We start from the raw sequence: 144,179 nt of genomic DNA on the forward strand, positions 1-144,179 counted from the left end.
GCTTGACTCCATCCTCAACCCAAAAAGGCCCCACAAGCTCATCTTTGATGATACCAGCCCAAACCAGTACTCCACCTCCACCTTGCTGGCGTCTGAGTCGGACTGGAGCTCTCTGCCCTTTACCAATCCAGCCATCTGGCCCATCAAGACTCACTCTCATTTCATCAGTCCATAAAACCTTAGAAAAATCAGTCTTGAGATATTTCTTGGCGTTTCAGCTTGTGTGTCTTGTTCAGTGGTGGTCGTCTTTCAGCCTTTCTTACCTTGGCCATGTCTCTGAGTATTGCACACCTTGTGCTTTTGGGCACTCCAGTGATGTTGCAGCTCTGAAATATGGCCAAACTGGTGGCAAGTGGCATCTTGGCAGCTGCACGCTTGACTTTTCTCAGTTCATGGGCAGTTATTTTGCGCCTTGGTTTTTCCACACGCTTCTTGCGACCCTGTTGACTATTTTGATTGAAACGCTTGATTGTTCGATGATCACGCTTCAGAAGCTTTGCAATTTTAAGAGTGCTGCATCCCTCTGCAAGATATCTCACTATTTTTGCCTTTTCTGAAGCTGTCAAGTCCTTCTTTTGACCCATTTTGCCAAAGGAAAGGAAGTTGCCTAATAATTATGCACACCTGATATAGGGTGTTGATGTCATTAGACCACACCCCTTCTCATTACAGAGATGCACATCACCTAATATGCTTAATTGGTAGTAGGCTTTCGAGCCTATACAGCTTGGAGTAAGACAACATGCATAAAGAGGATGATGTGGTCAAAATACTCATTTGCCTAATAATTCTGCACGTAGTGTATATGCCTTATGCAACTGAGCATGGCACAGTTTTTTTCCTGTATGAAATTGGAGCCTCTTCCGTGGGGGCCTTTTACAGCTCTGTACAAAAGAGAGCCATCATTCATCTTTGTGCATGAGGGCGTACATCTATAAAATGAACAATTAAAGTGGTTGTCCCACCACAATCCAGTTTTTACGTTTCAAAACTTTCACCAACCGATTAGGTTACAAAAATAGGTTCAGTGTGGGTCTGCCCTCTTGAGAACCCTAGCCCTTAGCTGTCATTCTTAGTTGGATAACAGGCTGAGCATGTGCTGTTCCTCTCCATGAACTTTAACTGCGGTGTAAGAAATAGCTAAGTATTGTCATTTGGCTCAATTCACAGTGAATGTGTCACGGCGGGCGTGCACTCAGACTCACAGATAACCCACCAACCAGGCTCTGGGCGAGAGACAGGGGAAGGGTCACCTCCTAGCTAATCCCTGACCTCTTTCCCTGCACTGCTCAGCCCAAATGCAGACCTTAAAGGTAGGTAGGATGTGTCCTCGTGCCTGGGCTGACAAAACCATAAATTCCCTGAGATGGTGAAGAGGGGAAATAGGAGCAGTCTGCTCGCACAGAACCTGGATGGGAGAGATGACACAAAACAACCAAACTTGAAATCACACTTATCTTTCTGAGCTGGAACAGACAGACAACCTTCCTTCCTAGCTTCCAAGACCACAATGATTTGTATAATCCGCTCAGAGCACTGGGCTGGTGTGCTATTTACACTAATGACCCCACCCAGTGCACCCGATGAGAGGCGGATCCAGCACGGCTCCAAAACAAACACTAAACTCATGCTGCTATCCTGACCGACCTCCGCACATCGTCAGAGTGGGGCATGACAGTACCCCCCCTTCTACGGGTGACCTCCGGACACCCGGATCAATCTTATCTGGATGGGACCTATCAAAAGCCCTCACCAGTCAGCTGGCGTTGACATCTAACGCCGGAACCCATATCCTCTCCTCAGGACTGTATCCCCTCCAGTGCACCAGGTACTGAAGGGAACCCCGAAGAACTCTCGAGTCGACTGCGGATAAAAGGCCGAAGAGAATGAAAGTTGAATGCCAAGCCGAGAGCAGAACACCCTCCAAAACCTGGAGACAAACTGCGTGCCCCTATCAGAGACCACATCCAAAGGAATACCATGCAATTTCACAATATTATCCACAAAAATCTGCGCAAGAGTCTTAGCGTTGGGCAGACTCGTTAGTGGTATAAAGTGAGCCATTTTACTGAAACGGTCAACTACCACCAAAATCACTGTTCTCCCGGAGGAACTCGGCAGATCCGTAATAAAGTCCATAGACAAATGCGTCCAAGGACGAGACGGACTAGACAATGGAAGAAGTGAACCAGGCGGTCGAGTATGAGCAACCTTTGACCAAGCGCAGGTTTCACAAGCTGTCACGTAATTCTCAATGCTCTTACGTAACCCTGGCCACCAGAACCTCCGGGATACTAGATCACAGGTGGACTTACCACCAGGATGTCCAGCGAGAACAGTATCGTGATGTTCCTTGAACACCTTGTATCGTAGGCCCTCAGGAACAAACAACCTCTCTGGGGGACAAGAACCAGGAGCCCCCTCCTGGGCTCCCAACACCTCCATCTCCAATTCAGGGTACAGGGCGGAGACCACCACCCCATCCGCCAAAATCGGCGCAGGATCTTCTGAATCACCTCCCCCAGGAAAGCTGCGAGACAAGGCATTTGCCTTGACGTTCTTGACCCCTGGGCGAAAGGTAACCACAAAATTTAACCTGGTAAAAAACAGTGACCATCTGGCCTGCCTATGGTTCAGACGCTTGGCAGATTGCAGGTAAGCCAAATTCTTATGGTCAGTATACACCGTAACGGGGTGAGACGCCCCCTCTAACCAGTGACACCATTCCTCAAAGGCCAACTTGATAGCCAACAACTCTCTATCTCCAACATCATAATTCCTCTCAGCGACCGAGAGCTTCTTGGAGAAGAAGGCACACGGGACCCACTTGCCAGGAGATGAACCCTGTGACAGCACCGCCCCAACCCCCACCTCTGATGCATCAACCTCCACTACGAATGGCTGACAAATCCGGCTGCACCAGAATTGGAGCAGACGCAAAACGCTCCTTAATAGCCGAAAAGGCCTGCAATGCCTCATCCGACCAGACAGAGACATCGGCGCCCTTCTTGGTCATATCAGTAACAGGTTTTACTATGGTAGAATAATTTGAAAATACATTTTCTATAATAATTCGTAAACCCCAAGAACCGCATCAAAGCTTTCTGATTCTCTGGTCGGTCCCACTCCAGAACCGCCCGGACCTTTTCGGGGTCCATACGAAAACCGGAATCAGAAAGCATCAGAAAGGTAGGTATGATGTGTCTGGGCTGACAAAACCCTAAATTCCCTGAGATGGTGAAGAGGGGAAATAGGAGTAGCCTGCTCGCACAGAACCTGGATGGGAGAGATGACACAAAACAACCAAACTTGAAATCACACTTATCTTTCTGAGCTGGAACAGACAGACAACCTTCCTTCCTAGCTTCCAAGACCACAATGATTTGTATAATCCGCTCAGAGCACTGGGCTGGTGTGCTATTTACACTAATGGCCCCACCCAGTGCACCTGATGAGAGGCGGATCAAGCACAGCTCCAAAACAAACACTAATCTCGTGCTGCTATCCTGGCCGACCTCCGCACATCGTCAGAGTGGGGCATGACAGAACGGTTTTGCTAAATACTTTGAAGACATGTCATTATCTTGGACTGTGTTACTATATTCTTTAACTGAACCAATGCTTCAGATACCGCTCAACGTCAAGACTAAAAGATGCTTAACCATTCTCAGGAAGCAAGATCTCCCCAATTACTTTCCATTAGTGAATTTAAGAAAATACCCTTTAAGTTCAGCCTTTTGAAATCAAAATAACTGAAGTAAAAATGATTCTCAAAGTGGTCTCCATTTACCTTAGGATAAATCACTAAACGGCTTCTTCCTTTCTTGTTTAGATGTGTCAATGTCTTTATAGCAGAAGAGACCAGCCACAGCATTTCTTATTGAAAGCCAAACAGTCCTAAGTTGAACAATATCATGGATCCTGATAACATTATTATAGCAATGTTACTGCAGTGGAAGAATGGAACATCTTTGAAATAATATCCATATATCCCCAGGTCCAATGGAAAATATAAGAGTATCCTTTTTGGTTCTTTCAGGCTGACATGCCAGTCCGTCTTTGATGTCTGGAATAGTGCAGCAGACAGCGTGATTTTATACAGTGGCATCCACCAAAACAAAGAAATATTCTGTACTATATACAGTATGTATTTCTATAATGGAAGCCAATGAACCTATAGAGCTGCATCTGTTGAAGGTATATAGATCAAAGATATATGTTCCGAAAACTTCCTGACAGACACTGCAAAATGCAGATTGAAATTAGCCTAACATATAGGGGAAGATTTATCATAAACCAGCATTTTACCCCAGTCTATGATGTCCCTTGCGCTTTTGGAATTTGTACCTACATTAATTTGTGACGATGAAGCACAGACCTCGTCACAAATTTAGCGCATCCTCTATCCAGCTGCCGTAGATTTCTGCTGTTTTATGGCAAAAAACTGGAGTAAATAAACATAAATGTGCTGTTCACACAGGCCTCTCCTTTCCCTACCCTCACCACGTTACTTTTTGGGAAAGTGTCAAGGGTGGCATACTACATCATACACACTAAGGGCACTTTCACACTAGCGTTTTTCTTTTCCGGCGCTGAGTTCCGTCCTAGGGGCTCAAATCCGGAAAAGAACTGATCAGTTTTATCCTAATGCATTCTGAATGGAGAGTCCGTCCCTCAGGATGCATCAGGATGTCTTCTGTTCAGTCTTTTTGACTGATCAGGCTTTTCAGAAAACCGTAGCATGTTGTATTTTTACCTCCGGCCAAAAATCCTGAACACTTCGACTGAACGCCGGATCCGGCCTTTTTCCCATTGACTTGCATTAACGCCGGATCCGGCGCCGCGTGTTCAGTCAAACCGGATCCGGCTTTTGCATGTTAAACCCCAAAAATGTGAAAAAAAGTTAAAGTCCAGAAATGGCGGATCCGTTTTTGCCAATGCATTTTTTCATTGTGATCAAAATCCTGATCAGGATTCAAATGTAATCAGTTTTCACACGTTTTTCTGGATCCGGGGGGCAGTTCCGGTGTCGGAATTGAACGCCGGATTCAAACAACGCTAGTGTGAAAGTAGCCTAAGGTGATTGTAGTGCAGGTTTAATTTTGGCTTTTGATAATGTTGTGAATGCCTCATAGCAACATGCCCCCTCTATTCATTTCTGACCTACTGTAATTTCCTGATTCTCGATTGTGTCTGCTCCTCACACCATCATCTACAAGATTTTTCCAATGTATTCCACCTAAACTGGAACTTGCTATTCCATCTCATCAGTCTCCCCCAAAAAATTCTACAACCTACATTAATTCTGCTACCACTATACATATAAACAGCTTGTCCCCTCAACTATTGTCCCCTCCCCCCTTAACTTGTAGAGTGTAAGCCCTTGCAGGGTACTGTCTCATTCTGTACCAGTCGGACATTTATTAAAGGGGCTGTGTAGCTTTTATTAAGTGATGGCCTATTCTCAGAATAGGAAATCAATAGCTGATCGGCTGATTGTTTGCCTGTTCTATGTATCAACCTCTGCCTCACTTGAAGATTTGACTGCCTGACCTGACTTTTTCCTTTTTTCTCTGCTCACCCTGTGCTGCCTGCCCTGACCTTGGACTGTTTATCAGATTGCATGCACTCTGCCTGCCCTGAAATTGGCTTGACCCTGAATAAGTTTTTTCCAGATTTCTTGGTGCCCTGCACTGGTGTCTCTTGACTCCCCTGGGTCAGCAGTCACTTGAACACAGACTACTGTAAGAGGTAGCAGACTGGTGGCTGCCTTGCAGTGGAATCCAGATGCCTGTTTAGGGGTTAAAGGGTGAAGAACAGAGGGGGCACTTAGATAAAGCACTTAGCAGTAGCCTCAAGTCAAATCTGCTCAAGAGTATAATAGAACCTGCAACAGCATAAACTGAGTAGATTTAGGCTAGTCTCACACTAGCGTTTCTCATATCTAGCCTTATCCTCAAAATTATTTAAAACTTTATCCATAAACAGGTTTGTTCCCAATTGCACTCCTTTCCTAAATCTAGTGCCAACTTCCCATGACATTCACTCACCAAGTCTGTGTTATCTTCTTTATGTAACCTCTTTTAAATTTTGGAAATCAGACCCCTTATGCTCCGTAACCCAAAATCTCACAATTTGTATTTTAGATATACGTCACGGGTGCAATCTGCGACTTCTCCTACTTTGTTAGACATTGCGTGAGCGGGGAAGGGAACAGGCTGACAGGCCCTTCTCATTTACCATTTTCTACACCTGTTTAAGGCATAGAAAAAGGTCTAAATGTAAGATAGCTTGGAAGCTTCTTACATTTAGAAGCGGCAGTGGATCGGCTGAAGTTATGTAGAGGCTGGAGCCTTTTCATAACTCCGGCAGATCTACTGGCCAGTATAGGGCTTATTAAGATCAGCATCTAAAACACCAGTCTTAATAAATGTGCCCCATCATGTTTTAATTGAACTTATCCAAATTAATCACTTTTGGGGTCGTTTATTAAGATCAGCGCTTTAGCACCTAGTCATCAGCTGGACAGGGAGCAAAATGGAAGGATTAACTCTCGCAATGCTAAAAGGAAGTTCACTGAGCACTAGTCCCAATTGACACAGTGCTGCGCGAGACAGCAGGACAGCAGCGGATACGGGCTGCCAGCCTAACGGTATTCAACGCCATTGCCTCTAATAACTCAAAAAAATCCATGCTTTAATTTGCAGAAAACTGAGTAACCCAACCGTTTATATGCTGATTCGGTTTTATGCCAAGCACCTTGTAGGAGGTACCTACATGTGAATATTTTGCAAGCGAGAAAATTTAAATTTTGCATCTTTTTGAGTAGTTAATTTGCATGGGGAAAAAAATCTTACATAGTCCCTTTACCCTTGTGAATAGTGTCTTGAAATTGGGAAAAAATGTTTGCACAGCTATGAATTACGATTTAAAAAATGGTTAGACAAATATTTCACCCTAGCTGCCAAGCCAGACATCACATGGGCTGATGTGTATCCACCCTGCTCTTGTAATCAATCACTGTTATGAACTGTCAATGCAATAAGATGTTCAGCTTTCAGTGTAAGCTGCTTAGCTATAAAAAGAAAATCAAGGATTACGGCTATAACACGCAACGGGTTTGACACCTTTACGCTGTAAAACACAATGTAGGGCTTGGGTACATTTTTATGTCTCCCTGAATAGAGAGGGATATCTCACAGTTTATATTGATGTCGGCTTGCACAAATATGATACCCAAGTCCCAAATTCATCTAATTATGTTTGTTTTGAACTATGGCTAGCGTTATATAAATTCCTCGGAACTCAGCCAAAAACAAAACTAAAACATCCTTAGTCCAATTAAAAAATAGAAGGCCTATAAGGTCTATAACCCTACTAATGCAATCAATAGTTTTATAAAAACAGTCATCTCATGGATCGTCAGCTCACCACTTTGACCTGAGAGTAGCAGGCTCTCCTTGTAGATTCCCTGCTGCGGTATGAGTACACCATCCACACTTATGGTGCTGTCCCACCGAATGTTGTATTATCCTCTTCTCACCACGGTGTCGGTGTCCAGGGACAACGCCCGCTTCCAGTACAATTTAGCACATAAGGTCAATCAGCCTTTCCTCTGTTGGCCTAATTGGCAATACCTTCAACAGCACACTTTGCTAAGAGGTAAGGAATTTGCCACGAGAGAAGGGAAAAAACACAAAGACTGGGTGGAATCAACTAAAATCTGTGGTTGATCTGTTCACTTTATTATACTTACAAGCTAACAGGCTTGACAAATAGCATGACAATCCACTATAAACATTAGTACCCAACCGGTTATACTGTGACTGGCTTAATCAGGGGTGTACAAATCTTTCATTAGCAGACACTTATAATGCTTCCCCAACCACCCTCCCTTAAAGGGCTTCTGTCACCCCACTAAACTCTTTTTTTTTTTGGGGGGGTACTTATAATTAGGGATGAGCGAACTCGAACTGTATAGTTCGGGTTCGTACCGAATTTTGGGGTGTCCGTGACACGGACCCGAACCCGGACATTTTCGTAAAAGTCCGGGTTCGGGTTCGGTGTTCGTCGCTTTCTTGGCGCTTTTTGAAAGGCTGCAAAGCAGCCAATCAACAAGCGTCATACTACTTGCCCCAAGAGGCCATCACAGCCATGCCTACTATTGGCATGGCTGTGATTGGCCAGAGCACCATGTGACCCAGCCTCTATTTAAGCTGGAGTCACATAGCGCCGCCCGTCACTCTGCTCTGATTAGCGTAGGGAGAGGTTGCGGCTGCGACAGTAGGGCGAGATTAGGCTGATTAACTCCTCCAAAAAGACTTGATTAATTGATCGATCTGCAGCTGTGGATCACTGAGCTGCTGATACTCAATTGCTCACTGTTTTTAGGCTGCCCAGACCGTTTGTCAGTCACTTTTTTCTGGGGTGATCGGTGGCCATTTTGTGTCTTGTGGTGCGCCAGCACAAGCTGCGACCAAGTGCATTTAACCCTCAATGGTGTGGTTGTTTTTTGGCTAAAGCCTACATCAGGGTGAAGCTGTCACACCAAGTGCATTTAACCAGCAATAGTCTGTTTATTTTTTGGCCATATACTACATCAGGGGCAAGCTGCGCCTGTCACCAAGTGCATTTAACCCTCAATGGTGTGGTTGTTTTTTGGCTAAAGCCTACATCAGGGTGAAGCTGTCACACCAAGTGCATTTAACCAGCAATAGTCTGTTTATTTTTTGGCCATATACTACATCAGGGGCAAGCTGCGCCTGTCACCAAGTGCATTTAACCCTCAATGGTGTGGTTGTTTTTTGGCTAAAGCCTACATCAGGGTGAAGCTGTCACACCAAGTGCATTTAACCAGCAATAGTCTGTTTATTTTTTGGCCATATACTACATCAGGGGCAAGCTGCGCCCGTCACCAGGTGCATTTAACCCTCAGTAGTGTGGTTGGTCAAGCTGTCACACCAAGTGCATTTAACCAGCAATAGTCTGTTTATTTTTTGGCCATATACTACATCAGGGGCAAGCTGCGCCTGTCACCAAGTGCATTTAACCCTCAGTAGTGTGGTTGGTCAAGCTGTCACACCAAGTGCATTTAACCATCAATAGTGTGGTTATTTTTTGGCCATATCCCAGTCTAATTCTGTCAGTAAACGTATACCTGTCACCCAGCGCCTAAATACTAGGCCTCAAGTTTATATCCAGCTAAATCTGTTGTTACTGGTGTGGCTGGTCAAGTTATTTAGTGTCCGTCAAAGGACATTTTTTGTTCTGGGTTGATATACAATTCCCAATTTAGCAATTTCATAATTTAGTGGTTTCTGCTGTATCAGAGCTATTTGAAATCTATCCCTAAAAGGGTATATCATATTCAAGGTGCACATAGGGTCATTCAGAATAACTTCACACACCCGCTACTGTGCATTTCCAAGTCTAATTCTGTCAGTAAACCTATACCTGTCACCCAGCGCCTAAATACTAGGCCTCAAATTTATATCCTGCTAAATCTGTCGTTACTGCTGTACTGTTGTGGCTGGGCAAGTTATTTAGTGTCCGTCAAAGCACAGTTTTTGTTCTGGGTTGAAATACAATTCCCAATTTAGCAATTTCCTAATTTAGTGGTTTCTGCTGTATCAGGCCTACTTTAAATACATCCCTAAAAGGGTATATCAGAATCAAGGTGCTGATAGGGTCATTCTGAATAACTTCACACACACGCTACTGTGCATATCCCAGTCTAATTCTGTCAGTAAACCTATACCTGTCACCCAGCGCCTAAATACTAGGCCACAAATTTATATCCTGCTAAATCTGTCGTTACTGCTGTACTGTTGTGGCTGGGCTAGTTATTTAGTGTCCGTCAAAGCACAGTTTTTGTTCTGGGTTGAAATACAATTCCCAATTTAGCAATTTCCTAATTTAGTGGTTTCTGCTGTATCAGGCCTACTTTAAATACATCCCTAAAAGGGTATATCAGAATCAAGGTGCTGATAGGGTCATTCTGAATAACTTCACACACACGCTACTGTGCATTTCCAAGTCTAATTCTGTCAGTAAATCTATACCTGTCACCCAGCGCCTAAATACTAGGCCTCAAATTTATATCCAGCTAAATCTGTCGTTACTGCTGTACTGTTGTGGCTGGTCAAGTTATTTAGTGTCCGTCAAAGCGAATTTTTTGTTCTGGGTCGAAATACAATTCCCAATTTAGCAATTTCCTCATTTAGTGGTTTCTGCTGTATCAGAGCTATTTGAAATCTATCCCTAAAAGGGTATATAATATTCAAGGTGCACATAGGGTCATTCTGAATAACTTCACACACACACTACTGTGCATTTCCAAGTCTAATTCTGTCAGTAAACGTATACCTGTCACCCAGCGCCTAAATACTAGGCCTCAAATTTATATCCTGCTAAATCTGTCGTTACTGCTGTACTGTTGTGGCTGGTCAAGTTATTTAGTGTCCGTCAAAGCACATTTTTTGTTCTGGGTTGAAATACAATTCCCAATTTAGCAATTTCCTAATTTAGTGGTTTCTGCTGTATCAGAGCTATTTGAAATCTATCCCTAAAAGGGTATATAATATTCAAGGTGCACATAGGGTCATTCTGAATAACTTTACACACACGCTACAGTGCATTTCCAAGTCTAATTCTGTCAGTAAACATATACCTGTCACCCAGCGCCTAAATACTAGGCCTCAAATTTATATCCTGCTAAATATGTCGTTACTGCTGTACTGTTGTGGCTGGGCTAGTTATTTAATGTCCGTCAAAGCACAGTTTTTGTTCTGGGTTGAAATACAATTCCCAATTTAGCAATTTCCTAATTTAGTGGTTTCTGCTGTATCAGAGCTATTTGAAATCTATCCCTAAAAGGGTATATAATATTCAAGGTGCACATAGGGTCATTCTGAATAACTTCACACACACGCTACTGTGCATTTCCAAGTCTAATTCTGTCAGTAAATCTATACCTGTCACCCAGCGCCTAAATACTAGGCCTCAAATTTATATCCAGCTAAATCTGTCGTTACTGCTGTACTGTTGTGGCTGGTCAAGTTATTTAGTGTCCGTCAAAGCACATTTTTTGTTCTGGGTTGAAATACAATTCCCAATTTAGCAATTTCCTCATTTAGTGGTTTCTGCTGTATCAGAGCTATTTGAAATCTATCCCTAAAAGGATATATAATATTCAAGGTGCACATAGGGTCATTCTGAATAACTTCACACACACGCTACTGTGCATTTCCAAGTCTAATTCTGTCAGTAAACCTAAACCTGTCACTCAGCGCCTAAATAATAGGCCTCAAATTTATAGTCAGCTAAATCTGTGGTTACTGCTGTGCCTGTATTAGTGTAATACGGTACCTAAATAGATAGCCAGATAGTGTTAGTTGTCTTTAAAAAAAAGGCCTGAATTTGAATTCAATACATTGGGTCAAATAATATTTTTGTTGTTGTGGTGAACGATAACAATGAGGAAAACATCTAGTAAAGGACGCGGACATGGTCGTGGTGGTGTTAGTGGACCCTCTGGTGCTGGGAGAGGACGTGGCCGTTCTGCCACAGCCACACGTCCTAGTGTACCAACTACCTCAGGTCCCAGTAGCCGCCATAATTTACAGCGATATTTGGTGGGGCCCAATGCCGTTCTAAGGATGGTAAGGCCTGAGCAGGTACAGGCATTAGTCAATTGGGTGGCCGACAGTGGATCCAGCACGTTCACATTATCTCCCACCCAGTCTTCTGCAGAAAGCGCACAGATGGCGCCTGAAAACCAAGCCCATCAGTCTGTCACATCACCCCCATGCATACCAGGGAAACTGTCTGAGCCTCAAGTTATGCAGCAGTCTCTTATGCTGTTTGAAGACTCCGCTGGCAGGGTTTCCCAAGGGCATCCACCCAGCCCTTCCCCAGCGGTGGAAGACATAGAATGCACTGACGCACAACCACTTATGTTTCCTGATTATGAGAACATGGGAATACCACCTCAGCATGTCTCTGATGATGACGAAACACAGGTGCCAACTGCTGCGTCTTTCTGCAGTGTGCAGACTGAACAGGAGGTCAGGGATCAAGACTGGGTGGAAGACGATGCAGGGGACGATGAGGTCCTAGCCCCCACATGGAATGAAGGTCGTGCCACTGACTTTCACAGTTTGGAGGATAAGGCAGTGGTGAGACCGAGCCAACAGCGTAGCAAAAGAGGGAGCAGTGGGCAAAAGCAGAACACCCGCCGCCAAGAGACTCCGCCTGCTACTGACCGCCGCCATCTGGGACCGAGCACCCCAAAGGCAGCTTCAAGGAGTTCCCTGGCATGGCACTTCTTCAAACAATGTGCTGACGACAAGACCCGAGTGGTTTGCACGCTGTGCCATCAGAGCCTGAAGCGAGGCATTAACGTTCTGAACCTGAGCACAACCTGCATGACCAGGCACCTGCATGCAAAGCATGAACTGCAGTGGAGTAAACACCTTAAAAACAAGGAAGTCACTCAGGCTCCCCCTGCTACCTCTTCTGCTGCTGCCGCCTCGGCCTCTTCTGCTGCTGCCGCCTCGGCCTCTTCTGCTGCTGCCGCCTCCGCCTCTTCCTCCGCCTCTGGAGGAACGTTGGCACCTGCCGCCCAGCAAACAGGGGATGTACCACCAACACCACCACCACCTCCGTCACCAAGCATCTCAACCATGTCACACGGCAGCGTTCAGCTCTCCATCTCACAAACATTTGAGAGAAAGCGTAAATTCCCACCTAGCCACCCTCGATCCCTGGCCCTGAATGCCAGCATTTCTAAACTTCTGGCCTATGAAATGCTGTCATTTAGGCTGGTGGACACAGACAGCTTCAAACAGCTCATGTCGCTTGCTGTCCCACAGTATGTTGTTCCTAGCCGGCACTACTTCTCCAAGAGAGCCGTGCCTTCCCTGCACAACCAAGTATCCGACAAAATCAAGTGTGCACTGCGCAACGCCATCTGTGGCAAGGTCCACCTAACCACAGATACGTGGACCAGTAAGCACGGCCAGGGACGCTATATCTCCCTAACTGCACACTGGGTAAATGTAGTGGCGACTGGGCCCCAGGCGGAGAGCTGTTTGGCGCACGTCCTTCCGCTGCCAAGGATCGCAGGGCAACATTCTTTGCCTCCTGTTGCCACCTCCTCCTTCTCGGCTTCCTCCTCCTGTTCTTCCACCTGCTCATCCAGTCAGCCACACACCTTCACCACCAACTTCAGCACAGCCCGGGGTAAACGTCAGCAGGCCATTCTGAAACTCATATGTTTGGGGGACAGGCCCCACACCGCACAGGAGTTGTGGCGGGGTATAGAACAACAGACCGACGAGTGGTTGCTGCCGGTGAGCCTCAAGCCCGGCCTGGTGGTGTGCGATAATGGGCGAAATCTCGTTGCAGCTCTGGGACTAGCCGGTTTGACGCACATCCCTTGCTTGGCGCATGTGCTGAATTTGGTGGTGCAGAAGTTCATTCACAACTACCCTGACATGTCAGAGCTGCTGCATAAAGTGCGGGCCGTCTGTTCGCGCTTCCGGCGTTCACATCCTGCCGCTGCTCGCCTGTCTGCGCTACAGCGTAACTTCGGCCTTCCCGCTCACCGCCTCATATGCGACGTGCCCACCAGGTGGAACACCACCTTGCACATGCTGGACAGACTGTGCGAGCAGCAGCAGGCCATAGTGGAGTTTCAGCTGCAGCACGCACGGGTCAGTCGCACTACGGAACAGCACCACTTCACCACCAATGACTGGGCCTCCATGCGAGACCTGTGTGCCCTGTTGCGCTGTTTCGAGTACTCCACCAACATGGCCAGTGGCGATGACGCCGTTATCAGCGTTACAATACCACTTCTATGTCTCCTTGAGAAAACACTTAGGGCGATGATGGAAGAGGAGGTGGCCCAGGAGGAGGAGGAGGAGGAGGAAGAGGGGTCATTTTTAGCACTTTCAGGCCAGTCTCTTCGAAGTGACTCAGAAGGAGGTTTTTTGCAACAGCAGAGGCCAGGTACAAATGTGGCCAGCCAGGGCCCACTACTGGAGGATGAGGATGAGGAGGAGGTGGAGGAGGATGAGGATGAAGCATGGTCACAGCGGGGTGGCACCCAACGCAGCTCGGGCCCATCACTGGTGCGTGGCTGGGGGGAAAGGCAGGACGATGACGATACGCCTCCCACAGAGGACAGCTTGTCCTTACCCCTGGGCAGCCTGGCACACATGAGCGACTACATGCTGCAGTGCCTGCGCAACGACAGCAGAGTTGCCCACATTTTAACGTGTGCGGACTACTGGGTTGCCACCCTGCTGGATCCACGGTACAAAGACAATGTGCCCACCTTACTTCCTGCACTGGAGCGTGATAGGAAGATGCGCGAGTACAAGCGCACGTTGGTAGACGCGCTACTGAGAGCATTCCCAAATGTCACAGGGGAACAAGTGGAAGCCCAAGGCCAAGGCAGAGGAGGAGCAAGAGGTCGCCAAGGCAGCTGTGTCACGGCCAGCTCCTCTGAGGGCAGGGTTAGCATGGCAGAGATGTGGAAAACTTTTGTCAACACGCCACAGCTAACTGCACCACCACCTGATACGCAACGTGTTAGCAGGAGGCAACATTTCACTAACATGGTGGAACAGTACGTGTGCACACCCCTCCACGTACTGACTGATGGTTCGGCCCCATTCAACTTCTGGGTCTCTAAATTGTCCACATGGCCAGAGCTAGCCTTTTATGCCTTGGAGGTGCTGGCCTGCCCGGCGGCCAGCGTTTTGTCTGAACGTGTATTCAGCACGGCAGGGGGCGTCATTACAGACAAACGCAGCCGCCTGTCTACAGCCAATGTGGACAAGCTGACATTCATAAAAATGAACCAGGCATGGATCCCACAGGACCTGTCCATCCCTTGTGCAGATTAGACATTAACTACCTCCCCTTAACCATATATTATTGTACTCCAGGGCACTTCCTCATTCAATCCTATTTTTATTTTCATTTTACCATTATATTGCGAGGCTACCCAAAGTTGAATGAACCTCTCCTCTGTCTGGGTGCCGGGGCCTAAATATATGCCAATGGACTGTTCCAATGTTGGGTGATGTGAAGCCTGATTCTTTGCTATGACATGCAGACTAATTCTCTGCTGACATGAAGCCAGATTCTCTGTTACGGGACCTCTCTCCTCTGCCTGGGTGCTGGGCCTAAATATCTGACAATGGACTGTTGCAGTGGTGGCTGACATGAAGCCTGATTTTCTGCTATGACATGCAGACTAATTCTCTGCTGACATGAAGCCAGATTCTCTGTTACGGGACCTCTCTCCTCTGCCTGGGTGCTGGGCCTAAATATCTGACAATGGACTGTTGCAGTGGTGGCTGACGTGAAGCCTGATTTTCTGCTATGACATGCAGACTAATTCTCTGCTGACATGAAGACAGATTCTCTGTTACGGGACCTCTCTCCTCTGCCTGTGTGCTGGGCCTAGATATATGACAATGGACTGTTGCAGTGGTGGCTGACTGAAGCCTGATTCTCTGCTATGACATGCAGACTGATTCTCTGCTGACATGAAGCCAGATCCTCTGTTACGGGACCTCTCTCCTCTGCCTGGGTGCTGGGCCTAAATATATGCCAATGGACTGTTGCAGTGGTGGCTGACGTGAAGCCTGATTCTCTGCTATGACATGCAGACTGATTCTCTGCTGACATGAAGCCAGATTCTCTGTTACGGGACCTCTCTCCTCTGCCTGTATGCTGGGCCTAAATATATGACAATGGACTGTTGCAGTGGTGGCTGACGTGAAGCCTGATTCTCTGCTATGACATGCAGACTGATTCTCTGCTGACATGAAGCCAGAGTCTCTGTTACGGGACCTCTCTCCTCTGCCTGGGTGCTGGGCCTAAATATATGACAATGGACTGTTGCAGTGGTGGCTGACGTGAAGCCTGTTTCTCTGCTATGACATGCAGACTGATTCTCTGCTGACATGAAGCCAGATCCTCTGTTACGGGACCTCTCTCCTCTGCCTGGGTGCTGGGCCTAAATATATGCCAATGCACTGTTGCAGTGGTGGCTGACGTGAAGCCTGATTCTCTGCTATGACATGCAGACTGATTCTCTGCTGACATGAAGCCAGATACTCTGTTACGGGACCTCTCTCCTCTGCCTGTGTGCTGGGCCTAAATATATGCCAATGGACTGTTGCAGTGGTGGCTGACGTGAAGCCTGATTTTCTGCTATGACATGCAGACTAATTCTCTGCTGACATGAAGACAGATTCTCTGTTACGGGACCTCTCTCCTCTGCCTGTGTGCTGGGCCTAAATATATGACAATGGACTGTTGCAGTAGTGGCTGACGTGAAGCCTGATTTTCTGCTATGACATGCAGACTGATTCTCTGCTGACATGAAGCCAGAGTCTCTGTTACGGGACCTCTCTCCTCTGCCTGGGTGCTGGGCCTAAATATATGCCAATGGACTGTTGCAGTGGTGGCTGACGTGAAGCCTGATTCTCTGCTATGACATGCAGACTGATTCTCTGCTGACATGAAGCCAGATCCTCTGTTACGGGACCTCTCTCCTCTGCCTGGGTGCTGGGCCTAAATATATGCCAATGGACTGTTGCAGTGGTGGCTGACGTGAAGCCTGATTCTCTGCTATGACATGCAGACTGATTCTCTGCTGACATGAAGCCAGATTCTCTGTTACGGGACCTCTCTCCTCTGCCTGTGTGCTGGGCCTAAATATATGACAATGGACTGTTGCAGCGGTGGCTGACGTGAAGCCTGATTCTCTGCTATGACATGCAGACTGATTCTCTGCTGACATGAAGCCAGAGTCTCTGTTACGGGACCTCTCTCCTCTGCCTGTGTGCTGGGCCTAAATATCTGACAATGGACTGTTGCAGTTGTGGCTGACGTGAAGCCTGATTCTCTGCTATGACATGCAGACTGATTCTCTGCTGACATGAAGCCAGATCCTCTGTTACGGGACCTCTCTCCTCTGCCTGGGTGCTGGGCCTAAATATATGCCAATGGACTGTTGCAGTGGTGGCTGACGTGAAGCCTGATTCTCTGCTATGACATGCAGACTGATTCTCTGCTGACATGAAGCCAGATTCTCTGTTACGGGACCTCTCTCCTCTGCCTGGGTGCTGGGCCTAAATATCTGACAATGGACTGTTGCAGTTGTGGCTGACGTGAAGCCTGATTCTCTGCTATGACATGCAGACTGATTCTCTGCTGACATGAAGCCAGATCCTCTGTTACGGGACCTCTCTCCTCTGCCTGGGTGCTGGGCCTAAATATATGCCAATGGACTGTTGCAGTGGTGGCTGACGTGAAGCCTGATTCTCTGCTATGACATGCAGACTGATTCTCTGCTGACATGAAGCCAGATTCTCTGTTACGGGACCTCTCTCCTCTGCCTGTGTGCTGGGCCTAAATATATGACAATGGACTGTTGCAGCGGTGGCTGACGTGAAGCCTGATTCTCTGCTATGACATGCAGACTGATTCTCTGCTGACATGAAGCCAGAGTCTCTGTTACGGGACCTCTCTCCTCTGCCTGTGTGCTGGGCCTAAATATCTGACAATGGACTGTTGCAGTTGTGGCTGACGTGAAGCCTGATTCTCTGCTATGACATGCAGACTGATTCTCTGCTGACATGAAGCCAGATCCTCTGTTACGGGACCTCTCTCCTCTGCCTGGGTGCTGGGCCTAAATATATGCCAATGGACTGTTGCAGTGGTGGCTGACGTGAAGCCTGATTCTCTGCTATGACATGCAGACTGATTCTCTGCTGACATGAAGCCAGATTCTCTGTTATGGGACCTCTCTCCTCTGCCTGGGTGCTGGGCCTAAATATCTGACAATGGACTGTTGCAGTGGTGGCTGACGTGAAGCCTGATTTTCTGCTATGACATGCAGACTAATTCTCTGCTGACACGAAGCCAGATTCTCTGTTACGGGACCTCTCTCCTCTGCCTGGGTGCTGGGCCTAAATATCTGACAATGGACTGTTGCAGTGGTGGCTGACGTGAAGCCTGATTCTCTGCTATGACATGCAGACTAATTCTCTGCTGAAATGAAGACAGATTCTCTTTTACGGGACCTCTCTCCTCTGCCTGGGTGCCTGGGACTAAATATCTGAGAATGGACTGTTACAGTGGTGGATGACGTGAAGCCAGATTCTCTGCTATGGGACCTCTCTCCAATTGATATTGGTTAATTTTTATTTATTTTATTTTTATTTTTATTCATTTCCCTATCCACATTTGTTTGCAGGGGATTTACCTACATGTTGCTGCCTTTTGCAGCTCTCTAGCTCTTTCCTGGGCTTTTTTACAGCCTTTTTAGTGCCGAAAAGTTTGGGTCCCCATTGACTTCAATGGGGTTCGGGTTCGGGACGAAGTTCGGATCGGGTTCGGATCTCGAACCCGAACATTTCCGGGAAGTTCGGCCGAACTTCTCGAACCCGAACATCCAGGTGTTCGCTCAACTCTACTTATAATCCCTATCCTGCGATATATCTATACATTATGTTATTAATCATTTTCGTTCTGTAGATAAGGCAAAAAACGTACTTTTATAATATGCTAATTACCTGTCTACCAGCAAGTAGGGCGGCTACTTGCTGGTAGCAGCCGCAAAAAACCACCCCCTCCTCTTGTTGATTGACAGGGCCAGCCACGATCTCCTCCTCCGGCTGGCCCTATCAGCATTTAAAAAATCGGGCGCCTGTCTTGATTCGGCGCAGGCGCTCTGAGAGAAGGAGGCTCGCCTCCTCAGCACTCCCTCAGTGCGCCTGCGCCGATGACGTCTTCTCTTTCGGTGACGTCATCGGCGCAGGCGCACTGAGGGAGTGCTGAGGAGGCGAGCCTCCTTCCCTCAGAGCGCCTGCGCCGAATCAAGACAAGCGCGCGATTTTTGAAATGCTGACAGGGCCAGCCGGAGGAGGAGATCGCTGCTGGCCCTGCCAATCAACAGGAGGAGGGGGCGTTTTTTTGCGGCTGCTACCAGCAAGTAGACGCTCTACTTGCTGGTAGACAGGTAATTAGCATGTTATAAAAGTACGTTTTTTGCCTTATCTACAGAACGAAAATGATTAATAACATACTGTATAGATATATCGCAGGATAGGGATTATAAGTACCCAAAAAAAAGAGTTTAGTGGGGTGACAGAAGCCCTTTAAGTCAAAATAATCAACCCTTTATTTGCCAAATAAAATCTGAGTTCAAGGTCATAGAAAAAATGCAGCTTGTTAACTATATCAATCAAACTTATCTAAATATTTCCAATACAACCCTTTTTTTCAACACAATATAAATTCAAAGCCTACAAAAAAACTTAGCCTGCGTTTTTTTTTATATGATCTTGTACTCATGTTTTATTTGTCTGGCGACCCCATAGAAAGAGAATCCATCAGAATGGTGGAATGGGACCCCTGTTCTCAGCTGTAATGGGGGTCCCAGCAGTTGGACCCCTAGTGATCAGCTACTTATATACTATTTTGTGGATAGGGGATAAACTTGGCCCAAGCCCTTTAAGAGAGCTCTGCATAAATGACAAATCTCAATCAACTGAAGCAATGTTGTAAAGAAGACTACACCCAAATTCCTCCATCATAATGGGACAGACTGATAAAGTTATACAGAAAACAATTACTTAAAGTTTGTTGCTGCTAAAGCTGGGTCTACAAGCTACTGATTCATAGGGTGTAGGTTGTCATACATGGCTTTTCCATTTTGGCTCAGTTTTTGTTAAATAAATAACAAAATGGTGGAATCTGTTGTGTGTTATTCATTCAGGTGAGATTTACCAAATTTTTTGACTTTCTAAGAACCAGATGTTTTTATTGTGTCCTGATATAAACATCTCAATGTGATCTAAAACATCAAAGGTAGAAATAATCATATATAAAATTAACTTTTTAGTCCTGTCGGACCTTCCTTGGCAATATGAGTCTATGAAATACATAAATTAGTAAGGGTTATTACTAGGACATAAAAATTTAGATAGTACTGTACATAATATACGACATAATGTAGTGAGTACAAACCGGATTCCAAAAAAGTTGGGACACTATACAAATCGTGAATAAAAACTGAATGCAATGATGTAGAGGTGCCAACTTCTAATATTTTATTCAGAATAGAACATAAATCACGGAACAAAAGTTTAAACTGAGAAAATGTACCATTTTAAGGGAAAAATATGTTGAATCAGAATTTCACGGTGTCAACAAATCCCCAAAAAGTTGGGACAAGGCCATTTTCACCACTGTGTGGCATCTCCCCTTCTTCTTACAACACTCAACAGACATCTGGGGATCGAGGAGACCAGTTTCTCAAGTTTAGAAATAGGAATGCTCTCCCATTCTTGTCTAATACAGGCCTCTAACTGTTCAATCGTCTTGGGCCTTCTTTGTTGCACCTTCCTCTTTATGATGCGCCAAATGTTCTCTATAGGTGAAAGAACTGGACTGCAGACTGGCCATTTCAGTACCCGGATCCTTCTCCTACGCAGCCATGATGTTGTGATTGATGCAGAATGTGGTCTGGCATTATCTTGTTGAAAAATGCAGGGTCTTCCCTGAAAGAGATGACGTCTGGATGGGAGCATATGTTGTTCTAGAACCTGAATATATTTTTCTGCATTGATGGTGCCTTTCCAGACATGCAAGCTGCCCATGCCACACGCACTCATGCAACCCCATACCATCAGAGATGCAGGCTTCTGAACTGAGCGTTGATAACAACTTGGGTTGTCCTTGTCCTCTTTGGTCCGGATGACATGGCGTCCCAGATTTCCAAAAAGAAATTCGAATCGTGACTCATCTGACCACAGAACAGTTTTTCTATTTTGCCACACTCCATTTTAAATGATCCCTGGCCCAGTAAAAACGCCTGAGCTTGTGGATCTTGCTTAGAAATGGCTACTTCTTTGCACTGTAGAGTTTCAGTTGGCAACGGCGGATGGCACGGTAGATTGTGTTCACTGACAATGGTTTCTGGAAGTATTCCTGAGCCCATTCTGTGATTTCCTTTACAGTAGCATTCCTGTTTGTGGTGCAGTGTCGTTTAAGGGCCCGGAGATCATGGGCATCCAGTATGGTTTGGCAGCCTTGACCCTTACGCACAGAGATTGTTCCAGATTCTCTGAATCTTCGGATGATGTTATGCACAGTTGATGATGATAGATGCAAAGTCTTTGCAATTTTTCGCTGGGTAACACCTTTCTGATATTGCTCCACTATCTTTCTGCGCAACATTGTGGGAATTGGTGATCCTCTACCCATCTTGGCTTCTGAGAGACACTGCCACTCTGAGAAGCTCTTTTTATACCCAATCATGTTGCCAATTGACCTAATTAGTGTTAATTGGTCTTCCACCTCTTCGTTATGCTCAAATTTACTTTTTCCAGCCACTTATTGCTACTTGTCCCAAATTTTGGGGGATTTGTTGACACCGTGAAAATATGAATCAATGTATTTTTCCTTTAAAATGATACATTTACTCAGATTAAACGTTTGATCTGTCATCTACGTTCTATTACAAATAAAATATTGACATTTGCCATCTCCACATCATTGCATTCAGTTTTTATTCACAATTTGTTTAGTGTCCCAACTTTTTTGGAATCCGGTTTGTACATTAATACATAAAGATCCATCCCGCAAATGGCTCAAAATAATGTGTATAAAGAATCTCTAGCAAAAAGTAGTTTGCTAAGGGCTTTAGTAAATTCTTTTTTAGGTCTGGAATTTTCTGGATTGATGGGCAGGTTGGTAGTGGGGCCTTTCATTCCCTTCATGGCCAGTACAAGTTATTAAGCTATTAAGGTGCAAGGTGTGCACTAGAGAGAGGGAGCCATCTGAGCAGACAGAACCTGTCTGGGGAGACGGTTACTGTGATTGCTAGGCTTAAAGTGAACATTAGGTAAAACACATTAACATTATTTTGTTAGAGTGGTTGAAAGTAAGCCACTTGTATAGTAAGGGAAACTTATATGTTTAGTTAGTGTTCAGCCGAGCGGTGGTTGATTTGTGGTTTCAGCCTAAATGTAAAGGCTATGGGGGTTTTTTAGTAAACAGAAATACGCCTATATTAGGTGTATTTCTGGAGCAGATTGAGGCGCAAAGGTCCTTTGTGTCGCAATCCGCAACATTTCCCCACTCACGCCAGGTCTAAAAAAGTGGGCGTGATGTGGGCGGGGAAGGGGACGGGTTGGCAGGCCCATCACATTTACCATTTCTATGCCTGTTTTAGGCGTAGAAAATTGTCTAAATGTAAGAGACTTAGGAAGCTGTCTTACATTTAGAAGTGGCAGTGGATACGCCGATATAGGCCGGCGCCTCTACATAACTTTGGCGGATCCACCGCCAGTGCAGGGCTTTATTAAGAAATGTGTTTTGAATGCACTGAGAGATCCCCCTCCCCTTTTTCTTCCTTGTCCATGCTTATACAACATATAACAAAAGGCAACATCTTTTCTTTATCTGTCACGGCCTCTGTGTTGTACGCTGTGACACCTTTTCCGTACATGCCAGTTGCCAGGGGCAACGCATGGTTGTCTGCATGTGTGTTCTTTGCTCCCCTTCTACTGGTTCCTCCTCTGGCTGATGCTGTAAGGGTTAACTCCCTGGCTGGTCACTTGGGTTTTATTACCTGTGGCTCCCTGGCTGGAGTAATTTGTACTCCAGCTGTCGTTGGTGCTGGAGCTCTGCTCCAGTCCAGGGTGTTCTGTCTGCCCAGTTCTTGAGGGCCACCTAGTGGGACATCACTGTCTCCTGGAATGTCTCTCCATTGTCATCCCTCTGTCCTCCCTTCACTACCCTTGCATATGTTTGGTGATGTTTATGTATGGGTGGTTGTTGTCTTGTCTAGTGGTTGTTACATTTCTGGTCCCTTGGTGTTTGCTAGACTTGTTCCTGTGTTGTGTACCTCCGGAAGGGGGCTGGTTTCCTGGAGGGGTGAACCATAAGCCTATATGCAGCGCTGCCTGCGGCTGCCGTGCACCTTGCAGCATGGGGTCCAGGCAGTAGCTGGTGTGCTTGATACCTGTGTGTGGGTGTTGTTGGTACGGTGTCCTGTTTGGTGTGTGGGCTCCTGTACTTATGCATTGGTTCCAGTTATGGTGGCTGCGAAAGGTGTATTTCTGTGTACTTACCTGCTGATTTAGTTATTGCATACAGTCTCCTACTTTTCCTTGCAACTAGGCCATTTGAGACTCCTGTTCTTCCGTGTCTTGGAAGAACAGGTCGTCTCTCCCCTGCTCCTATGAGAGGGATTATCAGGGCGACTCTGGGCCAACGGTATACTGGGTATGAGCCGTCCTACCATCCAGGTCCACTCATACGGTGAGGAGTTAGGGCGAGGATTAGGGACGCTTTAGGAGGTGACCTGCTCCCTGGTCCTGGCGTCCTGGCCTAGCTGCTTTCCCTTTATATCCGACATTGTACGGTGTTTTTTTTTTCCCAGTCCCCACCATGACATTATATCTCTGGTGGAGTCTGGGGGCATCTGGGCCATCCAGATGTGATACGCTTTGATGCACCACAAAAAAACAGGTAACATGTCTGTCCTAATGTGACACGTACAGTAGTGTTGGAATAATACAATGTGTTACATAACTGTAAAGTGTTTCATATCATTAACATGGTTGGGATCAGTGGAATGTTTGGGAATAAATGCAGTATGGCACCCAGAATGTAGAATATAGTAAGCCTTTTGATATGTTATTGAATATTTTGTGTTATGCCCCAATCCAACATGGCCGCAACCGCATCTCTCCACAGTGCGCATGCGTGCCATGTTCCCGTTCTTGCAGTGGGAATGGTCACAAGACGTGTTTGCTGTTGAGAGTAGGGCGGTGCTCTGAGTTCTACTCGTCTTCAGAGTGAGGGTGGAATATCAGACAATAACAGTTTGGATAGCAAGACGCTATGGCTCCAAAGGAAAATTTGTTTACGCTTCGTTTGGTGGTAAAAGCAGAATTGCGTTAGGGTTTCCGTTACCACGGACCATAACGCAATTCTACTGTATGACGAAATGCATAACAGAATGCCTTTAGAGGCATTCCGTTATTCATTCCATCATAATAGAAGTCTAGGGGCTGCAAAACAGATCCGTCCCGTTTCCGTTATGCAGGGGAGTCCTCTCCTGCATAAAAGAAACAGGACTGATCCGTTATGCAGGCCATAGACTTTTATTATGACGGAATGAATAACGGAATGCCTCTAAAGGCATTCCATTATGCATTCCGTCATAGAATTGCGTTATGGTCCGTGGTAACGGAATTCAAAACGCAATTCTGGTTTTACCACCAAACGAAGTGTGAACAAATTTCAAAATATGAAATTCACTCATCTCTACCGACTATAATTAAATAATTAGGTGTTACATCACTTTATATGTATTATGTTTGGTCAATTTTGTACACACTGTATTGCATACATAGAAACATAGAATTTGTCGGCAGATAAGAACCATTTGGCCCATCTAGTCTGCCCAATATACTGAATACTATGGGCCCCTGGCCCTATCTTATATGAAGGATGGCCTTATGCCTATCCCATGCATGCTTAAACTCCTCCACTGTATTTGCAGCTACCACTTCTGCAGGAAGGCTATTCCATGTATCCACTACTCTCTCAGTAAAGTAATACTTCCTGATATTACTTTTAAACCTTTGCCCCTCTAATTTAAAACTATGTCCTCTTGTAGCAGTTTTTCTTCTTTTAAATATTCTCTCCTCTTTTACCTTGTTGATTCCCTTTATGTATTTAAAAGTTTCTATCATATCCCCTCTGTCTCGTATTTCTTCCAAGCTATACATGTTAAGGTCCTTTAATCTTTCCTGGTAAGTTTTATCCTGCAATCCATGTACCAGTTTAGTAGGTCTTCTCTGAACTCTTCCAGACCTTGGTCTTTCCACATGCAACCTCTCTCAAGTGCAACTCCTTAAGTGCACAGACTGAATTATACCAGAATTGGACCAGAAGGGGACCACAGGTAATTAGACATAGTCAATGCAAACAATGTTTAAATTTTTCCTCTTACTCCTCCTACTTTTCCACAACCTCCTGAAATACCCCCACATCCATTCACCCAGCAAGGAACTATTCATTTCTTCTTCCATCTTACCTTCTCATCTGATAGCTTGCACAAACCTGTTTGCCAACATAAAACACTTCCTTCCCAAACACACACAGACACCTCATGCCCTCTCTTATTCTCACCTATTAACACTTTCTCTGCTTCTCCTTACTGCTGGTGATATCTCTCCAAATCCAGGACCCCCTCAGCAAATCCCCACCATCACCCCCATGTACCACTACAAATCTCTTTCTACAAATTCCTGCAACCCCTTAAACCTAATTACCATTCCTCTGACCCCTGCCCCTTTGGCTCCTCTTGCAGGAGCATTATGGAACGCGCGCTCTGTCCGTAACAAACTGTCGTACATTCACGAACTGTTTATCTCTCAAAACCTTTCCTTTCTGGGTCTCACAGAAACATGGCTGACACCCTCAGACACCTCCTCCCCTGCTGCACTCTCTTATAGTGGATTTCAATTCACTCACACCCCCCGCCCCGGCTGCAAACATGGTGGAGGAGTTGGTATTCTCCTATCAGACACCTGCTCCTACAGCCCAACTCCACTGCCACCCTCCATTACGCTCACCTCATTTGAAGTACACTCTGTTCGCATCTACTCTCCCTCCAACCTTCAAGTAGCTGTCATTTACCGCCCTCCAGGCCCAGCAACCATCTTTCTTGACCACTTCAACACCTGGCTACTACACTTTCTTTCTGCCGACATCCCCACTATCATCATGGGTGACTTCAACATCCCTATTGACACCTGCCACTCGGCCGCCTCTAAACTCCTGTCGCTCTCTTCCTCCTTCGGCCTATCACAGTGGTCCTCAGCTCCCACCCACAGAGATGGTCACACTCTGGATCTGATCTTTACCCGCTTTTGCTCCCTATCTAACCTTTCTAACTCGCCTCTCCCCCTATCCGACCACAACCTACTTACCTTCTCTTCACTGGTCTCTTCTGTAGCCCCCCCGGTCTACACACCAGCACACCCCTGCAGGAACCTTAAACATCTCGACCTTCGCTTGCTTTCTGACTCTCTTCTCCCACTCTCTACCATCTGTTGCCTCCAAGACCCAGAAGCTGCTACCACCCTATACAACACCACAATAAGTACAGCTCTGGACACTGTTGCCCCCCTCACACATAACAAAATCCGGAAAATCAACAGACAACCCTGGCACACCAACCTGACCAAGAAACTCAGACAAGCTTCCAGGGCTGCTGAGCGACGATGGAAAAAATCCCCTTCTATAGATCATCTCACTGCATACAAGCAATCCCTTCTCATATTCAAATCCTCACTCGCTGATGCAAAACAGGCCTACTTCTCATCTCTCATATCTTCCCTGTCACACAGCCCTAAACAACTTTTAGCACTTTTAACTCCCTTCTCCGCCCCCCAGCGCCCCCACCCTCTCCTCTCTTCTCAGCTGAGGACTTTGCCAAATATTTCAAACAAAAGATAGTCCACATCAGAGAAAGCTTTACTACACAGTCCCCACAGACCCTCTACACACCTGCTCGGTCCTCTCCCCCTAAAACCCGCTTCTCCACCATTACAGAAGAAAAACTCTCCACTCTACTCTCCAGATCACATCTCACCACCTGTGCACTTGACCCGATCACATCCCACCTCATCCCTAACCTCACCCCAGTGTTTATCCCAGCCCTAACTCATCTCTTCAATCTATCACTAAACTCTGGTGTCTTCCCCTCTGCTTTTAAACATGCTACCATTACACCCATCCTCAAAAAGCCTTCACTTGACCCATCTTCCTTGTCCAGTTATCGCCCCATATCACTTCTTCCATATGCCTCAAAGCTACTTGAACAACATGTCCATTCTGAACTGTCCTCCCACCTCTCCTCTTGCTCCCTCTTTGACCGCCTACAATCCGGCTTCCGAACCCACCACTCGACCGAGACTGCCCTTACCAAAGTCACCAATGACCTACTGACAGCCAAAACCAAGAAACAATACTCTGTCCTCCTTCTCCTTGACCTGTCCTCTGCCTTCGACACTGTTGACCACACCCTTCTGTTGCAAACTCTCTCATCTCTTGGCATCACTGACCTGGCTCTCTCCTGGATCACATCATACCTCACAGACCGGACGTTTAGCGTCTCCCACTCCCGCACCACCTCCTCGTCTCATGCCCTCTCTGTTGGCGCGCGATTTTTGAAATGCTGACAGGGCCAGCCGGAGGAGGAGATCGCTGCTGGCCCTGCCAATCAACAGGAGGAGGGGGCGTTTTTTTGCGGCTGCTACCAGCAAGTAGACGCTCTACTTGCTGGTAGACAGGTAATTAGCATGTTATAAAAGTACGTTTTTTGCCTTATCTACAGAACGAAAATGATTAATAACATACTGTATAGATATATCGCAGGATAGGGATTATAAGTACCCAAAAAAAAGAGTTTAGTGGGGTGACAGAAGCCCTTTAAGTCAAAATAATCAACCCTTTATTTGCCAAATAAAATCTGAGTTCAAGGTCATAGAAAAAATGCAGCTTGTTAACTATATCAATCAAACTTATCTAAATATTTCCAATACAACCCTTTTTTTCAACACAATATAAATTCAAAGCCTACAAAAAAACTTAGCCTGCGTTTTTTTTTTATATGATCTTGTACTCATGTTTTATTTGTCTGGCGACCCCATAGAAAGAGAATCCATCAGAATGGTGGAATGGGACCCCTGTTCTCAGCTGTAATGGGGGTCCCAGCAGTTGGACCCCTAGTGATCAGCTACTTATATACTATTTTGTGGATAGGGGATAAACTTGGCCCAAGCCCTTTAAGAGAGCTCTGCATAAATGACAAATCTCAATCAACTGAAGCAATGTTGTAAAGAAGACTACACCCAAATTCCTCCATCATAATGGGACAGACTGATAAAGTTATACAGAAAACAATTACTTAAAGTTTGTTGCTGCTAAAGCTGGGTCTACAAGCTACTGATTCATAGGGTGTAGGTTGTCATACATGGCTTTTCCATTTTGGCTCAGTTTTTGTTAAATAAATAACAAAATGGTGGAATCTGTTGTGTGTTATTCATTCAGGTGAGATTTACCAAATTTTTTGACTTTCTAAGAACCAGATGTTTTTATTGTGTCCTGATATAAACATCTCAATGTGATCTAAAACATCAAAGGTAGAAATAATCATATATAAAATTAACTTTTTAGTCCTGTCGGACCTTCCTTGGCAATATGAGTCTATGAAATACATAAATTAGTAAGGGTTATTACTAGGACATAAAAATTTAGATAGTACTGTACATAATATACGACATAATGTAGTGAGTACAAACCGGATTCCAAAAAAGTTGGGACACTATACAAATCGTGAATAAAAACTGAATGCAATGATGTAGAGGTGCCAACTTCTAATATTTTATTCAGAATAGAACATAAATCACGGAACAAAAGTTTAAACTGAGAAAATGTACCATTTTAAGGGAAAAATATGTTGAATCAGAATTTCACGGTGTCAACAAATCCCCAAAAAGTTGGGACAAGGCCATTTTCACCACTGTGTGGCATCTCCCCTTCTTCTTACAACACTCAACAGACATCTGGGGATCGAGGAGACCAGTTTCTCAAGTTTAGAAATAGGAATGCTCTCCCATTCTTGTCTAATACAGGCCTCTAACTGTTCAATCGTCTTGGGCCTTCTTTGTTGCACCTTCCTCTTTATGATGCGCCAAATGTTCTCTATAGGTGAAAGAACTGGACTGCAGACTGGCCATTTCAGTACCCGGATCCTTCTCCTACGCAGCCATGATGTTGTGATTGATGCAGAATGTGGTCTGGCATTATCTTGTTGAAAAATGCAGGGTCTTCCCTGAAAGAGATGACGTCTGGATGGGAGCATATGTTGTTCTAGAACCTGAATATATTTTTCTGCATTGATGGTGCCTTTCCAGACATGCAAGCTGCCCATGCCACACGCACTCATGCAACCCCATACCATCAGAGATGCAGGCTTCTGAACTGAGCGTTGATAACAACTTGGGTTGTCCTTGTCCTCTTTGGTCCGGATGACATGGCGTCCCAGATTTCCAAAAAGAAATTCGAATCGTGACTCATCTGACCACAGAACAGTTTTTCTATTTTGCCACACTCCATTTTAAATGATCCCTGGCCCAGTAAAAACGCCTGAGCTTGTGGATCTTGCTTAGAAATGGCTACTTCTTTGCACTGTAGAGTTTCAGTTGGCAACGGCGGATGGCACGGTAGATTGTGTTCACTGACAATGGTTTCTGGAAGTATTCCTGAGCCCATTCTGTGATTTCCTTTACAGTAGCATTCCTGTTTGTGGTGCAGTGTCGTTTAAGGGCCCGGAGATCATGGGCATCCAGTATGGTTTGGCAGCCTTGACCCTTACGCACAGAGATTGTTCCAGATTCTCTGAATCTTCGGATGATGTTATGCACAGTTGATGATGATAGATGCAAAGTCTTTGCAATTTTTCGCTGGGTAACACCTTTCTGATATTGCTCCACTATCTTTCTGCGCAACATTGTGGGAATTGGTGATCCTCTACCCATCTTGGCTTCTGAGAGACACTGCCACTCTGAGAAGCTCTTTTTATACCCAATCATGTTGCCAATTGACCTAATTAGTGTTAATTGGTCTTCCACCTCTTCGTTATGCTCAAATTTACTTTTTCCAGCCACTTATTGCTACTTGTCCCAAATTTTGGGGGATTTGTTGACACCGTGAAAATATGAATCAACGTATTTTTCCTTTAAAATGATACATTTACTCAGATTAAACGTTTGATCTGTCATCTACGTTCTATTACAAATAAAATATTGACATTTGCCATCTCCACATCATTGCATTCAGTTTTTATTCACAATTTGTTTAGTGTCCCAACTTTTTTGGAATCCGGTTTGTACATTAATACATAAAGATCCATCCCGCAAATGGCTCAAAATAATGTGTATAAAGAATCTCTAGCAAAAAGTAGTTTGCTAAGGGCTTTAGTAAATTCTTTTTTAGGTCTGGAATTTTCTGGATTGATGGGCAGGTTGGTAGTGGGGCCTTTCATTCCCTTCATGGCCAGTACAAGTTATTAAGCTATTAAGGTGCAAGGTGTGCACTAGAGAGAGGGAGCCATCTGAGCAGACAGAACCTGTCTGGGGAGACGGTTACTGTGATTGCTAGGCTTAAAGTGAACATTAGGTAAAACACATTAACATTATTTTGTTAGAGTGGTTGAAAGTAAGCCACTTGTATAGTAAGGGAAACTTATATGTTTAGTTAGTGTTCAGCCGAGCGGTGGTTGATTTGTGGTTTCAGCCTAAATGTAAAGGCTATGGGGGTTTTTAGTAAACAGAAATACGCCTATATTAGGTGTATTTCTGGAGCAGATTGAGGCGCAAAGGTCCTTTGTGTCGCAATCCGCAACATTTCCCCACTCACGCCAGGTCTAAAAAAGTGGGCGTGATGTGGGCGGGGAAGGGGACGGGTTGGCAGGCCCATCACATTTACCATTTCTATGCCTGTTTTAGGCGTAGAAAATTGTCTAAATGTAAGAGACTTAGGAAGCTGTCTTACATTTAGAAGTGGCAGTGGATACGCCGATATAGGCCGGCGCCTCTACATAACTTTGGCGGATCCACCGCCAGTGCAGGGCTTTATTAAGAAATGTGTTTTGAATGCACTGAGAGATCCCCCTCCCCTTTTTCTTCCTTGTCCATGCTTATACAACAGATAACAAAAGGCAACATCTTTTCTTTATCTGTCACGGCCTCTGTGTTGTACGCTGTGACACCTTTTCCGTACATGCCAGTTGCCAGGGGCAACGCATGGTTGTCTGCATGTGTGTTCTTTGCTCCCCTTCTACTGGTTCCTCCTCTGGCTGATGCTGTAAGGGTTAACTCCCTGGCTGGTCACTTGGGTTTTATTACCTGTGGCTCCCTGGCTGGAGTAATTTGTACTCCAGCTGTCGTTGGTGCTGGAGCTCTGCTCCAGTCCAGGGTGTTCTGTCTGCCCAGTTCTTGAGGGCCACCTAGTGGGACATCACTGTCTCCTGGAATGTCTCTCCATTGTCATCCCTCTGTCCTCCCTTCACTACCCTTGCATATGTTTGGTGATGTTTATGTATGGGTGGTTGTTGTCTTGTCTAGTGGTTGTTACATTTCTGGTCCCTTGGTGTTTGCTAGACTTGTTCCTGTGTTGTGTACCTCCGGAAGGGGGCTGGTTTCCTGGAGGGGTGAACCATAAGCCTATATGCAGCGCTGCCTGCGGCTGCCGTGCACCTTGCAGCATGGGGTCCAGGCAGTAGCTGGTGTGCTTGATACCTGTGTGTGGGTGTTGTTGGTACGGTGTCCTGTTTGGTGTGTGGGCTCCTGTACTTATGCATTGGTTCCAGTTATGGTGGCTGCGAAAGGTGTATTTCTGTGTACTTACCTGCTGATTTAGTTATTGCATACAGTCTCCTACTTTTCCTTGCAACTAGGCCATTTGAGACTCCTGTTCTTCCGTGTCTTGGAAGAACAGGTCGTCTCTCCCCTGCTCCTATGAGAGGGATTATCAGGGCGACTCATGGGCCAACGGTATACTGGGTATGAGCCGTCCTACCATCCAGGTCCACTCATACGGTGAGGAGTTAGGGCGAGGATTAGGGACGCTTTAGGAGGTGACCTGCTCCCTGGTCCTGGCGTCCTGGCCTAGCTGCTTTCCCTTTATATCCGACATTGTACGGTGTTTTTTTTTTCCCAGTCCCCACCATGACATTATATCTCTGGTGGAGTCTGGGGGCATCTGGGCCATCCAGATGTGATACGCTTTGATGCACCACAAAAAAACAGGTAACATGTCTGTCCTAATGTGACACGTACAGTAGTGTTGGAATAATACAATGTGTTACATAACTGTAAAGTGTTTCATATCATTAATATGGTTGGGATCAGTGGAATGTTTGGGAATAAATGCAGTATGGCACCCAGAATGTAGAATATAGTAAGCCTTTTGATATGTTATTGAATATTTTGTGTTATGCCCCAATCCAACATGGCCGCAACCGCATCTCTCCACAGTGCGCATGCGTGCCATGTTCCCGTTCTTGCAGTGGGAATGGTCACAAGACGTGTTTGCTGTTGAGAGTAGGGCGGTGCTCTGAGTTCTACTCGTCTTCAGAGTGAGGGTGGAATATCAGACAATAACAGTTTGGATAGCAAGACGCTATGGCTCCAAAGGAAAATTTGTTTACGCTTCGTTTGGTGGTAAAAGCAGAATTGCGTTAGGGTTTCCGTTACCACGGACCATAACGCAATTCTACTGTATGACGAAATGCATAACAGAATGCCTTTAGAGGCATTCCGTTATTCATTCCATCATAATAGAAGTCTAGGGGCTGCAAAACAGATCCGTCCCGTTTCCGTTATGCAGGGGAGTCCTCTCCTGCATAAAAGAAACAGGACTGATCCGTTATGCAGGCCATAGACTTTTATTATGACGGAATGAATAACGGAATGCCTCTAAAGGCATTCCATTATGCATTCCGTCATAGAATTGCGTTATGGTCCGTGGTAACGGAATTCAAAACGCAATTCTGGTTTTACCACCAAACGAAGTGTGAACAAATTTCAAAATATGAAATTCACTCATCTCTACCGACTATAATTAAATAATTAGGTGTTACATCACTTTATATGTATTATGTTTGGTCAATTTTGTACACACTGTATTGCATACATAGAAACATAGAATTTGTCGGCAGATAAGAACCATTTGGCCCATCTAGTCTGCCCAATATACTGAATACTATGGGCCCCTGGCCCTATCTTATATGAAGGATGGCCTTATGCCTATCCCATGCATGCTTAAACTCCTCCACTGTATTTGCAGCTACCACTTCTGCAGGAAGGCTATTCCATGTATCCACTACTCTCTCAGTAAAGTAATACTTCCTGATATTACTTTTAAACCTTTGCCCCTCTAATTTAAAACTATGTCCTCTTGTAGCAGTTTTTCTTCTTTTAAATATTCTCTCCTCTTTTACCTTGTTGATTCCCTTTATGTATTTAAAAGTTTCTATCATATCCCCTCTGTCTCGTATTTCTTCCAAGCTATACATGTTAAGGTCCTTTAATCTTTCCTGGTAAGTTTTATCCTGCAATCCATGTACCAGTTTAGTAGGTCTTCTCTGAACTCTTCCAGACCTTGGTCTTTCCACATGCAACCTCTCTCAAGTGCAACTCCTTAAGTGCACAGACTGAATTATACCAGAATTGGACCAGAAGGGGACCACAGGTAATTAGACATAGTCAATGCAAACAATGTTTAAATTTTTCCTCTTACTCCTCCTACTTTTCCACAACCTCCTGAAATACCCCCACATCCATTCACCCAGCAAGGAACTATTCATTTCTTCTTCCATCTTACCTTCTCATCTGATAGCTTGCACAAACCTGTTTGCCAACATAAAACACTTCCTTCCCAAACACACACAGACACCTCATGCCCTCTCTTATTCTCACCTATTAACACTTTCTCTGCTTCTCCTTACTGCTGGTGATATCTCTCCAAATCCAGGACCCCCTCAGCAAATCCCCACCATCACCCCCATGTACCACTACAAATCTCTTTCTACAAATTCCTGCAACCCCTTAAACCTAATTACCATTCCTCTGACCCCTGCCCCTTTGGCTCCTCTTGCAGGAGCATTATGGAACGCGCGCTCTGTCCGTAACAAACTGTCGTACATTCACGAACTGTTTATCTCTCAAAACCTTTCCTTTCTGGGTCTCACAGAAACATGGCTGACACCCTCAGACACCTCCTCCCCTGCTGCACTCTCTTATAGTGGATTTCAATTCACTCACACCCCCCGCCCCGGCTGCAAACATGGTGGAGGAGTTGGTATTCTCCTATCAGACACCTGCTCCTACAGCCCAACTCCACTGCCACCCTCCATTACGCTCACCTCATTTGAAGTACACTCTGTTCGCATCTACTCTCCCTCCAACCTTCAAGTAGCTGTCATTTACCGCCCTCCAGGCCCAGCAACCATCTTTCTTGACCACTTCAACACCTGGCTACTACACTTTCTTTCTGCCGACATCCCCACTATCATCATGGGTGACTTCAACATCCCTATTGACACCTGCCACTCGGCCGCCTCTAAACTCCTGTCGCTCTCTTCCTCCTTCGGCCTATCACAGTGGTCCTCAGCTCCCACCCACAGAGATGGTCACACTCTGGATCTGATCTTTACCCGCTTTTGCTCCCTATCTAACCTTTCTAACTCGCCTCTCCCCCTATCCGACCACAACCTACTTACCTTCTCTTCACTGGTCTCTTCTGTAGCCCCCCCGGTCTACACACCAGCACACCCCTGCAGGAACCTTAAACATCTCGACCTTCGCTTGCTTTCTGACTCTCTTCTCCCACTCTCTACCATCTGTTGCCTCCAAGACCCAGAAGCTGCTACCACCCTATACAACACCACAATAAGTACAGCTCTGGACACTGTTGCCCCCCTCACACATAACAAAATCCGGAAAATCAACAGACAACCCTGGCACACCAACCTGACCAAGAAACTCAGACAAGCTTCCAGGGCTGCTGAGCGACGATGGAAAAAATCCCCTTCTATAGATCATCTCACTGCATACAAGCAATCCCTTCTCATATTCAAATCCTCACTCGCTGATGCAAAACAGGCCTACTTCTCATCTCTCATATCTTCCCTGTCACACAGCCCTAAACAACTTTTAGCACTTTTAACTCCCTTCTCCGCCCCCCAGCGCCCCCACCCTCTCCTCTCTTCTCAGCTGAGGACTTTGCCAAATATTTCAAACAAAAGATAGTCCACATCAGAGAAAGCTTTACTACACAGTCCCCACAGACCCTCTACACACCTGCTCGGTCCTCTCCCCCTAAAACCCGCTTCTCCACCATTACAGAAGAAAAACTCTCCACTCTACTCTCCAGATCACATCTCACCACCTGTGCACTTGACCCGATCACATCCCACCTCATCCCTAACCTCACCCCAGTGTTTATCCCAGCCCTAACTCATCTCTTCAATCTATCACTAAACTCTGGTGTCTTCCCCTCTGCTTTTAAACATGCTACCATTACACCCATCCTCAAAAAGCCTTCACTTGACCCATCTTCCTTGTCCAGTTATCGCCCCATATCACTTCTTCCATATGCCTCAAAGCTACTTGAACAACATGTCCATTCTGAACTGTCCTCCCACCTCTCCTCTTGCTCCCTCTTTGACCGCCTACAATCCGGCTTCCGAACCCACCACTCGACCGAGACTGCCCTTACCAAAGTCACCAATGACCTACTGACAGCCAAAACCAAGAAACAATACTCTGTCCTCCTTCTCCTTGACCTGTCCTCTGCCTTCGACACTGTTGACCACACCCTTCTGTTGCAAACTCTCTCATCTCTTGGCATCACTGACCTGGCTCTCTCCTGGATCACATCATACCTCACAGACCGGACGTTTAGCGTCTCCCACTCCCGCACCACCTCCTCGTCTCATGCCCTCTCTGTTGGTGTCCCGCAAGGCTCTGTCCTAGGACCCCTGCTCTTCTCAATCTACACTTTTGGCCTGGGACAGCTCATAGAGTCCCACGGCTTTCAGTATCACTCCTATGCTGATGACACACAAATCTACCTTTCTGGTCCAGACATCACCACCTTACTATCAAGAATCCCACAATGTCTATCTTCTATATCATCCTTCTTCGCCTCTCGCTTTCTTAAACTTAACATGGATAAGACAGAATTCATAATCTTTCCCCCATCTTGTTCAACCCCCCCAACAGACCTATCTATCACGATCAATGGCTGCACATTATCCCCAGTCAAAAAAGCCCGCTGCCTTGGAGTGACCTTAGATTCTGCCCTTTCCTTCCGACCGCACATCCAAGCCCTTTCCACCACCTGCCGCCTCCAACTCAAAAACATCTCCCGCATCCGTGCTTTCCTTAACTTTGAATCTGCGAAAATGCTCGTACATGCCCTCATTATCTCCCGCCTAGACTACTGCAACATTCTCCTCTGTGGCCTTCCATCTAGCACCCTCGCACCCCTCCAATCTATCCTCAACTCCGCTGCCCGACTAATCCACCTCTCACCTTATTACTCCTCTGCCTCTCCCCTCTGCCAATCCCTTCACTGGCTCCCCATTGCCCAACAAATCCACTTCAAAGTACTGACAAACACATACAAGGCCGTCCATAACCTGTCCCCTCCCTACATCTCTGAGCTACTTTTCCGATACATCCTCACACGCACTCTCCGATCCTCACAAGACCTCCTTCTCTCCTCTCCTCTTATTGCCTCTTCCCACAATCGACTCCAAGATTTCTCCCGTGCATCCCCCATACTCTGGAACTCGCTACCCCGACATATCAGACTCTCACCTACAGTGGAATCCTACAAAAGAAACCTGAAAACCCACCTCTTCAGACAAGCCTACAACCAATGACCCTGCTGCCTCTATACCGCCATGACCAACTCAACCTGCACCTACTGTGTCCTTCTCCCATACCATGTAGATTGTAAGCCCTCACGGGCAGGGCCCTCTCTCCTTCTGTACCAGTTTGTAACTCATCTTGTTTATGATTAGTACAATTGTCTGTTATGTATGTGCACCGCTTATCATATGTACAGCGCTATGGAATGAATGGCGCTTAAATAATAAATAATAATAATAATAATAATAACTCTCTCCAAAGAATCAATATCCTTCTGGAGATAAGGACACATATATACAGTTGGGGCAATATATGTATATATACATGCTTTTTTTTCTTGCAGGATTAACTATTAATTGATATATACTAGCATCATCACTTCTCTACACTATATAATTTGGTCTATGCCAGTATCAGATTGCTTGAGAAAGATCCTGTTATTGGACAGAAACATTGCTATCTGCACATGGGTGAATAAACAGCCGTTACTTTAATTATTTGGAATGCTGTGGATTTTTGTCAGCTATCTGAATCTGAAAATACAGGTTAACATATTAGCTTCAGATGTGCAATGGATGTGCTGGATTTAGCACATGTGCTAAGAAAACTAAAAACATAAAACTACAGTATGTAATGGAGTATATTGATACTTTGATACTTTTCTGATCAATACGGATGCATTGTGGAATTGGAATAGCCGACAGCTATGAGCCCTGATTTCCCTATAGACGTGAACATTAAGCACTGAATTTGATGAAAAGGAACAATATACATATAAATTCAGAAAAAATCATGTCAATTTCAACCTTAATATCTTCCTTTCATTTAATTTTATGTATCATATTGCATCAAAAACTATAAAGCATATAAAGAACGCTTCTTTATGTGTCCCATGAGATAACCATTATTGCCCCCTCCTCCCAAACTGGTGTTGGGCTGTGAGACAACTAGTTATATAAAGATCCTCCCGCAATGCAATATGTTAACCACTTCAACCCCCCCTAGCTGAAACCCCCTTAATGACCAGGCCACTTTTTACACTTCTGCACTACACTACTTTCACCGTTTATTGCTCGGTCATGCAACTTACCACCCAAATGAATTTTACCTCCTTTTCTTCTCACTAATAGAGCTTTCATTTGGTGGTATTTCATTGCTGCTGACATTTTTACTTTTTTTGTTATTAATCGAAATTTAACTAAATTTTTGCAAAAAAATGACATTTTTCACTTTCAGTTGTAATTTTTATTTTTTTTTAAATGACATCTATATATACATTTTTCCCTAAATTTATTGTTTTACATGTCTTTGATAAAAAAAAATGTTTGGGTAAAAAAAAAAAATGGTTTGGGTAAGAGTTATAGCGTACAAAAATGTGAATTTCCGCTTTTTGAAGCAGCTCTCAATTTCTGAGCACCTGTCATTTTTCCTGAGGTTCTACAATGCCCAGACAGTAGAAAAACCCCACAAATGACCCTATTTCGGAAAGTAGACACCCTAAGGTATTCGCTAATGGGCATAGTGAGTTCATAGAACTTTTTATTTTTTGTCACAAGTTAGCGGAAAATGATGAATTTTTTTAATTTTTTTATTTCCTTACAAAGTCTCATATTCCACTAACTTGTGACAAAAAATAAAAACTTCCATGAACTCACTATGCCCATCATGAAATACCTTGGGGTGTCTTCTTTCCAAAATGGGGTCACTTGTGGGGTAGTTATACTGCCCTGACATTTTAGGGGCCCAAATGCGTGCAAAGTAGTTTGAAATCAAAATCTGTAAAAAATGGCCGGTGAAATCCGAAAGGTGCTCTTTGGAATGTGGGCCCCTTTGCCCACCTAGGCTGCAAAAAAGTGTCAAACATGTGGTATCGCCGTACTCAGGAGAAGTTGGGGAATGTGTTTTGGGGTGTCATTTTACATATACCCATGCTGGGTGGGATAAATATCTTGGTCAAATGCCAACTTTGTATAAAAAAAATGGGAAAAGTTGTCTTTTGCCGAGATATTTCTCTCACCCAGCATGGGTATATGTAAAATGACACCCCAAAACATATTCCCCAACTTCTCCTGAGTACGGCGATACCACATGTGTGACACTTTTTTGTAGCCTAGGTGGGCAAAGGGGCCCACAATCCAAAGAGCACCTTTCGGATTTCACCGGCCATTTTTTACAGATTTTGATTTCAAACTACTTTGCACACATTTGGGCCCCTAAAATGCCAGGGCAGTATAACTACCCCACAAGTGACCCTATTTTGGAAAGAAGACACCCCAAGGTATTTCGTGATGGGCATAGTGAGTTCATGGAAGTTTTTATTTTTTGTCACAAGTTAGTGGAATATGAGACTTTGTAAGAAAAAAATAAATAAAAAAATCATCATTTTCCACTAACTTGTGACAAAAAATAAAAAATTCTAGGAACTCGCCATGCCCCTCACCGAATACCTTGGGGTGTCTTCTTTCCAAAATGGGGTCCCTTGTGGGGTAGTTATAGTGCCCTGGCATTTTAGGGGCCCAAATGCGTGAGAAGTAGTTTGAAATCAAAATCTGTAAAAAATGCCTTGTGAAATCCGAAAGGTGCTCTTTGGAATGTGGGCCCATTTGCTCACCTAGGCTGCAAAAAAGTGTCACACATGTGGTGTCGCCGTACTCAGGAGAAGTTGGACAATGTGTTTTGGGGTGTCTTTTTACATATACCCATGCTGGGTGAGAGAAATATCTTGGCAAAAGACAACTTTTCCCATTTTTTTTATACAAAGTTGGCATTTGACCAAGATATTTATCTCACCCAGCATGGGTATATGTAAAATGACACCCCAAAACACATTCCCCAACTTTTCCTGAGTACGGCGATACCACATGTGTGACACTTTTTTGCAGCCTACATGCGCAAAGGCGCCCAAATTCCTTTTAGGGGGGCATTTTTAGACATTTGGATCCCAGACTTCTTCTCACGCTTTAGGGCCCCTAAAAAGCCAGGGCAGTATAAATACCCCACATGTGACCCCATTTTGGAAAGAAGACACCCCAAAGTATTTAATGAGGGGCATGGCGAGTTCATAGAATTTTTTTTTTTTTGGGCACAAGTTAGCGGAAATAGATTTTTTATATTTTTTTTTATCACAAAGTCTCCCTTTCTGCTAACTTGGGATAAAAATGTAAATCTTTCATGGACTCAATATGCCCCTCACGGAATACCTTGGGGTGTCTTCTTTCCGAAATGGGGTCACATGTGGGGTATTTATACTGCCCTGGCATTTTAGGGGCCCTAAAGCGTGAGAAGAAGTCTGGAATATAAATGTCTAAAAAACATTTACGCATTTGGATTCCGTGAGGGGTATGGTGAGATTTTATTTTTTGACACAAGTTAGTGGAATATGAGACTTTGTAAGAAAAAACAAAAAACAAAAAACAAAAAAAAAAAATCAATTTCCGCTAACTTTTGCCAAAAAAATGTCTGAATGGAGCCTTACAGGGGGGTGATCAATGACAGGGGGGTGATCAGGGAGTCTATATGGGGTGATCAGGGGTCCCTAAGGGGTTAGTAAGTGACAGGGGGGGTGTAGTGTAGTGGTGGGTGGTGCTACTTTACTGAGCTACCTGTGTCCTCTGGTGGTCGATCCCAGCAAAAGGGACCACCAGAGGACCAGGTAGCAGGTATATTAGATGCTGTTATCAAAACAGCGTCTAATATACCTGTTAGGGGTTAAAAAAATTGCATCTACAGCCTGCCAGCGAACTATCGCCGCTGGCAGGCTGTAGATCCTGTCTCTTACGTTCCGATCCTGTGAACGCGCGCGCCAGTGTGCTCGCGTTCACAGGAAGTCTCGCCTCTCGCGAGATGACGCACGGATGCGTCCAGGAGGAATGAATCGACCGCCTCCAGGACGCATCCATGAGTTAGGCGGTCTGGAGGCGGTTAAGCTGCAACCATTGTATAATGTCCACTAGGGTTGAGCGGACCTGTGGATGTTCGAGTTCGCCAGGTTCGGCCGAACTTCGGGTCAAACTTCGGGTTTGGGACCCTAACTTGACCCGAACTCGAACCTCATTGAAGTCAATGGGGACCCGAACTTTGGTGCACTAAAATGGTTGTAAAATAGTCTTAGTAAGGGCTAGAAGGCTGCAAAATGGGGTAATAGTACAAAAGAGCAAGCTCAGGCCAAGTGCCCAATTTGGAGACCCAGAAGTTGAATGGGGCAGACCTATCAGTCAGTACATGAAGGTGTGTGCACATGTACTGTTCCACCATGTTGCTGAAATGCTGCCTCCTAAGACGTTCTAGCTGGTGGTGCTGGTTGTTGTGGCATGCTGACAAAGCTTTTCCACATTTCGGCCATGCTAACCCTCCCTTCTGAGGTGCTGGCGGTGCCCCAGCTGCGTTGGTGACTTCTTCCTTCTCCTCTGCATTCGCCTTGTGCTTCCTCTTCCATTAGTAGAAGAGCTCTCTGGTATTAATTATGTCCTTACAGAGCCCGTAGTAGAAATAAGCCCCCCCTATTGTTATCCCAGTGGTAATAAAGCTCTCTACAGACCCCTCAGTAGTAAAAAGGCCCCCATAATGCTCTTAATAGAAATAATGTGGATCTATAGGTCCCTGCTATAGGGGCCCCTGTAGTAATCAGAATGCTTAATGTCCCCTGGATTTAAAATATCTCCACAGTGCCCCCAGTATTTATAATACCCCCTACTGTTATAATGCTCACCCTGAAGTGCCCCAGTGTTTATATCGCCCCCTACTGTTATAATGCCCACACAGTGCCCCCAGTATTTATATAACCCCCTACTGTTAAAATGCTCACCTTGAAGCACCCCCAGTATTTATAATGCCCCCTGCAGTGCCCCCTGTAGTTATATTCCTCCTTTTACTGTCCTCAGAGTTTATAATTCCTCAGCCTCTCCACCAGTCCCATGTAAATAACATTATTTCCCTCCTCCACCATAGAGTCCCATGTAAATACCAACACATCATCTCTCCAGCCCCCTCCAATATACAGTCCCATGTAAATAACATCCCTCTCTGTCTACAGCCCCCTTCAAAATACAGTCCCATGTAAATAACACCACCCCACTGTCCCACGTAAATCACTTCAGCCCTAACATACAGTCCCAGTTAAATAACTACAACTCCCAACATTGCTCTGCCTCTCACACTGAGTAATCTGCCCCTTTGATTACCTCTCCTCATGTTGCAGACCTCACCATAGCTTCTTCCCAGGACTTCTCTTCACTGCTGAGCTGTCCTCTCCTGCACTGGTCACATGATGGTGATATCATCGCAGGTCCTTTTCAGCTACTGCATTTAGAACTGATCACATGGACTGTGATGTCATTACAGGTCCTGCAGCTCTTGCAAAGCATTAGATTCAATTGTATTGCAGTCCTGAGGATAGCAATACAGTTTGATCTACCTGGCAGGCAGTACATTCAGGGCCTGGGACAAAACATCAGGGGCCCAGGCCCCGAATGTTTTAACCTAGCAACGCCCCTGACCTTGATTCCATGTGGGGTCTAGGACCTCATCATCCTCCACATCATCTTCTACCCACTCTTCACCCCTGCCCTCCTTGTCGGTCTGCAGACTGCAGAAAGCTGCAGCAATTGGCACCTGTGTTTCACCCCAGATGGTGGTCTTCCCATGTCCACATCCTGAAACATAAGTGGTTGGGCATCAGTGCACTCAATCGCTTCCACTTCTGGGGCAAGGCTAGGTGGATGGCAGATGTAAACCCTGCCAGCAGAGTCATCAAAAAGCATAAGAGACTGCTGCATGACTTGGGGCTCAGAGTGCTTGCCCGATTTGCAAGGGGGTGAGGTGAAAGATAGATGCCCATTGGCTGCAGGTGCAAACTCTGCGCGCGCTTTCGGCAGGGGACCTGGTGTGAGACAGTGTGAAGGAACTGGAGGCACTTTAAGCCCCCCAATCTACTACCACCTCTACTTGTTCTGGCCTCACCATTTGTACACTGGTATTTGGGCCTACACCTGAGGAAGGTGTTTCATTTGGGCATCTAGTTGGCACAGATCGACCATGTCTACATTCTCTCCCTGCAACAGGAGCTCCACCAACAAAAGCAGTACCATGACCAGGGCCACGTCCCTTATTTCATGCTCTCCTCATTCTTGGAGGTCACCCACCGAACTAACCGATGGATTAACTAGATTTATTTCCCCATCACGTATGCAGTGCAGGTGTACCTCACACAAACAATTGGTACAGTATATGTCACCCACCGAACTAACAGATGGATTAACTAGATTTATTTCCCCATCACGTATGCAGTGCAGGTGTACCTCACACAAACAATTGGTATATGTCACGGTTTTGTCTCCCACCAAACTAACAGATGGATTAACTGGATTTATTTCCCTGTCACGTATGCAGTGCAGGTGTATCTCACACAAACAATTGGTACGGTATATTGCACCCACCAAACTAACAGATGGACTAACTAGATTTATTTCCCTGTCACGTATGCAGTCCAGATGTACCTCACACAAACTATTTTGTTTTTGGGTTATTCTTCTGATGGATCAGAAGCAGGGAAAAATAAACATTGATGGCAACACAAACATACTGCTGACACTCTTCCAGCTCTGTCATGGGGCCACTACTAGTATCAGTACGTAACAGAACTGGTTCTTTCAATATAATTGTATGCCCCTCCCAAATACCACAGATTGGAGCTAGGTGCTTAAAAATGTTAATGTGACCATTAGACTGTCCTTACACTTGGTCGAACGCTCATTCATTCCTCCTAAATCCCATCACCCCTTCCCCCCCAAACACATACACACTATCAAAGTGTGCAATTTGTTTTCAATAGAGAGAGGGGAGTAAGCTGCTGCCTGACACCTCAGGTGGTTCCTAATCCACCTGAAAGGGGTTGTCTCACTTCAGAAAATGTCATTTATCATGTAGACAAAGTTAATACAAGACACTTACTAATGTATTGTGATTATCCATATTAACAAATATGACCCAACCCCCGTTGGCCCAACCCCAAAAAAAATGCACATCCACTAAGTGTAAAAGTAAAAGTAGTACAATAATTTTATTAGGCTACATAAGACACACAAACATGATTAAAAATGGTATACAATGAGTACAAGTGCTGGTGCACAATAAGACCAAACACCTATCCAGCTCCTAACAAAAAAAAGGAAATATGGGTAAAATGCAAGTGCGTTCCAGAAGCAGAGAGGTAGGCGCGCTTATTCGCAGCAAGAAATCCCACTATACTTGTGGAGTAAGGCCAGGCGTTTCACGATCTAGAAGAGTGCATTGCGCTCTACTCTACAGGCAATGATGTTTGAAAGCAGCAACATAGGCATACATTGAGCAATGAGAAAACAAAAAACATGATTAAACAATATATATATCAACCTATTAATTTAGAAAGGGGATTAATAGACACATGATTAACATATCAAAAGAATATATATTCTCATGATGCTCAAAGATTGTATGTGTAACTACCAATAATTAAATAACATAAATATAAAATACATAATAATAACATGATTACTATATGGCGACCATATATAAATAGTAAAATATAAAAGTCATAATCACAAAATCAATAACATGCATAATTAAGTGCACATAATACATAGACAGTATGCCAAGTGATTTATTGGACAATAACTACCATAACAAATAGGATCAAAATTCATAAAAATCTATTAAGTTCATATAAAGTGTCACCAAAAAGTCCCAATTTTATTAGCATGAATAAAAGGTACAAAATACTAATACTTGTTATGTGTTGGTACGAGCAACCTAAGAAAAACTACCCAATGAGATTGAACAATCCAAAACATTGTGATGAAAAAAATCATCCATATGTGTTGACAAGATGTAAATCCAGTTGATGCAGTTAAAGAAATCCTGTGTAAGGCCTCTTGAACACGAGCGTATGGTTTTTTCAGTATTTTGCGGTCTGCAAAAAAACGGATCCGCAAAAAATATGGATGATGTCGGTGTGCATTCTGTTTTTTGCGGAATGGAACAGCTGGTCCCTGGTAGAACAGTACTATCCTTGTCCGTTATGTGGACAATAATAGGACATGTTCTATCTTTGAAAGGAATAAAAAAATTGAAATACGGAAACGGAAGGCATATGGAGTACCATACGGAAAGCAAAAACGGAATGTAAATGGAAAAAAAAAGCCTAAAGTAATGGAAATTAGCAATCCAAAACATAAGGAAAAATCCATCCATGTGTGCAGGACGATGTGAATACGATTGATGCAAATAGTGTGATCCTGTAGACTGAAAAAAAGAAAACTACTGAAGAAGATAAAAAAATAATAATAATTGGGGGACAATGAAGGAGTGAATGGTGAGGGGGTGTGAAAAGAAAATAAATATAATAAAATACAACGTGGCTAATGGGGAGCATGCTAACAAAAGTGACAAATGTGTGCAGGAAAAAGTACAGTAAAATAGAAAATGAATAAAAAAAAGAAAAATTGAAAATAAGATTACTCATAAAAACCTGTGAACGTGAGTTCTTCGTTCATCCCATTGGATGTCAAAGAATCAAGGTCAAATATCTATCTAGATTCAAGATGGATGAGTTGTGGGGTGATCGGGCTTCCTCTAGAATTATAGCGTACTCGGCCTAGTCCTGTGACTTAGGCCTATGGTGCGGCTTTGGTTATCATCCAAGAAATGCGTGGCTACAGATGTCAGTGGTTTCTCTCTCTTGTTCCTGTCGCGGCATGCCAAAGAAATATTAGATAGATGTAGCTGAATACGTTTGCGTAATTCTTGGCAGGTTTGGCCGACATAGATTTTTCCACATTTGGAAATGAGAGCAGGGTTCGACAATTGATATAGTGTCTGAAGTAGATCTTTTTGGAGTCCCCAGAGTTTATAAAACTGTCATAGACAATCATAAATTGGCAAACATTACAAGTGCCGCAAAGATAGGTACCCTGCAATTTAGTGTTAGAAGAGAGACGCTGAGTAGGCCTCTGAAAATGGCTGCACATTAATTTATCACGTAGATTTGGAGCCCTGCGTGCTATAATCTTTGGTTGTGCCTCAATGTGGTTCCAGAGTTTGGCATCAGAGATAAGAAGGTACCAGTGAGTCTTCAATAATTTGTACAAGTCACTCCATTGGTTGTTGAATCGAGTAGCCAATTGCACCTTGTTGTTCACTGTTCTGTGTCTAGGTTCGTAGAGTTCCGAGCGATTAGCTCTGTGAGCAGTTTCATATGCCTCAGACACCACCTTCTCTATCCCCTAGAGTGAAAGCGTGAGGTCAAATCTCTGGAGGCTTCTTGAAAGTCTTGGACAGTTATGTAATTGCGAAGAAGTCTCAAAAATTTTCCCTTTGGTTTTCCTTTGCGTAAATGATAAGGGTGAAAACTATTGAAGTGATTATGACTCTTATATTTTACTATTTATATATGGTCGCCATATAGTAATCATGTTATTATTATGTATTTTATATTTATGTTATTTAATTATTGGTGGTTACACATACAATCTTTGATTATGTTATTTATTTATTTTTTGAGAATCATGAGAATATATATTCTTTTGATATGTTAATCATGTGTCTATTAATCCCCTTGATAAAAATAATATGTTGCTATTTTATGTTTAAATCATGTTTTTTGTTTTCTCATTGCTCGATAAAATATATGCTTATGTTGACGCTTTCAAACATTATCATTGCCTGTAGAGTAGAGCGCAATGCGCTCTTCTAGATCGTGAAATGCCTGGCCTTATTCCACAAGTTTTGCAGGATTTCTTGCACCGCAGGAGGGGGAACGCACAACATGTGATCTCCTATCACATGATTACTCTATACTCTCTTTGACTCGTTATTGGCGCATGCGGTTGCACAACGCTAGAAGCACAGCAGATCTTTTTATTCTACACAGGTGACTCTGGTTTATTATTCATTAATAATAATTAACATGGTATATACAGTCAGGTCCATACATATTGGGACATCAACACAGTTCTAACATTTTTGTCTCTATACACCACCACAATGGATTTGAATTGAAACAAACAAGATGTACTTTAACGGCAGACTGTCAGCTTTAATTTGAGGGTATTTACATCCAAATCAGGTGAACTGTGTAGGAATTACAACAGTTTGCATATGTGCCTCCCACTTGTTAAGGGACCAAATGTAATGGGACAGAATACTAATCATAAATCAAACTTTCACTTTTTTATACTTGGTTGCAAATCCTTTGCGGTCAATTACAGCCTGAAGTCTGGAACGCATAGACATCACCAGACGTTGGGTTTCATCCTGGTAATGCTCTGCAGGCCTCTACTGCAACTGTCTTCAGTTCCTGCTTGTTCTTGGGGCATTTTCCCTTCAGTTTTGTCTTCAGCAAGTGAAATGCATGCTCAATCGGATTCAGGTCAGGTGATTGACTTGGCCATTGCATAACATTCCACTTTTTTCCCTTAAAAAACTCTTTGGTTTCTTTTGCAGTATGCTTTGGGTCATTGTCCATCTGCACTGTGAAGCATTTGGCTTAATATGAGCAGATAATATTGCCCGAAACACTTCAGAATTTATCCTGCTGCTTTTGTCAGCAGTCACATCATCAATAAACAAGAGAACCAGTTCCATTGGCAGCCATACCTGCCCACGCCATGACACTACCACCACCATGCTTCACTGATGAGGTGGTATGCTTAGGATCACGAGCAGTTCCATTCCTTCTCCATACTCTTCTCTTCCCATCACTCTGGTACAAGTTGATCATGGTCTCATCTGTCCATACTATGTTGCTCCAGAAGGCTTTCTTAGATGTCGTTTTGCAAACTCTAATCTGGCCTTCCTGTTTTTGAGGCTTGCCAATGGTTTACATCTTGTGTGAACCCTCTGTATTCACTCTGGTAAAGTCTTCTCTTGATTGTTGACTTTCTTAAAAAGAAGGAACGCATCGGTGAGCTCAGCAACACCAAAAGACCGGGAAGACCATGGAAAACAACTGTGGTTGATGACCGAATAATTCTTTCCCTGGTGATGAAAACACCCTTCACAACAGTTGGCCAGATGAAGAACACTCTCCAGGAGTTAGGTGTATGTGTGTCAAAGTCTTCTCTTGATTGTTGACTTAGACACACATACACCTAACTCCTGGAGAGTGTTCTTGATCTGGCCAACTGTTGTGAAGGGTGTTTTCGTCACCAGGAAAAGAATTATTCGGTCATCCACCACAGTTGTTTTCCGTAGTCTTCCGGGTCTTTTGGTGTTGCTGTGCTCACCGATGCGTTCCTTCTTTTTAAGAACGTTTCAAACAGTTGTTTTGGTCACGCCTGATGGATTAGTTTTTTTTTTTCAGCCTAATGATGGCTTGCTTCACTGATAGTCACAGCTCTTTGGATCTCATCTTGAGAGTTGACAGCAACAGATTCCAAATGCAAATAGCACACTTGAAATGAACTCTGGACCTTTTATCTGCTCATTGTAATTGGGATAATGAGGGAATAACACACACCTGGCCATGGAACAGCTGAAAAGCCAATTGCCCCATTACTTTTGGTCCCTTAACAAGTGAGAGGCACATATGCAAACTGTTGCAATTCCTACACCGTTCACCGTTTCATTTCAGATCCATTGTGGTCGTGTATAGAGCCAAAAATGTTAGAATTGTGTTGATGTCCCAATATTTATGGACCTGACTGTATACAACATTTTGGGGCACATGGGACACTTACCCCTGAGGAAGCCGGATTTTGCGGGCGAATCTCGCGGGGCGCTATTCTCTTGACCAAGGCCCACCTTGGTAGTCCCTGCAGGTTTACTTAATTCAGGTATAAGATCTTTGATGCCATATTATTGTGTATTATGCATTTATTTGTTAGTCTATGTTTGTTGCATGTCGTTTTTGGCTGCTATTTGGGACTACTTACATTTTACCCATAATTGTGGTTTTTGGTGGGAGCTGGATAGGTGTTTATTCTTATTGTGCAACAGCACTTTTACTCATTGTATACAATTTGTAATCATGTTTGTGTATCTTATGTAGCCTAATAAAATTATTGTATTACTTTTACACTTAGTGGATGTGCATTTTTTTTGTTTCTTTGGGTCATGTGGCCAGTATTTGCTAATATAGTCGTTTTAAACCGCCATTTCACTCCGGTTCCATCGTAGTGTGCCCCCCACTCTACTCTGTAGATTGTTCATATGGTCTCCTTTACTGGCTGGATAAATTTTTCCATCTCAATATACACTGCTCGTTTCCAGGGATTACGACTACACTGCTATCCAGCAGCGGTGGCTATGCTTGTGTACTATAGGAAAAGATGCAAACCTCTTTGGTGAAGAAGTACGCAAGGGCCAGCTTTTTTTCCTATAGTGTGCAAGCAAGGCCACCACCGATGGACTGGAGGGTGATTGTAACCCCTCAAACGAGCAGTGTAAAATGTGATGGAAAACTGAATCTGAAAACTGAGGCAATTATTGGCAAGGATGTGGAAACCTTATGGGTGAAAGTTCAAAAAATAATACTTGGTGTAATCTATAGACCCCCTAACATCACAGAGAAGATAGAAATGTATCTGTATAACCAAATAGAGCGGGCTACACTAGCTGGTACAGTGGTCATAATGGGAGATTTTAACTTCCCAGACATTGACTGGAGACATGATTCTGCCTCAACCACAAAGGGGAGAAGATTCCTCAACTTGCTGCAGGATCACTTTATGGGCCAGTTTGTAGAAGCTCCTACATGGGGTAATGCTCTGTTGGGTCTGGTAATTTCTAATGATGCAGAGCTTGTTGGAAATGTTACTGTTCGAGAAACACTAGGTAATAGTGACCACAATACAATTATATTCCCCCTAAACTTTTAGGGCATAGACTGGTTGCAGCTACTGTCATATAATAATACTGAGGTTAAATGGGAGAGCTTTAAATCCATACTGAGTAATTGTACAAAAAAATATATTTCTTTAGGAAACAAGTATAAACGGCTAAAATTCCCCCCCCCCCCCCCAATATATAAATGCTAAAAAAAAACTAGGTCTGAGCAAGTAGGTCCACTAAATAATGGTAAAGGGGGGCGGTAGTCACTGAAGATAAGGAAAAGGCAGTTACTAAATGTTTTTTTTTAGCTCTGTATACACAAAAGACGAGAAAGGAGCTGATATCTGTGGCGCTGGGGCTGTTAATACATCCAGTAATATACTGAATTGGCTAACTGTAGATATGGTCCAAGACAAGTTAAATAGGGTAGATGGGAACAAGGCTCCGGGTCCAGATGGACTACACCTAAGAGTGCTTAAACAGCTCAGTCATTGCTGTGCCCCTGTTTATAATTTTTAAAGATTCTCTAGGTACTGGTACAGTGCCAAGTGATTGGCGCAAGGCAAACGTGGTGCCCATATTGAAAAAAGGATCAAGGTCCTTCACAGGTAATTATAAACCTATAAGCTTGGAAAATATAGTTTGTAATTGGATTGAAAACTGGCTGAAGGACCGTTTCCAGAGAGTTGTGGTCAATGATTCCTAATCAGAAGGGTATAAGTGGTGTATTATTTAATTTATTTATTAATGATATCGAGGACGAGATTAATAGCACTATTTCTATTTTTGCAGATGATACTAAGCTATGTAGTACTGTACAGTCTATGGAAGATGTCCATAAACTACAAGCTGACTTGAACACTCTGAGTGATTGGGCATCAACTTGGCAAATGAGGTTCAATGTGGACAAATGTAAAGTTATGCATCTAGGTAGTAATAATCTCCGTGCATCATATGTCCTAGTAGATGTAACACTGGGATAGTCACTTATAGTGAAAGAATTGGGTGTCCTTGTGGATGGTAGGTTAAATTACAACATACAATGTCAATCAGCTTCTTCTAAGGCCACCAGGCTATTGCATTAAACGAGGCATGGACTCGCGGGGCATGGATGTAATACTACCACTTTACAAAGTGCGGCCTCATCTGGAATATGCAGTTCAGTTCTGGCATCAGTCCATAGAAAGGACGCACTGCAGCTGGAGAGAGTACAGAGGAGAGCGACTAAAATGATAAGGGGCATGGAGGGTCTAAGTTATGAAAAAAAAGTATAAAATAATTGAATTTATTTAGTCTTGAGAAGAGACGTCTAAGGGGGGACATAATTAACCTATACAAATATATAAATGGGCCACACAAAAAATACGGTGAAAAACTGTTCCATGTAAAATGCGCTCAAAAGACAAGGGGCACTGCCTCTGATTGGAGAGGAAAAAATTCAGTCTCCAGAAGTGTCAAAGCTTCTTTACTGTAAGTACTATGAATCTGTGGAATAGACTTCCACAGGAAGTGGTCACAGCAGGAACAGTGGACAGTTTTAAAAAGGGTTTAGATGAATTCTTAGAAGCAACATTAATTCTTATGAAAACGTGTAGAAATCTGAGTCTCAATTCCTTCTGGAATTCGCATCTCCATCTATCCCTTGGTTGAACTTGATGGACTTATGTCTTTTTTCAACAGTATTAATTATGAATCAAGCCAGCCAAGGAGGCAATATGAACAACAACAATACATTAGTATCTGGTCTACAAGATAAATTCCATTTGCTGAAGATAGACAACCCCTTTAAGAACAAAAGCACTGGGCATGATGAAATTCTCCACTGTCAGATGTTAGGATACCACCTTTCACAGTAGGTAGTCAGTCCGTCCTGCCAAAATCGGCAAGTTTGCAGGACTTTCAATTGAAGTATAGAGCAACCATTTGAGGTTATAAAGAGAGAGGTAGATAAGGATAAGGGACATGTTCAAATTATACTCATCAGATCTTTGATTTCCCAAGCTAAAGATAATGATCAATGACCCATACACAGTAATCTAATAACTCTAAAGCCTATAGAAATAAACTAATGACCCGTACACAATAACGCCAGAATAAATATTAAATATATCAAAATGTATTGAAACACAAATAAAAAATAATATAAAGAAGGTAAAAAAAGGGGGAAAACAGATGTAAAAAACCCGTCTATACCCCTGCAGAGTGAAAACAGCTCAGTTGAAAAACCAGACTCTGCCAATCCTAAATATTGATATAAATCCTAAACAGTGATCGCCTCTAGCCCCTATTTCATATGGACTAGTCAGTCAGTAAAGGTCTGGACACACAATGGCAAACCGAGCAACAAAAAAATAAATAAATATAGAGCCATTAATATAGTTGATAATATAATGCAGAGTATCACTAGCTAGACACAATAGCATATGTGCAAAATAAAATAAAGTAAGCAGAAATATTAAAAATATATTCTATTAAAAATATATATCAAGTAACAGTAATAGAAAAAAATATATCACCTAGTGATAACACTGCAGAATAGAATCATAAATGGTGGCTGAGTATCATAGTATACAGATGAACTTCACATAATACCCATGCCCAAAAACTGAAAACACTATGGCTCTCAGACTATGGAGACACTAAAACATGATTACTTTGGTTTCAAAAATGAAATAATTGTGTAAAACTTACATAAATAAAAAAAAGTACACATATTAGGTATCCCTGTGTCCGTGACAACCTGCTCTATAAAAATACCACACGATCTAACCTGTCAGATGAATGTTATAAATAACAAAAAAAACAGTGCCAAAACAGCTATTTCTTGTTACCTTGCCTCGCAAAAACTGTAATATAGAGCAACCAAAAATCATATGTACCCTAAAATAGTACCAACAAAACTGCCACCCTATCCTGTAGTTTCTAAAATGGGGTAACTTTTTGGGAGTTTCTACTCTAGGGGTGCATCAGGGGGGCTTCAAATGGGATATGGTGTCAAAAAAACTGTCCAGCAAAATCTGCCTTCCAAAAACTGTATGGCATTACTTTCCTTCTGCGCCCTGCCGTGTGCCCGTACAGCAGTTTACGATCACATATGGGATGTTTTTGTAAACTACAGAATCAGGGCCATAAATATTGAGTTTTGTTTGGCTGTTAACCCTTGCTTTGTAACTGGAAAAAAATATATTAAAATGGAAAATCTGCCAAAAAAGTTAAATTTAGAAATGTTATCTCTATTTTCCATTAACTCTTGTGGAACACCTAAAGGGTTAACAAAGTTTGTAAAATCAGTTTTGAATACCTTGAGGGGTATAGTTTCTAGAATGAGGTCATTTTTGGGTAGTTTCTATTATGTAAGCCTCACAAAGTGACTTCAGACCTGAAAATTTCAAGATTTGCTTCTAAACTTCTAAGCCTTGTAACACCCCCCCCCCCAAAAAATAAATTTCATTCCCAAAATGATCCAAACATGAAGTAGACATATGGGGAATGTAAAATAATAACTATTTTTGTAGGTATTACTATGTAAAGTGACACTGGTCAGATTTGCAAAAAATGGCCTGGTCCTTAAGGTGAAATATGGCCGTGTCCTTAAGGGGTTAAAGAGCAAACCAAATGCTTCCAATAACTTCTTTATTAACTTCAATGTTTCTTCATATACAACACTGCCGCCTCTGCAGCAGATAGTCCATGTGCAAAACACGTGTTAAAAAGATATCACAAAATGGCGGTATGCATAAGATGGTGGTTCAACTGTTCAATCTTGTCATTCAACATAAAATGGTGGATATATTTCTCTCTTCAGAATGTGTACTGTCACTTTAAGTTATTTAAGCACTTTATGATCTCTCTGAGAGGTATATCTGAGGTCTAACTAATAGTTCTACTTGCAGTATGCAGTCAGCAGTGACTATTTGCAGATTGGTTCAGTATGATTTGGCATGGTTGTACGCAATTTGTATTGCAATACGGAATCTGAATGCTTGCAATTTGTAGCTTGCAATTTGTATTTGCAATTGTATGGTTGCAATTGGTGGAACTGTAAGTAAACACATATATATCTAGTTCAATATACAGTTCTAAACACAATACTAACAATATGAACGTTATATAACGGTTTTAACTACCTATTTTGGCCTCTTGTTCCCATAAAACTCAGCCCTCATTGGAGTGAATGTCTCTTCAGCTCCTGTCTCTGGTGAATAATGATTCTAGCAGCAAGAGCTGGGGGAATTCCCAGACAGGCCGTGTGTGAGGCTGGCTGGGATTGATGAAAACTCTTGCTGTGTGAGAAGCTGACTGTGATTGGTCTAGACTTCTGCCCAGCAACAACAGATTAACACTATGCTTTCTGTTGTTTCTGCCGTGTCACTGAGCTTACCTTACATTGCAAAATGAATCTTAAAGGCATATTATCCTTTTCTGCTTCTGTGAACACAAAATATAACAGTTATATGATATCCAAAACATGATGTTACAGTAAATAACTCTGCTTTTGTCTTTAACACATAAACATAGGAACTGTATTTAGGTTATTGGCAGGTCTGGCTATATACACATATAAGCTATACTAGCAACCTAGGAAAGGTCTTAGCTGGCTAGCTACAACTTGGGCTTGGGCCCCGGATTCTTTGAGACCCTAGCAACGCCCCTGCTTCAGGCATCTTTTTTTGTAAACTAAATAACCCTAATTTTGATAATCTTTCTGGGTACTGTAGTTCACCCATTCCATTTATATAATCAAGTTTAGATTGTTGATGTCTCCAAGAAAAATCTAACAACAGTATGCTATAGTCATAGATTTATGTATGTGTTCTATCCATAAAGCAGTCACTAAAAAGCTGAAATCCCTGTCTATGGCAAAAGCTAAGACCACTGCTTTTGAGACTTATGAACTTAAAGACACCTTTAATGGTCCTAGTGAAGAGATCATAAATCAGTCAATTGACCAATGTTTTCTGAAGTTCTCAATCTGAAGAATTAGGATCAGGATTAAAATCCGCTGAGCTATGGCTTAGGGTGAATTTGCACAATGTGAGTACTTATATTTTAGGCTGTACTAATCTCCTCCATGCTCATGTTCACGTACATCATGAATGAGGATGACCTGATCTGATGCCTGAAGACAAAAATATTGTTTATGTGCATTCATGTCTTGCCAGGTTTTGACACTGCCTGGTACATGGAAGGAGATAGTTGAATGAGTGACAGTGCAGCTGATTGTCTCAACAACTATGACTCTGCTTGAGGCTATTACATTCATCCAGATAGCCAAGGTAAATTCCAGCAATGTATAGTGTGTCTGATTCCCTGGCAATAGGGACTGCTGCCTATCCAGGCCCATCATCTGTTCCTATCCTCATCGCTGGCTGCATGCCATTGTGAGCTTTGTACTGGAATTTATTGCAGGATTTTCCACTTCCTAAAAAAGTGAAAAGGATAGAAAGTGGTTTGTTTTGCATGTGTTATGAACAGTTTATTAACAGCATTGTAAATGTGATAGAGAAACATAGCCCAAAGCAAAAGGTAGTGCCTGTCAGCAGAAACAAAACTAAAGAAGGCATATCGCCTGGTAGGGTTAATCATGATTATTAAAAGGATATCTGTCTTAGGAAAACTGGTTGCGGCAATCCTGAGAATTAAGAATTTTTTTTTTTTATGTAAATATGGCCTTCTGTGAACCCAGGAGTTGGTTAAAAGAAAAGAGTAGATGAGATAGAAGGAGATACAAGAATAGTTGGGATTTACTTACCTATCTTTCAGTGAGGTTGTGTCTTTATTAGAACCTTGATGTAATATATTGATTTAAAAGAAAACCAAAGAGATGAACACTAGATATCATAATCATAATATTGTACATTTGACAACTTCACTAAGGTGAAGAAGTGAAAAAGGCAATTTGAAAAACTGAGCACAATTTCTTCACGTATATACAGTCCTGTTAAAAGTTTAAGACCACTTGAAAAATTGCAAAAAATCATATTTAGCATGGCTGGATCTTAAAAAGGTTCCAAGTAGAGCTTCAAGTGATGTTATTCTTCTGGAAGAAGTCCCTTGTCCTGCGGGCATTGTGTACTGTAGCGTTGTCCTGTTGAAAAACCCAGTCGTTACCACACAGATGAGGGCCCTCAGTCATGAGGAATGCTCTCTGCAACATCTGGACATAGCCAGCGTCCGTTTGACTCCCCTGCAAATCCTGAAGCTCCATTGTTCCACTGAAGGAAAAAGTACCCCAGACCATTATAGCACCCCCTCCACTGTGGCGCGTAGAAAACATCTCAGGTGGGATCTGCTTGTCATGCCAGTAACGTTGGAAACCATCAGGACCATCAAGGCAAAATTTTCTCTCATCAGAGAATAAAACTTTCTTCCACCTTTGAATGTCCCATGTTTGGTGCTCTCTTGCAAAGTCCAAACGAGCAGTTCTGTGGCGTTCAAGGAGACGAGGTCTTTGAAGACGTTTTTTGTTTTTTGAAGCCCTTCAGTCTCAGATGCCGTCTGATGGTTATGGGGCTGCAATCAGCACCAGTAAGGGTCTTAATTTGGGTCGAGGATCGTCCAGTGTCTTGACGATCAGCCAATTGGATTCTCTAGCTCAGTGCTGATTAATTTTTTTGGGGTCTTCCAGTTTACTTTTTTGTTCCATAACCCTCAGGATCATTTAAGAAATTCCAAATGACTGTCTTACTGCGTCCCACCTCAGCAGCGATGGCGCGCTGTGAGAGACCCTGCTTATGCAGTTTAACAACCTGACCACGTTGAAAAAGGGAGAGTTTTTTTGCCTTTGCCATCACAATGTGTGACTACCTGACAGAAAATGACAATGAATCCACATTGCACAGATTTGGCCCTTTACAAAAATTTGGATCAGCTAAAAAACTGCCTGTTTCAGTTTAATCGTTATTTTCAATGAATTGAATGCTCCAAAAATGTTTTGTCTCACTCTCATTTCTTCAAGTTGCATGTTGAAGCTCCACTTGGAACCTTGTTAAAAATCCAACAATGTAAAATATGATTTTTTGCCATTTTTCAAGTGGTCTTAAACTTTTGATCAGGACTGTATCTTCCACAAGATATGGCAGCCCTGTGTGTTCTTCTTACAGTGCACTAATTTGCAGTATTTTATCTGTATATAATATATTGATATACCTTATACATTGGACAATGTTATATATTTATATGACTTTATTAGGAATTTTACATATAAAAGACAGCATACAGGCACTGGCTACATTAGACCTCACCTTTCCCTCTTACCCTTACCCTCTTGGACTACTACCCTGTTGGACAACCATTCTACTTTACTGTAAGTCTTGGATGGGAATTAATTTCAAATTTGTATAGTCATAGTTTGAAACTTAAAGGGAAACTCCTTACCAAATAATTCATCGTCCTAGGTGATAGGTGATGCATGTTAGACTGGTTGGGGCATTGTCACTGGGCCCCCATTGTTACCCTATCCCCCAGCCAAGCTAGCATTTGGGCCCCAACCTAACATTTATTATTGATTGGATAGAAGATTAATGTTTTAGTCCGGAAAACCTCATTGAGCTATACTGCAATACATAACAAAGAGTTGTATCATATACAGACATCTAACCTTATGCTAGTAATTAATTAAATTATAACAGAAAATAAATAATGGTGTGTGGCAGACAAAATGACAGAGGTCCCACAATTGGGAGCCCCTTTGATAAGTGGAGACCTTTGCAGAGTTCATGAATGAACGGTTACGCTATGTAATGCTGCTACTCCACTGCAGCAATGTGGAAGCGAACACAAAGTCATGTTTGTTTCCCTGAGAAAAACTACTGGTCTCTGCCTTGGGACGGCCATGTTGAACTAGTTATCATCAGGCAGATTTAATAATAAAGCATTTTAAAGATGACCTGTCACCTCCACTGACTTGTCTGTATTAGTAAATACTCATATTTTCTATTAAATAACAATTCTCAAAAAAAAATTTGATTGTGTGTTATTCTCTTCCTTTGTTATTTCTCCTAAAAATGTATAAATAAATTACCAAATGATACATTGTAAATGTGATGGAGGGCACTCGGTTATCTGGTGTTGCACAGAATACTCCAGTATAAATTGATATACAATTATTTATATACAATTATTTATTGCCAAGAATATAAGATAAGAATAGAAACAAAAATAGCTAAAATTCATAAACCAAAGACAAAAAAGACAATTATATACAATAGGGCGATCATATACAATAATGATCCAAAACCCCACGACCAAGGATTTTAACTTGGTAGGTTGTGAGGTGTTGAATCAGCATGTAACTGACACCCTTAACCCCTAATTATATACCAATATTAAAATAAATAAAAATGCTGTTATAGGCAATGTTCATTACTCCTGTAGCCAATGATAGAATAATAGTAATCAATTAGATATCAAACGTCCATTATGAATTAGATAGTAGTATATCATGCAATGGTATTTTGGATATTGATAGGTAGAATTACTTAATTATTCATATAACTGGTATGTAATAAAGTATCCAATCTGACCACAATAGTTTAGTTTTATATAAGTCTCATATGCATGATAGTTTTAGTCCAGGAATAAAAATAGCTGTGTAAATATAAATAAAATAGAATAAAATATCAATGCAAAATGAGAGATAAGGTGTGTATATAGACCAATTTCACATATAGTGATACAAGTGGGCATGTAGTCAACAAAACCCAGTATTGGATACCAGTCTAGTCAATATAGTATTGGTGGGCCGGCTTCTAATATAACTTGTCTATATAAAGAGATCCACTGGCACCCATATACTATATTGGAGACTACCAATACATTGGTGCTATATATTGTATTAAGGACAGGAGGGCAAAATATAATGGTATTGGAGGTAGTAGAGAGACTTTTCTATATCAGTATAGTGTTCATTATATGGACATAGCAGTTATTCATCAAGATGCATAAGTCACTGGTGTAGTTGTAACAAACTTGCAACTTAATATCCAATGTGGTTTTTGCAGCGCTTTGTATGAAAAAAGTCCGCTAGTATACGGTATATGCTGATACTATGTAGGAAAATAAGGTGGAATGAATGTCTCTTCTATACCAACTTAATATTGACCATATACTTGTGGCAGCTGTTCATAAGGCATATATAAATCTTATGTAATTGTAACAAACTGGTAGTTACATTACTGCTCCTTATGAAGTTGGTAGAACCACTGTAAACTAATCATTTCTAAATTACTAAATGGCTATCAGTTGGGGTGTGTAAATGCACACTCACACACTGTCCAATCAGTGCAGGCAGTGTCAGACTGTGCAGAGACACACCCATTTGACAAAAAATGGTAACATCCAGTTGGCAATTTATACATGTGTTTCTTGGAGGAATAACAGGGGAACAGCACGGAGTTCTAATAAATTACGTTCCATAATGGTTATTTTATGGGGGACCCGAGTATTTAGTAAAATGACATGTCAGTGACAATTACCCCTTCAGGCAATTAAATGGTTATTCTGGTAAATTACATTATTCTCTATCCACTTGATAGGGGATATCTAATTGATCTGTGGGGGCCAACCAGTGGGACTCCAATCGATCTCGAGAATCGGTGTCCTGTATGCTGGTCCGAATGGAGTGGCAGGTCAATTATGTGTCCTGCCAGCCCGTTCTCTGTGGGACTGAATGGAGTGACAGGGTGGGGGTATGTGACCTCCCATGACCTTAACGTGACCCTAACTAATCAGTTCACCCTCAGGCTACTTTCACACTTGGGTTGTTAATTCTGGTATTGAGATCTGGCTCCTAAAAAAACTGATCCGTCAGCATTGACTTACATGGTTGTCAGTGCCGGATCCATTTTTTTCCCGTTACTATGACCAGACAGAATAACATACCTTGCAGCGGTTTTGTGTTCAGTCACAAAACGGAACGCTGCCGGAACGGAAGACATCCTGATGCATCCTGAACAGATCTCTTTCCATTCAGAATGCATGAGGACTAAACAGAAACATATTTTTCTGGTATTGAGATCCTCTGCCGGATTTCAGTGCCGGAAAACAACAACCCAAGTGTGAAAGTAGCCTTAACCAGTACATAGAAGATAACTTTTAGTTAACGGGATGCCCATTTAGAAATAAATTGTACATGTAGTTTATAGTATGTAGTCATTTTATATATACATTCAGGTGTGTGCCTTTCTTTCATGTTGTGTACTGTATATATAAATCTTTATCTTGTGTTAAAAAATAAGTAATTAATTATTTCACAAAGCAACACACTGTCAAAAGCCACAGCTATAGTGAGGTACACATGAATCCATTCATCCAGCTCTTGACATATTCATTTCAATCTGTTTACCAACCTGATGCAGAAACAAATTGAAGATATGAATATTGGCAGATTGATCCATAGCTTGTTCAACTTTGTATTTTATTTCAAAGTGTATCTAAGTGAGGGATGGAATACAGTTAGACCTCAAAATGGAAACCTGCCATTAAAGAGGGCAAGCTTAGATACAAGTTGGTAAGCATCCGAAATGGTAGATCTGCCCAGAAATACTTCTAAGTATGCCAAGTTCCTTAGGAATGGTCAGATTAAAAATATGACCCAAGTATTCCTCCTCTCCAGCTAAAACCTAATTATCACATGTCCATCAAATGTAACATTTACAGATTCATTCTTTCCTTGTGTTATAATAGGGGTAAAACAAAAGGAAGGAATATATTTTGCATGCTTTGCCATAGTATACGTTTCTGAAGACAAAGACCACAAGGTTTATTTCAAAGGGTATCCCAGGATTTTTACTGTTCATAGCCTATCCTCCATATCTGATCAACGAGGTCTGACACCCCAGACTCCAACTGATATGCAATTCTGCAGGAGCTCTGGTGCAGGAAGTTGTCACCAGATCTACAGAGCTCCAGTCACTGTGTAGTGGACAGAGCTGGTTACTGCAGAGCTGCTCCCATTTCAAGAGGTATCCCGGGATTTTACTGTTCATAGCCTATCCTCAGGGTAGGCTATCAATATCTGATCAATGAGGTCTGACACCCCAAACTCTTACTGATCTGCAATTCTGCAGGAGCTCTGGTGCAGGAAGTTGTCACTAGAACTACAGAGCTCCAGTCACTGTGTAATGAACATTGAAGTGAATGAGAGCAGAGCTGCAGTTACCAGCTCTTTCCACTATACAATGGATGGAGCTTCTGGTGCCAGAGCTACAAGGTAACAGTTGTTGTCAGGGGTGCAGGGTTTTGGACCCCCACTGATCAAATATTGATGGCCTATTCTGATAGCCAATCAATAGTAAAATCCTGGAATACCCTTTAAGACTTTATCTGCAGTAATTCTTATCATGCTTTTTTATTCACTATCCATAGATAATTAGTTGTTGGTTTTATATAGTTTTAGTTCTATAACAAACAAAACATCGTAAAACAGTACACTGGAGAGCGGGGTGGATGTAGGCACGCGTGTAAAACAACACCTTCAAAAACAGATGTGTTAATAATTTATTTTATCAATGAACTTTAATGACATGCAATAACAAAAGTATTCTGATCCAGGTGCTAGTTTTAAAACTGTAGAATATTTTTCATGGTACAACTCCTTTAAGCTGAGGATAGTTCTTACTGACATTGGCTGTATGCTTGAGGTTGTTGTCCTGCCTCAGAATAAATTTGGACTAAAATTTGGATCAATCTGTCAATATTCATATCTTCAATTTGTTTCTTCCTTCATATTTGAAGGATACTGGTGACATCTTACGAAAGGTTGACGGCTTGCAATTGGAAGAAGACATGATCATCGTAACTTGTGATGTGGAATCCTTATACACTTCCATCTGCCATGAAGACGGTCTGCGAGCTACCACACATTTCATGGAGATGTCGGATATTGAGAGTGAGTATGGGTCATTTATACTTACTTTACTAGATTTTGCACTACGCCACAACCTTTTTTTGTTTAAGAGCTCCTACTACCTACAGCTCCAAGGGACAGCTATGGGAGTGGCATGTGCACAAGCCTATGCCAATCTGTTCCTTGGGCTGTGGGAGAGGATGATCTTTCTAACGGAGCCCATTGACCAGATCGAGAAGGTACAGTTGTGGTGTCGATATATAGACGACATCCTCATGATATGGCAAGGGATGTTGGGTGACTTGGAGCTCTTCATGGAGTCACTCAATAGGAACAATTTGAACATCAGACTGACGTACAAGGCAGGGAGGACTAATATGGACTTTCTGGATGTTTTACTACAGGTGGACTACAAGGGCCTTACCCATACCGATATTTTCTGGAAATCAACAGCTTCCTACATGCCAAATCATCACATTCCAGGAGACTGATAGAAAATATCCCAACGGGTCAGTTTTTACAGTTGTGCAGACTGTGTTCAAGGGATGAAACCTTTGAGGTATGAACGAAGGAACTGAACAACAGGTTTCAGGCTAGAGGATATAGTGATATATCATTAAGGAAGGGGTATATACAGGCAAAAAATCCAAAAGAGTGGCGCTGTTAGAACAATACCCAACTACAAAGAAAAAGGAAGGAGACATTGTAAGGTTTATTACCTCTTTCAACTCAGGACATAAGAAAGTGACATCAATTCTACAGAGATTTTGGAATATTTTACTCATGGATAACACTCTTAAGAAGTTCCTACGACCCCCCTTCCCCGGCCATCCATTACGTACAGAAGGGAAAAGAACCTGAGAGAAATTCTGGTTCATAGCCACTACGATGGCACAAGTCCAAGAAAAGCATTTGGCTCCAAGGGGCCCCAAGTGGGGCTGCCGTCCAGGTGGTGACTGTGTGGCCTGTCCTAGTATTGAAAGGACAACCTCCTTTACGGATGGTTCTGGCCTGGACAATGTTTTAGATTACACATACAATAACGTGTAGCACAATTGGTGTGATTTATGTGGCCAGCTGCTCATGTAATTTGTTATATGTAGGGCTGACTTCACGGGAATTTAGTAGACATACAAGAGAACATGTGCTGGCAATTGAAGCAGCTAAAGAGGAACAAGATATAACAGGATTGAAAACCATCCCTCGCCGTTTCAAAACCCACCATGACAGTGATGGTTCCCTGTTAAAAGTAAGAGGTATTGACAGGATTTTGGTGGGTGGGGGGGTGGGTGGGGGGGAGTAGTTGGAAACACTTATTGGCACAGAGAGAGGCCAAATAGATTTTCACGCTAGATATGGTTACACTTTGCGGTCTGAATGAGAACATCTGTTTTTCTCCGTTTTTGTAAAGCATGCCTAGATATATGTGTATTTTCCTTTATTCCCCCACCATCCTCAGGTGGGTTCCCCCTTGTTCTTTCCCCCCTCTCTCCTCCTTTCCCCTCCTTCCCTTCCCTCTTCCGTTCACTACAGTTGAGGTCCACATATAGTTCTGTTCTGTATTAGTTAGGTTTCACATTTTATGTTTTTAATTGAATCTGTGTTCTTAACAATATTAGTAATCTCTTTTATTCCTTCTTTTTTCTTTTCTTTTATATTATCTGATTTTAGACGTATAGGCCATGCCCCTCTGATGAGAATCGACTCGGAAGAAAGTACCCTATTTCTTTGAGGACATGGACAACAGCGATGAGAATTATCACCTTGTTACCTTCATATGACATGTCCTATTTTTTGATTTGGTGAAAAACATTGCTCCCTTATGAAAGCACACATTATGAATTGTGATATTCTTAATAATATTTAATACTTTAGTCCCATATGCTCTTGATTTGCTATTTTGCACTTTACACTTTTTTCTTTTTGGGTTGATTATTGCAAATTTTTTTGCACTTACCGCACATTCACTCAATCACGGGCATTTATAACTTTATTAATAGATTGTTTTAATTTTTTTAATCTCTTAATTTCTTCATTTCAACATTGCCAATATTATTATAAATTATTAGTTTGGGGTGCTTATTTCACTGCCGATCATGATATATCAGGGATGGCCAACCTGCGGCTCTCCAGCTGTTGCAAAACTACAACTCCCAGCATGCCCTGACAGCCTACAGCTATCAGCCTACAGCAGGGCATGGTGGGAATCGTACTTTTAGAACAGCTGGAGAGCCGCAGGTTTGCAAGCCCTGTGATGTATCTTATTTATTTATTTATCTTAGAGGTGGGACGAATCCAATTTCTTTCGAATCCGAAAAGGTTCTCGAATATATTGAATCTTTTGAATCGCAAATCCTATGAATCCTGTACATAAGAATTATGGGGATCTGTGGATGACACTGTTATGGAGGAGGATCTGTGGATGACACTTATGGGGGGATCTGTGGATGACACTGTTATGGAGGGGGATCTGTGGATGACACTGTTATTGAGGGGGATCTGTGGATGACACTGTTATGGAGGGGGATCTGTGGATGACACTGTTATGGAGGGGGATCTGTGGATGACACTTATGGGGGGGTCTGTGGATGACACAGTTATGGTGGGGTGGTGGCTGTAACGGATCACCTGGCACCCCGACTGAGTACCTCCATTGCTAGATGCTCCTAGTGCTTTCCGAGGACTCCAAGCACTCCACTTGACACCGTATGCACTGCAGACCCCACGAACCGCCGTAGCTTGGTTGGGGTCTCACCGTCCTCCACCCACGCTGGACCTACTACAAGGCTCCAGGCTCCAGTGGGTGAACCTCTCCTACAGCCAGAGAGCAGGAACAGCTCTTACAAGAGCTAGTAGTTATGCCAGGGGAGTATAGCAAATCTTCAGCTTATAGCAATCCCCCAGTTTGATCAGTTATCCAAGCACCAGTCTCAACATGATGAAGGATAAAACAGGAACACTTTATTGAGGGCTACCCGCCCGTATTTATGCAGGTCCCCATCTGGTGGACACGCCCCAAGGGGACCAGAATGGAGACTGCGACACACCGAACAGATACAACACATCCCCACAATGCATTATGGTTTCCTCCTCTCTGCCCCAGAGACAACCGAGGAATAATCCAATTATCTCTCAGGACAAAGGGGAGATCGCCAATACACATGTGGGGACAACAGGACAGAAATCACCATTTAAACACACAATGTCACACCCTCCCAGCAACCACAGACATTTAACATATTCCCAGATAGCTCAAGTCTGAGTGCATATCATTAGGTGAATGGCACTCAGACCACACGAATACAATTAAACTAGCCATCTGGGTACCCTCACATAACAAAATACAATTCCAAAGACAGATTTAAGCTGTGCGGCTGGCCTGTCTTCTTTAAAGTTAGTATGGGCCATAATCCTGAGGCAGGAGGCTGGCAACCAGCCCCCTCCAAAACACAGTGGCGAGGTTGGTTTCGTCACACATCTCCCCCTCCCAGGGAAGACTAACCAGATACCTGACCTCATGGTCAGTACCTGAGTTAGTCTGGCAGTCCAACCACAACCCCATACTGGACCTGTTGAATTTTGGGGCCTGGCTCTGTTCTGTATGTCCCCAGCTGTTGTGTGGGCATCTGCGACTCCTTGCTGCCTTGTGGTTCTCCAGCTTGGAGCTGTAGGTACTTGGTGGGCAGAGGCCGACTGCGCTCTGCCCAGATGCCAGCTCTTCCGCTGGGGTTGCTTGTGGGGAGTCCGGCTCCGAAGAAGAGGATAGGGGAGGGCAGAGGCCAACTGCGCTCTGCCCAGATGCCAGCTCTTCTGCTGGGGTAGGCTGTGGGAAGTCCGGCTCTGGAGAAGAGGATAGGGGAGGGCAGAGGCCAGCGGCGCTCTGCCCTGATGCCAGCACTTCAGCTGGGGTGCATGGTGCCAACTCCTGTTGGGTAGTAAATGAACGGTTAGGGCAGAGGCCAGCGGCGCTTTGCTCTGATGCCAGCTCTTCTGCTGGAGAGGGGTCAGTGGGGTTTAAAGCCGTACCCACTACCCTCAGTATTGGGCTGGGAGAGAGCTGTGGAGGGGGGCTATCACTTACCCCCTCCTCTGGATACCCCATCTGCCTCTGGGGAGAGAAACGAACTGTCTCCTCTCCCGGTAGAGTATACTGCCGCAGGGTAGTGAGACCGGCTGTCTCCACTACCAGTGATTCTGGTTGTTGCAGAGATGAGGGACCAACAATCTCCTCTCCCTGTACTCCCAGTGGCAGTTGGGAATCTGGGCCGCCTGCCCAGCCACCCTGTTGGGACGGTGGAGTGACTACGGTCCCATCTCCACCTGCCGACTGGGGTTCCTCCCAGTACCAGTCTATGAAGTCCCCTACCTCCACAGTTGGTGAGGAAGTAGGGGATACCTCAGCTGTGACTTGCCAGGGGTAGGGCTGCAGGTCTGGGCCTGGTATCCAACTGTCTTGTATCTTGTGCTGGGCTTGAATGGAGCGAAACAACTGTTGATAATCTTGCTCCAGCTCCCACTCCCTTTGGACCAGAAAGTTCAGATCTGCCCCCACCCCACTAGTTGTAGGCCAATTGTGCAAGTCCCACCTGTATTCAGTAATGTCCCAAAATCTAGATTCTTCTGTGCTCCCAAAGTCAATGTCTTCAAAAGACTCCCACAATAACCCAGGGCAATTATATTCCTCACCTTCGGGCTTGGCGTACTCCTCTATCCATGGAGACTGTCGTACTGTGTCCCACCATAGTGCTTGGTAAGCGTCATCCAGCCAGGTTTCCTGCCATACCAGTGTCTCAAGCTCTGACACCCACTCCATCAATGGTTGCTCTCCCAGTAGAGGTAGTCGTAGCGCCAATCGCATTCGTAATCTCTGCTCCTCACTGGGAAGACTCTCACCCCTCCAACGCTGCACGTCCTCCAGGGCCTGGTGCCATACGCCTTTCCGCACGGCATCCCTGTAATCCGGGTGATCTTCCTCATTGAATGCTGTGCAGGAACCAACGGGATCCATATTGCTGTAGCCAGGGGCGCCGTACGGATACTAGCATTGCCCTCAATATACTCCACGAACGGTGTCTCCGAGCTGCTTCTCCTCACACTAGGACGCCATCCCACTGCTGCCACCAATGTAACGGATCACCTGGCACCCCGACTGAGTACCTCCGTTGCTAGATGCTCCTAGTGCTTTCCGAGGACTCCAAGCACTCCACTTGACACCGTACGCACTGCAGACCCCACGAACCGCCGTAGCTTGGTTGGGGTCTCACCGTCCTCCACCCACGCTGGACCTACTACAAGGCTCCAGGCTCCAGTGGGTGAACCTCTCCTACAGCCAGAGAGCAGGAACAGCTCTTACAAGAGCTAGTAGTTATGCCAGGGGAGTATAGCAAATCTTCAGCGTATAGCAATCCCTCAGTTTGATCAGTTATCCAAACACCAGTCTCAACATGATGAAGGATAAAACAGGAACACTTTATTGAGTGCTACCCGCCCGTATTTATGCAGGTCCCCATCTGGTGGACACGCCCCCAGGGGACCAGAATGGAGACTGCGACACACCGAACAGATACAACACATCCCCACAATGCATCATGGTTTCCTCCTCTCTGCCCCAGAGACAACCGAGGAATAATCCAATTATCTCTCAGGACAAAGGGGAGATCGCCAATACACATGTGGGGACAACAGGACAGAAATCACCATTTAAACACACAATGTCACACCCTCCCAGCAACCACAGACATTTAACATATTCCCAGATAGCTCAAGTCTGAGTGCATATCATTAGGTGAATGGCACTCAGACCACACGAATACAATTAAACTAGCCATCTGGGTACCCTCACATAACAAAATACAATTCCAAAGACAGATTTAAGCTGTGCGGCTGGCCTGTCTTCTTTAAAGTTAGTATGGGCCATAATCCTGAGGCAGGAGGCTGGCAACCAGCCCCCTCCAAAACACAGTGGCGAGGTTGGTTTCGTCACAGTGGCGATCTGTGGATGACACTATTATGGAGGGGGATCTGTAGATGACACATACCATATATAGCATCTTATGCTATATGTGTCATCCACAGATCCCCACCCCCCCACCATAACAGTGTCATCCACAGATCCCCCTCCTTATATAGTAGTGTCATCCACAGATCCCACCCCATAACAGTGTCATCCACAGATCCCCCTCCCTATAACAGTGTCATACACAGAACCCCCCCACCATAACAGTGTCATACACAGATCCCCCTCCTTATAACAGTGTCATCCACAGATCCCCCACCCCGCCGCTCACAGGAGTGAGCGTTTGACAGTCACATTTCTAAACTGTAATCCATATCCTGCAGTAACTTTAACTTTAAATAAGGGGTCGAATTTTACTAACCGTATTAAGGATTTTTTTTTATATATATTGAGATATATTGTCACAATAGTTTTTGAGGTAAGGGCATGTATGAAAAAGGAAGTGACTTTTTAAAATTACCTTTATTAAATATTTAAGTGGGTATAGGTATGTATATACCAACAGTGAAAAAAATTCTACATTTATCGAGATTACTCAGTGGGGGAGTAGTAGTCCCCAAGAGGAAAAACACACGTAGTGACAGGGTATGCACTTAAATAAAAAGGTACGGGGAAATAATTCTAGCCTGCTGGATTGCAGGGCTAAAAACAAAAAAACAGCTGCCCCTAAAAATCCCTAGAGGTCTGCTGTGCCCAGGGTGGCCCCCTAATGGTGGAGGTTCCCTGTCCCCGAACCTAGTGCTAACCGGTCCCTAAAAATCCCTACATAATAAATGCTCCAGGATAATAAAGAAAAAAGAAAATGGAAAAAAGAAAAAAAGAAAAAATGGTGCTCTTTATGGATGAATGTCACCGTTATTCTCTATAAATCCAAATCTGATATTCAATAGTAATCCCCGACGTGTTTCGCCTAATATTTATAAGGTTCATCAGGAGGTAACATGATTTGTGGTACTTAGCTTTATGACCAGGTATCAAGACCACGGTACGTTTTTTTGTGTGTCGGTCCCCACGAGGAAGGAATGCACCTCTTTTGTCCCTCTCAAGGATGCCTAGAAATGAGTGAAAAGAGGTGTAACTAAAAAATTGGCCTGTCAGTGGCCAGTCAAAAGTTCAGGAAAGCGCCTCCCAGAGGACACCTATACATGACTCCAGGACAGCCCTCAGTATAGAATATAACACATAATTACATAGGCTGCATCATTGAGTTCATTAATACATAAAAGATGTGACGTTTCCACAGACAGTAGTTAGAAACTATACATCATTTCTAGTCAAAGCCCATAGATTAACATATATCAAGTAGCTATTTTAACTTACAGGCGGAAGAGATGGGGATTTGTCCAGACAAAATCGGGCTTTATGGGTCCAAAGCTGACCCCCGCTTCGGAGAAGTCAGCTATTTGAAGGTTCGCGCTAGCTAGCGTTCATTTCCGGACGCTCCAAGAGCTAGTTCCGGCCCTTGGAACGCATGCTGAACCGCAAGTGGCCAAGAGTTACTTCCGGGATCGTGGAACGCAAAATGGAGCGCACAGCGAAACTGGAAGTGACGCGACGTCAATCACAGGAACCCGGTGGAACGCAGCGATGGAACGCATCATCGGGCAAGATGCTACCCCGATGCCAACACTCGCTGCAGAAGCCCTTATAAGAGGCCCCTCAAAGATTGGGACCCTCTAAAAGGGTATGTGACTAACTGTTAAAAATAAAGTGCGTCTCTCCACCCTCCAACAGGGGTCTTAGAAAGGAGGGGCAAAGGGACCTCATACAAGTGTTTCAGATTGATAAATGAATTTATAAGCAAATATTTGATAATTCTCTGTGTTATGGCCTATAAATTGGAGGGGAAACCACACAGAGTTTTTTTAAAGATGAGGTGATCAGATACTAGAGTCACCTATAGAATAAAATGCTTTACGCATCGATTTGCCTCAGTTAGGAGGGCTAACATACCAACACAATAATTACTACTATCCACTGACGGAAGAAAGATGCATATTAGGAACAGGGAAAAATATTAGATAAAGCATGCAAAATTTAGTCTTTTGTTAAGGCCCAGAGGAGATTGGGACTGGAACCGATAAATCCAAGATGCCTCTTTTTTCAAAATCTTTTTGTCCCAATCACCTTTTCTTTCAGGTAATGGGAGTACCTCCAGTACCGAGAAGCGAGCACAGACCACATCCCCCTTATGACAGTTGTTAAAATGGTGGGCCACCGGTGTATCTTTTTGTTTTTTGATGTAATTTATGCGCTCGCAAATCCTTCTCCTTAATTCTCTCTTGGTTTTTCCAATGTAGTCTAGGGGACAGCTGCACTGGCAAATGTATACAACACCTTTGGTTCTGCAGTTTACAAAGTCCCGGATGGCAAAAGGACGTTGTGTCACAGAACAGGTAACTATTTTCGAGGTATTAATGAAGCTACAAGCTTTACATGATCCGCACCTGAAGACACCCAGGGGCTTTCGGTCCAGCCAAGTGCCCTCTTTTTTGGGGCCCTCATAGTGGCTATGGACTAGACGGTCCCGTAGGCTTTTCCCTTTGCGATAAGTCACTTGAGGGTATACCCTAATTGCCTGCATTAAATCTGGGTCCATTGTGAGTATTGGCCAGTGTTTTTTCAAGATGGATATTACTTTCTTATTACTGGAATCGAATGTGGATATCAGACGAATCTGACCCTCACCCGAGGTGTCTTTATGTCTAGGTAGCAATAGATCCTCCCTTTTTCTTGATTCTGCATGATGGAAAGATTCTTTTAGTAGAGGCAAGGGGTATCCTCACTGCAGCAGTCTGTTTTTTAGTTTCTTTGATTCAAAATAAAAGTTACTTCCTGAGGAGCAGTTCCTGCGGACCCGCAGGTACTGCCCCCTAGGGATACCTCTCTTGACAGCCAAAGGGTGATGGCTCTCCCAGTGCAGAATGCTGTTAGTTGCCGTTGGTTTACAGAATACCGAGGTATTCAGGGTCCCCTCAATTTTCGTCACTACCACGTCAAGGAATGTAATCTGTTCCATCTGTGTCTCATAAGTAAAACTCAGGCCAATATCATTTTGGTTGAGGGTATTAATGAATTTATGAAAGGCAGGCGTACTACCCTCCCAGATCAGGAACACATAGTCGATGCAGCGAGTCCAGAAGGTAATGTTCTCGCTCCACCAACGACACTGATCCGGGAAGACATAATGATCCTCCCACCAACCAAGGAGGAGATTGGCATAGGTCGGGGCACAGGAATTTCCCATTGCCGTCCCCCTGAGTTGGTGGTAAAAGGAACCATTGAACAGAAAAAAATTATGTGTCAGGGTATATTCAAGAAGCCTTAAGATAAAGTTATTATGCTGATTAAACTGGGTACCTCTGGTGTTGAGAAAAGAAGAGACAGCCCCTATACCTCGGTCATGTGGAATGGATGTATACAAGGACTCTATGTCTATGCTTGCCAAAATACTGTTGGGGTTGATAGATAGCGTTTCGATTTTTCGAAGGAAATCCATTGAATCCCTGGTGTAAGATGGTAAAGTCATTACAAAATCGCGAAGTACCTTATCAAGATAGATGCCGGTATGGTGTGTTAGGGAATCGATACCTGATACAATAGGTCATCCCCTAAGGGGCTGTAACCCCTTATGTATCTTTGGCAAGCAATAGAACGTAGCCGTTTGAGGGGCTTTCGGGAGCAAAAAATCAAATTCGGTTTTATTAACAAGGCCCTGTTGTAAGCCCTGGACCAGGATTCTGGTTAGGTCTGTAAGGAAGGCTTCTGTAGGATCAGAGGGGATTTTTTATAATTTTTTTTGTCATTCAATAATGTGAGACACATTTTTTGATACTTTTCATGATCCAATAGTACCAGGTTGCCACCTTTGTCAGATTGTTTTATAATCACGTTTTTATTCTCTTCCAAATTTCGTAATGCCTTAAATTCAGGCCCAGATAGATTAGAATGATAAGGAACAGTCGTTTTTAGCTGTTCAATCTCAGAGGTCACTAGACGCAGGAAGATGTCAATATGATCAGTATTGACCAAAGGTGGCAACTTGGCACTCCGAGATCGTAATTCTTTGAAAGGGCCTTTACCAAGCATTCTTGTGCCCTCCTCACAAAGCTCCATCAGGTTTTGAAAATCGGTAAAGTCCTCTGGATTGATCCCTAGGTCCAGGCATGTTTTTTTATTATAATTTTGAAAAAACTTATGCCACTTAAGTTTTCTTCCAAAGAGATTCAAATCTTTTATCCACGTCTAAGTATCGTGTTTTGTCGTGGGTACAAAAGATAATCCCTTCTGTAGCAGGGTCATCTCGGCAGAAGTCAGATTATGGTCAGACAGATTGATTACCTGCAACTTGTCACTTAGTTGTTCCTGTTGCGGTCCCTTAGTTGGTAGGAGGCCGCACCTTTTGCTAAAAAAGAAAAGGAAGAGGAGGAAGAGGATGATGGCTGCGAGTTTAAAGCAAGTATCGGAGTAGGGTTGACTACATTTTGATGTAAGGTTTGTTAGGGGCATGGTATCTGTTGGAGGGCGATTCTGGGACCCTGGTGGCGGGGGGCCCGAGTAACCATCCCCCCAATCCCCCCAGTAGTTGCCTCTCTGTCTCCTTGAACCCCGCCATCTCTGTCCACCTCTACGCCCCCTTGAGTAGCGACCCCCCCTAATCGTTCCTCTAGTGTTTGGAACGAAAGCTCCTTCAGAGTCAGAAAAATCAGGTTCAGAGGATGATACCTCTGAATCAGACTGTAAATTATTACTTTTTACAAAAATATAGGCCCTGTTTTCCCTGAATTCACCTAAGTCTTTAACAAATTGTCGATGTTTCCTCTCCTTGATGAGGTTCTGGAATCTATCTACCGCTGTTTGGAGAGAAGATTCCCTTTTATCAAAATTTGGGTCAGATTTAATTTTTAGGGCAGAGTCTATAAGTGCTTTTAATTTTTCTGACGTATTTTCGAAAGTTATTTTTTCCTCATCAAGGAGAAGTGACATTAATCTTAGGGAACTACAGGTAATTTCTTGGTCCCATTTCGCTAGGAGCTCGGGGGACGTGATCCGTTCTGCTGGTCTCAAAGGGATACGTAGGCCTCTGGGGACTATTTTATGTTCGAGATAGTTTTCAAAAGATTTTATCTCCCACCAGGACTTAATATTATCTTTATAGCCCTGGTAGAGGTCCTTAAAGACTATTTTACAATTAGTCGAGGAAATTAATCCCGGAACTTCCCTGTCCAAAAAAATGTCTTTAGCTTCCTGGATTAGATCGTCGGTAAATAGGGTGCCCGTTAGGAAACTGGCCATGCTTTAATTAACAAATTTTACTAACCGTATTAAGGATTTTTTATATATATATTGAGATATATTGTCACAATAGTTTTTGAGGTAAGGGCATGTATGAAAAAGGAAGTGACTTTTTAAAACTACCTTTATTAAATATTTAAGTGGGTATAGGTATGTATATACCAACAGTGAAAAAAATTGTACATTTACCGAGATTACTCGGTGGGGGAGTAGTAGTCCCCAAGAGGAAAAACACACGTAGTGACAGGGTATGCACTTAAATAAAAAGGTACGGGGAAATAATTCTAGCCCGCTGGATTGCAGGGCTAAAAACAAAAAAACAGCTGCCCCTAAAAATCCCTAGAGGTCTGCTGTGCCCAGGGCGGCCCCCTAATGGTGGAGGTTCCCTGTCCCCGAACCTAGTGCTAACCGGTCCCTAAAAATCCCTACATAATAAATGCTCCAGGATAATAAAGAAAAAAGAAAATGGAAAAAAGAAAAAAAGAAAAAATTTATGGATGAATGTCACCGTTATTCTCTATAAATCCAAATCTGATATTCAATAGTAATCCCCAACGCGTTTCGCCTAATATTTATTAGGTTCATCAGGGGGTAACATGATTTGTGGTACTTAGCTTTATGACCAGGTATCAAGACCACGATACGTTTTTTTGTGTGTCGGTCCCCACGAGGAAGGAATGCACCTCTTTTGTCCCGCTCAAGGATGCCTAGAAATGAGTGAAAAGAGGTGTAACTAAAAAAGGGGCCTGTCAGTGGCCAGTCAAAAGTTCAGGAAAGCGCCTCCCAGAGGACACCTATACATGACTCCAGGACAGCCCTCAGTATAGAATATAACACATAATTACATAGGCTGCATCATTGAGTTCATTAATACATAAAAGATGTGACGTTTCCACAGACAGTAGTTGCAAACTATACATCGTTTCTAGTCAAAGCCCATAGATTAACATATATCAAGTAGCTATTTTAACCTACAGGCGGGAGAGATGGGGATTTGTCCAGACAAAATTGGGCTTTATGGGTCCAAAGCTGACCCCCGCTTCGAAGGAGTCAGCTATTTGAAGGTTCGCGCTAGCCAGCGTTCGTTTCCGGACGCATCAAGAGCTAGTTCCGGCCCTTGGAACGCATGCTGAACCTCAAGTGGCCAAGAGTTACTTCCGGGATCGTGGAACGCAAAATGGAGCGCATAGCGAAACCGGAAGTGACGCAAAGTCAATCACAGGAACCCGGTGGAACGCAGCAATGGAACGCATCATCAGGCAAGATGCTCCCCCGATGCCAACACTCGCTGCAGTAGCCCTTATAAGAGGCCCCTCAAAGATTGGGACCATCTAAAAGGGTATGTGACTAACTGTTAAAAATAAACTGCGTCTCTCCACCCTCCAACAGGGGTCTTAGAAAGGAGGGGCAAAGGGACCTCATACAAGTGTTTCAGATTGATAAATGAATTTATAAGCAAATATTTGATAATTCTCTGTGTTATGGCCTATAAATTGGAGGGGAAACCACACAGTTTTTTTAAAGATGAGGTGATCAGATACTAGAGTCACCTATAGAATAAAATGCTTTACGCATCGATTTGCATCAGTTAGGAGGGCTAACATACCAACACGATAATTACTACTATCCACCGACGGAAGAAAGATGCATATTAGGAACAGGGAAAAATATTAGATAAAGCATGCAAAATTTAGTCTTTTGTTAAGGCCCAGAGGAGATTGGGACTGGAACCGATAAATCCAAGAGGCCTCTTTTTTCAAAATCTTTTTGTCCCAATCACCTTTTCTTTCAGGTAATGGGAGTACCTCCAGTACCGAGAAGCGAGCACAGTGTCATGGTCTTACCTCCTTGCTGTTCCCTTCGTTTGACATGTGCTGGCGGCCATCTTGGTTTCTGGGTTTTCTTGTAGCCTCCCACCCTGCGGCTCCTCCTTCCCACTGGGAGGAGCTGGATGCCCAGCTCATATATATAGGAGGTCTGTGGCTTCAGTTCCTTGCTTGGTCCTCCTGTGTTCACATGCTTCCAAGACTGCTGCTGCTTCTGGTTCCTGATCCTGGCCTCGTCTGACTACCCCGTTGGTTCCTGATTCCGGCTTCGTCTGACTACCCCGTTGGTTCCTGATTCCGGCTTCGTCTGACTACCCCGTTGGTTCCTGTTCCTGGCTTCGTCTGACTACCCTTCTGGTTCCTGACCTCTGTCTCCGCAAGACCCTGCTTCGGTTTAGCCATCCGTTCGGACTTTGCTTACGGCTTGCTCTTCAATAAAACCTTCTTATTTTCCACTTATCTCTTGTTGTACGTCTGGTTCATGGTTCCATGACACACAGGCCACATCCCCCTTATGACAGTTGTTAAAGTGGTGGGCCACCAGTGTATCTTTTTGTTTTTTGATGTCATTTATGTGCTCGCAAATCCTTCTCCTTAATTCTCTCTTGGTTTTTCCAATGTAGTCTAGGGGACAGCTGCACTGGCAAATGTATACAACACCTTTGGTTCTGCAGTTCACAAAGTCCCGGATGGCAAAAGGACATTGTGTCACAGAACAGGTAACTATTTTCGAGGTATTAATGAAGCTACAAGCTTTACATGATCCGCACCTGAAGACACCCAGGGGCTTTCGGTCTAGTCAAGTGCCCTCTTTTTTGGGGCCCTCATAGTGGCTATGGACTAGACGGTCCCGTAGGCTTCTCCCTTTGCGATAAGTCACTTGAGGGTATACCCTAATTGCCTGCATTAAATCTGGGTCCATTGTGAGTATTGGCCAGTGTTTTTTCAGGATGGATATTACTTCCTTATTACTGGAATCGAATGTGGATATCAGACGAATCTGACCCTCACCCGAGGTGTCTTTATGTCTAGGTAAAAATAGATCCTCCCTTTTTCTTGATTCTGCATGATGGAAAGATTCTTTTAGTAGGGGCAAGGGGTATCCTCTCTGCAGCAGTCTGTTTTTTAGTTTCTTTGATTCAAAATAAAAGTTACTTCCTGAGGAGCAGTTCCTGCGGACCCGCAGGTACTGCCCCCTAGGGATACCTCTCTTGACAGCCAAAGGGTGATGGCTCTCCCAGTGCAGAATGCTGTTAGTTGCTGTTGGTTTACGGAATACCGAGGTATTCAGGGTCCCCTCAATTTTCGTCACTACCACGTCAAGGAATGTAATCTGTTCCATCTGTGTCTCATAAGTAAAACTCAGGCCAATATCATTTTGGTTGAGGGTATTAATGAATTTATGAAAGGCAGGCGTACTACCCTCCCAGATCAGGAACACATCGTCGATGTAAATAAGGGATCGCTCATCTCTACTAGTACCTTACACCACTCCTCAGCTAGCTTCGGTAACAGGGCCAGGCTACAGCCTACTGTAACTGCCTGTTAGTTGTTACCGAGCGAGCGCTGATTTAAAGTTAAAGTTACTGCAGGACCAGGTCAGAGGATACCGATTACAGTTTAGAAGAAATGTACACTCCTGTGAGCGGTCAAAATGAATGGGGACACATTTTAGTTGGGGGGGGCACAGCGTGATGTAGGGGGGGGCCGTGGCCCCTATGGCCTTCCCCAGCGACGCCACTGGGGAAATAGAAGGCGTCTCGGGAGGCACAGGGACGTGATGTCGCGGTGGGATTCTTCGGATTCGAATCTCGTAAATTTCGTCGGAATTCGAGTCCACGAATCCCACGAATACAGGGATTTTTGGATTCAACGGATTCGTCGTCTCACCTCTATTTATTATATTTTTCATTGACGGTTTGTATCATGCAATTGATTTGGATATGTAACTGGCACGGTGGGGAGTGGGGGAAACCCCCCAGCGTACAATGAAGGGAAAATAGGGTAGCAGCTAAGCCTGGAAACAGGGAAAAGGGAGCTGGAAACCAACTAAGCATCTCTAAATCCAATCCCTGACCTTCTGACTGTATGAGTCGCCCTCGATGTTAGGGGGGCTCATACTCTCGAACCTGGGCCCTACTGACCCTAACGGTCCCTGCCATATGGCGTCAAAAGGTGGAGACAACAAATTCCTCCAAGACATGGAGGAACCGGAGTCTCCAACAGGCCTAGCAACAAAGGGGAAGAAAGCAGCCAGCAGTGGACGACACGACAGGTAAGTGTCCAGAGGCGGAAAACACCACTGCCAACAGGACCAACATGGACACCTACCTGACACAGCTGCAACAGGAACTCGAGCTGTCCACGCCGCTACCACTGGATCCTGGAAATGTGCATAGGCCCAAACACACACGCCAGGTAGGATCCAGCACAAACACCAAACACAGAATCCAGTAGAAACACCCTGGACCACCATGAGGCATGAACCATGGCAGCACCAGGCCAAGCTGTTTGTAGTTCCCCCTTCAGGGAACTCCAGGAACCCCCTTCCGGAGGTGAGGACATACAAAGGATATGTCTGGCATCCATGCTGACCTGGAGCACCAAACAGGCCAAACAAATACCAAACCAGACATAACAGCAAACCCCAAACACAAACCCACACCAAACATACAAGTGAGGTAGGGCAACAGTAACAGACAAAAAGGGGTGACATCAGGTGACATTGATGTGTGATAAGGTGGCCCTCAAGGACTGGGCAGATGACAAAGCCCCATTTCTTCAAGACACTGAAGACCATCTGACCTCATGCTCACAACTCCAGAACAATAAGAGCCAAGAGACCACACCCAGCTCCACCTTGCTCACACCTTAACCTCATGCACACCAGAATGGGAAGGGAAACAGCCATAAAGGGGAAGTGCACACGCATGAATAACAAACAACACGTTGCCATAGGCAACCATTATGTGCGGCAAAAGTGTCACGGCAAACTACAACCAAGCCGTGACAGTTATTATCCCTTATTGTTTGATTAGTGTATTGTTTTATGACACTTTGGTTCAGATTGATAGTATTAATTATTGCAGCACTGGCCCTTATATATCCCTAGGTTTTGATTGGCAAGTTGGTAGGTGGGCGGGCCCTGGCCCGATGGGGCATGTGCCTGGGCATTGTCCTCGGCGTGCTTTCCACTGTGGAACACAGTCGCCATGCAGGGTATGTGCGTTCCACAGTGGGACGCGCGCCGGACTTCCGGCTTCCAGGGAGCGTTCCACCGTGGGGAGCACAGGTTTGTAAGGTTTTCAAGTAGTAGATTGGCTTTATTTTGGGTTCGCTCTCTTTTAGAGCAGGAAGTCTGGGCGTACATAGTCACCAAGTTTTGTGGTACTTTTTTGCAAATGTGGGCGTTTCCACTTGCATGTCTGTTTCAGGATGTGACGACATGCGTTCCAAGGAGGAACACAAGCCGCCTAGTCCGCGAGGGGGCTCATATTATGTACATCTAGTAAGTTTGGCCTAATTTATTTCACTTGTTTTTAATTTAAATCATCAAGAGATTATTTAAATGCAAGGAGCACAGCATTAGGATATCCCCTGAGGAAGCGAGAGCGAAACACACGTTGGGGCTGAAGCTACACTGGTTCGTACTTATGTTTTGTTACCCATTGTGGATGGTGTCTATCTTGCATTTTATTAGGTACTCAGAGCTCATATCCCCAGAATTCTCTGTTGTTGCACTTGCATTTTACATGTGATAGGGGTTTTTCAGATAGGTGTATATTTGTGTCTGATGACAACATTGTTTACCTATCCCACATATGGTGTTATACATAGGAATTACAGTCCTTGTGAGCTTCTGTTTTCTGCACATGCATGCCGCCGTTATAGATTTTTATATTTTTATTATTTTGTTATGAACTAATAAAGTATTGAGTATTTAATTAAAAGGAATACTTTGTGATTTTAGTCCAAATGTATTCTGTGGCAGAACAACGACCTCCATGTTGGTATTGTATGACAAATACGTATCTGCCTGTATTTCTCGGCAGAAACAGGCAACATTGAGGACTGTAAATGCAGTGGTAACCAAGGAAACTTAGTGCAGCAGATGAAAGACACATCATGGTTACTTCCATTAAAACTGTAAGATGTCCAGCAGTGCCATCAGCTCAGAACTGGCATAAACCAGTACGACCTAGGTAAACCCATCTACTGTTTGGAAAAATCTGTCCAGAAGTGGGGGTCCAAAATCCATACCTTCGACTTGGAAACAAAACCAAGTGCCTCAACTATGCACAAGAACATAGGAAGTGGGGTGCAGAAATTGCAGCAGGTGGTTTGGACTGATGAGTCAAAATTTGAAATGTCTGGTTGTCATAGAGGGCACTTGCCAAAGGGCTGGAGAGTGGTACAATAATTTGTGTCTTCAGGCAACAGTGAAGGTTCCTTGCAAGATTGGGTATGCATTTCAGCAAATGGAGATTTGGTCAGGATTAATGGTGTACTTAATGCTGAGAATACAAACAGATACTTATGCATCATACAGTACCATCAGGGAGGCATTGTATTGCATCCAACTTAATTCTACAGCAATACAACGTCCCAAAACATACAGACAATGTCATATAGTGCTATTTTCTGCATAAAATTCTGGAACTGATAATATGCCCCTCACAAAGCCCTGATCTCAACATCATTGAGTCTGGAACTACAGGAAGAGACAGGAGTATTTGAGCTAGCCTACAGAAGATCTGAGGTTAGTTCTCCAAGATGTCTAAACCAAGCTCTCTGCTGAGTTCCTTCAAAAGATTGTGCAAGTGTACCTAGAAGAATTTATAGGGCCAGATTTATCATTAGCTCAAGTCAGAATAATGGAGTGAAAAAGACGCAAATTTTTGCGCAATCGCTTAAACTGCGCAAAAATTTGCGACTTTTTTCTGCTCTGCACTATGCTCGCCAGTTTTCTAAAAGTGGGCATGTTTTCCTATGTAAATGAATCTCTAGACAGATTTACTATTGGGACTATTTAAAAAGTCGCAAAAAAGTCGCAATTTCACTCCAGTGAGGACCATGCTTATCTTATGAGACTTTTTAATAGAATATTCGACTTTTTCATAAAAACGTGCAACTTTTTCATAAAGATGTGCGACTTTTGTAAAGCTGCTTACTGACGGATAAACTGCTACCGTCAAACTACATTTATTACAGTCTTAAAGGGCCGATCATAAATCTGACTTGGCTAAAACTGACTTTAGCCATATGTTAAAGTGGAGTGAGCTGTCAGAGTCGTGATAAATCTGGCCCATAATGTTTTGAAGGCAACACTTGGTCACATCAAATATTGATTTGATTTAGATGTATCTTTCATTTATTCACTTTGCATTTTCTTTATTGATAAAAATAAACTATTAGGGCTATTTGCACACTAGTGTTCGTGACACCCGGCAGGCTGTTCCAGCAATTGGATATAATTTTAGTCCAGCCAATTCTCTGTATATTTGCCAGGTTGCAGCCGGATCTCTGCCAGTTTCCATTATAGTTAATGGGACCGGATGGCAATAAAGTAGTTTCAAGCAATGCCAGATCCAGAGAGATGTGGCAGACTGTTCCTGCCGGAATAGCCTGCCAGATCTCATGAACGCTAGTGTGAAGCTAGCCTTAACACTTCTACCTCTGAAAGCATTCATACTTTGCAGCATTTTTTTAAACACATGTCTAAAACATTTGCACAGTAATAATAATCTTTATTTATATAGTACCAATATATTCTGCAGTGCTTTACAATCCCTGTGATGCTAGATGCCAATGCTAATCACTGCTTGCTCACCAATTTTATGGCCTATAATCATTGAAAATGAAGAAGTGAGTTTAGATCAAAAAGCAAGTCAAGACTCTCCAATCTCCTTAATGGGATATTTATTACTGTAAACGCAGTCCAGACTTCTCCTGGTATCATTATCCTCACAAGAACTCTCTGGTAATTACTGATTACAGCACTCCCAGGCTAATACTATCATTAATGATTGCACCTTGTTAGTTCAAGGCATCTCTTAATCACCGCATAGTTATACAACCTATTTTATGTCCATAAACTCTATTAATTAAGTGTTGTACAATAGTGGCTGAGTAGTAGCCATTAATGGATTGCTATTGTGATTTTTTTGCATTTTGTTAATAAAACAAGCAATTAGTAGCTCCAGTTCTCGTTAAAAAGGACCCTTCCCTCAGAAAAACTTCAATTTAGCCAGTAGTTTAGCCATCTCTTATTTTTTATCTGGTTTTGACCAGCAACCTTTAGAGCCACTTTTCAGCTGCGTTTATGCATTACAATGTGCATTTTTTTTTTTTTTATAGCAGAAATCATGAACTGCATCACAACAGCATAGGAAGAGATCATGGTCGGACTGGCCCAGCACAATACCAGAGGATGCTCTGGTAGGCCCAGGCTCTGACACCACAGAAGGCCCCAAAGTTCCAAAAGAAAAATAATACTTTTGGAGATGCCTTTGGAGACAATAACTTGCCACTAGGTTCTTTTTCTTTGTTTCAAAACCTATTAGACTTTATTGATGATTTAGGAGTTGGGCCCCAAGAATAATTTCCCCTGGTGGGCCCAAGAAACATAGTCTGACCCTGGAAGAGATCACAGCACAGGGGAGCAGAGAAGTATTCCCAATGCCTACTAAATAAGCATTTTTTTCTTTGTTCTTGGACCTACTGTCAACGTTGTGGAAAGTGATGAATTAGAAAATGGATTTGCCGAAAGCTAATGTGCATGCAACGTAGCTATACAGCAATATGGAAGTGGAGGATGTATCACTGGATCATTTTTCACTGCAGATTTGCCATTTAGGAGCCCATAGGAAAACACGTAACTAAGAAACCCTTAATTAGTATGGTAATAATTCAAATACTTACAGGTGACTTTTGCGGGTATTTTTTATTGTGACAAAAGAGCCCAATAAAAAAAATTAACCCACTTGCACCATAAAGATAATGATCTAGCATTTTTCATTTACAATAAATTATTCCTTTCGGGAAATGTCAGAGGAAACAGGTCTAGAATAGATCATTATCTTACTGGTGACTTGGATACAGATGACACGAAATGGAGGAAGACATTTAACAACTCTTCACTTGCAGATAGTAGATGTATTGGCTGGGCTGCAAGATGATATGATTTATAAAAGAGAAAGCCAATGTCATATTTTTGTGGGACCTCAAAGTTACCTTTGGTTCTTGGCTGCTTGACTTCTGCCTTTACAGGCGATTTACCCGCTTTGCTGGGAGTCCAGGTGGATTTTAATTTCCTTGGAGACTTTGGGACAATCAAGAGAGATAGGCAAGTATGATGAAAATATTGAATAGGGGTAGGGTATGTTCACCTTTTATTGCATTTGGATTACTGTATGTATACATTAGCATATTTCCAAAGAAATGGATAATGCAAAAAACAAACAAAAAAAACACTGTATGGTTAATAGGCTACTTAGGCAGCTATACAGCAAATAGTTGCATATATAGGGGCTGCACTTTTGAAATAGGGAAAAAAGTACAATTCCCCTATAGAAAAGTACCAGGCATTGTACATTCACTGCATTTAGGTTTATGGAATATGGTCTCCTTCAAATTTTGATAAGCGTACCAATATATTTTCCTGATTTGGCTTGGGAAAAGTAAGTACAATTTAGGGATTACTTGGGATATCAGCGAATTCCAAAAGGAGCATTAGAATAATTTTAGTTTGTTATTGTGTATGTTTAATACGTAAAAAAAATAAAATAATATTAGTAATATTGTTTGAGAAATTGAGAATTATTGTCACTGGGTCAGATAGCTTTCTATTAGTTAAAGGGAATGAGTCATCAGAAAACGACCTACTGTTTAAATCAACTGTTTATGATAGACCTATTTTTGCAGAAATGTTGGTGATTTTTTATTTTCCATATTACTTTCTATATTTAAGAAAATCCTGAAATCTTGCAGTATGTATTTTGGTGCCTCAAAATGGGCTGACACTTCCTGTCATGTAGCGAGTAGTGTTGATCGAGCACCAAAGTGCTCAGGTGCTCGAGTAGAACACCTCGGGATGCTCGGGTGCTCTGCCGAGCACCCGATCACAATGAAAGTCAATGGGAGAACCCGAGCATTAAACCAGGCACCCCTTGCTCTGAAGAGGGGAGGGTGTCTGGTTCACATGAAAAGGTCAAAAATTGTTGGAAACACCACTGAAATAGTTAGGGAACAGCATGGGGAGGATGTCTGGATGCATCTTAGACTCCCAGGGTCGCTGCTGGGAATGATGTAGTACGCCAGTTTTACAGACTAACAATAATACGCACAAAACCGAAGATAAAATCGATTTCAGAGGAAAAATTGTTAGGAAACATTCTTTCTTGTATATTTACTTGTATATAAAGTGCAAGTGCTGCCAAAAATTACAAGGAAGAGGCATTGCGATACAACCTGTATATCACATAAAGGTGGGCCTTATTCATATTGTGGTACAATTGTTCAGGTAGTTGGACTCCTACACTCATAAAGCTTATGCACTTTCATGCAAGTGAAAGGGCTGCCAAGCATTACAAGGAACCGGCACTCCAATACACCCTACATAAAGAAGGGCATCATACACACCCTTGAAAAATTATGATTGATGGCCTGCTGGTGACCCTCAAAAACATTAGGAGCAAGGGCCTGCTGGTGACCATCTAAAACATTAGGGGTGGGGGTCTGCTGCCGAGCTGACCATCTAAAACATTAGGTGCGAGTGGCTGCTGCTGATCTGACAATGGAAAAAGTTATGAGAAAGGGCCTGCTGCTGAGCTGACCATCGAAAAAATTATGGTTCAAGGTCTGCTGCTGAGCTGACTCTCTAAAGCATTAGAGGAGAGTGCCTGCTGCTGATCTGACCATGGAAAAAATTATGGGCAAGGGCCTGCTGCTGAGCTGACCATCTAAAACATTAGGGGTGAGGGTCTGTTGCTGAGCTGACCATCTAAAAAATTATGGTTGAGGGCCTGCTGCTGAGCTGACCATCGAAAAAATTATCGTTGAGGGTCTGCTGGTGGGTTGACTCTCTAAAACATTAGGGGCGAGTGCCTGCTGCTGAGCTGACCATCTAAAAAATTATGGTTGAGGGCCTGCTGCTGAGCTGACCATCGAAAAAATTATCGTTGAGGGTCTGCTGGTGGGTTGACTCTCTAAAACATTAGGGGCGAGTGCCTGCTGCTGAGCTGACCATCTAAAAAATTATGGTTGAGGGCCTGCTGCTGAGCTGACCATCGAAAAAATTATCGTTGAGGGTCTCCTGGTGGGTTGACTCTCTAAAACATTAGGGGCGAGTGCCTGCTGCTGAGCTGACCATCTAAAAAATTATGGTTGAGGGCCTGCTGCTGAGCTGACCATCGAAAAAATTATCGTTGAGGGTCTGCTGGTGGGTTGACTCTCTAAAACATTAGGGGCGAGTGCCTGCTGCTGATCTGACCATCGAAAAAATTATGGGCGAGGGCCTGCTGCTGAGCTGACCATCGGAAAAATTATAGTTGAGGACCTGCTGCTGAGCTGACCCTCTAAAACATTAGGAATGAGGGCAGCCTAATAAAGCATGTTGATATGATGGAGGAGGACGAGAAAAGAAATATTGAACCATATACCCTTTTTTGTGGTGGAAGGGGTGCATGGAAATACAATGTATTCAATAACCATAAAAGCCACATTTAAAGTGCCTTTATGTTCAGCCCCTTTCCCCTGGTGCAGTAGAGAGGTCAGGAGCAATCCAGGCCTTGTTCATTTTGATAAGAGTCAAGCGGTCAGCATTTTCAGTTAATATGCCCCCAGCAGCACTAAATACCCACTCTGACAAAATGCTGGTGGCAGGGCAGGCCAGTACCTCCAAGGCGGAGAGCGCCAGTTCGTGCCACCTGTCCAGCTTGGACACCCAATAGTTGTAAGGCACAGAGCGATAACAGGACCCCAAACTTTGAAAGAGTGAGGACCAACAGATAGTGCCGGAACCTCATACCACACCGCTCAACACCACGATAAGGTTAAAGTATAAGGAATCTGTGACGGCCTACAGCAGAAACCGGGCTGCACATGCCATACTGGGATTTCAACAACCTGACCGCTCAAAAAAGTCTGGAGGTAATTTATAAAACGCGACCCAGCAGAGCGACGGTGTGCAGCGAAGTGGTGAGGAAAACTTTTCCGGTAAGACTATCTTTTTCATCTAATATTTGCTGACAGGAGACTTAACAAGATTTGAATGCTATTTGCCCAGTGGGATGCTAATGGTTGAATCTAGAGCGGGACGCCGCTATACCTGTTTGTTGTGGGACTATCACGTCACGGTGCCTTTAATAATTGTTACTTTGGAGCTTCAGAACTTTATCAGTGAGCTTGGGAATAACTCGCAACAGTGACATTTGGAGTTTTCCCAGTGAACATTCAGCGTCTACGCTATTTATGCGTTTTTTATTGTGTGAATAATTTGTGATTTAGCGATCGATTGTACCATTTTATTGCCGTTTTATTTCAGGAATATGCCATACAAAGTTATTAGTACTTATCTAGATTCAGAGTGCTAGTTATAGTGAGGAAGTGCTGTTTAGTACAATAGGAGGGCCATATTCTCTCTTTTTATTGTCTTATACATAATAAATATCTGTATGATCCCTATATCCTGAGAGTGCCCAGTTCATTTATCACAGAGTGATAATTGAGGACGCAAACACGGTCTGCTACGTACTCCTTCACCATCTTCCAAAATTTTTCCCTCCTTGTGACAGTCAGGGTGAGGGTGCTGGCAGGGTGTCATGAAACTGTCCCAGGCCTTTGAGAGTGTTGCCCTGTCTCTGTTGGAACTGCTGTGTGTTCCCCTCGTCTCCCCTCCTCGGTTACCCAAGGAACTACGTACTATGCCGCCAGCATTGTCAGCTGGAAATATTTGGAGAGTTTTTTCCACAAGGACCTTGGTATTGCATTATTTTGCTAGTCCTCTCCACCACAGGAATGAGAGATGAGAAGTTCTCTTTGTGGTGGGGGTCAAGAAGGGTGAACAACCAGTAATCGGTGTTGGCCAAAATGCGTACAACGTGATGGTCACAGGAAAGGCAGCATAACATAAAGTCTGCCATGTGTGCCAGAGTCCCAACAGACATGACTTCGCTGTCCTCACCAGGAAGATGACTCTCAATCTCCTCATCCTGTTCCTCCTCTTCTCCCCATCCACGCTGAACAGATGGAATAAACCTGCTATGGGTACTACCCTCTGTAGTGAAGGCAACCGTCTCCTGCTCCTCCTCCTCATCATTATCCAATTCACAATGAGAAGACGAAATGAAAGTGGTCTGGCTATCCCCCTGTGTACTGTCTTCCGCCATTTCCACGCTCACCATCTGTGTTGATTCCTCAAAGTTGCATAAAACCTCACAGAGGTAAGACATCAATGCCCACTCGTCACTTGTGAAGAGCGGAAGCTGACTGGAAAGGTGACGACCATGTTGCAGCTGGTATTCCACTACTGCCCTCTGCTGCTCACAAAGCCTGGCCAACATCTGGAACGTGGAGTTCCAGCGCGTGCTCACGTCGCACAACAGCCAGTGAGCTGGCATTTGCAAGCGCTGCTGCAGCGCTGCCAGACCGGCAGCAGTTGTAGATGACTTTCAGTAATGGGCACACACGGCACACCTTTACCAGTAGCTCTGGCAAATTGGGGTAGGTTTTGAGAAACCACTGAACCACTAAGTTTAACACGTGGGCTAGGCATGGTATGTGTGTAAGCTTGCCGAGCTCCAAAGCCGCCACAAAGTTACGGCCATTATCAGACATAACCATGCCTGGTTGTAGGTTGAGTGGCGAAAGCCACAGCTCAGTCTGGTCCCTTATACCCTGCCACAGCTCTGCAGCTGTGTGCTGTTTGTCACCTAAGCAAATAAGTTTCAGCGAGCCTGTTGCCGCTTCCCCACTGTAGTGCTACATTGCTTCCAGCTACTGACTGATGGCTGAATGGTGCTGCAAGATGACAATTCAGAGGTGGAAGTGGAGGGGGAGGTGATGAGGAGAAGGGGGGTTGCAGCCACTAATGTAGGTGGTGGCGGGAAATCCTGATGAAAGTAGGGTCCGCAATCCTTGACGTCGGTAGCACCATCCCAGGGTACGACTCGCTCCCGGCATCCACAACGTTCACCCAGTGAGCACTTGTCCATGTGTCAGTCGTTAAGTGGACCTTTCCAATAACTGCGTTGGTCAGGGCACTGGTGATGTTATGGGACACGTTCCAGGGTAAGGCGGGGACAGCACACAGGGAAAAATTGTGGTGGCTGTGGACTGGGTAACGAGGGACGGCCACCACCATCAGGCTGCGGAAATTCTCAGTGTCCACAAGCCTAAATGGTAACATTTCCAGGGCCAGCAATTTGGAAAGGTGCACATTTAGTGCTATGGCCTGTGGGTGGGTGGCTGGGTATTTGCGCTTTCGTTCAAAGGCCTGGGGTATGGACATCTGTACGCTGTGCTAAGACACAGAAGTGGATGTGCTAGCTGATGGTGCTTGCGAAAGTCCAGGTGCAGGGTGGGAGGCATCCGGGCCTGTGTCTCGGACAGGGGATTGGCCAGCACGTAACACAGGGGAAGAGGAGGCAGTGGTGTGACCTGCAGACAGTGATCATCAAAAAAGCGCCAGACTGCGGAACACCTACCCCTTGGCAAGGGAGATTTATGCAAGGGGGTGCTTCGGGGAACAGTTGCGGGCCTGTTTGGTGTTGCCCGCCTTCTCCCTTTTGCCACCCCGCTGCTTCTTCCAACCTGTTGCGGTGCTGTGGATCCCTCCCCCTCTGTACTGCTGTCCTCTCTCGGCTTGCCACCTTCCCAGGTTGGGTGAGTGATTTCATCGTTCACCACCTCCTCTTCCACTTCCTCACTCTGGTCACCCTTCTGACTTGTTGACCTAACAACAACCTCACTTATTGACAACTGTGTCTCATCCTCATCATCAACCTCTTGAGACACTAACTGTCGTTGACTTATTGGCAACTGTGTCTCATCATCATCATCCACCTCGTGTAACACTAATTGCTGTTCCCCACCGCCATCTTCTTCTGACTGTGGATGCTCAAGAGTTTGGGAATCAGGGCACAAGATCTCTTCATGTCCCTCTTCAAGCAGACTTGGCGAGAGGCCCAAATAAAGGAATGGAGATGAAAAGAGCGCCTCGGAATTTCCGAGTGTGGGATTACTTGTTTGCAAAGACTCTCCATGGTGGGAGGAAGGAGGATTAGGGTGAGGATTCTGTTGACCAGACTCTTGGCTACTGAGACTGGACTTTGTGGAAGTCAGGGTGGTGCTTAACTGACTGGAAGCATTATCTGCTGCAATCCAACCGACCACCTGCTCGCACTGATCTGACTTCGAGAGTGGTGTCCTGCGCCGCCCTGCAAACTAGGACATGAAGCTAAGTATCGTGGATGAGTGTGTTTCTTGTGCTCTGTCAGCAGGCACAGTTTCACCGCGCCCAAGGCCATGGCCTCTGCATGCTCCATCAGCTGCACTTCCCCGTCCCTTACTGCTCGCCTTCATCATATTAAATGGTATATATGCTGGCAAGTATGTCACACGTACAGTAGTGCAGTTTTGTGTTAGTGTATGCGCAAATAAATTACAGTCAATGTCACAGATATCTGGGATGCGTAAACGTTATACAGGAGAGGTACCACAGGTAATGGCGCTGCTGTCAACAGTGGCTAAGAAAAAATTACAGTCAATGTCACAGATATTTATGATGCGGAAACGTTATACAGGAGATGTAGCGCATGTAATGTCACTGTCCGCAGCGTCTACGGAAAAAGTACACTGGATGCCACAGATATTTTTAGTATGCGCACACGTTAAACAGGAGATGTAGCGCAGATAATGTTGCTGTCCGCAGTGTCTATGGAAAAAGTACACTGGATGTCACAGATATTTTTAGGATGCGCAAACGTTATACAGGAGATGTAGTGCAGGTAATGTCACTGTCCGCAGCGTCTATGGAAAAAGTACACTGGATGTCACAGATATTTTTAGTATGCGCACACGTTAAACAGGAGATGTAGCGCAGATAATGTCGCTGTCCACAGCGTCTACGGAAAAAGTACACTGGATGTCACAGATATTTTTAGGATGTGCAAACATTGTACAGGAGATGTAGTGCGGATAATGTCGCTGTCTGCAGAGGCTAAACAATTGCAAGCTATTTAACGCAGGTTGCGCTAAAAATATATATTGCTTCCAGATACAACAATAGTCCTTAAAAGGACTTTGGGTCTCTAACAATTGCACGCAATTTAGCGCAGGTTGCGCTAAAAATATATATTGCTGCCAGATACAACAATAGTCCTTAAAAAGACTTTTGGGTCTCTAACACCAACCCTGCCTAACAAAAAAATTAAATTCAATTCCCTACATTATCTGTCCCTTCTACAGCACAGCTCTCCCTGACTAAGACTGAGCCGAACCAGCCAATCACTGTAATGCCAGTAACCAATATGGCTACAGCATTAGGCCTCATGCACACAACAGTGTTTTTTCACTGTCAGTGATTTGGCTTCAGTGGTCCGTGTCCGATTTTGCTTCAGTTGTGTTTCCTTGTGTCTTACTTTTTTTTTGTCTGACAGGGGAAAAAAAAGGAAGGTTAATGAAAAGTGTAATTTTATTGCACCAAGGTCTTGTAGAAAAAAACGGACACGGACACCGACACCGATGGCATCTGTTTTTTTTTTTTACGGACCCTTTGACTTGAATGGGTCCAACCTCCGTTTTCCACTGACAAGAATAGGACAGGTTATATTTTTTTAACGGACTGGAATCACGGACGCGGAGAATAAACGGAGGACTATCAGTTTTTTTTCACAGCTCCATAGAAATGAATGGGACCTCCGCTAAACTGTGAAAAATGACGGAACGGATGTGGATGCACACAATGGTCGTGTGCATGAGGCCTTACAGTGAGTGGCAGTACTTACATACATGTTTATTGGCTGAGTAGCAGCCAAGAAACGTGTGAGGAGGAGACTCGAGAATCGCGATGCTCGGTACATCACAGTGTTCGGCCGAATACCACATGCGTTCGAGCGCGAAGCTCGAGTCTCCTCCCCGCACGTTTCCAATAAACATGCAGGTAAGTACTGCCACTCACTGTAATGCTGTAGCATGCTCGCTCAACACTAGTAGCGAACACTGGAAATGACAGGTATCACCTATATATAGAGTATATAGATAACACAGGTTTAGACCATTCATAATAGGTTACAGCTTACCTCCTTTACCCCTATCTGCACAGTGACCTTTGCAAAGGTCACAGAGCATGCCTAGTACACATTGTGGGGGTTTAGCTCTTCTTCGGGGGTCATTCTCACAGATACGGCTTCAGGACACCAGGGTTCAGGTCCAAACAGTGCATTTATTGCCCCTCAGCAAACCAAACATAAATACAAAATAAACACCTGCCCGGCTGGGCTCTAACTAAACATGACGTTCCTGACTCACCTAAGTCACAGTCCACACCCTGTGAACCCATGCGGCTTTGTCAGCCAATGTCCCACAGCCTCCTGGCTGCTCCCACAACAATGTCTCCTTGGGGATAGAGGTCTCTCAGCCCTCTCGGCTCAGACCACACAGAGCCACTCCAGCCTTCTGTGTGCAAGTTCCCACCCCCTCTCACTCTGAGGATTCCTTTATCCCCAGGTGATTACTGCACCTGGTCTTTCTTCAGACCTGGCGATTCTGAGGGAAGACACAGCAAATCCTGCCATATATCTCCCCTAACAACCATGAGGCATGTCCCTGCCTCACATACCTCCCCCCTTTGTTCAAGCCTGTAGGGGTGAACACTAGCATCAAATCCAGATGCACGTGAACGGGCATTAATCTGGCCTACAGTCTTCCCCTTATTCTGCCAGACCCAGGACAACAGCGCTTGGTTTGTCACCCTCATGAGTTTATTACAGAGCTGACAAGGCCTCTGGGTATTTCTTGTCCATCTCATGAGCAGGTACTGTCTTTTTATATTTCCTGGCTTCTGCATCGGCCCCTCACGTCCTTTCTTGGACTGCGGCAACTCTTGACTGAACTGGTTCCAGTCATGGTCGTGTCCCAACCCTTTCTTGTTTGCCTTGCAGGGCTCCTTCAGCAGAGCGGGTTTCTTATGTCTCGCTCCTTTTCCACGCCTCTGGACCCCTTTACTATTATTCTCAGCAGGTGTTTTGGAGCCAGCTTCAGAGTCTTTGGCGTCTTCAGTGGCTTTTCCCACTTCAGCAGTCGCTCTTTCCGCCCTAACCTTGGTCTCTGGGACATCCAAAGTTTTCTCCCATTTCAAGAGCTCGGCCTTAGCTTCCTTGGCCTCTGTCTCTTTGGCCTTTACTTTATTAGCCTTCTCCCCATTCAGGGACATGGCATCATATCCTTGGTTTCTTAATTCCTCCTTCCCTTTCGCATCAAGGTTGGAGGCACTGGGGTCTTCAGCATACTTCTTGTCTTCTGGCGTTTTCCCCAGGACACTGGTCTCCTTTTGGGGAGGAGTCAGGGGAGACAGCCCAACGCAATAGCCCGGATCTGCATACTGGTCGTCCGTCTCCTCATATTTCTTCCCCAGCAGGCAGCTGGCTACTTGGAAGGCCTTGTAGGCGGAGGGGATGTCTTTTGCGACCTGGTCCTGGTTACACACTGTCATGAGACTCTTGGCCTCTGCATCAACATCAGCCCCATCAACTGGTTCAGCTGATACCTTTTTCACCTTCTCTGCATTGGCCAGTACCCTGGCACCACCATCTCCAGACCCACTCTTACCAGGCTCTGACTTCTTGACACCTTCCAGAGGATCTTCCGCTTCTGGTTTCTCACTTTCTTCCACCTGCTGTGCAGGAGCACACTTAGGCTTCTCCACCTCATAGATGGCATCTTTTGAGCTCATGAGAGCTTCCATCTTTGCTCTGAGTTGCTTGTTCAGCCTCTCTAATTCATTTCACTCCTCAAGCACTTCTTCAAGGGCTCTAGCCAAGGAGAGGGTCTTGGACTCTTTCTCCCAAGCATCCGCCTCCGCTCGGTCGCGTTCTTCGGCATATCGAGCCGATATGTATTTCTCTTCAACCAAGAGCTGGTCAAACTTCTTTTGTTTCTTCTCCAATCTAGACACAGTTTGTCTCTGGTGGTCCAGGTCCACCATGCGATCACATAACTCTTGATCAAGTTGAGCCATCCTGGCTTCCAAATGTCTTTTCTCCTCCAAGAGAGCAGATTTTTCTGAGGCGCACCTGCCCGGCTGGGCTCTAACTAAACATGACGTTCCTGACTCACCTAAGTCACAGTTTACACCCTGTGAACCCATGCGGCTTTGTCAGCCAATGTCCCACAGCCTCCTGGCTGCTCCCACAACAATGTCTCCTTGGGGATAGTGGTCTCTCAGCCCTCTCGGCTCAGACCACACAGAGCCACTCCAGCCTTCTGTGTGCAAGTCCCCACCCCCTCTCACTCTGAGGATTCCTTTATCCCCAGGTGATTACTGCACCTGGTCTTTCTTCAGACCTGGCGATTCTGAGGGAAGACACAGCAAATCCTGCCATATATCTCCCCTAACAATCATGAGGCATGTCCCCACCTCACAACCTTCATATAGAAGTGATGAGTCACAGCCAGACTGCATGTTCCTATGATCCATATGGCTGCTGTAAAATATGTCTCAAAACAAAACAATACAAACATGCAAAGAAAACGCTATATCCCCAGCCCCACAGTTAATGTCCCTGCCCACTGGACAGGCCTAGCCGATGGCGGACACAGCAGAGCCTGCAAGTCGTGCTGTGCCGCTACAGAGGACTCCCCTAGCCGAAAAGCAGCAGAGCCTGCAAGTCAATAACTGCGCTGCAGTCCAGTACAGTACAGCCTAGCAAAACGATCTAATCCTAACTAACTAATTAATGCTAGGCCTAGGCTAGTCTCTGTAACTTCAGGCACCACACAATATAACAATCAGTAACCAGGTGTACTGACCTACGTCCGTTCTGGGCCCGAGGATGCAGCCTACCAGGGATGGCCACCAACCTCTTAGCAACCGTGCGGCCTTGCTTGATGATGAGGCCTTCTGTCCACACACTGAACTGGTCTTCCTGGGACAACCTCTCTTTCAAAAGAGCTGGATTCAGTCAGGGTATAACAGCTACTCTCCTTCTTCTGAGTGTCCATTAACTGCCGGACATCTGCGTGGCCTCTAGTGCCCGGAAATGCCAAATGACAAGTACAGACATTATGCAGAAATAGCTGTTTCACAACAGATACACCTATAATCATGTACAGAAAATAATATGCAAAACTCTACAATCTGAAAAGAAAAACAGCTTGGAAATAATAATATGTAATTAATAAAATATATAGGTGATACATTGCCTTGTAAGGGATTGTTTATCCCTAGGGATCATTTCTGCAGACCCCCCAGCATGGCTGGACCTGCAGTTGGAATCATGCTTAACTTCTGTGCTGCTGAGTTCCTGCTCCATGGCTCCCCATTGGGTACTGCAGGTCTTGGATCTGCCGTGTCAACAGCAGGTTTGACATGGGACAGGTGACATTGCAGCCATGCTGGGGGTCTGCAGAAAAAGTCCCCAGAGGTGAACAATTTGTTTTTTTTATTTTGTATTTCACATTTTTTATTATAATGTTGCCACTAGGCTCTGTAGACATCTGTAAATTATATAACTTTTTTTATTTATAAACTTGAACTATGTCCGTCCTACTAATAAATATGAAGCTGCAAATCTATTCTTTAATAAGGGCTGCTGAGACTTTCTATAGTTTCCTGACCAACAATCCTATCTTCTATTTTTACTATGCATTTTAATCCCCTTTCCCGACTACTGTAGCTACAGAAGCAAAAGGGTAATTAAATGAGGCCAACCTTGATCCAACCTTATGTCAAGTAAATCCTCACCTTGGAATTTAATTACGAACATTTCTAAAACTGTCTGACAAGTAATATTTGTCACTGAGAAATGAATGAGTTAAAAAATCCCAAATGATTTAAAAGCTACAGCAAAGCCCGGATTGCTTCCCAATCACAAAGATTGATCCCCTTGTTCTCCTGGGGGCTATTGAGTTTTTAAGTATCAGGATTTAAAAATGTCAGATATGCCTTCCGCCTGTTCAGCCCGCCCTCTCTGGCTACGATGTGAAATACAAATGGAGCAATCAATGCCAGCATCTGCCAGCTGTGTGTGGAATGAGAAAGTGGGAGAACCGTGCCTGGAATTACATCAATGCCTGCACTATACAGCCACCTCTCACCTCCAGCATTGCTCAGTCTGATCCTCTACTGCTATATATCTGTCCACTGTTTCCTATTATTTCAATATTGTTCTTAGATTTGAAAATACCTTCTCATCATGTTTGGAATTGTTCTGAAACAAGGGGGGGGTTGATAATAATACTGTGCAAGCAGGCTCGGAGTGGGCCACAGGGGTACAGGTGAATCCCCCAGTGGGCCCCTGAACAAGGTGGGCCCCTAGTCTTCCACCCCCTGCACAAGTGACACATAACACAGTAGACTATACAACTAGCCTATGTTTAAATAAAAAACTTGGTAGATTATTTAAGAAACTACCAAATTTACTATTATAGACACGATCAGGTAGCTGAGATGACATAGGTACAGAGGAAAGCTAGCTAGTGTCCTATTTTCCCAGTGACCGGCCTTCTCAAATTCACTGCAGGGACCCCCATAATCAATTATCTTGCTGCTGTGTAAGGAGGCAATAACTGAATGTATCCGTACGGTGGGCCCCAGGCACCTCAGTCCGACTCTGCGTGCAAGCAATGCACCAGTATCTCCCCTCCAAGCAGCATGCGCCAGAGTGCATGCCCTGTTAATGGGATTGGGCTGAAAACAACACCAGTTAGGACCTGGCATTGATTGCTGCCATTTTCTTTTCATTAACATATATGACACATTTAGTTTGACTCTGAAGCACTGCAGACTTTTTCCCGACACATTTCAGAGTCAAGAAAGAAGTGACTTATCAGGACAGACTTAAAAGGGTTGTCTCACTTCAACATTTGATAGGTATGTTGTGTAAAAACGTAATATCAGTGACTTACTAAAGTAGATTATTTATCAATTATGCCTCCTGTCCATAGTAAAGATAATTTTGCTTGTTTTTAAGAACCTGCTCGTCTCTAGGGGTTACATCCACCACTGCTGTGCAGCAGCGATGGCTGCGCTTGCGCTCTGAAATGAAGAATGCTAGCCTTTCTGGTGGCTGGTATTCCAGGAGCAAGCACACATGGGCTCTCGCGCATGCGCATGAGCTCCATTCCCCAGCCACCTCATTTTGCCTTTGCATGTAGCTTCCCTCCCCGGCCCAAAACAGCAAACAGATAATGACAACCATCTACCGAGGCTGCTAATGATACTGATATACTAGAAGCCTCGGAAGAGCGCATATACAGGCTTGCCTGTGCTTTCATTGAAACGAAGAGGCACCGCCCCCTAAAGCTCTGAAAGTGCACCTAGAGACAAGCAGGAAAGCACAGAAAGCACTAGGTAAGACAACTTCTTTAACCACCTCGGCCCCCCTAGCTTAAACACCCTTAATGACCAGACCACTTTTTACAATTCTGCACTACACTACTTTCACCGTTTATTGCTCGGTCATGCAACTTACCACCCAAATTAATTTTACCTCCTTTTCTTCTCACTAATAGAGCTTTCATTTGGTGGTATTTTATTGCTGCTGACATTTTTACTTTTTTTGTTATTAATCGAAATTGAATGAAATTTTTGCAAAAAAACCGACATCTATATATAAATTTTTCTCTAAATTTATTGTTCTACATGCCTTTGATAAAAAAAAATGGTTGGGTAAAAAAAAAAATGGTTTGGGTAAAAGTTATAGCGTTTACAAACTATGGTACAAAAATGTGAATTTCCACTTTTTGAAGCAGCTCTGACTTTCTGAGCACCTGTCATGTTTCCTGAGGTTCTACAATGCCCAGACAGTAGAAAACCCCCACAAATAACCCCATTTCAGAAAGTAGACACCCTAAGGTATTCGCTGATGGGCATAGTGAGTTCATAGAACTTTTTATTTTTTGTCACAAGTTAGGGGAAAATAATGAATTTTTTTTTTTCTTACAAAGTCTCGTATTCCACTAACTTGTGACAAAAATAAAAACTTCCATGAACTCACCATGCCCATCATGAAATACCTTGGGGTGTCTTCTTTCCAAAATGGGGTCACTTGTGGGGTAGTTATACTGCCCTGGCATTCTAGGGGCTCTAATGTGTGGTAAGTAGTTTGAAATAAAAATCTGTAAATAATGGCCGGTGAAATCCGAAAGGTGCTCTTTGGAATGTGGGCCCCTTTGCCCACCTAGCCTGCAAAAAAGTGTCACACATGTGGTATCGCCGTACTCAGGAGAAGTTGGGGAATGTGTTTTGGGGTGTCATTTTACATATACCCATGCTGGGTGAGAGAAATATCTCGGCAAAAGACAACTTTTCCCATTTTTTTATACAAAGTTGACATTTGACCAAGATATTTATCTCACCCAGCATGGGTATATGTAAAATGACACCCAAAAACACATTGCCCAACTTCTCCTGAGTACGGCGATACCACATGTGTGACACTTATTTGCAGCCTAGATGCGCAAAGGGGCCCAAATTCTTTTTAGGAGGGCATTTTTAGACATTTGGATCCCAGACTTCTTCTCACGCTTTAGGGCCCCTAAAATGCCAGGGCAGTATAAATACCCCACGTGACCCCATTTTGGAAAGAAGACACCCCAAGGTATTCAATGAGGGGCATGGCGAGTTCATAGAATTATTATTTTTTTGGCACAAGTTAGCGGAAATTGATTTTTTTTTGTTTTTTCTCACAAAGTCTCCCTTTCCGCTAACTTGGGACAAAAATTTCAATCTTTCATGGACTCAATATGCCCCTCACGGAATACCTTGGGGTGTCTTCTTTCCGAAATGGGGTCACATGTGGGGTATTTATACTGCCCTGGCATTTTAGGGGCCCTAAAGCGTGAGAAGAATTCTGGAATATAAATGTCTAAAAATTTTACGCATTTGGATTCCGTGAGGGGTATGGTGAGTTCATGTGAGATTTTATTTTTTGACACAAGTTAGTGGAATTTGAGACTTTGTAAGAAAAAAAAAAAATTCAATTCAAAATCAATTTCCGCTAACTTGTGCCAAACAAATGTCTGAATGGAGCCTTACAGGTGGGTCATCAATGACAGGGGGGTGATCAATGACAGGGAAGTGATCAGGGAGTCTATATGGGGTGATCACTACCCTGTCATTGATCACCCCCCTGTAAGGCTCCATTCAGACGTCCGTATGTGTTTTGCGGATCCGATCCATGGATGCGTGGATCCGTAAAACATATACGGACGTCTGAATGGAGCCTTACGGGGGGGTGATCATCCCATAAAGACTCCCTGATCACCCCCCTGTAAGGCTCTATTCAGACGTCCGTATGTGTTTTGCGGATCCGATCCATGGATGCGTGGATCCGTAAAACACATACGGACGTCTGAATGGAGCCTTCCAGGGGGGTGATCAATGACAGGGGGTGATCAGGGAGTCTATATGGGGTGATCAGGGGTTCATAAGGGGTTAATAAGTGATGGGGGGTGTAGTGTAGTGTGGTGCTCTGTGCTACTTATTACTGAGCTGCCTGTGTCCTCTGGTGGTCGATCCAAGCAAAAGGGACCACCAGAGGACCAGGTATCAGGTATATTAGATGCTGTTATCAAAAATATACCTGTTAGGGGTTAGAACGATCGCCGCTGGCAGGCTGTAGATCCAGTCTCTTACCTTCCGATCCTATGAACGCACGCGCCTGTGTGCGCACGTTCACAGGAAATGTCGCCTCTCGCGAGATGACGCATGGATGCGACCAGGAGGAATGAATCGACCGCCTCCAGGACGCATCCGTTTGTTAGGCGGTCCTGGGGTGGTTAAACTGTATAGGCTTCAGAAGGAAGGCAACGGGCGAAATGATTAAAACCTTGAAGGGGTTATCCGATTTCTCCAACAGCCCCCCCATGTGTCGGGCCCCTCACAGGTAATATACTTACCCCACTCCCCGTGTCGCTCCTGGTCCCGCACCGCCGCTGCTGCTTCTCCCTGTACACAGATGAAAACATCCGGTGTTGGGAAGGGGGAGCAGCCAATGACGGACGGGGACAAGCCTCCCTATAATTGCGGATGACGCTAGAGAGGTTCGTCCCCATCCCCGCCTGCCATTTGCTGCTCCCCCCGACACAGGATGTTTTCATCCGTGTGCAGGGAGAATCAGCAGCGGAGGTACAGGGACCTGGAGCGGTGCAGGGAGAGGGGTAAGTATATTACCTTTGAGGGGCCCAGCACATGGGGGGGCTGTTGGAGAAATTGGATAACCCCTTTAACTGTGCTGTGATGCCGTGCAGCTGTCATGCAGTTGAAAACCTTGTGCAGTTGACTGCATGCATTTACTGCATCAATAAACATGCATAACACTGTTACAGAATGTAGCCAGTTTAGCAGCCTGGCATATAGAAATCATCTAAATAACTTAATTTATTGTAGCTGGCTAAATTGTTTAATGCACTTGAAAGAAGAGCAGAAGAGAGTGAAATGGGGAGAATCATTAGGTGTAACTGGTAAGGCTACGTTGACATCTCCAGTGAACATTTCCGGCAGGCTATTCCAGCACAGAACAGCCTACTGGAATTTCACTGCCTCTGTTCACTATAATGGGATGGTGATCTGGTTGTTTTCCGGCATGCAGCAGTTTTTGGTCTAGCTGACAGCCAGCATTCGTGTCGCATTAGGCAGCCATATCTGCTTTACAGAGATGAGATGAGACCTAATACTTTAAAATTGGCTACTCACCTAAATATGTTATGCTACGTGCACAACAGCTCTGCATATATGTAGATTCTAAAGGCCTCAGTTGCTGCATGCCATCCTTACGGTATCTGCACTGCCTGGAAAATTCACAGAAAGCTGTTACAACAAGAAAGAAATGGGTACTTCTGGCAGCGCTTTGAGGTAAAAAAAGATTTTCTGAAGGTTTCAGAAAACGATGTATTGGTGCAAAAAATGTATTTTGGGATCACACTGATCCCTTCATCAGGTAAGATACACCTAGGAGTAAGGTGTACCTTACCTGACAAAGGGATCAGTGCAATCCCAAAACATGTTGTTTTGACAGCCTTCTCCTGTAAATTCTTTAAAGATGACTGTATTGTAAGGGTACTTTTTAAGTACTGATTGGTTCTGTCCCTTTAATTATGTCACCTTTTATTATTACCATTCTGTGTAATGATGTGCCTTGTAATGTAGTACCCATCCCCCATTGTGCTGATAAGACCGCATTCCTGAGTGATCTCAGAGACATTCATGCTGCACACTGGAGGAGGGGCTAAACGATTTAAACTCTGATGAAAGGGTTGTCCCCGAAACGCGTATTGTCCCAGAAAGTGAGCGCAAATAATTGATGTATATGTAAAAGACATTCGACTTAAAAACGACAGGCCTGTCTAAGAAACATCCCAAGCCCAATCAGGACCTCCGGCAAGTAAAATCAGCTGACCGGCAAGGAGAGATTCTAACGCATAACGTGATACGCCGTGCCGACGCCGGCTTCGTCACCACGTGGGACGCTGCGTGAAGGGTGAGAAGCAGGGCAGAGGAGGACGCCGTGGATCGGGAGGCCGGTAAGAGACGCCGATCACCAGGAGGCGGGCAAGGGGCACACCTGAGAGTCCAGTAAGAGAAATTTATATCTAGCTCTGGATAAAAATAGCGCACCTTACAGCCGGCTGGCTGACATATCTAGCGCAACAGAGCAACGGACCTAGGTATAACTGAGGTTGAATTGACTAATACTATTGGAATATAACTGGATCACCATATACTGGGCTGCATAGACTATTCATATTAGTACACATTTTGTACTCCAAATAATAAACGGCACTGTTGCACTTTAATGGAACTAAGAAACTGAATACTATCTCTGAAGATATAGTGCTGCATTTGAAATTAAGGACAAACTATCCCTGAGAAGGATATATACAGTCATGTGAAAAAATTAGGACACCCTTTGAAAGCATGTGGTTTTTTGTAACATTTTTAATAAAAGGTTATTTCATCTCCGTTTCAACAATACAGAGAGATTAAAGTAATCCAACTAAACAAAGAAAACTGAAGAAAAGTCTTTTCAAGATCTTCTGTAAATGTCATTCTACAAAAATGCCTATTCTAACTGAGGAAAAAGATAGGACACCCTCACATGTATTCCCTCTTAAATTGGCTCAGATCTCACACAGGTATATCACACCAGGTGCACATAATTAGTAGATCGTTACTCTGCATGTTGAATGAGGCTTGCCCTATTTAAACCTCAGACATTTAGTTTGGTGTGCTCCTGACTGTTGAAGTGAGAGTGAGCACCATGGTGAGAGCAAAAGAGCTGTCAGAGGACTTCAGAAAAAAGATTGTAGCAGCCTATGAGTCTGGGAAGGGATTTAAAAAGATCTCAAAAGATTTTGAAATCAGCCATTCCACTGTCCGGAAGATAGTCTACAAGTGGAGGGCTTTCAAAACAACTGCCAACATGCCCAGGACTGGTCGCCCCAGCAAGTTCACCCCAAGAGCAGACCGCAAGATGCTAAAAGAGGTCTCCAAAAACCCTAAAGTGTCATCTCGAGAACTACAGCAGGCTCTGGCTACTGTTGATGTAGAAGTACATGCCTCTACAATCAGAAAGAGACTGTACAAGTTTAACTTGCATGGGAGGTGTGCAAGGAGGAAACCTTTGCTTTCCAAGAGAAACATCGAGGCCAGACTGACATTTGCCAGAGATAAAGTTGACAAAGACCAGGACTTCTGGAATAATGTTCTTTGGACAGATGAGTCCAAAATTGAATTATTTGGACACAACAGCAGAGGACATGTTTGGCGTAAACCAAACACAGCATTCCAAGAAAAGAACCTCATACCAACTGTGAAGCATGGAGGTGGAAGTGTCATGGTTTGGGGCTGCTTTGCTGCAGCAGGACCTGGTCAGCTCACCATCATAGAATCCACGATGAATTCTACTGTGTATCAGAAGGTGCTTGAAGAACATGTGAGACCATCAGTTAGAAAATTAAAGCTGAAGCGGAACTGGACCATGCAACATGACAATGACCCAAAACATACTAGTAAATCAACCAAAGATTGGCTGAAAAAGAAGAAATGGAGAGTCCTGGAATGGCCAAGTCAAAGTCCAGATTTGAATCCCATTGAGATGCTGTGGGGTGACTTGAAAAGGGCTGTACGTGCAAGAAACCCCTCAAACATCTCACAGCTGAAAAAGTTCTGCATTGAGGAGTGGGGTAAAATTTCCTCAGACCGATGTCGAAGACTGGTAGATGGCTACAAGAACCGTCTCACTGCAGTTATTTCAGCCAAAGGAGGTAACACTCGCTATTAGGGGCAAGGGTGTCCTATCTTTTTCCTCAGTTAGAATAGGCATTTTTGTAGAATGACATTTACAGAAGATCTTGAAAAGACTTTTCTTCAGTTTTCTTTGTTTAGTTGGATTACTTTAATCTCTCTGTATTGTTGAAACGGAGATGAAATAACCTTTTATTAAAAATGTTACAAAAAACCACATGCTTTCAAAGGGTGTCCTAATTTTTTCACATGACTGTATATATATATATATATATATATATATATATATATGCAGTACAGACCAAAAGTTTGGACACACCTTCTCATTCAAAGAGTTTTCTTTATTTATTTATGAAAATTGTAGATTCACACTGAAGGCATCAAAACTATGAATTAACACATGTGGAATTATATACATAACAAAAAAGTGTGAAACAACTGAAAATATGTAATATTCTAGGTTCTTCAAAGTAGCCACCTTTTGCTTTGATTACTGCTTTGCACACTCTTGGCATTCTCTTGATGAGCTTCAAGAGGTAGTCACCTGAAATGGTCTTCCAACAGTCTTGAAGGAGTTCCCAGAGATGCTTAGCACTTGTTGGCCCTTTTGCCTTCACTCTGCGGTCAGCTCACCCCAAACTATCTTGATTGGGTTCAGGTCCGGTGACTGTGGAAGTCAGGTCATCTGGCGCAGCACCCCATCACTCTCCTTCATGGTCAAATAGCCCTTACACAGCCTGGAGGTGTGTTTGGGGTCATTGTCCTGTTGAAAAATAAATGATGGTCCAACTAAACGCAAACCGGATGGAATAGCATGCCGCTGCAAGATGCTGTGGTAGCCATGCTGGTTCAGTATGCCTTAAATTTTGAATACATCCCCAACAGTGTCACCAGCAAAGCACCCCCACACCATCACACCTCCTCCTCCATGCTTCACCGGGGGAACCAGGCATGTAGAGTCCATCCGTTCACATTTTCTGCGTCGCACAAAGACACGGTGGTTGGAACCAAAGATCTCAAATTTGGACTCATCAGACCAAAGCTCAGATTTCCACTGGTCTAATGTCCATTCCTTGTGTTCTTTAGCCCAAATAAGTCTCTTCTGCTTGTTGCCTGTCCTTAGCAGTGGTTTCCTAGCAGATAATCTACCATGAAGGCCTGATTCACACAGTCTCCTCTTAACAGTTGTTCTAGAGATGTGTCTGCTGCTAGAACTCTGTGTGGCATTGACCTGGTCTCTAATCTGAGCTGTTGTTAACCTGCGATTTCTGAGGCTGGTGACTCGGATGAACTTATCCTCCGCAGCAGAGGTGACTCTTGGTCTTCCTTTCCTGGGGAGGTCCGCATGTGAGCCAGTTTCTTTGTAGCGCTTGATGGTTTTTGTGACTGCACTTGGGGACACTTTCAAAGTTTTCCCAATATTTCGGACTGACTGACCTTCATATCTTAAAGTAATGATGGCCACTCGTTTTTCTTTACTTAGCTGCTTTTTTCTTGCCATAATACAAATTCTAACAGTCTATTCAGTAGGACTATCAGCTGTGTATCCACCTGACTTCTCCACAACGCAACTGATGCTCCCAACCCCCTATTATAAGTCAAGAAATTCCACTTATTAAACCTGAAAGGGCACACCTGTGAAGTGAAAATCATTTCAGGTGACTACCTCTTGAAGCTCATCAAGAGAATGCCAAGAGTGTGCAAAGCAGTAATCAAAGCAAAAGATGGCTACTTTGAAGGACCTAGAATATGACATATTTTCAGTTGTTTCACACTTTTTTGTTATGTATATAATTTCACATGTGTTAATTCATAGTTTTGATGCCTTCAGTGTGAATCTACAATTTTCATAGTCATAAAAATAAAGAAAACTCTTTGAATGAGAAGGTGTGTCCAAACATTTGTGGAAAAAGTGAAGCGAGCACTCGCTCTATGGCAATACTCAGATTTATTAATATAAAATGCTTATTGATTGCACTTAAAAATACAATAAAACACAATGGTTAAAACGCTAAATAAAATAAAATATAACTATAATAAGGTCGACCTTGATGTAGCACTGAAATTCACATTTGTTGCATAGGGGACTTGATTGAGCATATAAAACTTGCTAATACATAAACATCTTCCAATGGTGTCCAAATAAGTGGTAAAATAAAGATGAAGTGATAAATTATTAAAATAGTGAATTTTAAATAAAGTCCATGATAATAAATAGTGATAATTGGTGAAGTGCGTAGGTGAAGAGGGCACCTATTGGAGTGCTGCGTGTCAATGCACGCTATTCAGTTTGTGTTGCTTTCTATAGCAACCAGAAATGTCCGAGTCACTCAATGAGTTATGGACCGCAACAGGCAGTATGATCCGTTGGAAATGTTCAACTATTCAAAGATAGTCTGATTCGACTCATCAACTGGAGTCTTACCTCTGTCTCGAGGATGCAAACAATCTTACCTCTGAATAAAGAGGTTGCTGGTTTCGAACGCTGGAAAAGACTGCTAGGCTCACCGCTGCGTCTTCACGGCTTGCAGGAACTGACAGTCCAACCCGGTATCGCGATAGTACGAGTGAGACTTGCGTCCGGTCTCAGTACTTACTCAGATGGTTAGAGCTGTTTCGCTGATTGTCCGGTACCAGGTTCTTAAATGAATATTTCACTTTGTTGCATGGCCATGCAAAGTCTCCGTTCACACCTCCTTGCAAAGGACTTTGCATGGCCATGCAACAAAGTGAAATATTCATTTAAGAACCTGGTACCGGACAATCAGCGAAACAGCTCTAACCATCTGAGTAAGTACTGAGACCGGACGCAAGTCTCACTCGTACTATCGCGATACCGGGTTGGACTGTCAGTTCCTGCAAGCCGTGAAGACGCAGCGGTGAGCCTATCAGTCTTTTCCAGCGTTCGAAACCAGCAACCTCTTTATTCGGAGGTAAGATTGTTTGCATCCTCGAGACAGAGGTAAGACTCCAGTTGATGAGTCGAATCAGACTATCTTTGAATAGTTGAACATTTCCAACGGATCATACTGCCTGTTGCGGTCCATAACTCATTGAGTGACTCGGACATTTCTGGTTGCTATAGGAAGCAACACAAACTGAATAGCGTGCATTGACACGCAGCACTCCAATAGGTGCCCTCTTCACCTACGCACTTCACCAATTATCACTATTTATTATCATGGACTTTATTTAAAATTCACTATTTTAATAATTTATCACTTCATCTTTATTTTACCACTTATTTGGACACCATTGGAAGATGTTTATGTATTAGCAAGTTTTATATGCTCAATCAAGTCCCCTATGCAACAAATGTGAATTTCAGTGCTACATCAAGGTCGACCTTATTATAGTTATATTTTATTTTATTTAGCGTTTTAACCATTGTGTTTTATTGTATTTTTAAGTGCAATCAATAAGCATTTTATATTAATAAATCTGAGTATTGCCATAGAGCGAGTGCTCGCTTCACTTTTTCCACAATTCCTATTACATTAAGGTAGGGCGTCCTTAATTCTTAGTTTGAAGCACCGTGCCACCCACCAGCATTAGTGAGCCACTCCATTCAGTGTCCAAACATTTGGTCTGTACTCTATATATACAGTGGATTAATCTATCATTTGTCTTCCACAGAATGGCTGATTTTAGGATTGTATTGTGAAATTGATTGATGTGGTTTTATTTTATTTTGTGTGAAAACATTTTATCATTTTAATATTTTAGGGATTGCCTATTGTTGTTGTCATTTGCAGTGAAGACATTAAATATCAAATACCAAATATTAATTTTATGTTTCGTGTGTAGAGTTGAGCGAACACCTGGATGTTCGGGTTCGAGAAGTTCGGCCGAACTTCCCGGAAATGTTCGGGTTCGGGATCCGAACCCGATCCGAACTTCGTCCCGAACCCGAACCCCATTGAAGTCAATGGGGACCCGAACTTTTCGGTACTAAAAAGGCTGTAAAACAGCCCAGGAAAGGGTTAGAGGGCTGCAAAAGGCAGCAACATGTAGGTAAATCCCCTGCAAACAAATGTGGATAGGGAAATGAATAAAAATTAAATAAATAAAAATTAACCAAAATCAATTGGAGAGAGGTCCCATAGCAGAGAATCTGGCTTCACGTCACCCACCACTGGAACAGTCCATTCTCAGATATTTAGGCCCCGGCACCCAGGCAGAGGAGAGAGGTCCCGTAACAGAGAATCTGTCTTCATGTCAGCAGAGAATCAGTCTGCATGTCATAGCAGAGAATCAGGCTTCACGTCAGCCACCACTGCAACAGTCCATTGTCATAAATTTAGGCCCAGCACCCAGGCAGAGGAGAGAGGTCCCGTAACAGACAATCTGTCTTCATGTCAGCAGAGAATCAGTCTTCATATCATAGCAGAGAATCAGGCTTCACGTCACCCACCACTGTAAGAGTCCATTTTCATAAATTTAGGCCCAGCACCCAGGCAGAGGAGAGAGGTCCCGTAACAGACAATCTGGCTTCATGTCAGCAGAGAATCAGTCTTCATGTCATAGCAGAGAATCAGGTTCATGTCAGCCACCACTGCAACAGTCCATTGTCATAAATTTAGGCCCAGCACCCAGGCAGAGGAGAGATGTCCCGTAACAGACAATCTGGCTTCATGTCAGCAGAGAATCAGTCTTCATATCATAGCAGAGAATCAGGCTTCACGTCACCCACCACTGTAAGAGTCCATTTTCATAAATTTAGGCCCAGCACCCAGGCAGAGGAGAGAGGTCCCGTAACAGACAATCTGGCTTCATGTCAGCAGAGAATCAGTCTTCATGTCATAGCAGAGAATCGGGCTTCACGTCAGCCACCACTGCAACAGTCCATTGTCATAAATTTAGGCCCAGCACCCAGGCAGAGCAGAGAGGTCCCGTAACAGACAATCTGGCTTCATGTCAGCAGAGAATCAGTCTTCATATCATAGCAGAGAAACAGGCTTCACGTCACCCACCACTGTAAGAGTCCATTTTCATAAATTTAGGCCCAGCACCCAGGCAGAGGAGAGAGGTCCCGTAACAGACAATCTGGCTTCATGTCAGCAGAGAATCAGTCTTCATGTCATAGCAGAGAATCAGGCTTCACGTCACCCACCACTGTAAGAGTCCATTTTCATAAATTTAGGCCCAGCACCCAGGCAGAGGAGAGATGTCCCGTAACAGACAATCTGGCTTCATGTCAGCAGAGAATCAGTCTTCATGTCATAGCAGAGAATCAGGCTTCACATCACCCACCACTGTAAGAGTCCATTTTCATAAATTTAGGCCCAGCACCCAGGCAGAGGAGAGAGGTCCCGTAACAGACAATCTGGCTTCATGTCAGCAGAGAATCAGTCTTCATATCATAGCAGAGAATCAGGCTTCACGTCAGCCACCAATGCAACAGTCCATTGTCAGATATTTAGGCCCAGCACCCAGGCAGAGGAGAGAGGTCCCGTAACAGACAATCAGGCTTCACGTCAGCCACCAGTGCAACAGTCCATTGGCATATATTTAGGCCCAGCACCCAGGCAGAGGAGAGAGGTCCCGTAACAGAGAATCTGGCTTCATGTCAGCAGAGAATTAGTCTGCATGTCATAGCAGAGAATCAGGCTTCACGTCACCCAACATTGGAACAGTCCATTGGCATATATTTAGGCCCCGGCACCCAGACAGAGGAGAGGTTCATTCAAATTTGGGTAGCCTTGCAATATAATGGTAAAATGAAAATAAAAATAGGATTGAATGAGGAAGTGCCCTGGAGTACAATAATATATGGTTAAGGGGAGGTAGTTAATGTCTAATCTGGACAAGGGACGGACAGGTCCTGTGGGATCCATGCCTGGTTCATTTTTATGAACGTCAGCTTGTCCACATTGGCTGTAGACAGGCGGCTGCGTTTGTCTGTAATGACACCCCCTGCCGTGCTGAATACACGTTCAGACAAAACGCTGGCCGCCGGGCAGACCAGCACCTCCAAGGCATAAAAGGCTAGCTCTGGCCACGTGGACAATTTAGAGACCCAGTAGTTGAATGGGGCCGAACCATCAGTCAGTACATGGAGGGGTGTGCACACGTACTGTTCCACCATGTTAGTGAAATGTTGCCTCCTGCTAACACGTTGCGTATCAGGTGGTGGTGCAGTTAGCTGTGGCGTGTTGACAAAACTTTTCCACATCTCTGCCATGCTAACCCTGCCCTCAGAGGAGCTGGCCGTGACACAGCTGCCTTGGCGACCTCTTGCTCCTCCTCTGCCTTGGCCTTGGGCTTCCACTTGTTCCCCTGTGACATTTGGGAATTCTCTCAGTAGCGCGTCTACCAACGTGCGCTTGTACTCGCGCATCTTCCTATCACGCTCCAGTGCAGGAAGTAAGGTGGGCACATTGTCTTTGTAGCGTGGATCCAGCAGGGTGGCAACCCAGTAGTCCGCACACGTTAAAATGTGGGCAACTCTGCTGTCGTTGCGCAGGCACTGCAGCATGTAGTCGCTCATGTGTGCCAGGCTGCCCAGGGGTAAGGACAAGCTGTCCTCTGTGGGAGGCGTATCGTCATCGTCCTGCCTTTCCCCCCAGCCACGCACCAGTGATGGACCCGAGCTGCGTTGGGTGCCACCCCGCTGTGACCATGCTTCATCCTCATCCTCCTCCACCTCCTCCTCATCCTCGTCCTCCTCGTCCTCCAGTAGTGGGCCCTGGCTGGCCACATTTGTACCTGGCCTCTGCTGTTGCCAAAAACCTCCCTCTGAGTCACTTCGAAGAGACTGGCCTGAAAGTGCTAAAAATGACCCCTCTTCCTCCTCCTCCTCCTCCTCCTCCTGGGCCACCTCCTCTTCCATCATCGCCCTAAGTGTTTTCTCAAGGAGACATAGAAGTGGTATTGTAACGCTGATAACGGCGTCATCGCCACTGGCCATGTTGGTGGAGTACTCGAAACAGCGCAACAGGGCACACAGGTCTCGCATGGAGGCCCAGTTATTGGTGGTGAAGTGGTGCTGTTCTGTAGTGCGATTGACCCATGCGTGCTGCAGCTGAAACTCCACTATGGCCTGCTGCTGCTCGCACAGTCTGTCCAGCATGTGCAAGGTGGAGTTCCACCTGGTGGGCACGTCGCATATGAGGCGGTGAGCGGGAAGGCCGAAGTTACGCTGTAGCGCAGACAGGCGAGCAGCAGCAGGATGTGAACGCCGGAAGCGCGAACAGACGGCCCGCACTTTATGCAGCAGCTCTGACATGTCGGGGTAGTTGTGAATGAACTTCTGCACCACCAAATTCAGCACATGCGCCAAGCAAGGGATGTGCGTCAAACTGGCTAGTCCCAGAGCTGCAACGAGATTTCGCCCATTATCACACACCACCAGGCCGGGCTTGAGGCTCACCGGCAGCAACCACTCGTCGGTCTGTTGTTCTATACCCTGCCACAACTCCTGTGCGGTGTGGGGCCTGTCCCCCAAACATATGAGTTTCAGAATGGCCTGCTGACGTTTACCCCGGGCTGTGCTGAAGTTGGTGGTGAAGGTGTGTGGCTGACTAAATGAGCAGGTGGAAGAAGAGGAGGAGGAAGTCGAGTAGGAGGAGGTGGCAACAGGAGGCAAAGAATGTTGCCCTGCGATCCTTGGCGGCGGAAGGACGTGCGCCAAACAGCTCTCCACCTGGGGCCCAGCTGCCACTACATTTACCCAGTGTGCAGTTAGGGAGATATAGTGTCCCTGGCCGTGCTTACTGGTCCACGTATCTGTGGTTAGGTGGACCTTGCCACAGATGGCGTTGCGCAGTGCACACTTGATTTTATCGGATACTTGGTTGTGCAGGGAAGGCACGGCTCTCTTGGAGAAGTAGTGCCGGCTGGGAACAACATACTGTGGGACAGCAAGCGACATGAGCGATTTGAAGCTGTCTGTGTCCACCAGCCTAAATGACAGCATTTCATAGGCCAGTAGTTTAGAAATGCTGGCATTCAGGGCCAGGGATCGAGGGTGGCTAGGTGGGAATTTACGCTTTCTCTCAAATGTTTGTGAGATGGAGAGCTGAACGCTGCCGTGTGACATGGTTGAGATGCTTGGTGACGGAGGTGGTGGTGGTGTTGGTGGTACATCCCCTGTTTGCTGGGCGGCAGGTGCCAACATTCCTCCAGAGGCAGAGGAAGAGGCCGAGGCGGCAGCAGCAGAAGAGGCCGAGGCGGCAGCAGCAGAAGAGGTAGCAGGGGGAGCCTGAGTGACTTCCTTGGTTTTAAGGTGTTTACTCCACTGCAGTTCATGCTTTGCATGCAGGTGCCTGGTCATGCAGGTTGTGCTCAGGTTCAGAACGTTAATGCCTCGCTTCATGCTCTGATGGCACAGCGTGCAAACCACTCGGGTCTTGTCGTCAGCACATTGTTTGAAGAAGTGCCATGCCAGGGAACTCCTTGAAGCTGCCTTTGGGGTGCTCGGTCCCAGATGGCGGCGGTCAGTAGCAGGCGGAGTCTCTTGGCGGCGGGTGTTTTGCTTTTGCCCACTGCTCCCTCTTTTGCTACGCTGTTGGCTCGGTCTCACCACTGCCTCTTCCTCCGAACTGTGAAAGTCAGTGGCACGACCTTCATTCCATGTGGGGTCTAGGACCTCATCGTCCCCTGCATCGTCTTCCACCCAGTCTTGATCCCTGACCTCCTGTTCAGTCTGCACACTGCAGAAAGATGCAGCAGTTGGCACCTGTGTTTCGTCATCATCAGAGACATGTCCTCAGCATCAGGAAACATAAGTGGTTGTGCGTCACTGCATTCTATGTCTTTCACCGCTGGGGAAGGGCTAGGTGGATGCCCTTGGGAAACCCTGCCAGCGGAGTCTTCAAACAGCATAAGAGACTGCTGCATAACTTGAGGCTGAGACAGTTTCCCTGGTATGCATGGGGGTGATGTGACAGACTGATGGGGTTGGTTTTCAGGCGCCATCTGTGGCCTTTCTGCAGAAGACTGGGTGGGAAATAATGTGAACGTGCTGGATCCACTGTCGGCCACCCAATTGACTAATGCCTGTACCTGCTCAGGCCTTACCATCCTTAGAACGGCATTGGGCCCCACCATATATCGCTGTAAATTCTGGCGGCTACTGGGACCTGAGGTAGTTGGTACACTAGGACGTGTGGATGTGGCAGAACGGCCACGTCCTCTCCCAGCACCAGAGGGTCCACTAACACCACCACGACCATGTCCACGTCCGCGTCCCTTACTAGATGTTTTCCTCATTGTTATCGTTCACCACAACAACAAAAATATTATTTGGCCCAATGTATTGTATTCAAATTCAGCTGAATATAAATTTGAGGCCTAGTATTTAGGCGCTGGGTGACCGGTATAGATTTACTGACAGAATTAGACTTGGAAATGCACAGTAGCGTGTGTGTGAAGTTATTCTGAATGACCCTATGTGCACCTTGAATATTATATACCCTTTTAGGGATAGATTTCAAATAGCTCTGATACAGCAGAAACCACTAAATTATGAAATCGCTAAATTGGGAATTGTATTTCAACCCAGAACAAAAAATGTGCTTTGACGGACACTAAATAACTTGCCCAGCCAGAACAGTACAGCGGTAAAGACAGATTTAGCGGGACATAAATTTGAGGCCTAGTATTTAGGCGCTGGGTGACCGGTATGGATTTACTGACAGAATTAGACTTGGAAATGCACAGTAGCGTGTGTGTGAAGTTATTCTGAATGACCCTATGTGCACCTTGAATATTATATACCCTTTTAGGGATAGATTTCAAATAGCTCTGATACAGCAGAAACCACTAAATTAGGAAATTGCTAAATTGGGAATTGTTTTTCAACCCAGAACAAAAAATGTGCTTTGACGGACACTAAATAACTTGCCCAGCCAGAACAGTACAGCGGTAAAGACAGATTTAGCGGGATATAAATTTGAGGCCTAGTATTTAGGCGCTGGGTGACCGGTATGGATTTACTGACAGAATTAGACTTGGAAATGCACAGCAGCGTGTGTGTGAAGTTATTCTGAATGACCCTATGTGCACCTTGAATATTATAAACCCTTTTAGGGATAGATTTCAAATAGCTCTGATACAGCAGAAACCACTAAATTAGGAAATTGCTAAATTGGGAATTGTTTTTCAACCCAGAACAAAAAATGTGCTTTGACGGACACTAAATAACTTGCCCAGCCAGAACAGTACAGCGGTAAAGACAGATTTAGCGGGATATAAATTTGAGGCCTAGTATTTAGGCGCTGGGTGACCGGTATGGATTTACTGACAGAATTAGACTTGGAAATGCACAGTAGCGTGTGTGTGAAGTTATTCTGAATGACCCTATGTGCACCTTGAATATTATATACCCTTTTAGGGATAGATTTCAAATAGCTCTGATACAGCAGAAACCACTAAATTATGAAATTGCTAAATTGGGAATTGTATTTCAACCCAGAACAAAAAATGTGCTTTGACGGACACTAAATAACTTGCCCAGCCAGAACAGTACAGCGGTAAAGACAGATTTAGCGGGACATAAATTTGAGGCCTAATATTTAGGCGCTGGGTGACCGGTATGGATTTACTGACAGAATTAGACTTGGAAATGCACAGTAGCGTGTGTGTGAAGTTATTCTGAATGACCCTATGTGCACCTTGAATATTATATACCCTTTTAGGGATAGATTTCAAATAGCTCTGATACAGCAGAAACCACTAAATTAGGAAATTGCTAAATTGGGAATTGTTTTTCAACCCAGAACAAAAAATGTGCTTTGACGGACACTAAATAACTTGCCCAGCCAGAACAGTACAGAGGTAACGACAGATTTAGCGGGATATAAATTTGAGGCCTAGTATTTAGGCGCTGGGTGACCGGTATGGATTTACTGACAGAATTAGACTGGGATATGGCCAAAAAATAACCACACTATTGCTGGTTAAATGCACTTGGTGTGACAGCTTGACCAACCACACTACTGAGGGTTAAATGCACTTGGTGACAGGCGCAGCTTGCCCCTGATGTAGTATATGGCCAAAAAATGAACAGACTATTGCTGGTTAAATGCACTTGGTGTGACAGCTTGACCAACCACACTACTGAGGGTTAAATGCACTTGGTGACGGGCGCAGCTTGCCCCTGATGTAGTATATGGCCAAAAAATAAACAGACTATTGCTGGTTAAATGCACTTGGTGTGACAGCTTCACCCTGATGTAGGCTTTAGCCAAAAAACAACCACACCATTGAGGGTTAAATGCACTTGGTGACAGGCGCAGCTTGCCCCTGATGTAGTATATGGCCAAAAAATGAACAGACTATTGCTGGTTAAATGCACTTGGTGTGACAGCTTGACCAACCACACTACTGAGGGTTAAATGCACTTGGTGACGGGCGCAGCTTGCCCCTGATGTAGTATATGGCCAAAAAATAAACAGACTATTGCTGGTTAAATGCACTTGGTGTGACAGCTTCACCCTGATGTAGGCTTTAGCCAAAAAACAACCACACCATTGAGGGTTAAATGCACTTGGTGACAGGCGCAGCTTGCCCCTGATGTAGTATATGGCCAAAAAATGAACAGACTATTGCTGGTTAAATGCACTTGGTGTGACAGCTTGACCAACCACACTACTGAGGGTTAAATGCACTTGGTGACGGGCGCAGCTTGCCCCTGATGTAGTATATGGCCAAAAAATAAACAGACTATTGCTGGTTAAATGCACTTGGTGTGACAGCTTCACCCTGATGTAGGCTTTAGCCAAAAAACAACCACACCATTGAGGGTTAACCCCTTAAGGACCGGGCTCATTTTCACCTTAAGGACCAGGCCATTTTTTGCAAATCTGACCAGTGTCACTTTAAGTGCTGATAACTTTAAAACACTTTGACTTATCCAGGCCATTCTGAGATTGTTTTTTCGTCACATATTGTACTTCATGACACTGGTGAAATAAAGTCAAAAAAATAAATTTTTTTGCATAATAAAATACCTAATTTACCAAAAATTTGGAAAAATTAGCAAATTTCAAAGTTTCAGTTTCTCTACTTCTGTAATACATAGTAATACCCCCAAAAATTGTGATGACTTAACATTCCCCATATGTCTACTTAATGTTTGAATTATTTTGGGAATGATATTTTATTTTTTGGGGATGTTACAAGGCTTAGAAGTTTAGAAGCAAATCTTGAAATTTTTCAGAAATTTACAAAAACCCAATTTTTAGGGACCACTACAGCTCTGAAGTCACTTTGCGAGGCTTACATAATAGAAACCGCCCAAAAATGACCCCATTCTATAAACTACACCCCTCAAGGTATTCAAAACTGATTTTACAAACTCCGTTAACCCTTTAGGTGTTGCACAAGAGTTATTGGCAAATTGGGATGAAATTTGAGAATTTCATTTGTTTGCCTAATTTTCCATTTTAACCCATTTTTTCCACTAACAAAGCAAGGGTTAACAGCCAAACAAGACTGTATCTTTATTGCCCTGACTCTGCTGTTTACAGAAACACCCAATATGTGTCCGTAAACTACTGTACGGCCACACAGCGGGGCGTAGAGTGAAAGGTGCGCCGTATGGTTTTTGGAAGCCAGATTTTGCAGGACAGTTTTTTTGACACCATGTCCCATTTGAAGCCCCCTGATGCACCCCTAGAGTAGAAACTCCATAAAGTGACCCCATCTAAGAAACTACACCCCTCAAGGTATTCAAAACTGATTTTACAAACTTCGTTAACCCTTTAGGTGTTGCACAAGAGTTATTGGCAAATTGGGATGAAATTTGAGAATTTCATTTTTTTGCCTAATTTTCCATTTTAACCCATTTTTTCCACTAACAAAGCAAGGGTTAACAGCCAAACAAGACTGTATCTTTATTGCCCTGACTCTGCTGTTTACAGAAACACCCCAAATGTGGCCGTAAACTACTGTACGGCCACACAGTGGGGCGTAGAGTGAAAGGTGCGCCGTATGGTTTTTGGAAGCCAGATTTTGCTGGACAGTTTTTTTGACACCATGTCCCATTTGAAGCCCCCCTGATGCACCCCTAGAGTAGAAACTCCAAAAAAGTGACCCCATCTAAGAAACTACACCCCTCAAGGTATTCAAAACTGATTTTACAAACTTCGTTAACCCTTTAGGTGTTGCACAAGAGTTATTGGCAAATTGGGATGAAATTTGAGAATTTCATTTTTTTGCCTAATTTTCCATTTTAACCCATTTTTTCCACTAACAAAGCAAGGGTTAACAGCCAAACAAGACTGTATCTTTATTGCCCTGACTCTGCTGTTTACAGAAACACCCCAAATGTGGCCGTAAACTACTGTACGGCCACACAGCGGGGCGTAGAGTGAAAGGTGCGCCGTATGGTTTTTGGAAGCCAGATTTTGCTGGACAGTTTTTTTGACACCATGTCCCATTTGAAGCCCCCCTGATGCACCCCTAGAGTAGAAACTCCAAAAAAGTGACCCCATCTAAGAAACTACACCCCTCAAGGTATTCAAAACTGATTTTACAAACTTTGTCAACCCTTTAGGTGTTGCACAAGATTTAATGGAAAATAGAGATACAATTTCAAAATTTCACTTTTTTGGTAGATTTTCCATTTTAATATTTTTTTTCCAGTTACAAAGCAAGGGTTGACAGCCAAACAAAACTCATTATTTATGGCCCTAATTCTGTAGTTTACAGAAACACCCCATATGTGGTCGTAAACAGCTGTACGGGCACACGGCAGGGCGCAGAAGGAAAGGAATGCCATACGGTTTTTGGAAGGCAGATTTTGCTGGACAGTTTTTTTGACACCATGTCCCATTTGAAGCCCCCCTGATGCACCCCTAGAGTAGAAACTCCAAAAAAGTGACCCCATTTTAGAAAGTACGGAATAGGGTGGCAGTATTGTTGGTACTAGTTTAGGGTACATATGATTTTTGGTTGCTCTATATTACACTTTTTGTGCGGCAAGGTAACAAGAAATAGCTTTTTTGGCACGTTTTTTTTTTTGTTATTTACAACATTCATCTGACAGGTTAGATCATGTGGTAATTTTATAGAGCAGGTTGTCACGGACGCGGCGATACCTAATATGTATACAATTTTTTTTATTTATGTAAGTTTTATACAATAACTTCATTTTTAAAACCAAAAAATTGTTTAGTGTCTCCATAGTCTAAGAGCCATAGTTTTTACAGTTTTTGGGCGATTATCTTGAGTAGGGTCTAATTTTTTGCGGGATGAGATGACTGTTTGATTGGCACTATTTTGGGGTGCATATGACTTTTTGATCGCTTGCTATTACACTTTTTGTGACGTAAGATGGCAAAAAATTGCTTTTTTTACACTTTTTTTTTCTTTTTTTTTTACGGTGCTCACCTGAGGGGTTAGGTCATGTGATAATTTTATAGAGCCGGTCGATACGGACGCGGCGATACCTAATATGTATACTTTATTTTTATTTATAAAAGTTTTACACAATTATTTTATTTTTGAAACAAAAAAAATCATGTTTTAGTGTTTCCATAGTCTAAGAGCCATAGTTTTTTCAGTTTTTGGGCGATTATCTTGAGAAGGGTCTCATTTTTTGCGGGATGAGATGACGGTTTTATTGGTACTATTTTGGCGTACATGCGACTTTTTTGATCACTTTTATTACCTTTTTTGGGAAGTAAGGTGGGCAAAATTTCAATTTTCTCATAGTTTTTATTTTTTTATTTTTATGGCGTTCACCGTGCGGGGAAAGTAACATGACCGTTTTATAGATCAGGTCGTTACGGACGCGGCGATACCTAATATGTGTAGTGTATTTTTTTATTTTTATTTTTATTCAGTGATAAATGTTTTTTTATTTTATCTTAACTTTTTTCACTTTTTTTTTAAAAAAAATTGGACCCAGACCCACTTGGTTCTTGAAGATCCAGTGGGTCTAATGTCTGTAAAATACAGTACAGAACCTATATAGGTTTCTGCACTGTATTTTACTTACACTGAACAGATCTATGCTTTCAGCACAGATCTGTTCAGCACCATGGACAGCAGGACGCCAGGCGTCCTGTTGCCATGGGAACCTTCCCCGTCTGTCACAACTTCGCAGACGGGGAAGGGTGAGGACGGGGCTTCGGGGGGCTCTCTGGGGGCTCTCTCCCTCTCCCATCGGGGTGTTGCAATGGCACAGCAGCCCCCCGATCGGAGAGGGAGGGAGCTCCTTGCGCTGTTAACCTTTTCCATACAGCGGTCCGTACGGACCGCTGCATGAAAAGGGTTAAACGGCTGACATCGCATCACCGATGTCAGCCGTTTATACCAGGGTGCCAGCAATGTGCAGCCTTTCAAAAAGCGCCAAGAAAGCGTCACAAAAGCGCCAAGAAAGCGACGAACACCGAACCCGAACTTTTACGAAAATGTCCGGGTTCGGGTCCGTGTCACGGACACCCTATTCGTGTGTGATCCCCTATGCAGAGAGTGCCCCTCTTAATTCTATATACACACTTTTTACACACTTTTTCGCTACATAGGCCTTTAGAGGTGAGCACCTCGTATCCAAAACCGATTGGTGGGTGTAGCCGCTGTTTGCTACGATATTTACATCCCCCATTGTGCTGATAAGACCACATTCCTGAGTGATCTCAGAGACATGCATGCTGCACACTGGAGGAGGGGCTAAACGATTTAAACTCTGTGGCACACATACATTCTGGAGACTCTACCAAGAACTTCATCCTAGGTAAGATGCAAGTATTGATTTGCCCTATCTCTTTTACACCCTCAGGTGTCGGTCATATGTTATAACATGGTAGACAGCCATGTGTTATAGCTCTCAGCATGGCAAGGGGTCCTAACCGCTGCTCTAACTATGGTGTGAACACGGTCTGGGGGTGATATAATTCAGCTCGCAGCAAAGCTTCCCACAAACGCCCAGCATGAATGCTGCGGTTGTGCAATGTGAATGAAGCCAGGCTGCAAGCCACACCCACACCAGACCATGTGATGGAGGTTACCAGGTGCAAAGGAGTGTTTGAATGCCAGGTAAAGGCAAACACACTCAAATCTAACAAGGCAGAAACCAAAAAACAAAAAAATTATAGTGGAAATTTTGGAGGAGCTGCTCAACCCCTGACACAGTGGCGTGTCCTCAATTAGGGGGAGCAACCCGACCGCATGTGGACCGCGGTAATCGACTAACCCCAGCAAAATATGCATACAATGGAGGATGTCGGCGCGGTCCACATGCACCACAAGAGCAAACTACACAGAATGTAGCAATCATATGAAACACAGAGAAAGAATGCACCAAACAGATATAACACTGACTATGCTGGCAAGACACAAATGAAGATATTAGAGCCGTGACGTGGTGCATGATGGGCTCCGATATATCCATCACTGGTATATATTGGCGAAAGTCTCAGCTTTTAATATCTTCATTTGTGTCTTGCCAGCATAGTCAGTGTTATATCTGTTTGGTGCATTCTTTCTCTGTGTTTCATATGATTGCTACATTCTGTGTAGTTTGCTCTTGTGGTGCATGTGGACCGCGCCGACATCCTCCATTGTATGCATATTTTGCTGGGGTTAGTCGATTACCGCGGTCCACATGCAGTCGGGTTGCTCCCCCTAATTGAGGACACGCCACTGTGTCAGGGGTTGAGCAGCTCCTCCAAAATTGCCACTATAATTTTTTTGTTTTTTGGTTTCAGCCATGTGTTATAGCAGGTTCGATAGAGTCTGCACCCAATTTTGGCTAGTGATGTATTTACTTAGTATTTTTGGTTAGTGATTTGTTTTCTTATATTAGATCACTTAGTAAAAATATTTACCTACTTAGCCTTTATAATCTTATTCATTCTTAAATCTTTTGAATTCACGTTACATTACAAGGACCTATCACCAAAGCAAAAAAAAAACTGTACTTTTTATATAATCTAACTAGCCAAGCTTCCCTGAGCATGGCATACTTTACTTTTACCTTCTTCATTTATGCCCCCATAAAATTCCAGCACCACACATATCAATCAGAAGTGACCAGCCACAGAGGTGTGGCTAACCACTTGGCTTCTTTACAAGGGGAGGTCTCTCCCCACTGTTACAATAACCGTTACACACACCCTCCAACTGCATCATGATCTCATGAAACCTAATAATTTCTTATAGTCCATGCTGCATACTACCTTCTGCCAGCACAGCATCTCACTCTGAGCAGACTCTCCTCTCGGCGGCAACATTTCACAAGTCAGTTGTATATACAGTATATAACTGAACAGAAAGACTTAGGAATACATCTGGTCGGGACCTGAGTGGAAGAGCCTGCAGCCAGTCCAGGTGGTCATGTGAGCATGGCAGAGGTGGTGGAATTGGTGGTGCAAGGAAGGGTAAGTACTGAGGAAACCGTCTTGCCTCCATTGGTCAGAAGACTGCCAGATTTTTGACAGAACCCTTTAATTATCTCAGACAACACCTTTAGGTGCACTAAGGGCAGCACTAGCTATTGTGTGCATGGTACAGCAGCGGCCCGTGGCTGTCACTGCTCTACTTACCTCTCCTGGTGGCCCAGACCCGTCTTCAGCTGTCTTCTTCTCAGCCAGCTTGCTCTGACCCTCCACTCAATGTGCAGCTTGCTTGCTGATCCACTGGCCATAGGGGGCCGCACGCTCCCTCAGACTCGTAAAAGGGGCAGAGCACCCTACCTCTCCTTCTTGATTAACAGGGTCAGACGAGAACCTGTAATGTTAAGAAAAAGTGGCATCTTCCTCACTTTTCAGCAGCCTGTAGTTCCTCATTCTCACCCCTGTAAATGTTAAGAAATCTCTATATTTACTAAAGAACTTGTCTCTAGTAAAATAGTAGCAGAAATATCAGAAGTGAAGAAGGGTGGAGGAGGGGGGTGATTCTGAAGCTTATGTATTAAACAGCACAGCTCTCTAGTGCCACGCCAGGAATAGCCTGCTCACTTAGCACAGTCATAGAGAGAAAATTTACATTAGTACAAATGGTAGACAAGGAAAAGACCCAAAATAAGCAGACTACACAAAACATTTCTGACCACATTATATGTAATATTCACCTATAGTTGCCTATTAAGAAATATCAAAACTGAACAAGTTTAAACAGATAATATATTGCACACTATCAATACAGTATCTGACAATACTGTATTCTGTGATGGCATGCTCCATAGACTATTTAGGCTTTAGACTAACACCTGAGGCAGCCTTGAATTCAAGGTTATTAGTTGAGGAAAACTTCATATCAATTTTCCTTTAGAAACAAGTATATAGGTGGTATACTGGTCCTCCAAGCAATTATAGGGCTACCCAGATGGATGATATTATGGATATAGCATCATTTTTCAAAGTCACTCGAACTGACTTCCTTTTTGTTAGCATTTTTAGCATAGTAAACAGTCCCGCCTAATTCTTAAAGTCATCACTGTGATGAGACAGCCCCCTTGCACTTAGAGCAACACACATTACACTAATTAATGCAATACTCTTCTGTGGTCATCTTTATCTAGGCCTGTCAAAAGAACAGTAGATCTGTCATACTGTTATCCCGATTCCATACCTACTATTATAATGATGATTACCTTGCAATAACCATCTTCCCCCCACAGCAGCAAGAGTGGGGAGCGGTCTGACTGTTAGCAAAAGGAATCTGATAGATAATCTCCACTTGTCTGGACAGGAAAGCATGAACTGGACTGAGGGTTAGAGTGAAGATCACATGACCAGGCAGGTACCCATAATGAAAGGGTTCATATATGTATGGATGCAACTAAGCTATAGTGAAAGGGTTCATATATGTAAGGATGCAACTAAGCTACAAAATACATTGCTGGAATACTGGTGATAAAAATGAGTGAATTTCAGACATTGAAACCCAGTCCCCATTCCACATAGGAATGTCCCAGAAACCACTTTTGATATGAATTAACGCAAACTATAGGGGAAATTTATCAAGTCTTCTCTACCAGTTTTGCAAATATTTTTACAACATTTCGTCAAATTTTGCGACATTTGGTGAGCCCCACACTTATGACACTGGAATTATGGAGTAGACTCTATGCCAAAATTCTGAGGCCGGCAGGGGACAGATTGATCTTCTGCTGAAAATATGGTGAATGGACTACTGAGGACTGGGGCAAAGTCATATTCTCCAATGAAACCTCTTTCCGATTGTTTGGGGCATCAGGAAAAAGGCTTGTCCGGAGAAGAAAAGGTGAGCGCTACCATCAGTCCTGTGTCATGCCAACAGTAAAGCATCCTGAGACCATTCATGTGTGGGGTTGCTTCTCATCCAAGGGAGTGGGCTCACTCACAATTTTGCCCAAAAACACAGCCATGAATAAAGAATGGTACCAAAACACCCTCCAACAGCAACTTCTTCCAACAATCCAACAACAGTTTGAAGAACAATGAATTTTCCAGCACGATGGAGCACCGTGCCATAAGGCAAAAGTGATAACTAAGTGGCTCGGGGACCAAAACGTTGACATTTTGGGTCCATGGCCTGGAAACTCCCCAGATCTTAATCCCATTGAGAACTTGTGGTCAATCCTCAAGAGGCAGGTGGACAAACAAAATCCCACTAATTCTGACAAACTCCAAGAAGTGATTATGAAAGAATGGGTTGCTATCAGTCAGGAATTGGCCCAGAAGTTGATTGAGACCATGCCCAGTCGAATTGCAGAGGTCCTGAAAAAAAAGGACCAACACTGCAAATACTGACTCTTTGCATAAATGTCATGTAATTGTTGATAAAAGCCTTTGAAACGTATGAAATGCGTGTAATTATATTTCACTACATCACAGAAACAACTGAAACAAAGATCTAAAAGCAGTTTAGCAGCAGACTTTGTGAAAACTAATATTTGTGTCATTCTCAAAACTTTTGGCCACGACTGTATATGCAATAATGCCATCAGGCTGAGCAGTCTGACAGGAACATTCACCACTGTATTGCAGGTGCTGGAGCATAGTGTAATCAAGTGAGGGCCCAATCCCTCTCCCCTTTTGCAGCAGCTGGTTGCAATTCATCCTATAAATATTCTAGGATGGGCTGCTAGCTGCCATTGTAAATTCCTGTAAAACCCCTTTAAGTAGTTAAACATGAAAGAGGTCTGTCAATTGTTAGTTTAAACTGGAATATTCCAGGATTTTAATCCCTTAAAGACCAAGCCCATTTTCATTTTTGCATTTAAAGCGAACCTTTCACCTGCATTTCACTTAATAAACTATCAAAAGTACCTTATAGATCATCCTCAGGTACTTTTGATAGTTTATTAAGTGAAATGCAGGTGAAAGGTTTGCTTTAAATTTTTTCCTCCCCACATTCCAAGAGCCATAACTTTTTTAATTTTCCATTCACATATGCAAATGAGGGCTTATTTTTGCATTGTATTTTTAATGTCACCATTAAATTTGTCATGTCTCGCATTGGAAAACAAGAAAAAAATTATCTTTGGGGTGAAATCGAAAAAAAAAAGTCCACCAAGGTTGTTTTGGTTTTAACATTACAGCGTTCACTTGTGCTAAAAATTAAATGAAGTCTTTATTTTGAGGATCAATACAATTACGGTGATGCCAAACTTGTATAGTTTTTATTTTGTTTTACTACTTCAAAAAAATATATTTTTTTTTAAAAAAAGATCAAAGATTTCTTTGCATTGCCATTTTCTGACAGCAATAGCTTTTCTAAATTTCCATCCACGGAGCTGTATGAGGGCTTGTTTTTTGCTGAATGAACTGTAGTTTTTATTAGCACTATTTTTGTGGTACGTACACTGTTATTTCCCTCTGCTTCTTGGGGTCCTTGCACAGCGTGCCCGCCACTCCTTGCTTCATCCACCCCCAGGAGCCGGCCCCTCCTCCTTCCAGCTTCCCCTGCTGCAGGGTGCTGTATCGCTCAGGCGCCCACCAAAACTAACCAATAGCAAAGCTTCTTGCTGTCCGGAGCTTTGCTATTGGTTATTGCAGGCACGCAGCATTGCTGCGCTGTCTGTACCGTTCACAGAATTCCCTGCGCTGATGAAAAGCAGGGAAAAGTCTAAGGCGTATTGGTACACCTTAGACTTTTTCCAGGGAGTAAAATTGCCTGAACAGGCATCTATGACGCTTGTACAGGTGTTATTGCGACCTCTGCACTCACCAGAGCTCCAGTGAACTTTGCAGCCACCCCGCATCTTGCCAAGCATGGTGCCATCCATTTGATAACGGCTGTGCTTGTTATGGGCTCTGCCCCATTCACTTGCTGCTCCAAGCCCATGTGACTGATGAATGTGACATCACATGGCCTAGGAAGAGGCCTAAGGACTCATGTAGTGCCTCTGACTCTTCATACACTCATTGGTGGGGGTCCGAGAGTCTGACACCCCCCCCCCCCCCTCACACTGATCAGATATTGATGACCTATCCTGAGGATAGGCTATCAATATATAAATCCTGGAAAACCCCTTTAATATAGAATTTAAACATTAGCAGGTTGTAAAGCAACATAAAAGTCAGTGAGTGGTTTGCAGGCGTAAATTGATAAAATTTACTAATATACTGGTGAAGCTCAAAAAATGTGAAAATCGTGCAAAAGTCCATTTATTTCAGTAATGCAAATTAAAAGGAATTGCATTAATACAGCTTAAAATTAGAATTTTGTGAAAAGGTTCAATATTCTAGGCTCAAAGTGTCACACTCTAGTCAGCTAATTCATCCATACCCCCTGAGCAAAGGGGACCTGAGATTGTGACTTTGGGGTTTCATAAGCGGTAAGCCATAATCATCCAAATTGTAACAAATAAAGGCTTGAAATATCTCGCTTTGTATGTAATGAGTCTCATATATTAGTTTCACCTTTTAAGTTGCATTTCTGAAATAAATGAACTTTGCACAATATTCTAATTTTTCAAGTTTCACCTGTAAACTTTAATTCTGAAACTGCAAATAACCAGATTTAAGAGTCCCACACGTGGTCCCAGAAGTGGAGTTTCTTCTATAACCTTTGACAATGAGGTTATGAAGGAGGCAGGTACTGTATCTGGCTCAGTTAATTAGCTAAGCCAGCCGTACTCCTCATCATGGCTGATGTGGGTTTAATAGCAACCAGATATTGTTTAGCTGTGTGCCCCCACAAAAACGGGTAATTCTAATGTCACAGGATATAGTGGTGAGCTGTTAACGGCTGCTCAGCTAATGGTGGAAACAGAGGGAAAGAATTCAGTTAGGAAGTTAAAAATCATTCATGGAAGAAACTGGTAGACTAAGTGAAGGATTGTGGAAAGTGAATTGAAGGAAAAGAGAAGTTGGTTGAAGGATAATAATAGTCTGGAGCAAGCTGAGTTATGGTGGAAGCTTCCTATGAAAGTGATTAGAGATGAGCAAATTATAAAAAAATCTGAGTTGCCGGTTCGCCAAATTTTTGGGGAGTAATTTGGTTTGATCCCAATAAATTTGTGGCGAATTACATAACGAAAACGGCTATTTCCTGGCTGCAGAGAGCCTTTATAGTGGCGTATAACACTGTGCCTTGCAGTAACATGCATAGGGAGTCTGCTTTGGTAGTGAAATAATACTGTGAGTCCGTATGACATGCAGATGACAGGCGTCGCTCTTAGAATCACTGCACACTTCACTTATTTGGGCAGTCACGGGGCCAAAACTGACCAAATAACTCTATTATGAACTCAGCCTTACAGGTCAATGTTAGCACCAAGAAGAAGGGCACTCCTTTTACTCCGTTATCAGCTGATTCCACATAGATGTCTACATAACTTGTTCTTTTACAAGCTAATACAAGTAGTGCCCCCATGACAGAGTGGAGAGGGTGTCAGGAGTAAGTTTGTGTTGACGTCACTGATTATTTTGCCCTTTGCCTGCACCGTCATAAGAACAACACCCAAAAAACGGACCCTGTCTTTTGAGCATCTGCCTTAACTCATCAGCATTTGGTCAGTAATCCATCAGTATTGCTAATGCCCCAAAAAAACAGAAGTGGAACCAAAACAGAGATGACATGTGAATGGAATAGTTGCATGTCTTCTGTGTACCCACCCCTGCTTTTGGCTACCAAATCACAAACAAATAATATATTTTTTAACCCGTAGAGGACCCGCGCAGTACATGTACGGCGCAGATGTCCGTGACTTAAGGACCAGCGCCGTACATGTAAGGCGCTCTGATCGGACGGGTGCAGGAGATGCGCCAGACCGATCCGCGGCAGGGGTCCGTCAGTCACTAATAGCCGGACCCCTTCTGCATGCGCCGGCATCGGTGAAATCACGATGCTGGTGCATTAACCCTTGATGTATCACGGCACATGCGATGGCCTTGTGGGTATCGGAGCTGCCATCGGGTCCCCGTGCTGCTGTGATGGGGACCTGATGGCATGAAAGGCAGCACAATGCCTTCTTTAGGCATCGTGGCTGCCTTCTGGGAGAGCCTGTGAGATCCAGCCCCCTGGATCTCACAGGCATGAAGGCTGTAAGTGTATTACAGTGTGTAATACACTTATTACAAGTGTATTACAGTGTGTAATATACTTACAGCCAATGCATGACAATATAGAAGTATTGTCATGCATTGTAAAGGGGATCAGACCCCCAAAAGTTGAAGTCCCAGAGTGGGACAAAAAAGAAAGTGAAAAAAAAAGGTTAAAAAATAAAGTTTTCCCCCAAAATTTGAAAATTTCAAGTAAAAAAATAAATATATATCCTTTTGTCAAAACAAAGGGAAAAAAACTGTATAAAATAGGGAAAAAAAGAAAAGTATACATATTAGGTATCGCCACGTCAGTATCGACCTACCCCCTCAGGTGAACACAGTCCAATAAAATAAAAACTGTGCTAAATAAAAAAAAATTTGGTCACCTTACATCACTAAAAGTGCAACACCAAGCGATCAAAAAGGCGTATACCCCCCCAAAATAGTACCAATCTAACCATCACCTCAACCCACAAAAAATGAGCCACTATCTAAGACATTCGCCCAAAAAATAAAAAAACTATAGCTCAGAATATGTCCTTATTAGGGAGAATATTAATAAAATATTAATAAATAAAAACTATAAAAGTTCAGTTGCACCTGTGGCTCCTACAATTCTTACCTATAATTGGCATTAAATATTTGGCCAATTTAAAATTATGAAGACAAACTGGCCTTAGAGACAGGATTTTATACAGGCATGCCCCTTGGTGTTTTCCCTCTAGGATATTGTTCTTATATAATCCAGTTAAATTATACAAATTATACAAATAGTGACTGATGGTTATGTGGAGATTTGAAACTCTGACCAAGGATGCAAATGGAATGGATTGGCCAATGTACCCTGATCAAAGTGCTGATGACATTTGTTCTATTTTCACCTCCTGAGTGGGATCAAGTCAGTTAGCAACATAAGGTTCGATCACGACGAAGAAGGCCACTCCCTATATCCTTTGACTCTAACGTATACATTGATGGCATAGGATTCCCTAGAAGAGTTTCTGACAAATTTAAGGCTAGAAATCAGATAGCTGCAGGATTTGAGTCATTAATTCCCATTAGTAGTGTTAAAAAAAAAAAGGTGATTGGAATAACATCTCTATTATCATCAACAGAGATTAGTGAATTACACCTGTGATGCTGTGAGGGGAATAGCGTAACAACTGAGCTCTTCGGTTATGACTCTACAGAACTGTCATGTCCTCAACAGGATTTTAGCAGAAAAAGGAGGGGTTTACAAGATCTTTGGAAGTTCCTGTTGCACCTACATTACGAAGAACACTGCCCCTGACTAAAGTATCACCAAGACTTTGAAGGGACTCACAGCTTTATCAAATGAACTGGCTGAAAATTCCGGAATTATTAATCACTCTGGCTATAGTATTTGACTTTAATAGGGTGTTGTATAGTTCCATGTTTTAGGAAAATTGTTTTTAAAATGTTAAATACGTCCATGCACTCAAACACTATGTATATGCTCTGTGACCCTGTCGGAGACAAGGATAATGAACAGCTATTTTAAGAATGCAATTCCATCCTGAAGCAAATGAAAACCTTGTTGATGGTTGGGGGGCAAATTGGACAAGGTGAAGGAAACCCAAAAGGTATTTGGGGGGACCTGGTGAAGAAATAAGGAAAGTCCAGCTCTTCGCCGTTCAGGGCATAGGGATAGTACCTCACTACCTCACTTTGCCTGTTCACTTTGAGTCTATTTCCCGCAAAAAGGAGGGAATTGTAGAGATAGGTTTTCTTTCTTTCTATATATATATTGCATTACTCATTTTAGACCACTAGAGGACGGCTAATTAGCTATATGAACCACACATACTTTTCTTTTGTTCTAAGATCACTATGGGGGGGGGAATGGAAGTTTAGTTTGATACTTTCAAATGTACCAATAAACTGAGTACTGAAGTTGGTGAACTACACTAGTTAAGGAGCCAATTACCTTTCCTTAAGGAACACTCCTTTTGTCTACATCATACTGTCTAAATAAGTGAATGTAACTTGAATAAAGCACGCAGATTCTGGGGGATGGGAAGTACTACTCAAACCAACTTGTGTCCTGGTCTCATTGCGAAAGCAGTATGGCGCTCTCATACTTATACTTCTAGTTTATTTGGCATCACACAAAGAAGATGAAAATCGCATGAATTGCGATAACACTGGCTTAAGTAGGAACTTTTCCTTCTTTCTGCTGCAACTTATCTCTTTGTCTAACTCTATCTTCATCCTTAGCTTGTCCAGGGGAACTTTTCTCCTGGCTTCTGAGGCTTGTAGCTTGGGCCCAGGGCTGGCGTTGGGGGGGGGGGGGGGGGTTGGGGGAGACACAGAAGTCCATGACCTCAAGTTAAGGTGAGACTATGACCCAACACACACAGGAAAATCAACTACAGAATAGTTGAAATGAAGATTTGTGTTTTGAAATAGTCAAGTCAAAGTCCTGACCTTAACACTATTGAGATGCTGTGGCACAACCTAAAAAGGGCTGTACAGGAAAGGCATCCCAGAAATAATGATGAACTGAAACAAATTTACAAGGTAGAATGGTATAAAATTCGCCATTAAAGAGAGTCTGTCACCAGAAAATGTAATACTAAACCAGGCACACTGCCTTGTAGAGCAATCCCTTTCACTTTCAGGAAAAGTGCAGTAGTATAATATTGATGACGTATCCTCAGGATAGGTCACCAATATATTGGTGGGAGTCCAACTCCTGACACTCCCACCTATCAGCTGTTTGAAGGGGTTGTGGTGCTAATGCAATCACTGTATCCTCTTCTATATTTACCTGTGCAGCAGGCGAGTGCGCTAGGGGCCTCTCCTACAGGTGTTATGTGAGTTTTTAGAGCTTTTGTTGTGACGCCAGTTGCATTTCAGCAACAAGAGGTTAGACTCCCTATGTAGAAGGTGATGGTGGACCCCAGGTGTAGGATTGCCAGAGTGGTGTAAAGTTTGCCTATAGTGTCCATTGGGTGTGGCTTTAGCACTTGTCACGGTGCTCCTATATGGATGTCTGGGAACCCCAGGCGTTGTAGTCCGAAGCAGTATAAATAGGGTTGTGGATGAAGTGGGTGGAGAAAGATACTGAGTCCAGACTGGTATTGAAGTAGTTAACAGCTTTACTTGGCATAAACCTTCATCAGGGAACAGTCTTCCAACTTATCTTGGTCACCAGCAGGCTTTGGCTTAAGTTCTGGCAGGCAATCACTCTCAGTGTTGCTATATCTGAACTCTTTCGGCTCTGCTATGTTGGCTGGTGTAAGAGATTTATTTCTCTACATATATATAATGTGAACATCCTGTAGAACAGATATATGAGCCTCATGTGTATTTTTTTGTCTTAAGGTCACTGGGCGATGGGGAGGGGGAGTTAGGTTGCCATTTTTGAATGTGCCAATGAAACTCAGAGTTGAAGTTGATGAAACCACTCCTAAGTTAAGAAGCCAATAGTCTTTTCTTAAGGAACGTCCCTTTTGAGATGTCATATCTTCTATTTAAGTGAATGTAACTTGAATAAAGCTCTCTCTTGTTCTGACTCAGGGGGATAAGAAGATACTTTCATGAAACCAACTTTGTGAGTCTGGTCTCATTATGAAAAAAGTATAGCACGTGCATACTTATACTTCTAATTGTTTTGGCACCACACAAAGAAGATGAGAATCACATGAATTGCGATAACACTGGCTTAAGTAGGAACTTTTCCTTCTTTCGGCTGCAACTTATCTCTTTGTCTAACTCTATCTTCATCCTTAGCTTGTCCAGGGGAACTTTTCTCCTGGCTTCTGAGGCTTGTAGCTTGGGCCCAGGGCTGGCATTCGGGGAAGGGGGACAAACTGGGTAACTGGGCCCCCTGCTTCAGTGCTGCTGTTCAGCTGAATGTCCGTGGAAGCAAACGGACAGACAGCTGAAAAGCTGCACTTTACAATGTAGTGTAAGGCCCCCTCCCTGTACACATAACACAAGTCATTACCACAGTGCTGCTCTGCAAACTGACAGCTCTGGACACCAGCAATACTCTTCTACTTGAGCTGTAGGACCTGCGATGATTTCACATACAGGAGGCGGAGCTCAGCAGAGAAGAGGTGGATGAAGGACATGCGATGACCTCACCATCATGTGACCAGAACAGGAGGTGGAGCTATTCAGAAAAGTAATGAAGAAGAAGAAGACCAGTGATGCATGGGAAGAAGTGAAATATTCAATGTAAGTGCCAGGGAAGTGCTGGGAGTTGTAGTACTCTCCTCTTATACCACCTGTTATGTAATAACAGAGTACATTACAAGATGAGGTATCAGGATTGGACTAAAACTCCCAGCATGTCCAGCTTGTTATGTAATATCAGAGTACATTACAAGAGCAGGTATAACAAGAGAGGACTACAACTCTCAGAATGTACAGGCCATTATTATATAATATAAGGGTACATTACAACACCCTGGATATGCTGGGAGTTGTAGTCCTCTCCTCTTATACCTCATCTTATAATGTACTCTGATATTACATAATAATGGCTTGGATATGCTTGGAGTTGTAGTCCCATCCTATTATACGTCCCCCTGTAATGTGTTCTGATATTAAATAATAATGGATTAGACATGTTGGGAGTTATAGTCCTCTCCTGTTTTACCTCCTGCGGTAATGTGCTCTGCATTAGGGCTGGGATAATGGATAGGCGAGGGTAGTCATCTGCCTAGGTCACCACTTTGCTACCCATATAGGGGCGCACTCATGGCCGTCCAACTTTACAAGCTTCAGGCCGCAAGGCCTCAAGCCTGTGAGGCATTAGAACAACGCAAGAAGCTGCAAGGACATCAATGCAACCTCCTGCACTGTGTCTCGCATGATGACGTGATCACGTGAGACCCGGAGCAGGAGTGGTGATGTCATTGGGACCGCATGCATCGGGACGCAGCAACACAAGCCACAGATAAAACTGTGGTCTGCATCGCAGACAGCGGCGGAGAAAATGGAGTGAGGTGTTTATTTTTTTTCTATACTAAATGTTCACACTGCTGGGGGCACCAGGAAAGGGGGGAAGGATATCAATATATATACCTGGCACTACTGGGGAGGAATGGTGGAGCATTATATAGTGGCACTACGGGGGAACATTATAGAGTATAAAATGTATTTTTTGCCCCATATGTGCCCATCATCAGCCCCCATATGTGCCTGTCATCAGCCCCCATATGTGACCGTCGTAAGCCCCCATATGTGCCTGTCGTCAGCCCCCATATGTGCCTGTCGTCAGCCCCCATATGTGCCTGTCGTCAGCCCCCATATGTGCCTGTCGTCAGCCCCCATATGTGCCTGTCGTCAGCCCCCATATGTGCCTGTCGTCAGTCCCCATATGTGCCCCCATTGCCTGTTAGCATTCCCCATGCCACAGAAAACTTAAAATAAAAAACCCAGTTAGCTCTCCTGCTCCTGGACGCCGCCGCTCCTCACCGCCCGCGCTCGGTCTTCCTTCTCCTCCATCTGCTGTACTTTGAACTGGCGCGCACAGCGTGAGGTCACAGCGCACCCTCACACTGTGCACAGCCTTCACAGCCAACAGCCGAGGACCAGGAATCGGTGAGTACAGAGCCTTCACCGCTTCCCGGTCCTCCGGTACTAATTAACGCTTCCATAATAAAAGTGCTCATTAGTATTTGCCTTATAAGACGCAGGGGAATTTATCCCCCACTTTGGGTGGGAGGGGGAAAGTGAGTCTTATGGGGCAAAAAATACGGTATATACTGGCACTATGGCGGTGAGCATTATATATTGGAACTAGTGGGGGGCCCTACAGGGGGACATTATGGTTATATTATTACTACTAGGGTACTGTAGGGACACCCGCCACCCCATGTCGATCAGCTGTTTGAGGAGACGGCGTGCACTGTGTGCATGTGCCATCTCCCTTCTCTTTTCCTGCTCACCGCTGTATGTCTATGGGACAGCAGCTGTGAACAGCACCCACTGTCTGCTCAAACAGCTGATTGGCGGAGGTGTCAGGTGTCGGACTGTGTTTTTAGCACATTATTACAAGATTTGGGGCCCCACTTTTGATTTTGTCCAGGGCCACATTTTGTCTAAAATCAGCTCTGCTTGGGCCACTATGCCCAGCAGAGCAGACAGTGCTCTGCTGGCTGGAGCACAGCCATCCCCTTACAGGGGGTAAGCTAGACTCTGCACAACCTGTCCCCAAGGAGGGGAAGGCTAGACTGCTTTCTGCAGGCTCGTCCAGGAGGGACGAGAGCCTGCAGCTTCCCCTTACAGGGGACACTCTGAACTCACCTCTAACTAACTAACTCCTCCCTCTCTAGAGAGGGGGATAGAATGGAAGAAGGGTTCCATTCTATTTAAAACAGCTCTATCAGAAGTGCCACCATCTGCTGGCAAACCATGCACATTACACGTCAAATCATTACCAAGTCATAAATACTTTACACATTATGCAGGACCTAGACATAAATACACAAGATGATACATGGTACACCATTAAGGATAGTGGAGGAGTAAAAAGAGTGGTAATACCCCCTTGCAGGGCATTACACCTGCACGCCATCTCCCTTGTGGCGGCAGTGCAGTGTAATGACAACTGCTCGTCCCATTCAAGTTAATAGGAGGAGAAGCTGTAATTACACTGCACCACCAATACAAGATGGTGTGCAGTCAGACTTTGAAGAGGACGCAGAACTGGCACGAGTGTTGCGACACCTTCAAACAACTGATGGGTGGGGGTGATAGGAGTTGGATCCCTGCCGTCTGATATTGATAATTTATCCTCAGGACAGATCATCAGTACTATACCACTGCGCAACCCCTGTAATCCATATGCAAATGAGCAGTTAAGTGCAGTGAGGGCGGACCCAAGCCACTCTGTGCACCATTACTCCTGCTTCCTCTGCCAGCCCTTACCTCTCCTTCTTGATTGACAGGTTCAGGCAAAATGACCATGAAGGAACATTACCTTGTCACGCTAGAAGGAGATATAGGGGAAGGAAGAGGAAGAGGGAGGAGCAGTGGTTCACAGAGTGGTTTGGGCCAGCACATGGTGCACTTAACTGCTCACTTACATATGGATAAAAATACTTTTTCTCCAGCCATACAGGGTATTATGCCTGGCTTAACAGTGAATTTCCTAGTGACGATTCCCTTTAACAAGCTGTTTGCAGTTACAAGAAACATTTTGTGAAGGTGATTGCTGCTAAAGGGGGATATACATATTATTAAAGGGTCCCTGCACTGTGGATGTTTACTCAGTGCACTCAATAAACTATATTAGAAATGATATAATATATCTTATATAATATTATATTATAGTTATACTGTTTGTGTGCTATTACTTTAGTTACATTATGTGTACCTATAATTATGACTCAAATAACAATTTTGTCCCTAGGGCATACAGTCAGGTCCATAAATATTTGGACATCGACACACTAGTAACATTTTTGGCTCTATACACCACCACAATGGATTTGAAATGAAACAAACAAGATTTGCTTCAACTGCAGACTGTCAGCCTAAATTTGACGGTATTTACATCTAAATCAGGTGAACGGTGTAGGAATTACAACAGTTTGCATATGTGCCTCCCACGTGTTAAGAAACCAAAAGTAATGGGACAATTGGCTTCTCAGCTGTTCCATGGCCAGGTGTGTGTTATTCCCTCATTATCCCAATTACAATGAGCAGATAAAAGGTCCAGAGTTCATTTCAAGTGCTATTGCTATTTGCATTTGGAATCTGTTGCTGTCAACTCTCAAGATGAGATCCAAAGAGCTGTCACTATCAGTGAAGCAAGCCATCATCAGGCTGAAAAAACAAAACAAACCCATCAGAGAGATAGCAAAAACATTATGCTTGGCCAAAACAACTATTTGGAACATTCTTAAGGAATTCAACAGGGAGGCCAGATTAGAGTTTGCCAAACAACATCTAAAAAAGCCTTCACAGTTTTGGAACAACATCCTATAGACAGATGAGACCAAGATCAACTTGTACCAGAGTGATGGGAAGAGAAGAGTATGGAGAAGGAAAGGAACTGCTCATGATTAGGGATGAGCGAACTCGAACTGTATAGTTCGGGTTCGTACCGAATTTTGGGGTGTCCGTGACACGGACCCGAACCCGGACATTTTCGTAAAAGTCCGGGTTCGGGTTCGGTGTTCGTCGCTTTCTTCGCGCTTTTGTGACGCTTTCTTGGCGCTTTTTGAAAGGCTGCAAAGCAGCCAATCAACAAGCGTCATACTACTTGCCCCAAGAGGCCATCACAGCCATGCCTACTATTGGCATGGCTGTGATTGGCCAGAGCACCATGTGACCCAGCCTCTATTTAAGCTGGAGTCACATAGCGCCGCCCGTCACTCTGCTCTGATTAGCGTAGGGAGAGGTTGCGGCTGCGACAGTAGGGCGAGATTAGGCAGATTAACTCCTCCAAAGGACTTGATTAACTGATCGATCTGCAGCTGTGGATCATTGAGCTGCTGATCCTCAATTGCTCACTGTTTTTAGGCTGCACAGACCGTTTGTCAGTCTCATTTTTCTGGGGTGATCGGCGGCCATTTTGTGTCTTGTGGTGCGCCAGCACAAGCTGCGACCAAGTGCATTTAACCCTCAATGGTGTGGTTGTTTTTTGGCTAAAGCCTACATCAGGGTGAAGCTGTCACACCAAGTGCATTTAACCAGCAATAGTCTGTTCATTTTTTGGCCATATACAAAATCAGGGGCAAGCTGCGCCTGTCACCAAGTGCATTTAACCCTCAATGGTGTGGTTGTTTTTTGGCTAAAGCCTACATCAGGGTGAAGCTGTCACACCAAGTGCATTTAACCAGCAATAGTCTGTTCATTTTTTGGCCATATACAAAATCAGGGGCAAGCTGCGCCTGTCACCAAGTGCATTTAACCCTCAATGGTGTGGTTGTTTTTTGGCTAAAGCCTACATCAGGGTGAAGCTGTCACACCAAGTGCATTTAACCAGCAATAGTCTGTTCATTTTTTGGCCATATACAAAATCAGGGGCAAGCTGCGCCTGTCACCAAGTGCATTTAACCCTCAATGGTGTGGTTGTTTTTTGGCTAAAGCCTACATCAGGGTGAAGCTGTCACACCAAGTGCATTTAACCAGCAATAGTCTGTTCATTTTTTGGCCATATCCCAGTCTAATTCTGTCACTAAATCCATACCGGTCACCCAGCGCCTAAATACTAGGCCTCAAATTTATATCCAGCTAAATCTGTCCCTAGTGCTGTAGCTGGGCGAGTTATTTAGTGTCCGTTCAAGCACATTTCTTGTTCTGGGTTGAAATACAATTCCCAATTTAGCAATTTCATAATTTAGTGGTTCCTGCTATATCAGAGCTATTTGAAATCTATCCCAAAAAGGGTATATAATATTGAAGGTGCACATTGGGTCATTCAGAATAACTTCACACACACCCGCTACTGTGTATTTCCAAGTCTAATTCTGTCACTAAACCCATACCTGTCACCCAGCGCCTAAATACTAGGCCTCAAATTTAAATCCCTCTAAATCTCTCGTTACCCACCGCTGTACTGTTGTTGCTGGGCAAGATATTTAGTGTCCGTCAAAGCACATTTTTTGTTCTGGGTTGAAGTACAATTCCCAATTTAGCAATTTCATAATTTAGTGGTTTCTGCTATATCAGAGCTATTTGAAATCTATCCCTAAAAGGGTATATAATATTGAAGGTGCACATAGGGTCATTCAGAATAACTTCACACACACGCTTCTGTGCATTTCCAAGTCTAATTCTGTCACTAAATCCATACCGGTGACCCAGCGCCTAAATACTAGGCCTCAAATTTAAATCCCTCTAAATCTCTCGTTACCCACCGCTGTACTGTTGTTGCTGGGCAAGATATTTAGTGTCCGTCAAAGCACATTTTTTGTTCTGGGTTGAAGTACAATTCCCAATTTAGCAATTTCATAATTTAGTGGTTCCTGCTATATCAGAGCTATTTGAAATCTATCCCAAAAAGGGTATATAATATTGAAGGTGCACATTGGGTCATTCAGAATAACTTCACACACACCCGCTACTGTGTATTTCCAAGTCTAATTCTGTCACTAAACCCATACCTGTCACCCAGCGCCTAAATACTAGGCCTCAAATTTAAATCCCTCTAAATCTCTCGTTACCGCTGTACTGTTGTAGCTGGGAAAGTTATTTAGTGCCCGTCAAAGCACATTTTTTGTTCTGGGTTGAAGTACAATTCCCAATTTAGCAATTTCATAATTTAGTGGTTCCTGCTATATCAGAGCTATTTGAAATCTATCCCAAAAAGGGTATATAATATTCAAGGTGCACATTGGGTCATTCAGAATAACTTCACACACACGCTTCTGTGCATTTCCAAGTCTAATTCTGTCACTAAATCCATACCGGTCACCCAGCGCCTAAATACTAGGCCTCAAATTTATATCCCGCTGAATTTGAATACAATACATTGGGCCAAATAATATATTTGTTGTTGTGGTGAACCATAACAATGAGAAAAACATCTAGTAAGGGACGCGGACGTGGACATGGTCGTGGTGGTGTTAGTGGACCCTCTGGTGCTGGGAGAGGACGTGGCCGTTCTGCCACATCCACACGTCCTAGTGTACCAACTACCTCAGGTCCCAGTAGCCGCCAGAATTTACAGCGATATATGGTGGGGCCCAATGCCGTTCTAAGGATGGTAAGGCCTGAGCAGGTACAGGCATTAGTCAATTGGGTGGCCGACAGTGGATCCAGCACGTTCACATTATCTCCCACCCAGTCTTCTGCAGAAAGCGCACAGATGGCGCCTGAAAACCAACCCCATCAGTCTGTCACATCACCCCCATGCATACCAGGGAAACTGTCTCAGCCTCAAGTTATGCAGCAGTCTCTTATGCTGTTTGAAGACTCCGCTGGCAGGGTTTCCCAAGGGCATCCACCTAGCCCTTCCCCAGCGGTGAAAGACATAGAATGCACTGACGCACAACCACTTATGTTTCCTGATGATGAGGACATGGGAATACCACCTCAGCATGTCTCTGATGATGACGAAACACAGGTGCCAACTGCTGCGTCTTTCTGCAGTGTGCAGACTGAACAGGAGGTCAGGGATCAAGACTGGGTGGAAGACGATGCAGGGGACGATGAGGTCCTAGACCCCACATGGAATGAAGGTCGTGCCACTGACTTTCACAGTTCGGAGGAAGAGGCAGTGGTGAGACCGAGCCAACAGCGTAGCAAAAGAGGGAGCAGTGGGCAAAAGCAGAACACCCGCCGCCAAGAGACTCCGCCTGCTACTGACCGCCGCCATCTGGGACCGAGCACCCCAAAGGCAGCTTCAAGGAGTTCCCTGGCATGGCACTTCTTCAAACAATGTGCTGACGACAAGACCCGAGTGGTTTGCACGCTGTGCCATCAGAGCCTGAAGCGAGGCATTAACGTTCTGAACCTGAGCACAACCTGCATGACCAGGCACCTGCATGCAAAGCATGAACTGCAGTGGAGTAAACACCTTAAAACCAAGGAAGTCACTCAGGCTCCCCCTGCTACCTCTTCTGCTGCTGCCGCCTCGGCCTATTCTGCTGCTGCCGCCTCGGCCTCTTCCTCCGCCTCTGGAGGAACGTTGGCACCTGCCGCCCAGCAAACAGGGGATGTACCACCAACACCACCACCACCACCTCCGTCACCAAGCGTCTCAACCATGTCACACGCCAGCGTTCAGCTCTCCATCTCACAAACATTTGATAGAAAGCGTAAATTCCCACCTAGCCACCCTCGATCCCTGGCCCTGAATGCCAGCATTTCTAAACTACTGGCCTATGAAATGCTGTCATTTAGGCTGGTGGACACAGACAGCTTCAAACAGCTCATGTCGCTTGCTGTCCCACAGTATGTTGTTCCCAGCCGGCACTACTTCTCCAAGAGAGCCGTGCCTTCCCTGCACAACCAAGTATCCGATAAAATCAAGTGTGCACTGCGCAACGCCATCTGTAGCAAGGTCCACCTAACCACAGATACGTGGACCAGTAAGCACGGCCAGGGACGCTATATCTCCCTAACTGCACACTGGGTAAATGTAGTGGCAGCTGGGCCCCAGGCGGAGAGCTGTTTGGCGCACGTCCTGCCGCCGCCAAGGATCGCAGGGCAACATTCTTTGCCTCCTGTTGCCACCTCCTCCTTCTCGGCTTCCTCCTCCTCTTCTTCCACCTGCTCATCCAGTCAGCCACACACCTTCACCACCAACTTCAGCACAGCCCGGGGTAAACGTCAGCAGGCCATTCTGAAACTCATATGTTTGGGGGACAGGCCCCACACCGCACAGGAGTTGTGGCGGGGTATTGAACAACAGACCGACGAGTGGTTGCTGCCGGTGAGCCTCAAGCCCGGCCTGGTGGTGTGTGATAATGGGCGAAATCTCGTTGCAGCTCTGGGACTAGCCAATTTGACGCACATCCCTTGCTTGGCGCATGTGCTGAATTTGGTGGTGCAGAAGTTCATTCACAACTACCCCGACATGTCAGAGCTGCTGCATAAAGTGCGGGCCGTCTGTTCGCGCTTCCGGCGTTCACATCCTGCCGCTGCTCGCCTGTCTGCGCTACAGCGTAACTTCGGCCTTCCCGCTCACCGCCTCATATGCGACGTGCCCACCAGGTGGAACTCCACCTTGCACATGCTGGACAGACTGTGCGAGCAGCAGCAGGCCATAGTGGAGTTTCAGCTGCAGCACGCACGGGTCAGTCGCACTACAGAACAGCACCACTTCACCACCAATGACTGGGCCTCCATGCGAGACCTGTGTGCCCTGTTGCGCTGTTTCGAGTACTCCACCAACATGGCCAGTGGCGATGACACCGTTATCAGCGTTACAATACCACTTCTATGTCTCCTTGAGAAAACACTTAGGGCGATGATGGAACAGGAGGTGGCCCAGGAGGAGGAGGAGGAGGATGAGGAAGAGGGGTCATTTTTAGCACTTTCAGGCCAGTCTCTTCGAAGTGACTCAGAGGGAGGTTTTTTGCAACAGCAGAGGCCAGGTACAAATGTGGCCAGCCAGGGCCCACTACTGGAGGACGAGGAGGACGAGGATGAGGAGGAGGTGGAGGAGGATGAGGATGAAGCATGGTCACAGCGGGGTGGCACCCAACGCAGCTCGGGTCCATCACTGGTGCGTGGCTGGGGGGAAAGGCAGGACGATGACGATACGCCTCCCACAGAGGACAGCTTGTCCTTACCCCTGGGCAGCCTGGCACACATGAGCGACTACATGCTGCAGTGCCTGCGCAACGACAGCAGAGTTGCCCACATTTTAACCTGTGCGGACTACTGGGTTGCCACCCTGCTGGATCCACGCTACAAAGACAATGTGCCCACCTTACTTCCTGCACTGGAGCGTGATAGGAAGATGCGCGAGTACAAGCGCACGTTGGTAGACGCGCTACTGAGAGCATTCCCAAATGTCACAGGGGAACAAGTGGAAGCCCAAGGCCAAGGCAGAGGAGGAGCAAGAGGTCGCCAAGGCAGCTGTGTCACGGCCAGCTCCTCTGAGGGCAGGGTTAGCATGGCAGAGATGTGGAAAACTTTTGTCAACACGCCACAGCTAACTGCACCACCACCTGATACGCAACGTGTTAGCAGGAGGCAACATTTCACTAACATGGTGGAACAGTACGTGTGCACACCCCTCCACGTACTGACTGATGGTTCGGCCCCATTCAACTTCTGGGTCTCTAAATTGTCCACGTGGCCAGAGCTAGCCTTTTATGCCTTGGAGGTGCTGGCCTGCCCGGCAGCCAGCGTTTTGTCTGAACGTGTATTCAGCACGGCAGGGGGCGTCATTACAGACAAACGCAGCCGCCTGTCTACAGCCAATGTGGACAAGCTGACGTTCATAAAAATGAACCAGGCATGGATCCCACAGGACCTGTCCGTCCCTTGTCCAGATTAGACATTAACTACCTCCCCATAACCATATATTATTGGACTCCAGGGCACTTCCTCATTCAATCCTATTTTTATTTTCATTTTACCATTATATTGCGATGCTACCCAAAGTTGAATGAACCTCTCCTCTGCCTGTGTGCTAGGCCTAAATATATGCCAATGGACTGTTGCAGTGGTGGCTGACATGAAGCCTGATTCTCTGCTATGACATGCAGACTAATTCTCTGCTGACATGAAGCCAGATTGTCTGTTACGGGACCTCTCTCCTCTGCCTGGGTGCTGGGCCTAAATTTATGACAATGGACTGTTGCAGTGGTGGCTGACGTGAAGCCTGATTCTCTGCTATGACATGCAGACTGATTCTCTGCTGACATGAAGCCAGATCGTCTGTTACGGGACCTCTCTGCTCTGCCTGTGTGCTAGGCCTAAATATATGCCAATGGACTGTTGCAGTGGTGGCTGACGTGAAGCCTCATTCTCTGCTATGACATGCAGACTAATTCTCTGCTGACATGAAGACAGATTCTCTGTTACGGGACCTCTCTCCTCTGCCTGGGTGCCGGGGCCTAAATATCTGAGAATGGACTGTTCCAGTGGTGGGTGACGGGAAGCCAGATTCTCTGCTATGGAACCTCTCTCCAATTGATTTTGGTTAATTTTTATTTATTTAATTTTTATTTTAATTAATTTCCCTATCCACATTTGTTTGCAGGGGATTTACCTACATGTTGCTGCCTTTTGCAGCCCTCTAGCCCTTTCCTGGGCTGTTTTACAGCCGTTTTAGTGCCGAAAAGTTCGGGTCCCCATTGACTTCAATGGGGTTCGGGTTCGGGACGAAGTTCGGATCGGGTTCGGATCCCGAACCCGAACATTTCCGGGATGTTCGGCCGAACTTCTCGAACCCGAACATCCAGGTGTTCGCTCAACTCTACTCATGATCCTAAGCATACCACCTCATCAGTGAAGCATGGTGGTGGTAGTCTCATGGCGTGGGCATGTATGGCTGCCAATGGAACTGGTTCTCTTGTATTTATTGATGAAGTGACTGCTGACAAAAGCAGCAGGATGAATTCTGAAGTGTTTCGGGCAATATTATCTGCTCATATTCAGCCAAATGCTTCAGAACTCATTGGACGGCGCTTCACAGTGCAGATGGACAATGACCCAAAGCATACTGCAAAAGCAACCAAAGAGTTTTTATGGGTAAGAAGTGGAATGTTATGCAATGGCCAAGTCAATCACCTGACCTGAATCCGATTGAGCATGCATTTCACTTGCTGAAGGCAAAACTGAAGGAAAAATGCCCCAAGAACAAGCAGGGACTGAAGACAGTTGCAGTAGAGGTCTGGCAGAGCATCACCAGGGATGAAACCCAGCGTCTGGTGAGGTCTATACGTTCCAGATTTCAGGCTGTAATTGACTGCAAAGGATTTGCAACCAAGTATTAAAAAGTAAAAGTTTGATTTATGATTATTATTCTGTCCCATTACTTTTGGTTCTTAACAAGTGGGAGGCACATATGCAAACTGTTGTAATTCCTACACCGTTCACCTGATTTGGATGTGTAAATACACTCAAATTAAAGCTGACAGTCTGCAGTTGTTGTTCGTTTCATTTCAAATCCATTGTGGTGGTGTATAGAGCCAAAAATGTTAGAATTGTGTCGATGTCCCAATATTTATGATCCTGATTGTATGTAGTAAACCAGCACTTGGGGTATCTGAAAATGTTTATAATTTACTGTTGTGTATTGTGTATTTTCAGCAGAGAAGGTATGGTTAGCAGTGGATTGCAGGAACAGGGCTAACCACCCTGTTCCTCCCCTCTTGGTAGGAATGTGGTGGTACTGCTTACTGCAAGAGGGAGAGTTCCTGAGTAGACTGCAAAAGGAGAGGAAGAACAAGCTAGAGCTCCTACTCCAAGATACCGTATCCAGTTCTCCTGTGAGACTATCACTCCAGAGAGATAATCAGAATGAAGAACACGGGTTCCAGAAAGCATCAGTGTGCAAAGACAGCAGTTTGATCAGCAAAATCACAGGTGAGGGACTATGGCTCAGACACCCATCACCAAACACACCTCCAGGCCAGACTTACTCCAAGTCTGTATCACACAGTGGACACCTATATCCACATGTGCCTGCATGTGCCATTAAATTGCCACATATCCAGCCACCATACCTACTTATTTGGTGCCAGAATGTGCACTTTGTATCTATTACTGCTGGATGTGCTATAAGTTATATTGTGCACTAAGTAAAGAGAGAATTTTATACGTTTACTTCTAGCCTTACTTCTACCTTTCCACTGCACCAATCCCCAGGAAGCAACAGCCTGAGGAAGTACACTGTGACACAACACCTCATTAAGGCCACTACCATTCCCATTATTTCCACCAGCTCCTCAGGGGCTCGCTGCACATACAGTTGCAAGTGTTTTTTTCAAATCAAGGAAGAACACCTCGTTTTATTTTTATTTTTTTATAATTGATGCAAAAAATACCCTGAATGAAGCCTCATAGAGGACCTGTAACCTCTCCTGACATGTGTTTTAGTAACTACTTGCATTCCCCATGCAATAGCAATTCTAGTTATTATCTATTCATTACTTTATGATGTGCCAGTTCCTTTATTATTCCTACTGCAAGTTTATGAATGAATTACTAGCATTCTGCAAAAAGGCCCATCTGGTTGTTATCAGTTGGGGTGGTGCCCCTGCACAGTCTGACATTATACAATCAGTGCTGCCAGTGTTAGACTGTTAAGGAACACCCCCACCTCCCTCCCAAATGGTAATACCCTTTGGACTTTGTTGCAGACCAGTGGCGTCGCGGGGGGGGGGGGGGTTTGGGGCAGAGGGTGCCCCCCAACTAAAATGCCCCCCGCAAGTGAGCCGCCGCATTTGGGCACAGGGAGATGAGCGTTTCCATTGCACTCATCTCCATAGTAATCTGCCTGTGCTGCGGCGGTGCAGGGGAGGGAGAGGCGTGTCCCTTCCCCTTCCTCTGATAGGCTGCCGACCTAGTGCCTGCAGCCTATCAGTGGCCGGCGCAGGCGGCGTGATGACATCATCATGACATGGAGGTAAGTATAAGATTTTTTTTTTTTACAATATTTTTTACAGGCACAATAAGGGGGGCTCTTGTTACTGGCACATTGGGGGGGGGGGGGCTTAATACTGGCACATTGGGGGGCTTATTACTGCCACATTGGGGGGTCTTATTACTGGCACATTGGGGGGCTTATTACTGGCACATTGGGGGGGCTTATTACTGGCACATTGGGGGGCTTATTACTGGCACATTGGGGGGCTTATTACAATACTGGTACATGCTGGGGGGCTTATTACAATACTGGCACATGATGGAGGGCTTATTACAATACTGGCACATGATGGGGGCTTATTACTGGCACATGATGAGGGGTTTATTACTGGCACATGATGGGGGGCTTATTACTGGCACATGATGGGGGCTCTTGTTACTGGAACATTGGGGGGGCTCTTATTACTGGCACGTGATGGGGGCTGGGCTCTTATTACTGGCACGTAATGGGGGCTGGGCTCTTATTACTGGCACATGATGGGGGCTCGACCTAGTGCCTGCAGCCTATCAGTGGCCGGCGCAGGCGGCGTGATGACATCATCATGACATGGAGGTAAGTATAAGATTTTTTTTTTTTACAATATTTTTTACAGGCACAATAAGGGGGGCTCTTGTTACTGGCACATTGGGGGGGGGCTTAATACTGGCACATTGGGGGGCTTATTACTGCCACATTGGGGGGTCTTATTACTGGCACATTGGGGGGCTTATTACTGGCACATTGGGGGGGCTTATTACTGGCACATTGGGGGGCTTATTACTGGCACATTGGGGGGCTTATTACAATACTGGTACATGCTGGGGGGCTTATTACAATACTGGCACATGATGGAGGGCTTATTACAATACTGGCACATGATGGGGGCTTATTACTGGCACATGATGAGGGGTTTATTACTGGCACATGATGGGGGGCTTATTACTGGCACATGATGGGGGCTCTTGTTACTGGAACATTGGGGGGGCTCTTATTACTGGCACGTGATGGGGGCTGGGCTCTTATTACTGGCACGTAATGGGGGCTGGGCTCTTATTACTGGCACATGATGGGGGCTCTTGTTACTGGCACGTGATGGGGCACTTAATGGGGGGCACTTATTACTGGCACGTTATTGAGGGCACCAATTACTGGCACATTATTGGTGGGAACTATAGGGGCATCTACTGAGGCCACAAAGAAGGGTTTTTTTTATATGGGGGGCTCTGTACAGTAGCATTTTATACTGGGACACATGGTGGGTACTATGGGGAAGGGGAAGAGGAGTACTATGGAGTCATCTACGGCGGGCACTAAGAAGGGGTATTTTATACTTGCAAATTATGGGGGGCACTAGGAGGAAGGGGGGAGAGGAGCACTATGGGGGCATTTACTGGGGGCACTATATAGGGGTATTTTATACTGGCACATTATGGGGGCACTATGGGGACATTAGCTCAACTGAGGGCATTACAAGGGGGTATTTTTTGCGCTGTCACATTATAAGGAGAATTATTTATACTAGGGGGCATTATGTTGGGCTTTATTACTCCCCCATGGTATGACCCCCTAGTAGCAGCACCAGCCTCTTCCTGCTCTGCTATCCCTCTGCCCCTTCTCCAAATCCTTATTATGAAATCTTTCTCATTAGGATAAAGCACAACATCAGCTCCGCCGAGCCCCCGGCCAAAGTGTGGAAGTGGCGTCCGAGATCCCCAAGGGCCAAGCCAAGTAACTGTAAGTTTTCATATGAAATATGTTTGTTATACACATATAGCCTACACCAGGGCTGCCAACCTGCGGCTCTCCAGCTGTTGTAAAACTACAATTCCCACCACGCCCTGCTGTAGGCTGATAGCTGTAAGCAGTCTAGGCATGCTGGGAGTTGTAGTTTTGCAACAACTGGAGAGCAGCAGGTTGGCCAGCCCTGGCCTACACTGTGCCACACAATGTACAGTATACCTCTACACTGTGCCACACAATATACAGTATACCGCTACAATGTGCCCCACAATATACAGTATACCTCTACACTGTGCCACACAATATACAGTATACCTCTACACTGTGCCACACAATGTACAGTATACCTCTACACTGTGCCACAGAATATACAGTATACCTCTACACTGTGCCACAGAATATACAGTATACCTCTACACTGTGCACCACAATATACAGTATACCGCTACCCTGTGCCCCACAATATACAGTATACCTCTACACTGTGCCACACAATGTACAGTATACCTCTACACTATGCCACACAATGTACAGTATACCTCTACACTGTGCCCCACAATATACAGTATACCTCTACACTGTGCCCCACAATGTACAGTATACCTCTACACTGTGCCACACAATGTACAGTATACCTCTACACTGTGCCACACAATGTACAGTATACATCTACACTGTGCCACACAATGTACAGTATACCTCTACACTGTGTAGTCTGTTCTATAAGCACCCTTGTTCTGTGGCGGCGGACAGAAAATAATCTGGAAGTGCCCCTCCCGAGACCAGGCTGTGGATCCGCCACAGTTTGGAAATGTCAAATGTACACTCCTGTAAGAGGCGGGGAGGGAGATCTGTGGATGACACTGTTATGGAGGGGGAAATGGGGATGACACTGTCATGGGGTGGATCTGTGGATGACACATATAGCATAAGATGCTATATACGGTATGTGGCATCCACAGATCCCCCCCCCATAGCAGTGTCATCCACAGATCCCCCTCCCTATAAAAGTGTCATCCACAGGCAGCTAGGACATGTTGAAATCTGAGTGATTTTTTATTTATTTTTTTTAAACCACAGACAGCAGGACTTTTCTACCCTGTTGCAGTTTTAGGTATTGGGTAAATTATCACAGCATTTCTAAGCGTACTTGTGTAAATGTATCATTGTTATAGCTGCCCCC

The sequence above is a fragment of the Bufo gargarizans genome, chromosome 3 (genome assembly GCF_014858855.1).
Source record: "Bufo gargarizans isolate SCDJY-AF-19 chromosome 3, ASM1485885v1, whole genome shotgun sequence".
NCBI lineage: Eukaryota > Metazoa > Chordata > Amphibia > Anura > Bufonidae > Bufo > Bufo gargarizans.